The 144179-nt window shown below is 38.4% G+C and overlaps 3 protein-coding genes, 1 long non-coding RNA gene and 1 other non-coding gene across 11 annotated transcripts; 3 read left to right on the top strand and 2 right to left on the bottom strand.

Annotated features, from left to right (window-relative positions):
- Positions 1-30577: 30577 nt before the first annotated feature.
- Positions 30578-96613, top strand: LOC111093216. Of its 3 annotated transcripts, XR_005381098.1 has the most exons (8): positions 30578-30667; positions 52685-52752; positions 58941-59095; positions 72775-72855; positions 73529-73659; positions 85863-85940; positions 87033-87111; positions 96372-96613. It is a non-coding gene; the product is annotated as an uncharacterized LOC111093216 (long non-coding RNA). The 3 variants fall into 3 exon arrangements; XR_005381097.1 differs by lacking the exon at positions 87033-87111; XR_005381099.1 differs by lacking the exons at positions 72775-72855; positions 87033-87111.
- LY96 (lymphocyte antigen 96) lies at positions 77385-98760 on the bottom strand. Of its 3 annotated transcripts, none has more exons than XM_038579555.1 (5): positions 98511-98750; positions 90875-90964; positions 87330-87386; positions 78748-78800; positions 77385-77513 (listed from the first exon to the last, which is right to left on the bottom strand). In XM_038579555.1, exons 1-5 carry the CDS (start codon positions 98620-98622, stop codon positions 77415-77417), a joined length of 411 nt encoding a protein of 136 aa, XP_038435483.1. In that variant the 5' UTR covers positions 98623-98750; the 3' UTR covers positions 77385-77414. The 3 variants fall into 3 exon arrangements, with proteins under 3 accessions (XP_038435483.1, XP_038435482.1, XP_038435484.1); XM_038579554.1 differs by having other exon boundaries at positions 87330-87458; positions 98511-98740; XM_038579556.1 differs by lacking the exon at positions 90875-90964 and having other exon boundaries at positions 87330-87458; positions 98511-98760.
- A 5830-nt stretch (positions 98761-104590) lies between these two features.
- On the bottom strand, positions 104591-116273 carry TMEM70 (transmembrane protein 70). Its single transcript, XM_038579856.1, has 4 exons — positions 116169-116273; positions 112154-112585; positions 110619-110724; positions 104591-105230 (listed from the first exon to the last, which is right to left on the bottom strand). Exons 1-4 carry the CDS (start codon positions 116271-116273, stop codon positions 104773-104775), a joined length of 1101 nt encoding a protein of 366 aa, XP_038435784.1. The 3' UTR covers positions 104591-104772.
- Positions 116030-140481, top strand: ELOC (elongin C). 3 transcript variants are annotated; one of them, XM_038579551.1, is made up of 4 exons: positions 116030-116170; positions 127969-128022; positions 132381-132524; positions 138637-140481. In XM_038579551.1, the coding sequence occupies exons 2-4, from the start codon at positions 128019-128021 to the stop codon at positions 138825-138827; spliced, it is 339 nt and encodes a 112-aa protein (XP_038435479.1). In that variant the 5' UTR covers positions 116030-116170; positions 127969-128018; the 3' UTR covers positions 138828-140481. The 3 variants fall into 3 exon arrangements, with proteins under 3 accessions (XP_038435479.1, XP_038435481.1, XP_038435480.1); XM_038579553.1 differs by lacking the exon at positions 116030-116170 and adding an exon at positions 116609-116701; XM_038579552.1 differs by lacking the exon at positions 116030-116170 and adding an exon at positions 116931-117046.
- Positions 138178-138280, top strand: LOC119866801. Its single transcript, XR_005381311.1, has one exon. It is a non-coding gene; the product is annotated as a U6 spliceosomal RNA (small nuclear RNA).
- Positions 140482-144179: the final 3698 nt, after the last annotated feature.

Below are 144179 nucleotides of genomic sequence, written 5' to 3'. Positions count from 1 at the left end.
AGACTGTGTAATGAGCACTTTGTTGGCCCAAAGATTATCCCCTCCAGGGAACTCTTGGTGAAATGATGGAATGTACTTAATCTATATCAGAAGGTAGAAAGTCCAAGTAAGTGGTAGAGGGCCCCTGAGAACTTTCCCCTGGAAAGATCATAAAAGGTATATTAGTTTCCTGAGACTAATAAATCACCATGAACTCAGTGGCTTAAAGCAGCAGGAATTTAATCTCTTACAGTTCTAGAGGTCAAAAGGCCAAAATTGGTATCGCAGGCCTGTGCTCCCTCTGAAGGCTCTAGAGGAGGATCTTCCTTACCCATTTGAGCTCCTGAAATTTCTTGGTTTGTGGCACTATAACTGCAACCTCCATCTCCATCTTCACATTGTCTTTTCCCTTGGATCTGTGCCCCCTCCTTTTTTTTTTTTTATGAGGACATTAGTTGTTGGATTTAGGGTCCACCCTAAATAGAGGATGATTTCATTTCATATACTTAACTAATTACACCTGCCAAGAACCCACTAAGATTTTGAAATCAGCGATGGAGAAGAAAGCCATCCAGAGAGGATTCAGGAGCAAAGATATAAAGCAGGCAAGTCTCGGTCATCTAGGAGGTGAGAAGCACCCAAGAGGAGCTATAAGAAAGTTAGAAGGATAATGTATTGGTCTGCACAGGCTGTCATAACAAAATGTCACAGACTACTAGGTTAAACACTTATTTTTTCTCAGAGTTCTGGAGGCTAGAATTCCAAGATTAAGGTGTCATTGAGGTTAGTTTCTAGAGAGACCTCTCTTCCTGGCTTGCAGGCGGCCACCTTCTCACAATATTCCTCACATGGCATTTCTTGAGCAAGCTCTCTGGTGTTTCTTCCCCTGCTTATGAGGACAGGGGTGCCTGGCTGGCTTCCTACAGGTTTCAGCACCCCCCACCCCTGCTTAATGACCTCATTTAACCTTAATTATCTCCCTAAAGGCTCCAAAAATAGTTGCATTAAACCCCTAACAGGGTTAGGGCTTTAATATATGAAATTGGGGGTGGGGGGAACAACACAATTCAGGCCATAACAAATGATCTGGGGCCAAATCAAGAGAGGTCAAGATTACTAACTAGGCCAAGGAGTTTGACTTCTATTCTGTCAATGGTAAAAAGATGTTAGAAATCTGAAAGTGGTTATGAAAATGTTTTCAAGGGAAGCACCACTCTTTTCATTTTCCTGGTCTATAAAACAAGAGCTATTTTCCAGAAGTCCTTCCAGACTAATATACTGTGTGATTACTGACATTTTAGAAGATTAATCACTTAGAATTTCTTGCTCTCTCTGATGTACAACTTATGAAGCAATTACATCACCAAAAAAATTGGTAATTTTAAGGACTATTGTTCTTTATTCTAAAAGGATCAATGGTCATGTAGAGATAGCTTCTACCAAGAGCACCAAGATTCTGCTAGATCTTTGCTCCAACAAATAGACATGAAGACAAAATAAGATGTACCTGTGAGATTTAAAAAATAATAATTCTGTTGCCTTTGGAGACTTGTCTAGTAAAAAGTTGAGGTGGCTAAGGTCACAAAGTTGCTGCCTATGTTCTCCTCTGGGATTTTGCTGGATTCCTGTCTAATATTTAGGTCTTTCATCCATTTTGAGTATTTTTTGTGTATGGTGCAAGGAGATGGTCTAGTTTCATTCTTCTGCATGTCGGTGTCCAATTTTCCCAACCCCATTTGTTGAAGAGACTGTCATTTTTCTATTGGATATTCTTTCCTGCTTTGTCAAAGATTAGTTGACCATAGAGTTGAGGGTCCATTTCTGGGTTCTGTATTCTGTTCCATTTACCTATGTGTCTGTTTTGTGCCAGTACCATATTGTCTTGATTACAGCTTTGTAACATAGCTTAAAGTCAGACATTGTGATGTTACTAGTTTTGGTTTTCTTTTTCAACATTCTTCGGCTATTCGGGGTCTTTTCTGGTTCCACACAAATTTTAGAATTCTAACTCTGAAATAAGTTGATAGTACTTTGATAGGGATTGCATTGAATGTATAGATTGCTCTAGATATCATAGACATTTTAACAATATTTGTTCTTCCAATCTATGAGCATGGAATGTTTTTCCATTTCTTTGGGTCTTCCTCATTCTCTTTCATGAGTGTTCTATAATGTCCTGAGTACAGATTGTTTGCCTCTTTGGTTAGGTTCATTCCTAGGTATCTTATATCCTAGGTATTCCTAGGTTCATTCCTAGGTATTGATGCAGTTGTAAATGGGATTGATTCCTTAATTTCTCTTTCTTCTCATTGTTAGCATATAGAAATGCAACTGATTTCTGTACATTGATTTAATATTTTGCCACTTTGCTGAATTCTAATAGGAGTTCTAGCAAATCTGGGGTGGAGTTGTTTGGATTTTCCGTACAGGGTATTACATCATCTGCAAAGAGAGTAAGTTACCCTGGTATGGGTAGCTTGCACCACAAGGAATATTTGCAAACATTTTTCCAAAGCCTTACTCTTATCCAGTTTCCAAAGGAGATTCTGGTCTTTTAAAACTCCTTGCTCAGTAAAATGTGAAATGATAAGCAGCAGTGAATCCCTGAGAAAGAGAGATAGCAGGATACTTCTGAAATTATTCATTTCAGACTCTTTCACATCAGATGAGGAAGCTGAAGCTGAGATATACAGTGGTTGAGCTGCTTAGTAGAAATCTTGCCTAACACAGATAAGAAATAAGTTTCAGAGGTCTTGACTAGTAAAATATTGAAACTACTTTAAAATTGAATCAACATTATTTAGTATTTGATATGTCCCAACCACTGCTTGAAGTCAATGTTTCTCAGATATTAACATGCATGAGAAGCACCTGAGGAGCTTGTCAGAATGAAAATTCTGAGTCAGAAGGTCTGGGGTGGGGCCTGAGAGTCTGCATTTCTAACCAGCCCCCAGGTATTGCTGATCATCCTGGACTGAAGACTACCCTTTGAATAGCAAGGCTATAAGTGCTTTGCAAATATTAACTCTTTTATTCTCCAAAAGATAACCCTGTTACTATTACAGATCTAGATATGTACAAATACTGTTACTATCATAATTTTTAGAGAAGAGGAAACTAAGGCACAATTAAAATGAATTGTCTAAGATCACACATTTGGAAATGGCCAGAGCCAGGATTTGCACCCAGATAGCCAAACTCTAGCCTGTACTCTTAATGACTACCTTGCCCTTACATTTGTAGAAGCGATTCAAGATAATCTCCCTGCTTACAAACGTCAGCTTTCAAGACTGAGTCATTAGGAGTACATTTTAAATATGTATCCATTAGAATAATAATGAAAACTATGAAAGAAAAAGTGAAGGAAGTGCTCAAGTATGCTAAGTAAAAATAGCAGAATACAAATACATAAAACTAGGCCAGGCCCTCTGATTACTAGGCCCCATCACTTGAGCAGGAACAAGCCAACTCATTACCACAATAGCAGGACAGATTTTTCCTTCTTTTTCTTCCCTTTCCCAAAAATCATCCCATGGGAAATTGCACTCTTGCTCTTACCCCTAAAACAAACACTTAGAAAATGGGTCTTGATGGAACAAAGACTTGAGAGACAACAAGTGCAGCATGTGGGAGGAAGCCAGCCTACAGCCTGCAGCATCCAAGGCTTTCATTCATTCAACACACTCACTGAGAATGTGTGCTACCTAACAGACCAAGTGCTGGGATGCCTTCATGAAGATTACATTCTAGTGAGAAAAACAGACAATAAAAAAACTATGAACGAGAATAAATAAGCATAGTATATAGTCTTCTTACCGAATAAGTAAAATGTGGGAAAATACCAGCGTATCTCACTTTATTGCACTTTGCACTTAGCTATATTGTGTTTCACAGATTTTTTTTTTTGACAAATTGAAGGTTTGTGGCAACCCTGTGTCAAGCAAGTCTATTGGCACCATTTTTCCAACAGCATTTGCTCACTTTGTGTCCCTGTGTCATTTTGGTAATTCTTACAATATTCAAATTATTTCATTATCATATTTATTATAGTGATCTACAACTCACTGAAACCTCAGATGATGGTTAGCCTTCTTTAGCAGTGAAGTACCATTTAATTAAGGTATGTACTTTTTTACACATAATGTTATTGCACACTTAATAGACTACCACATAATATAAATAGAACTTTTACAGTCATCAGAAACCAAAAAAATTCATTTGACTTTCTGTATTGCAATATTTGGTTTATCACAGTGGTCTGGAACCAAATCCACAATTCCTCCAGGGTATACCTATCATAGGAGCAGAGGGATCAGGAGTGCTGGGGGCAGAGAGCATGACTGCAATGGTAATTGGGGTCATCTGGAAGACATTGGAGAAAAGGATTGAAATGAAAAGTTACAGACATGCACGGAAGAACATTCTAGGCAGATGGAATACCAGGTGCAAAGACCTGCAAATGGAAACACATCTGGAATGTTTCAGGGAAAGCAGAAGCTACTGTACCCACCATGAAATGTAACAAGGGTCCATAGCAGAGACAGGGAAGGGGAAGATCTTGCAGAGCCTTACAGGACTTTGGCTTTCACTCTGAGGCAAAGAGGGAGTCACTGAGGGTTGGGGTAGAGAAGCAACATCTCACTGATGTACTGAAGAACAACACAGCTGGCTCCTTGGGAAAACCAGGATAAAAGTCTGGAGACAGGTTAAAAGGCAATTGCAAGCATCTGTGGAAGGGATGTTGGTGATTCCAACTGAAGTAGTAACAGTGAGGTGGTGAGAAGTGGTAATATGATTCTGGATATCATGATTTCTTGAAGGATTAGATGTAGACTGTGAGAAAGAGATGAGTCAGGGGTGCTTTCTGCACTTAGAAGAATAAAGTTGTCCTTAACTGATAAACATAAGGCTCCAAGGGAAGTTAACCTGAAGATACAGAGTTGGGTTTCAGACACATGAGGGTGGAAATGCAGACATTGAGTAGATGGCTGGCTACAGGAGTCTGGAATCAGGGACTGCTGTTAGCATACAAACCAGATGGAATTTCCAAGGGACTAAATTAGGTTGAGGAAAACAAGAGATCTAAGATCTGAGATCTGAGCCCTGGATGTATCAATGCGAAGAGAAGGAAGTAGCAAGGATCTGAAAAGAAGTGGCCAGTAAGATAGAAGGAAAACCAGGAAACTGGGATGTCTTGGGAGTCAAGAGAAGCTTTTGCTAAAAGAGGAGGGGCCAGGGTCAACCACGTCAAGACTGCTGAAAGGTCAAGTAAGGCAAAAACTGAGAACTGATCTTTGGTTTTAGGAAGGCAGAGGCCATGGGAAACCTTCGCAAGCAGCTTCAGGGGAGTAAGGAGAGGAAATTTTTTATCCTCAGAAAGGACAGGAAAACTTCACTGATGATAATTAATTAATTAATTAATTAATTAAAAAGGAGAGGGGCACAATACCTGGCATTAAACCTTTAGGGAAGGAAGGAGAGAGAAGTGACTGTGTCTTTGGCATTTAAGAGACAGACTTGTTTGTAAGCCAAGAAGAGATGTTCTGTGTATAAACCTTCATTTTCTCATGACTCAACAGATTATGATGCTAATTTACTGACTCTTTGTTCTCTCTTCAACTCTGTCCTGAATAAGCTTAATCTTTTAAGTGGAAGAAAAAAATAATAAAAGGTCACCTACCAGCAATTAAGCCATCACTCATATGAAACCTGGACTTAATTCATTACATAAAAGGGATGCTTGCAACATTCTTCTTCAACTGGAGATGCATTTCTCCAGCAATGGATTTTTGCTTTTGATATTGTTGCCACACCTCTGGAACAACAATATTGAGAAATGCATGCTATCCTTTCTCAGTATTCCATCCAACGAGGCCAGACTTCTATGTTCAAGGCCAAGCTTGCTCTTTCCATCATCACACACCCCATCTCCCGTAAAATCATCTCCTGTCACCAGTATTCCTGCCAAGTTACCCATTTAGAACTGTCTCTTTCTTTTTCGCACAAAGCCATATGTGGAATGCAGAAGAGATGATATACTTAAACCCATCAGAATTTCTTTATTTCAAATATGGAAGATCTGCCTCAAAAATTCCTGAACAGTACCTTCTACCTCATTAGCAATTTACCAACTGCTTATTTCCCCAGTTAAATCAGAAGATAAATATATTCCGAAGAAAGTACCTAAGAAAGTACCTAAGACATTATACTGCTTACCTTCTGCTTGGTTTCACTTGATGAAAAGAACTATCATTAACTTCTATGGCTAAAAAAAGTGGAGAATTTCAATAAAAATCTCATTTTAGACACTACTATGAAAATAACAGTAATTTAACCTTGATTGAAGATTCCTTTTGTAGCATGATTGAAAAGAGGACACTGTAAAGAAAATTAATTAACATATCAATAGTGTTCAAGAAAGGTATTTAACCCACTTAAAATGTTTCAAATATTATGTATTTGTTATAAGAAAGCTATCTGTATGCTATCAGCACAGAAAGACAGTATATATTTTACATATGATGGATAGGCAGTCAAGAATTCACTAGGTCATTCCCACTGTTTTTGTTGTAATTATGTTCTACACACACGCACACACACACACTTGCCAACATTCATGCAAGTATTATACAAACAACTTACCAACCCCACACATTTTATTTGCCATCACCCACACCCTACCAGCCAGCAAGTAGGTTTCCCAGATTAAAAAAATAAAATCACTGGTCCCTTCTTTTTGTCCATAATAACAACCCTCCTCTCTCTATACTTGAGTCGTAAATGGACTACTCCCCAAAATGCATTTTCATAATTATATAATTACAATTTTAGCAGTGTAAAATTAAAAGAAAAAATGTTATTTCTTGGTTGACTAAGAAGTAACCTAAAAAGATTTGCCTCTTCTCTATGCCTGTAGAACTCATCACAGAGCAAAAATAATCAGAATCTGTGCTTAATAATTATACCAACATTCATTTACTAGACTCAAAATAAATATGCTTTCTTAAAATATTATTTTTAGATGGGTTGTATAAGTAACCTGCAGAAGATGAAAATTGAAGGCAGCTCCTCATAAGATGTAAGTTTGAGAGGCATATATTAAGAATCTTCCCAGCCCAAGACCAGCAGATGATGAAATCTGACAGATTGGCTGGCATTATCTCCCCCATTCTGGGTGCTTGTCTCATGCAATCTGCTCCCACGGGGCTGAGCCATTGCCTTGTTCTAAAAACATCAACCACACATACACCACCTCCGATCCTGGAAACTGAAGAACTCTACACTGCAGTAAACATTTGTTCTCTGAAGTTTTCTTAACTAAACTTTTAGGATTCAAATCTACCACATGTTAAGAATGTACCAAATGTACAACATTCAGAAAATTTCCTCACTTCTATCCACAATAGTTCAAAAATATTTGTTCAACAACCATCTATTAAGCACCTGCTCTGTGCCAGGCACTTTAACAGCTATTAAAAATGTAAAGCTAAGTCTAAGACTGGTTCTCTCTTAAAGGAGATGGATATGTATGTGGGAAAAAAAAAATCACAAATAGGACACTAACAGCACAATAAGAGAAAAGAAGGTAGTGTGACTCATTCTGCCTGGGAGATTGAGGAAAGACACATTAACGAGATTATATTTGAGCTTGGTTAGTAAGGATGAGCAGGAGTTCACTGAGGTAGGACAGAAAGAGAGTTCCAGACACAGCAAAGCTCTGAGATCTACTTGGGAATATGAAACCTAGAATGACAAGGGGAAGGGCTGTAAAGGAGATAAAGCTAGTATGACAGGTTGCGCTGGATGGGTTTTTAATGCTATGTTTTTATTTTATTCAGAAACAATAAGAAAACAGGAATGCATTTTAACCAAGAAAGAAGAATTTACTCAAATTATATAAAGATAATTGTGGCAGTTTGAAGGATGGACTGAAACAGAATGAGGAAATTGGGTCTAGAAGTGCAATTGCGACAGAGCAAAGGAAGAGGAGGCAAGAGCTCGTCCAGAGGTAAGATAAACAGGACTCAGGGATCTTTGGATAGCAGAGTAAAGAAGCAGGAACATAGAGTATATCTAGTGATCCTAATGACAAGGACAGATGAGATGGACTTTCATGATCCAAAAGCAGAAATGCAGCAAGAGAAGCAAGTTTAGGTGAAGAAATGAGTTTAGCATTGGCTATTAGGTGGGATGTCTAAGAGTGCAGGAGGAGAGGGGTGGAAGTCAAACAACCCTAAGGCCAAGAGTCATCAATGCTGAAGTCATCCAGTGTGAAATCAAAAGACAAAAGCAGGAGAGAAAAAGAATGCCCCAAAGTGAAGGGATTTGACAGAATGACCTGGATGTGAGATGTCACAGCAACATGTATGGAAGACAATAATCCAGCTGGATGGAGTGTACATCAGGAGTGGGTGTCTTCAGCTGCTTAACTCAAAAGCCATTCCCAAACCTCTTCTTCCTAAAGCTAGACACTTGTTTTCCCAGTTGTTTATTTAGAGGTGGCAAAGCAGTAAGAAAGGAACTGAGATGGGAGCCAGTGGGAAAATTTTCACTTCTCTGATAAAAGAAACAGACACAACTGGTCTACCTTGAATGAGGAAATGATGCTTAGAGGTTCTGGAACTATCTTGTCACTACGAGATGACAAAAAGCCAATACATTAATGATGATGAGGTAAAAATTAGGGAGCCCCACTGTCCAGCTCTGGGATATAGGAAACTTTTAGGCAAAGACCAAAGAAAAGGAGTATCATTAGGGAAAAATCAGGCTTTGAATAGGTCAAAGAAGAGGGAAATATATTCTAAGGAAAGTTTGAGGATAGGAATTGCGCCCTGCTGCTTCCCCAGCACCCACCACACATTTGCTGAATCCATAAATATTGAGGGGATAGATTAGGGGAAGGGCTTGAAGGAAGGCTAGCAAAGCAAGGTGGCCTCCATAAAAGGAAAAAGAGGAACAGGATGAGGATATACTAAGATTATCAATTAGAGTAGTTTGTCCCTTAGATGGAGGCCTCTGATCACAGCGAGGAGGGAAGGAGGAGATACCGGCTGAAGGTAAGGAGTAGAAAGCAGGCTAATTGTGTTGTCTGTGGTTTCAGATCCCAAATTCCAGAGAAAGACAGAAGTACAACTTGGAGAGAAAACCATCTGAGCCAAAATATTGGCTGGGCACTTATTTTTAGGCCAAATGGCAGAGGCAGTTCTGAAGGCCTTGTTTGGGAGCTCAGCATCCTTAAGACTGAAAGAACAGGCTCATCCTCTGAGGCTCATGGCAAAGCTCCATGCAGGGGCACAAGTCATCTTGTAAGATAGTATTTACTCTGACTCAGGGGAGAACCATGCATTCCCCAGAATCTTTGCCGATCAGCTTCTCCAGTATTGGCTATTTGACAATACAGGAGTCTCAGAGTGCCTGACTACAGCTCCACTTCATCTACAAGGACCAAGTCCAATGGTAAGGGAGGTGGGCATTGGATAGGACTGAACTAGCCTGCTGTAGGCTTCCAGGTGAAGCAATCTTGAAGGTGATGCTACTGCAGCAAGCTTTCTGGGTAGAGAAAGATGGAGCAGCTGGAGAAAAGATTTGCCACCTGAGAAGTGTTCACAGAACTTCCCACAAAACCACACAGCACCCTAAATTTTACCACAGCCTCATTTCCCCTTTGAACATCCCCCTTCCTATACACCCCTTCCCGTACACTTCCACCTCCCTGCACAAATTCAATAAGGAAAATAAATCTAATCATACCTTCTGTGGTCTTTTTACAAATAGCAGTCAAAGCACTTGCCTGGGTGGCTCAGTTGGTTAAGTGGCTGACTCTTGATTTTGGCTCGGGTCATGATCTCAGGGTCATGAGACTGAGCCCTGTGTCAGGCTCTGTGCTGACTGTAGAATCTGCTTGGGGTTCTCTCTCTCCCTCTCTTTCTGCCCCTTCCCCCATCTCAAATATACAAATCTTTAAAAAAAAATAGCAGCCAAAAAGTATATGTGCACATATGCACATGTATAAAATATATACCAGAATCATGTGGAGAAGAAAACAAAGTTTTCATCAAGCACTGAAGGCATCTGTAGTATGTGAGCTCTGCTCTATTTCCAATATTGAGATGTATTTCTTATCATTTAAATAATATCTATGTGCTCCAGTTAAGGAAGAATGATATGTCCAAATGTTAGTTTCCTACGTGTAATTCCAAGAGAGTCTTACCAAATTACTGGAGAAGATCATCTAATTTTTAATAGCCCAAGTATAGACTCCAGTTACAACTGCATTTAACGTTTTGATCCTTGTTAGGAGGCCTCCGCACACATGACCTAGTGGAGATGATACCCCCAACAAAGGACACCACCACCCACTGGCCACATGCATGACTGATGGGCTATATCGCTGAGTCACATAATTTCATATGAACTGACCTTTAACATTTTTACAGATTTAATAAAGCAAGGTAGAGGTAAAAGCTATAAAACGCCAGCAAGGTTCATTTTTTTAATATCATTTCTTACACCTCTATTACAGAACATCTCATTGAATATTTGTATTCCCTCACTGGTTCATTAAGTATATATTTATTGGGTACTTACAGGTGTCAGACCACGTATATCTGGCAAGAGGATTATAGTGGTTAACAAGACTGACCCAGCCCCTTGTCCTTTTGAAGACTATACTACAGTAGACCTTTGAAAATCAGGGGGGTCAGGGGCACAGATAACCCCTAGTCCATGCAGTCAAAAACCCATGTTTAACTTTTGACTTCCCCAAAATTTAACTACTAATAGCTTACTACTGACCAGACCCTTCCTGGTAACAGAACTGGTTAACGCATATTTTGTATGTTGTATATATTATATACTGTATTTTTTAAAGTAAGCTAATGAAAAGAAAATCAGAAGAGAAAATAAGTTTGCAGTACTGTACTATATTTATCCAAAATAAATTGCAGCTAAGTGGACCTGCACAGTTCAAACCCATGTCGTTCCAGGGCCAACTGTATCTCTCGAGTCTGACCCTTTCTCATCACCCCCACCATGAAAACATCTCCTCGCTGGTTCTGTCTCTGCAATCCCTCCTCAGCTGAGTAGAGAAGGAACCCTTTAAAACCTAAGTCAGATGACAAGCCTGCTCTGCTCCAAACCTTCCAAACTTTCCATCTCATCAGATTAGAATCCAGAGTCCACACAGCTGGAGATATAGCCTCCTTCTCCACCTCTATCCCCTTGCAACCCACATCAGCCTCATCAGCCCCCCTCCTCCTCAAACCTGACAAACCCCAGGGCCTCTGTACCTGCTAGTCCCTATGCCTGAATGCTCATCCCTCAGATACTTGCATGACTCACTCCCTTACTCTCTCCAAGTCTGCTCCAATAGCCTGCCCATCTTGACCACCTGTCACAAAAATCAAGCCCCCTTCCCCCACCCTCCGTGTTAGCACTCCTATCCTCTTTGCCCTGCTCTACCTCTCTCCATAGTACTTACCATCTGGCCTCCCAGGTGCTGCTCCCTGCCTTTTAATTTGTTGTTGTCTTTCCTAAGGAGATTGCAAACTCAACAAAGGCAAAAATTTCGTTTTCTCCACCCCTTCCAACCCACCTCCCATCCCCAGTGTCTTCAGAGCCTAAAACAGCATATGGCTTGTATTTGTTAAATAAAATCTCACTCAATTCCCTGTGTATCTTTCTCTTACTCTCCAGGACCATGGTTCCCAAGGACAGGAAGAAGTCTGATATGGAAAGCCCTTACATTATTCCCCTGGTCCAAGACAAAGAAGAGCTTGTCCTACATGTTTTGGGGCAAGGCCAGCTTCATGAGTGTATAATCCATGGGGTCACAGAACTCCACACAGAGAAGCCCCACACTTGGTTTAAGGCTCTGTAGTCACCAACTCAAAATTCTTAAGAGCTTTTGAACAAGGGGACCTATGATTTCATCTTGCACTGGACCTCACAAATTATGTAGCTGGTCCTGTTTGGAGGGTTCAGGATAAGAGATATAGGAGAAAAATTGCTCACTGAGAACATTCACAGAAAGATGAACAGTCCTCACAGTGCATGACCCTTTTGGTAAGTTAGAGCCACTAATTCAAGGAAGGGAGCGTGGCTCCTAAGGCATATAGGATTTTCACTCTTTTCAGTCTAGGACAGCTAAACCCTTTAATGAGTCACGGGACTGTTCCCGGCAATTCTCTCCCAGCACCTTTCCCACCCCATCTCCATCCCCCTCTCACCAGGCACAAGCTGGAATTCCCCACTACCAGAGTCAATGTCGATGAATGGCAAGAGAGGCAACGGCATGTTAACATAGATAAATTTGTAAAACTAACTACGGTGAAGTTTAAACCTAAAATAGACAGGAGAGTTTCATTCCAGTAGGGGAAAAAAAAAAAAAAAATCAATGGTCTGTGGTCTTCACTTAGATGCTGACAGGAAGGAAGTGTACTGAGCCCAGGAAGAGTGAGTGCTTAAGGGTGCATGATGCAAAGAAGGGATTTGTGTGGAAAGGTAAGGAAGGAACATAAAACATCTTTGAAGACTTAGCAACTGCTTTGTCTCAGCTCAGGAGACCAACAAATGGCTCCTGGTGCTGTCCTAGTCTTGGCAAGATATGTGAACAGAATAAGCCAGTGCAGCCGGTGTTCCAGCTGACCCCTGCTGGCTCTGCAAGGAAGCGTCCACGTATGTGGTGCTGGCAAGCCCTCACAGGGTTTTTCCAGAATGGTGGATCACACAAAACAAGCAAGATTCCCGGGAGTGAGGGAAGCAGTAAGATGTGCTAAAACACCCTTTCACACCTATTTCACTTAACTGAGTGATGACTTGGTGATCCACATAGAAACATAAAGACGAACAGAACAGCTCATGTTTTTAGACAGGGCCTAGAATGATACCATAGGCAGTATCATCTTTTGAGATCCTTTGAGATCCTTAAGTACAGGCTAGAAGGCTCCAGTCTGGAGTCACGGAACAGAAAAACACAAAACTTTTAAGATGTTTGCTTTGCCTCTCAGTTTGCTGCTCTCCTCCCACCCTGAGTGAAGGCAGTCATGAGAAGTTGGCAGACAAAAGGCACTTTTTACAATCAAAGTAGTTACCAGTAAATTCTCTAGTCACTCCCTCAAAATATTAAATGTAGGATGAAAATTAGATGTCATTTTCATTCAATCCAAAGAAATTTATCTGGACAGAACCTTGCATAAAACTGTTTAAAACTCCTTAAGATGGAACAAGAAAATTTATATAACCTTACCTATGATGCAGGGTTTCATTTTCATTTCCTTTCTAAAGTTTTCTATAAGGGTTTGTCTCCTTTATGTCTAAAAAACACAGTTTCATAAATACAAACTGATATTGCCTCACTGTAAAACTTGAGGAAATTTTAAGGCATAAGGAGTAATGCTTCTAGATCAAGACTTGCTTTTCAATATATTGGGAAGAGTAACAGGTCTATAACTGCCAGAAATCCATTCTCCATCAATAGTATAAACAGCTACTGGAAACTTTTGAACTTCCCTCCTTCATGAGCTGTAGTGATTATAATTAACCCAGCTGCATCCATCCCAGTTCTTCTGGGATGCTCACCTAACACCCAATCAACACACCTGAACTTATTAGGTGCTTACAAGGCACTTAACAAAAGTATGGTTGAGGCTCTTGGTCTTTCACATTTATAGCACAGTGAGAACACAATTAAGAACTAAACAATACGGTGTAACTCCTTTGATAATTCAAAGGAGGAAAAAGGCTGAAGTGGGTGGGAGTTTAATGGATAAAGACAGACATGAATTTGTTCTTGAAGGACAGGATAGATTCAGAGTAGGGGGGGTGGAGAAAGAAGAGAAAGGAATTAGAGGCAGGGGGAGAGGCATTCAGAGAAAGACCTACAGAGACAATATATGCTTGACGCCAACTCATACTGTGAATATGAAACACATCTTATACCAAGGTGAGGCCAAACTATGCCTTTCTTCCAGTAAAAAAAATTATAATAAAAGGAAAATTCTTGTGGCAGGAGAAGCATCTTTTGTTAGACGGTTAGGAAGTCTCACTTTTCACACCCCTGTGAAATAGAAAGTTGACAGGCCAGAAACAAAACCCCCTGAGTGAAACATGATATGATTCAGGCCTTTTTTTTTCTCAAGTTTTTGACTTATTTGAGAGAGACTATGTATGTGTGCACACACGAGAGGAAGAGAGAGATATCAAGGAGGGTGAGGGTTAGAGGGAGAAGCAGACTCCCCCCTGAGCAGGGAGCCTGCTGTGGGGCTCCATCCTGGGACTCCAGGATCATGACTTGAGCCAAAGGCAGATGCTAAGCCAACTGAGCCACCCAACAACCCCAATTCAGGCCTTTTAAAGAAATGGTTAACCTTGGCCACCCGTAAGTTTGTAAAACTCTGTCTAGGCAGACATCAGAATCTCTAGGGTGGGGCCCAGGGGATACCAAAGCCAATGACACTTGAGTACTGACCACTTTCTGGCAACTTACCTCAGGCTTCTTAGAATAAGTGGATTGTGATAAAGTACAAACTCATTTCTTAATGACAGTGGTTCTCAAATTTTAGGGAGCATAAGATACAGTTGGGCACTTGTCAAAACGTGGACCAGCAGGCCCCACCCTCCAAGATGTAGATTCAGCAGATATGACTGTGGTTTGGCAGCATGCATTTTAAATAACCTCTCCCCTAGGTGATTCTTATACAGGTAATTCTAGGCCTGTATTTCGTCCTGCCCTATGAATGTTCTCCCAAGCAAACCCACAAGCTTCAGGCTGAGCTTTCTAGGATGCTGGCAGCTCTTGCCATCCAACTTTGGAAGAATGTCTGAGAGGCTTCCATATCTGTCATGATTGTCTTTTCCCTGAAAGCATTCAATGTTCATACCAAGAAGGGAAAATTTGAGAGATACTATTATAAACTGAATGTTTATGTCCCGCCAAATTTCATATGTTGACTTTCTAACCCCCAAGGTGATAATATTTAGAAGTGTGGCCTTTAGGAGGTAATTAGGTTTAGATGAAGTCATGAGTCTGGGAGCCACATGACAACATTAACTCACCTTATAAGAAAAGGAAGAGAGCTCAGAGCGCTTCTTCTCTCTGCCACATGAGGACACAGCAAGGCGGCAGCCAATGGCAAGTCAAGAAGACAGCTCACACCAACAGCCAAACCTACCATAACCTTGACCTTAGACTTCCCAGTCTCCAGAACCGTGAGAAACAAATGTCTGTTATTTAAACCACCAGTCTGTGGTGCTTTGTTACAGCAGCCCACGTGAAGATGCCGCAGTATGACACTGAAGAGTGGATCTGCTCTGAGAGGTCGCCTAAAAATACATCCCTACCTCTTCTTTCCCAGAACCATCCATCTTATGTCTGAGGAAACAGACTCAGCTTGAGCACACAGGTTCTAATTAAAATATTAATCATCTTGGACCTCAGCCTATTTCTTTACTAGAACTAAATCTGACCATTTTAAGCTTTGGTTTATAAATACAAAAGGCAGGAAACTTTGACTTTAATAGACGGATGGGCAGATACGTAGCAGCCGTAGCAGTGCCCCTGGTTAACTGGAACCAGCAGTGATAGATTTGGGCTGGGCAGGCAGGCCCCCTGTAGAGCAATGAGCAAAGGATGCCTAAGCTGATTGATTCAACAAGCCCTTCCTGAGCGCTTGCTGCCTGCTAGGCTCCCAGCACTGAAAAGATTGGCCGTGTTCTCCCTATGTTTTGTAGGAAAAGATGGAAAGATGGTAATGAACACTTGGAAATTGGGAAAGAGAGATCTGGAGGAAGGAAGTACCTATTTTAGGCAGGTGGTCAGGGGGAAGACCTCTGTGAGACGGACATTTAAGCTAAGATCTGAATGTCAAGAAGGAACCGAGTATGTAAAGATCCAGGGGAACAAGAGTAGATGCAAATCCCTGAGACTGAGGCAGGTTTGAGGGACAAGGAAATATTCCAGTGTGGCTGAAACAAGTGACCAAGACGGGGGAAAGAGCTGGAAAAGAAAACAGGATCCTGACGGAGCAAAGGCACCACGGTTGCTCTGGTGGTAGAGAACAGTTCCACCACGTACACTCCTGGTGACAGAGCTCTGGTTCTGTGGGTGACTGCCAGCCCCCGCCTTACATAGGATACAGTGAATAACTTCCGTCTGTCAGGTAGGTGATTTCATGCTTGAGAAGCCATCCCCTCTCCCACGCCCTCCTCTCCTTGCTCAAGACGCCTGAAATTATATCAAAAAGGTAGACTCAGTGCCCTGGCCTTGAAGGCAGACAATCCAGGTTTTAGTTTCACCTTTCCCACTTTTTAGCTGGCAAGTTATTTTAACAACCTGAGCCTCATTTTCCACATCTGTAGAGGATAACAAGTACCTTACTCATAAGGTTGTAGGCATTCTATGAGATAATATATGTAAATCATTGACTACAGCAGCTGGCACATAATAGTAAGTGCATATAAATGCTCTTCTTTTCCCAGAAGCTTCATTTCAGTTTCTCTAATTTAAGACATTGACACAAATTAAACAAAATCTCACACTGTAAGTTGGTATTAGTCATTTGCACTTCAGTGTGAATGAGTCTGCAATTCTTTCTCCAAACCCCACAAAGTTGGATTTGAGTAGAGAGGTGGAGAGGAGAGGTGGGCAGTGGTGGTGGGAGAGAACTTCTAGATTTCAGAGGAACCAAAGGAAAGCAGAAGACTAGATGGGAGAGGAGAACTATAGCCTTAAATCTTCACAGTGTTTAAATTCTTGAAAAACTATTAATACAGGGAAAGAATCAAGACTTTATTCTACCTTTTTTTTTTTTTTTTTAGATTTTATTTATTCTTGAGAGACAGAGAGGGGTAGGGGGCAGAGGCAGGCAGAGGGAGGAGCAGGCTCCATGCAGGGAGCCCGACGTGGGACTCAATCCCGGGACTCCAGGATCACACCCTGGGCTAAAGGCAGGTGCTCAACGGCTGAGCCACCCAAGCATCCCTATTCTGCTTTTCCAGTACACACTGCATTTCAGGGTAACTAAACGTTGATGAGAGAAGTTTCTCTTTATAAAAAGCATTCTAGGGTGCCTGGGTAGCTCAATTAAGCGTCCAACTCTTGATATCAGCTCAGGTCATGAGCTCAGGGTTGTGAGACAGAGCCCCTAGTCAGGCTCCATGCTGGGATGGACCTTGCTTAAGATTCTCTCTCCCTTCCCCCTCCTCCCTCCCCTACTCTAAAAAAAATTTTTTAAAGCATTCTAGCTAAGCCATAAAAAGCAATGATAGGGCAGCCTAGGGGGCTCAGTGGTTTGGCGCCTGCCTTTGGCCCAGGGTTTGCTCCTGGGGTCCCAGGATCAAGTCCCACATCGGGCTCCCTGCATGGAGCCTACTTCTCCCTCTGCCTGTGTCTCTGCCTCTCTCTCTCTCTCTCTCTCTCTCGGGAATGAATAAAACAAAATCTAAAAAAAAAAAAAAAAAAGCAATGATAGAGGGGCATCTGGGTGGCTCAGTTGATTAAGCATCTGCCTTCAGCTCAGGTCATGATCCTGTGGTTCTGGGATGGAGCCCTATGTTGGGCTCCCTGCTCAGCAGGGAATCTGCTTCTCCCTATCCTGTTGCCCCTACCCACCCACCCACGCTTGTGCTCCCTCTCTCAAAATCTTAAAAAAAAAAAAAAAAAAAGGCAATGATAGAATTAAAATTTACCATTCAGCAACATAATGAATAGATGGAGGTAATGATTGTCAAGTGTTGCTCATATCACAAAGAGAAAACCAAGCATTTTGCATCTCCTGATACAAGTATAGTACCATCTCCTGTGAAGCATTTCAACCTGAAACAACCCTAATTCTTTAGCTTGAACTATAAGCTTTATGGAACTATAGAGAACAGAGGAACATGATAAACATCACGGGGAAATACTCAGCAAAATCCAGACCATGAGGAAATCTCTTGGACAAATCACCCAGTTTCTTCAACAAATACATTGCAAGGAAAAATAGTGTGAGGGGAAACCCGTAGATTGAGAGTATTTAATAAGAGGTACCTCAATCAATTGCAAAATATGGACCTACCAATAGACCCTAACTCAAATCAATTATAAAATTAAAAGTTTATGGGGCAACTAAGTGGCTCAGTCGGTTAAGCATCTGCCTTCGGCTCAGGTCATGATCTCAGTCTTGGGACTGAGGCCCGAGTTGGGCTCCCTGCTCAGCATGAACTCTGCTTCTCCCTCTCCCCCTGCTCATGTGTGTGCATGCACTCTCGTGCTCTCTAATAAATGAATAAAATCTTTAAAAAATAAATAAAAAGTTTATAAACGGTGAAACTTGATCAAACATTTGATAATATTAAGGAATTGCTACTGTTTAGGTGTGATGATGGTATTGTGGTTATTTCTTTTTGAGGATTTTTTTTCAAGATTTATTTATTCATGAGAGAGACAGAGAGAGGCAGAGACAGTGGGAGAAGCAGGGTCCCTAAGGGGATCATGCCCTGAGCCAAAGGCAGACACTCAAACCTTGAGCCACCCAGGTGTCCCTTGTGGCTACTTTTTAAAGAGTCCTTATCCTTTAGATATATATACTGAAATACATACCTACATACATCTGTTTATAGAGATTTATATATATCAGTTTATATAAAATATATATAATACCTGGGATTTGCTTCAAGTTAATCTAGTAGAGAGATGAAGGGTGTTTTTAATAAGACAACAAGAACTAAAAAAAAATCAAATGTCTTAAAATAACTTTATAGTTTTCCTTAAGATTAGTGCTTTACACTCATTTCACTGGTTACCAAGGGCTTCATGAGTTGGAGGCATTAAAAGCCTTTGACAAGAGACATGATAATAACAATGAGTAGTAACATTTACTGATAACCTATATGTTGGACTAAAGCCAGTCCAAAAATATGCTTGGCCAGAAAGCTAGTGCAATCACACTGAAAAAGCCAAAGATGAGTCATTCATGAGTTCCTGGCATTACTGTCTCCCCCCAGTTCACCACGAGCTGCTGAAGACAGGGAACCAGGTTGTATTCACCTCCGTATTCCCAGTTTTACAATGAAGCCTGGTACCCATCAGCATCCCAGATGAGGAGTGAGGAAGGAGGGAGAGATTCTGATATCTTAGAGCAGGGAGAAGGAAGTAGAGGCCAATCTGCTTGGACTTGGCAGGAAGCAGTGAAGATACAAGACTTCACTCAATCTACCTAAAGTAAAATAATAATAACCAACACAAGAAAACCAAAAAAGTCAGAAAGTCAATAACCAAGGATGTGGTTTGTAACTTTAATCTCTCCTCTGCTCAATGAGTCTGGCACCCTGACGTGAATCTGGAAACCAAAGCACCTTGAAGGAAATCCTGCCTTCACCCACAGGGGCCTGCAGAGAACTAAAGTCCTAAGAGAAGCTGAAACCACATCCTCAAGGTAGGACCTCTGCACTTACTGCTGAAAACTTCCATGCTTTATATCAACGTTTACCTCTCTCACCAGGCAAGAAGTGTATAAGGAGCTTTTTGGAGGAATGTTGGGAAGCAGGAAACTGGTCAGCAGTGTGGGAGGAATAAAAATTACTGGGACAAAATGATAGTAGGGAAGGCATAGAGTGTGGAAAGCTTTTCGTACAAACATCCTGAAAACCTGCACTTATCTAAATCTCATTTCCAGGTTGTTCTGCAAATTTCCCCTCTCCATGTATGCACACAGCCTCGTAAGTACATTTCAAAGCCTGCTTCCCAGCACCTCCACAACTCAAAGCAAAACCACCTGAAAGCATTTTAGGAGTCCGTGTATTTCACTGCCATTCTCCCCTTTGGATTCGTTGATGGTTTTCCCCAACAAGGCCATGAGCAGCAAAAAGACCTTTTGATGAGACACCAAGATCTTGGGAAGAAATCAAAATTGATTTGACTAAATACAGAACTTATTTAAGCATAAATTAAGCATAGATTTTCCTGTAGCTTGCTTCCAAGCTCTACTTAATGCCCCAGACTGACAGATAGTTGGCTCTACTGCTCAGGGAAGGCCTTGCTGGCCTTCCAAAGATCTAGAACAACACTGCTAATACCATCTACAGAGATGCACCTTCCCTTCAATTCAGGTACACATCTCCTCTCATCACGACGGCATTCAATGGGAACTTGAGGAAGAAACTTGCCCTCACCTGATTCTTCTCTTCCTCTTTGCCCTCAATGCATATTTTGCAGCCTAATGGAAGGATAAGAATCAGCTCCTCCTCTTCCCCACAACACACAGTTTTTAGGCTCTGTCTTTAAGAATTCATTGAAAAAAGCTGACCTTATATTTTAAAATATTCTTTTCAGCATCCCCGCATTCATGTCTCAAAAGCAAAAATAAGACAAACATTCTCTTTTCCACTAAAAGAAATTTCTGATCAACTAAAATCAGAAGAAATCAAAGAAATACAACATACCTTAATATTCCCATTTTATTTTCTATAAAAACTAAACTGTTTCATATATATTAACATTAATTTGCTGACATCACCAAAATAAGTCATGAAAGATCTCTAAATTCCTATCCAAAGAGTATTATCATCCTTAACTTACAATAAATTCATTGATTCCTTTCTTTCCTAATATACAAGGGCCAGCCTAAGTAACCACACATTGTGGAGAAACCATTTGAGTTAGAACTTAAAACCGGTCCTGGAGTACTTGGTCACAGAAATGAAAGATTGGCTGACCCAAAGTAATTTCAACTCCAACTCCCTGGATAAATGATTTGAGCAAGCCACTTTCCTTCTAGGAATCTCATCTTACTCACCAATAAATGAGAAAACATTACACTTCCAACTTCGCAGGGCTGTTGTGAGGCCTGACTGAGATAATACAAAGAAAGCAACTTTGATGCCGCTACTGCCCACAGCTGCAAATCTCCTGCTCTCACACACGTGGTGCCAGGCTGCTAACTCAGCTTGTTTGTGGGAAGCTGCAACTGTACCTACAACTACTCCACCTCCTCTCCTCCAGTATCTCTGTCTCCTGAGCCAGGTGTGTATGTTTAGATCCTTGACAAAAGCCCTGGGCTCCCACAAAATGCCCACATCATCAAAGACAGAGACAACAAGAACCAACACAGGTATTCGACACTGTCCTGTGGGCTCTAACTTGTGCTTATGGGGTCCAGCAGCCTTTGCTCTCTGCAACTTTCCACCTCTCTTTCGTTTCTGACTGCCCCATGAACTTCAAGCTCCAGCATCAAACAGACACTGGGATCATAGCCTTATAGGGATGATCATTTACCCTGTTCCCATGCTGCATAAGGCCAAATCCCTTTGTATACATCTGGAATGGTTCTGCTTCTCTGGCTGGACGTTGACTGACACACCCTACACTCATTCTAAACTCACACATGCTCCCCACCTTCCTCAAGACCTCCTTAGATCTTTGAGTTTTTCCTCTTTGAAAGCAACTTTGTCAAAGGCCATAAACCTGCTCAGATTTTCCATGGGTTTGAAAGAAGCCCCTCCGCGTAGATTGGAATCATTTCAGGAGGTAATTTGCCAGTGTATATTAAAACTCTTCCAAAATGATTATATCTGCTGCCTCAGCCTACTCTACTTTTAAGATTTGAAATAAAAGACCTTGGATGTATGCAAAAGATTATCATGTCAGTTTATAATGGCAAAATATTGAAAAAATGTTAATCAGAGGGCTTATTAAATTATATTTTAGGGGATCCCTGGGTGGCTCAGCGGTTTGGCGCCTGCCTTTGGCCCAGGGCGCGATCCTGGAGTCCCGGGATTGAGTCCCACGTCGGGCTCCCAGAATGGAGCCCGCTTCTCCCTCTTCCTGTGTCTCTGCCTCTCTCTCAATCTCTGTGTCTATCAGGAATAAATAAATAAATAAATCTTTAAGAAAAAGTAAAATAAATTATATTTTAGCCATATGGTAATAATTATGCATCCATTAGAAGAGGTAAGGGAACAAACTGGGGCATTTGGGTGGCTCAGTTGGTTAGCATTTGACTCTTGGTTTAGGCTCAGGTCATGATCTCCAGATTGTATGATCGAGCTCTGAGTAAGGCTCCGCACTCAGCAGAGTCTGCTTCAGATTTTCTCTCCCTCTCTGCTCCTCCCCGACTCTCACTCGTACTGTCTCTTACACACACTTGAATGCACATTCTCTCTCAAATAAAATCTTTAAAAAAGAGAGAGAGATAAAGGAACAAATAAATTGCAAGGAGCAGGTATTTTACAGAACAAACATATATAGCCTTAAAAATATGAAAAATGCTAACTTCACTAAAATTTAAAGAAATACAAAGAAGGATTACAAGATACTATTTTATACCCATTGGTTTGGCAAAATCACCTATTAGAGATAATATGACTCAATAGCTCGTAGAGTATAAACTGGTACAACCACTTTGGAAAATTGTTTACCTTTTTTTTTTTTTTCTGGCAAAGTTGAACATTCACATACCTCCCAACTCAGTAATCTCATTCCTGACTGTATATCCCAAAGAAATGTCTGCACTTGATGCTTGTGTATGGGAGATATATGTAAGATCACTGGCAATGTCTGCAATAGCAAAAAACCAACAATAACTCTGGTGGCCACCAACAGGTAAATAGGTGAGTGAACTGTGCTATATCCACACAATGCAACATGTGACTGCAGACAAAATTAACTGCTGCTAGACATAACACGAGTAAATATTAGAAGCATAATGTCAAGGGAAAAGCAAGTGAGTGACTACATATCATTTGTACAGTACACTAAAAAAGTAAAGACAATCAACACAATACTTAAGCAGACATAGATTAGAGCTAAAACCCTATTTTCACTTGAAAAGGTGGGCCTCAGGGTGACAAGTAACTAAGTGATGTTACATGTAATATTTTGTATATATCTTTTTTTAATTACCAAAGACATTTAATTACAAAAGTCAAGTGAAGTCAATTTTGAGGATAATAGAGGAAGACTGGTTGGAGTATTGCACACTGAAGAGTTAACTCTGTTGGCAACATAAAATACTGAAAGAAGGACAATTTAGGACTACTTTTTGTTTCTACAAAAAGAGATTTTAATCTCTTCTAACCCTGTTTCTGCATACTTCATAAGCTCTGCTTCTCAAAAAAAAAAGTCCTTACAAGGCAATTGATGCCATTTAAGTTACTTCCTGCCAAGTCTCTGAGTAATGTTTCTGAGCAGCTGAATAGCATCATAGTATAGTGGTAATGAGCTCATATTCCAGAGTTCAACTGCCTGCCTCCAAAGCTGCCATACCAATTGCTAGCTGCAATACCAATTGCCATACCTCAGGCAAGTGACTTGGTCTCACTTTTGTAATCTTTACAATGAAGATGATAATGAGAGCCCTGCCATATTTCACTGATGTGAGAATTAAATTATTTAATTTGCAGTAAAATGCTTGACACTGGATATTCAGTAGCAAAATTTTCTGGCAATATAGTACACTAAGGACATTCAACAACACTTCTGCAAAAAAAACACACTAAAAAATACACCACATAAAATATTTTAAATTAAAAAATGCATCCTAAATTTGCAAGAAAATAAGGACTACTTATATCCTGATTTTGGTTTCTAGCACCCTTCCCTACAAAAAGAAACCAGGACTCCCTGGAGAAAGAGCTAATTCCAGAGGTAGGATAGGAAAAATACAAACAGGAGCCTGGGACATTTTGGTAGTGCTTAAAAACAAGGAAACTTTCAAAGACAAATGGATTCATAACAAAAGGACCCAGGACTCAGTCAAAGGAGATCTAAGTGGCCTAATGGTGATAATACAAGCATCAGAAAGAATAATGATTATAGTTGAATGACATACATTGAATATATAAAAAAAAAATTCATTATATTGGAAAAAATAAATAGCTGAAGGAGTTTTGTCCCCATCAAAAAGAAGCTATTAAACCAAATTCTTATTTTGAAAATTGGTAAAGGGAAAGAAGCATTTATCTGTCTTTCTAGTGTAAAATATATTTCAAGAAAGCCAAATGGCTGTATTATACAGAAGATTACTAACAAATATAGAAGGAATAATAGGATTAATTTAAACCCTTCATTTCACAGTTCTTAATGAAATTATTTATCTGTTTGTTTTTTTTTAACAAATGAATGGATTATTGATTGGTGAAGGCTAAAAGAATTAGGTGAATGGTTGGTGAGAACTAGACATTCATCTGGTACTAAAGGAGCACATGGATTCTTTTTGGTCACAAGCTGAGGAATGTCACTGTTCATCCAAGAGATCAGGATGCCATCCCCCAGTGTTTCCTGATGATATGTAGACAAAGTGCACAACACCTCTCACACAGGGAAGCCACAAAATGTTCACTTCACATCTTTAATTTGAAATAAATTCCAGACCTAAACCTAAAATTATAAAACTTCCATAAAACATTGGAGAACACTTTTGGAGGAAGACAAAAGCTACAAACTACTTTTAAAAATATTAAACTGGACCTCATGAAAATTTAAAATGTACGCTCTTCAGAGGACATCATTAAAAGAAAAGAAGTCACATGGAGAAAATATTCACTATACACTTATATGACAAATGACTTGTATCCAGAATATCTAAAGAATTCTTAAAAGTCAGTAACAAAAAATACCTAATTTTTTAAATAGGCAAAAGATTTGAACTGAGCCTTCATAAGAAGAAGATACACAAATGATCAATAAGCACCAATGAAAAAATGCTCAATGTCACTGCAAATTAAAACCACAATTAGAAGGATCCCTGGGTGGCTCAGCGGTTTAACGCCTGCCTTTGGCCCAGGGCGTGATCCTGGAGTCCTGGGATCGAGTCCCATGTTGGGCTCCCTGCATGGAGCCTGCTTCTCCCTCTGCCCAAGTCTCTGCCTCCCTCTCTCTCTCTCTCTCTCTCTCTCTCTCTCTCTCTCTCCCTGTGTGTGTGTCTCATGAATAAATAAATAAAATCTTAAAAAAAAAACACAATTAGATACTATTGCATACCCACTAATGGCTAAACTAAAGACTGGCAATATTAAGTGTTAGAGAGGATGTGGAGCAACTGGACCTCTTAAACACTGCAGGTGAGAATGTAAGACATGACTAATTTGGAACATTAGTCCAAACATTAGCATTCATTTTGGTAGTTTTTTAGAAAGTTAGACACATACTCACCCTATTTGCCAGTAACTCTATTCCTAGGTATTTACCCAAAATAAATGATTTGTTCACATAGATATAGGTACATAAATATTCATAGCAGCTTTATTTTTACTAGCTAAAGGCTAAAACAAACCAAGTGTCTGTCAAAAGATAAATGGTATAGGAGAGGAAATGTACTTTTGCTCTATCATCTTAGATTCAGGGACTGGGGCCTGCAAATTAAACTGAAAAAAAAAAAGGCAGATTAACAGGAGGGGGGAAAACAATTTATTCACATGTGTTATGTATATACACACAGGAAAACTCAGTGGTAAGTCAAAGAGGTGGTCAGAATTTGAGGCTTATATACCACTTTAACAAAGGTCATAAATTGCAGAGAAGTGGCAAGACAAAGAAAAGTAGGGATTAGGCTTCTAGGGTTGATAAATTGTGAGAAGGTAAACATGTGGGGGGAAATAATAGAAGATGAAGATTATTTTAGTAAGATTTGTTATGCAGACCCATGTTGGTATTTCCTGTCTTCAGTGATAAGGGTTGTTTTCCCCTCTTGGTATAGGAAGAGGGCAGGGGAACACCTTCACTAAGGGAAATTTTGCCCTGCTTTTAGGCAGATGCAGGGGAGGCAAAAGTTCTTTCTGCACCTGCTATTTCCCAGTTTCTGTTTCTCAATTGTATCAAAATAATTTTCATGCCAAAATGCCATATTTTGAGGTAGAATGTTCTGAACCCCTTCAATGTATAAACAAATTGTAGTGAATCTTTACAGTGGCATACTACTCATCAGTAAAAAGAAACAAACTCCTGAAACATACAACATGGCTGGATCTCAGACGAGTATGTTCTAGTTGACTTCACTTATATGAAGTCTAGAAAGGAAAATATCACTTATAATGACAGAAAACAGATCACTGGATTCTCAGACCCAGGGATGGAGAACACTGACTGGAAGGAAAACCTTTTGGGAGGTAATGGAAATGTTTTATATCTTAATTGTGGTGTTGGTTACACAGATGTATGCATTAGTCAAAAGTCCCCAAACTATATGCTGTAAAATGACTGTATTTTATGTAAACTATTCCTCATAAAGTTGATATAAATTTTTAAAATATTAGCAGGGATGCCTGGGTGGCTCAGCGGTTGAACATCTGCCTTTGGCTCAGGGCATGATACTGGCATCTGGGATCAAGTCCCCCATCAGGCTCCTTGCAGGAAACCTGCTTCTCCCTCTGCCTGTGTCTCTGCCTTTCTCTCTCTCTCTCCCTCCCTCCCCCAATGCCTCTCATCAATAAATAATAAAATCTTTTAAAAATGAAAATAAAATTAAAATATTAGCAAACAGAATCCAGCACTACAAAAAAATGAAACAAACTCATCCCCCACCAAAAAAAAAGAAAAAAAAAAAAAACCCTCTCATGACCAAATTAGTTTTATTCTGTAAATAAAAATTAGTTTAGTATTAGATGAACAATTATAGAAAGATCACAAAATAAAATTTATCAAGGATTCATTACTTTGGCAATCTATGACCAAAGGATAAAGTGGATAAGGTTTGAAAAAGTGGATCCATAAAAAACCTGCAGGAAGTTTAGGTGCTACCATTTAATTGCTAATGTAATTTGCTCTACAATTCAAAAAGCATTGCTGAACCTAGTAAACTCCAGATCTGACCTGCAAAGAGACATAATTTATAAATCCTGACCTCAAGGACACAAAAAAGTCTGTTGCTGGAGTTTTAAACATAGGCATTTAAGAAACAAAGTATGATTTAAACATTCATCTTAAATGCAAACCAACATGTGATTAAAAATAAATGGGTGATGTCTTTAATTCACTGACAAATATTTATTGAGCGCAAGTCACCATGACTGGACATGAGACACAATAATGAGCCAGACTTGGGAGACTTTTTTTTTTTTAATGAAATCATGTCCTGCTCTAGAGATTTATTTTGTCATACAGGAGAGGTAAAATTGTCTCCTCACTTATGTTTTATTCTCTATACTTTGTGTTTGTCATTCAAGAATTATATTATTGAATAGGTTTCCCAATGCACGGGTCTTATGAAAAATTCAACAGCTTATTAAGGACTGGGAATTTACACAGCAAAACTAAGAAACATCATATTTCTGGTTTAGGGTATAAAATTAATTATTAATAAAGACTCATAAAATTTTTTCAAGAGAACCATGGCAAGGGGAAAAGAAAGATTGATTTTGTAACAAAAAGAGGGGCGGGGCAGGGGCAGGGAGGACTGGCTAAATACAAGTCAGCATCTCATACCAGGGCATGACTTAAATTGAAGAAAGTTGCTAGCTCTGGTGTCATGAATAACCACATTATTAATCTGCTCCAGTGTTTGTCCTAACCTCAGAATCAGTGCCTTCATCTCCCTCACCACCACCATGTCCAAAGGGTCCAGTTTGGCCAAGTCTGCTCCTGAGCATCAGCTACCTCTGGGCACTCCTCATCTCCAACTACTCTGGTTAAGCCTTCATCCTCTCTTGCCTAGACTGTGGCTGCTGGTCCACCTGCCTCCAGTCTCTTGTCTTCACTCCATTCTGTCTCCAGAGTGATATTTTAAAACACAATCTGCTTATGTTACTTCCCTGCCTGTTTGAATGGCTCAATGTTTCTCTAGTGTCAACAGGCTAAGGTGCTAATTACTTAGGATAAGATGTAAGCCTTTAAAAACCTGGATTCTACCTATTTTTTCAGCTTTATTTAATACTTTTCTCCACACTGCACCCCTACGCAAAATACATAGGCACACCTGTTCTCCCACACTCACATTATGCTCAGTCATACTGAAGTGGTACTTCTCGATGCCTTTCTCTTTCTTTTTTTTTTTTTTTTAAGATTTTATTTATTTATTCATGAGAGCCAGAGAAATAGGCAGAGGGAGAACCAGACTTCCTGTGGGGAGCTCGATGTGGGACTCAATCCCAGGACCCCGAGATCACAACCTGAACCAAAGGCAGATGCTCAACCACTGAGCCACCCAGGTGCCCAACACCTTTCTTTTTCACGTTTCCTTGCCTTCGCACACGTGAGTCCTCTGCTTGGGGTGCCCTTCTCTCACATCCAGGATTGCCAGATTTAGCAAATAAAAACATAGGTTGCCCATTTGGATTTGAATTATCCTATATGGTCTGAATTATATTTCATATACTATGTTAACATTTTTACCTTTCAGTCACCAGTAAAATTCAGGGGTTGGCATTCAAATCTAAAAACATTCTTCCCTCATCAGAGCATGGCCAGAATGCAGCCTCTTGCTTTAAATGTCACAGGAATGCATCTATTTCAGCTGTGGATGTTGTTTTACTAGCTCCTGTTAATCAGTGCTAAGACTAGGCTAACGGATTCATATACATTATACCTTGTTTATCATCACCTATAAGACGGGTAACATTACTAATTTTCATTTTATAAATTAGAAAACCAAAGCATGGAGAAGATAGAGAAATTGGTGAAAGTTATTAAGTGGGGAAGCACCAGAATTTAAACCCAAATAACCTTACGCAGAGCCCACATGATTCGTCTTTGCGTTTTGATAACTAACTTAAGTTTGCATAGTACTTTGCAATTTATGAAGCTGTTTTTTCCTTTTCATCATGTGATATCTTAGGAAAATGTATAAGAATACTATGACCAAGACCAAGACTCATGTACCACCATCCACAAGACATACAACACAAATAAAGCCAAAACCCCAGTAACATTCCCTTCCCAGTAAACACCATTTTCAATTGGTGTTTATCTTTCTAATTCCTGCATGTGTAGTATACAATGTGTAATATTTTATATATTTAATATACTGTTACCATACTGTATGTATTTGTCAGCAGCCTATATTTTTCTCTCCTACTGTATTTTTTTAGACTTAATCAATGTTGGTACATGCCATCCTGGTCGTTCATTTTCACTGCTGTATAATTCTTCATTTAATGATCGTATTGCAATTTATCCATTCATTCTCTTGTTAATGAATATTGTTGCCATTTCTGGATTTTTGTTCCTTGCTTTAACTTTCATTTTATTTTGTTGTTGTTTTGCTTGGCCAGTTTTGTTTTTTATTGGCTAGAAATAAAGGCTACTATAAAATTTTTGTATATAGCTCCTCGTGCACATGTGTAAGAATTTCTCTTTAGTAAGTATACAAGAGAGGGATTTCTCTTGAGTATGTACATTATTATATTGGAGGTCCTAGACAACAGAGTAAGACAAAAAAATAAGTAGTCACAAGAATTAGAAAGAAACTAAACTTCCAGTACTTAGTTTTATTGACTATATTAAAAATCCAGGGGCAGCCCCTGTGGCCCGGCGGTTTAGCGCCACCCTCAGCCCAGGGCGTGATCCTGGAGACTCAGGATCGAGACCCACATCGTGCTCCTTGTATGGAGCCTGCTTCTCCCTCTCCCTGTCTCTGCCTCTCTCTCTCTCTCTCTCTCTCTCTCTCTCTCTCTCTCTCGCCCTCTGTGTGTGTCTCTCATGAATAAATAAAAATAAAAATAAAAATCCAAAATTTAATAAGCCAAAATTTTTATGAGAGCTCAATAAAAGTGGCTATACACTTAATGCTAAAAAATCTGTTACATTCTTATGCCGTAACAACAAAATAGTTAGAAAATATAAAGTTTAAGAATAGGAATAAATTTTACGAAAGATATATAGGGTCTTTATGAAGAAAATCATTAAAAATTATAAGATTCATTATAGACCTAAATAGACATTCTATACTCATGAATAGAAAGACTCAATATCATAAGAATGTCAGTTTCCCTCAAAGTAGCCTGTAAATTCATTGCAATTCTAAACATAATCCCTAAAAGATCACCACAAACTGGGAGAAGATATTTGTAATGAGTATACCCAACAAAGAATGTGTATCTTAGCTATAAAAAGAATCATACAAGCTAAGAGAAATAAGTCAGAGAAAGGCAAATACCATATGATTTCACTCATATGTGGAATTTAGGAAACAAAATAAAAAGCAAAGGGAAAAAAAGAGAAGCAAACTAAGAAACAGACTCTTAACCATAGAGAACATTCTGACGGCTACCAGAGGGGAAGGGGGAGAGGGATGTGTTAAATAGGTGTTGGGGATTACAGAGTACACTTGTGATGAACACTGGGTGATGTATGGAACTGCTGAATTATTATACTGTATACCTGCAACGAATATAACACTGTATGTTAATTAACTTGAATAATAACAAAAACTTGAAAAATACAAGACAAAATAAAAGCAAACAAAATAATATAGGAATATAGGCAGTATAAATGTGGTGGTTTAAAATACATCATAAAATCTGTCCATAGTCCTTTCAAAAGGTAGAGTTAATTCCCCTCTCCTTCAGAGTGAGCTGGGTTGGTTAACTCATGTCCAACAATAGAATAAGATGGAAATGAGAGTATGTATGTGGCTTTTAAGACTAAGTCATAAAATGCATTATGACTTCATCTTTGCTCAATCTTGGATTACTTGCTCTGAAAAACACTAAGTGCCATGTCATGAGGACACTCAAGCAGTCCTGTGGAATGGTCCAAATAGCAAGGAACTGAGGTCTCATCGTAAGGAATTGAGGACTCGACTAAATAACCATATGAGTGACCTCTATTGGGAGCAGTTCTCCAGCCCTGGTCAAATCTTCAGATGACCACAGTCCCAGCTGTGGGATGTTATGAAAGATCCTGATACAGAATAATACAGCTAAGCCACTCTCAGATTTTCTAATGCTCAGAAATTATGAGATAGTAAATTTTTGCTCCTTTAAGCTGCTAGTATAGGAGTAATGTGTTATAATAATTAATAAAAGATAATAAATACAGGCAGTTATACCTTAACAGCATAGTGACTAAGAGCACAAATGCTGAGCCAAACTGTCCAGATTCAAATTCTGGCTTCACTGCTAACTAATCATGTGACTTCAAGTGAGGAACCATGCGAATATCATATAGGATATTCGTTTACTCATATAGGACCACTATGAGGAGTAAATAAGAGTTGATACAAATAAAGCACCAAGGAGAATATCTGGTCCACAAGAAGCATTCAAGAAGTGTTAGCCACTGTTATTAAATCACAAAAGAGGGCAACCTGGGTGGCTCAGGGCAACCTGGGTGGCTCATGGGCAACCTGGGTGGCTCAGCGGTTTAGCGCCATCCTCAGTCCAGGGTGTGATCCTGGAGACCGAGGATCGAGTCCCACCTCAGGCTCCCTGCATGGAGCCTGCTTCTCCTTCTGCCTGTGTCTCTGCCTCTCTCTCTCTCTCTGTGTCTCTCATGAATAAATAAGAAGATTTAAAAAAATAAAAAATAAATCACAAAAGAGTAAATGTGAATGGAAATTTAGATGCTCAACCTCATTAGAAATTAGGGAAACAAAACCACAATGCGACACCATTTGGTCTCCCTAAAACTAGCAAAAAGTATAGTTTGTTTGAATGATGATTAATGTAGGTATGCTCACTGTGTGATTATTTACCATGATGTATGTGTGTGACATGAGCACTTTTTTGTGTGTAGGTTATACTTCAATTTGAAAGTAATTTCAAAAAAATAAATAACACAATATACACAGAAATCCAATCCTCTCCCTCACTCTACCCTTACCCGAGAAAACACTCTGTCAATATCAAATATGGAAAAGATGTGGAACAGAAGAACTCATATCTTGCTGGTAGGAAGTATAAATTGATACAGCTATTGTGGAGAACAATTTGGAAATATTAGCAAAGTTGAAAATGCACAAGTAATATTTTACCTGCCCAATAATACATCAATTTGCACTACCCATTTTTCTGTATCTTCTTTAAACTTTCATTCCTGTTAAGATGTTGAGGTAAGAAAGAGGCAAAGCATTCAATGACTGCTTTAAAATTCTGTGACCCTTGACACATTTATACTCTTAAAAAGTCTCCCATAACAAGAGAGAAATGATCATTCTGCTTACTGACTCAGAAACAGCATGTAAAACATGCCTGGCATGCTGAGCACTCTGGATGTGCCTCTGAAAGGAAGAATTCCTAGATAAAACAGCAGTCAGGACTTTAAAAAAGCAGAAAGACTAAAATCCTAAAAAGGATTTAAGAATGAGTTATACTTAGGGGCAGCAAGCAAAGAGAGTGGGAGAGGGGACTGCCTTACAATTAATGTAATACTTTCTTTTGTACTCTTTAATTATAGTAACATATATATAACATAAAATTTAGCCATTTTATCCATTTTCAAGTGTACAGCTCAGTGGCATTATGTTCACAATATTGTGCAACCATTACCACTATCTATTCCCAAACTTTTTCATCACCCCAAATAGAAACTCTTAAACAATAGCCATTAAACAATAACTCTTTCCTGCCCTAGTCTCTGGAAGGTAACCTCTGTTCTACCTTCTGGCTCTATGAATTAGACCACTCTAGGTACCTCAAATAAGTGCATTCCTACAATATTTGTCCCTTTGTTGCCTGGCTTATTTCACTTAGCATAATATTGTCAAGGTTCATCCATGTTGTAGCATGTATTAGAATTTCATTCCTGTTTATGGTTGAATAATATTTCATTATATGTATATGCCATATTTTGTTTCTCCACTCATCAGCTGATGAACACTTGGGTTGCTTCTATCTTTGGATTATCATGAATAATGCTGCAATGCTTGATATTTAAGTATAAGTGTGAGTCCCTGTTTTCAATTCTCTAAGGTATACACATCAGAGTGAAATCGCTGGGTCATATAGTAACTCATATTCAGCTTTGTGAGGAACAACCAAACTGTTTTCCACAGTGAATACACCATTTTTTCCTTACCAATAATATACTAGGGTTCTCTTTATTAAACCTTGCTGACACTTGTTATTTTCCTTTTCTTAAAATAGCCATTCTAGCGTGTGTTAAGTGGTATCTTATTTTGGTTTTTGATTTGCATTTTTCTAATAATTAGTGACACTGAATATTTCTCAAGTACCTATTGGCAATTTGTAGATCTTCTTTGGGGAAATGTCTGTGTATTCAGGTCTTTGGCCTACTCTTTAATTGGGTTGTCTTTTGTTGTTTACTTTTAAGAGATCTTTATATACTCCTGATATTAAAGCCTTATCATATATATGAGTTGTGAATATTTTCTCACACTCTGTAAGTTGTCATTTCTCTTTCTTGATAATGTTTTTTGATGTATAGAAGTTTTATTTTTCATTTTGATGAAGTCAAATTAATCTATTTTTTAAAAAGATTTTATTTATTTATTCATGAGAGACACACAGAGAGAGAGGCAGAGACGTAGCAGAGGGAGAAGCAGGTTCCTCACAGGGAGCCTGATGTGGAACTAGATCCCCGGACCAGGATCATGCCCTGAGCCAAAGGCAGATGCTCAATTGCTGAGCCACCCGGGAGTCCCTAATCTATTTTTTTATTTTGTTGTTTATGCTTTGGTGTTTAAGATTCTATTGTCAAATCCAAAGTCATAAAGACTTACCTCTAAATTTTCTTCCAAGAGTTTTATCATTTTAACTCATATATTTAGGCCATCGATCCATCCAGTACTTTCGGTGGATAAAAATAAAATCTCCCTTGTAAAGTCACAGGGAAATCATATAAACTATCTAAAATCATTTGAAAGAAAATTTAAAATAGAGTGGAATAGTTGTGAATCTTCTAGTCTCAATAGTCTTCTCTCCTGACTAAACAATTGCAGCAGTGACCACATGCAATCTAATGAGAGCCACACCCTAATGGAAGAATCAATGGGAAAAGTCATTTATAAAAACTATAAAAAGATCTTGGGCACTGCTGGCTGATAACTGGCCCATATGGCGGCCAAAATCTTTTGGCTTTCATACCATTTGAAAGAGCACTTACTTTAAATAAGATCCATTTGGAATAGGTAATTACTTTTACTTCAAGAACCAATGACCCAACCAGAGTCTTACTATAATTTCTAAAAAGTAGTGAATAAATGTGTTTATTTTTTTTTTTAAGATTTATTTATTACTTATTCATGAGAGACACAGAAAGAAACAGAGAGGCAGAGACACAGGCAGAGGGAGAAGCAGGCTCCACACAGGGGGCCTGACGTGGGACTCAATCCCGGGTCTCCAGGATCATGCCCTGGGCTGAAGGCAGACGCTAAACCGCTGAGCCACCCAGGGATCCCTGAATAAATGTGTTTAGATAAAACTTGCCAACCACAAGAGTTAAGACAAATGTTGTGAGGATGGCACTAGATATCAGAAGATGCCACTTTTGGGGCATTAGGGGGTTCTTAAAACTTCGTAAGCCTCAGTTTCCTCATTTGTTAGAAACTGTTGAGAAGATACATAAAAATATTGCTCTGTCTTTACTTGCGCTCACATCTTATTTTCAGGAACTAAGATATTGTTAGTGTTTAGATGATATCATCTTTTAGACACTCTTAGTCTGTTCATGCTGCTATAACAAAATATCATTGACTTGGAAGCTTATAAACAACTGAATTTTATTCCTCTTAGTTCTGGAGATTGGGAAGTCTAAGATCCAGAATCAAGGAGGGATTTGGACATATTCATTTAGTTGGTCAGTCTTGCAACAAAATTTATTGAGCATCTCATTGCAAGAAACACCCTAGATGTGTCCCCTCCCTCTCAATGAGCTTATTGTCTAGTTGTTTAACAAGGAAAGATGGTTTAAGAGTGAATTGTTGTGATATAATAACCCAAATTGAGCTTCAGAGTTCCCATAGATAGTGAAGTTTAAGCCAAGACATGAAAACTGAGAAAGGACAAAGATAGCCAAGGGAAGTAGAGAGTGTTTTTGGACAATAAGAATATCATATGAACTAGATTTTAAAGGGAGAATGGTTCTTCAGAACAATATTCGAAAGCTCACCATGGGAGAAATCGCAGAGGAAGATGGCAGAGTAGGAGGATCCTGAGCCCACTTCCTTTCATGGACATGCTGAGACAACAACTACATGTATCTTACTCTGAAAATGATCTGAGACTGTCAGGGAAGACCTTCCACAGCTGGTCCTAGAAAGAAGCACACACCAAAAAGGATAGAAGAGGCAGAGATGAGATCAGGAATCAAACCCCCAGCATAACTAACAACAAATGGAAAGGACATCACAAGCACAAAAGAGAGAGGAGATCAGACCCCCCATGAGGCACCACTCCCCCACTCCCACCTGGCCCTGGGAAGGCAAGTCCACATGATGTCTAGCTTTGAAAAGTCCACTGCGGTTTAGGAAACTGAGTCTCTGTCCTTAAAGAACCAGCACACTAAATTGGCCAGAGACACAGCACAAAACAGTTTGAAAAGCATCTATGGTATACTTGAAAGGGATTTATTACTAATTTTGCATGTATACCAGAGAAGCAGGGATCTGCACATCTCTCTGGGAACAAAAGGGCTGGCTGGTCCTGCCAATTCTAACATTCTTCATCTATCTCAGTGGTACCCCAGCCCCACCCTGACATTCCCCTACAAACCAATCCTAGCCAAACCATCACCCACCACTATCATCTCTACCTTCACCACCATACCCATGCCTCTACAAAGCAGATCCCACATCACCATCCTCAGTGGGCAGCAGCAGCCAGGATCAGAACACCTCCAAAGTGACTCCTGCCCTGTTGAAGAAGGAAACAAACCCTGCTCACCAGTTATAACCATAGCAATCACAGAGACTAATTGCAGACAAATTAGCTAAGTGCTTACCCTATCCACTAATGATCCCAAGGCAGGTATAGGCAGACCTCTAAGTCAGTAGCAAGAAAAGCAAACCCTGCCCATCAGCATGCCCACACTAGCTGCAATTGGTCCTCACAGCCAGCCACACAGGAAGCTAGTCTTGCACACTGCTGTACCCACAGTAATCACAGCTCACTCACAATGGGCACAAATATACAACACACACAGGGAACACCCTTGAAGCATCTGGTTCTGATGACCAGGAGGATTGTACTACCAGAGGCACTACAGGACTTCTACATAATGCCACTAATTTCAAGATCAGGAAACATAGTTAACCTACCTAATACTTAGAAACAAACACAAAGTGTAATATGAAATGAAGATACAGACGAATATGTCCTAAATGAAAGTATAAGACAAAAGTCACAGAAAAAGAGCTAAACAAAATAGAGATAAGCAGTATTCTTAATCAAGAGTTCAAGGTAATGATAAAAATACTCACCAAACTTGAGAGACAAGTGGGTGAACTCAGTGAGAACTTCAACAAAGAAATAGAAAATATAAAAAATAACCAATCAGATTGCTGAATATAATAACTGCTATGAAAAATACAGTAGAGGGCAGCCTGGGTGGCTCAGCACTTTAGCACTGCCTTCAGCCCTGGGTGTGATCCTGGAGTCCCGGAATCAAGTCCCCGCCGGGCTCCCTGCATGGAACCTCCTTCTCCCTCTGTCTGTCTGTCTCTCTCTCTCTCTAATGAATACATAAATAAAATCTTTTTTTTAAAGAAAAATACAGTAGAGGTAACTAACAGCATATTAGAGGATACAGAAGAACAGATCAGCAATCTGGAGGACAGGGTAATGGAAAATTACCAAGCAAAATAGCAAAAAGCAAAGAATAATAAAAATGAGGATAGGTTAAAGGGCCTCTTAAACAAGGTAACATTTACATTAAAGAGGTCCCAGAAGGAGGAAAGAGAGATAAGGGGGCAGAAAACTTACTTGAAAGAATAACACCTAAAAATTTCCCTAACTAATGAAGGAAACAGATATTCAGGTCCAGAAATCACAGAAAGCCCCAAAAAAGATGAACCCAAGAAGGTCCACACCAAGATACATAACAGTTTAAATGGCAAAAATTAAAGAGAATCTTAAAAGTAGCAAGAAAAGAATAAATAGTTACATACAAGGGAAACCAATAAGGCTATTAGCTGATTTTTCACCATAAACTTTATAGGCCAGAAGAAACTGGCATGATACATTCAAAGGGCTGAAAGGAAAAAACCTACAAACAACAATAATCTACCCAATAAGATTATCATTCAAAATTGAAGGACAGATAAAATGTTACCCAAACAAAAGTTAAACAGTTCATCACCACTAAGCCAGACTTAAAAGAAATGTTAAAGGGAATTCTTTAAGTAGAAAGAAAAGGCCATAACTAGAAGTAAGAAAATTATGAAAAGTAAAAACTTTACTGGAAAAACTAAACACAGAGTAAAGGTAATAGATGAATAACTTACATAACTAGTAAGGAGACTAAAACACAAAAATAGTTAACTCAATTATATACACAAAAATTAGTGAAGAAATACACAAAATTTAAAAGTGTAAAACATGATATCATATGCATAAAAACTGAGGAAGTAAAACTTTAGTGCTTTCATAATGTATTCCATATTAAGCAACCATCAACTCAATATAGACTGCTATGCTCATAGGATGTTATATATGAACCCCATAATAACCACAAACCAAAAAGTTACAATTGGTACATAAAAAATAAAGAGAAAGAAATCCAAGCATAACACTAAAGAAAGTCATTAAACCACAAGGGAACAGAGCAAAAAGAAAAAGAAAGGAAGAAAAGAACTTCAAAGACAACCAGAAAACAAGTAACAATATGGCATAAGTACATACTTATCAGTAATTACTTTAAATGCAAATGGACTAAATAATCCAATAAAAAGACAGAGTAAAAGACTGGATAAAAAAAATAAGACCCATCTATTTCTAGAGATCTTATTGTACAACAAAGCATCTATAGGTAACAATATGATGCTGTGGACTTTATGTCAGAGGATAGATACCATGTAAAATGTTCTTACAAGGAAAGTACAAACAAAAACAAAAGAACACAAGGAAATTATTTTAGGTCATTGGTATGTTTATTGTCTTGGCCATAGTGATGGTGTATCATGGATATGTATGATGTATGAACTCTTCTAGATGTACATCATTAATATACAAAAATTTTTATAATAAATTTATTTTTTATTGGTGTTCAATTTACCAACATACAGAATAACACCCAGTGCTCATCCCGTCAAGTGACCCCCTCAGTGCCCATCACCCATTCACCCCCATTGCCGCCCTCCTCCCCTTCCACCACCCCTAGTTCGTTTCCCAGAGTTAGGAGTCTTTATGTTCTGTCTCCCTTTCTGATATTTCCCACACATTTCCTCTCCCTTCCCTTATATTCCCTTTCACTATTATTTATATTCCCCAAATGAATGAGAACATATAATGTTTGTCCTTCTCCGATTTTAAAATATCAATTATACCTCAATAAATCTAAAATAAGGGGGAAAAGAAAACCTGTCCACCATCAAAAGTTGATATTAGAGAAGGTTGTCTGTTCATGCAAGGTAGTTGGTAATATGAAAATAAAATACAATAAATGAAAAAAAAAGACCTATCTATATGCTGCCTATAAGAGAATCCTTCAAATGTAGACACTTACAGTCTGAAAGTGAAAGGATGAGAAAATACATTCCATGCAAATTAAAGTGTAAAAAAACTAAACTAAAATAAAAAGAAACAAAAAAATCCACTGGGTTAGCAATACTCATATTAGATTAAATAAAATTTAGAACAAATATTGTAACAAGAAACAAGAAACGTCATCACATAATGATACAGGTTATAATAAATATCTATGTATCCAACACAGATGCACCTGAATACATAAAGCAAATATTAACAGACATAAAGAGAGAAATTGACAGTAACACAATAATAGTAACAGACTTTAAGTCCCCACTAACATCAATGGATAGATCATCCAGATAGAAAATTTAAGAAAAAAAAGGGGGCAGTGGCTTTAAATAACACATTAGACCAGTGGACTTAACAGAACACTCCACCCCACAATGGCAAAATACACATTCTTTGCAAGTACACATGGAACATTCTCCAGGATAGATCACATTAGGCCACAAAACAAGTCTTAATAAATTTAAGAATATTGAAATCAAGTATCTTTTTGACTACAATAATATAAAACTAGAAATCAATTATAAGAAAAAAATAAGAAGAAATACAAGCAAGTGGACACTAAATAACATGTTTCTTTTTTTTTCTTACATGTTTCCAAACAACCCATGAGTCAATGAAGAAATCAAAGAGGAAATCAAAAAATATCTGAAAACAAATGAAAATAGAAACACTGCAATTCAAAATCTTTAGGACACAGCAAAAGCAGTTCTGAGAGGGAAGTTTATAGCAATACATGCCTACCTCAAGAAACAAGAAAAATCTCAAATAATCTAACACCTGATGAACTAGAAAAATAAGAACAAAAAAAGACCAAAGTTAGGAGAAAGGTGGAAATAATAAAGATTAGAGTAGAAATAAATGAAATGGAGATGAAAAAACAATAGAAACGATGAATAAGACTAAGATCCAGTTCTTTAAAAAAAATAAACAAAATTGATAAACCTTTAGCCAGACTCACCAAGAAAAAGAAAGTACCCAAAATCAGAAATGAAAAGAAGTTACAACTGAAAACATAGAAATATAAAGGATTATGAGACTACCATGAAAAACATGCCAAAAAATTGAAAAACCTAGAAGAAATGGATAAACTCCTAGAAACATTCAATCTTCCAAGACTGAATAAAAAAAATAGAAAATCTGAATCAGACCAAATAATTAGTAATAAAATTGTATCAAAAACCAGTAAAACTCCAAACAAACAAAAGTACAGGACCAGAGGGATTCACAGGTGAATCCTACTAAATATTTGAAGAATAGTTAATACCTGTCCTCAAACTATCCCAAAAAAGTAGAAGAGGAAGGAATGCTTCCAAGTTCATTCTATGAATCCAGCATAGATTCCCAAACCGAAAGGAAGAAAAAGGAAAATTATAGACCAGTATCCCTGATGAATGTAGATGCAAAAAATCTCAACAAAATATTAGCAAACTAAATCAAAAATACATTAAGGGATCCCTGGGTGGCCCAGTGGTTTAGCGCCCATCTGCCCAGGGCATGATCCTGAAGACCCAGGATCGAATCCCATGTCGGGCTCCCTGCATGGAGCCTGCTTCTCCCTCTGCCTCTCTCTGTGTGTCTTTCATGATTAATAAATAAAATCTTTAAAAAACAAAACAAAACAAAAACAAAAATACATTAAAAGGATACTTCACCATTATCAAGTAAAATTTATCCTAGGGATGCGAGGATGGTTTGAAATACACAAATAAATCAATGTGATACATCACATTAACAACATGAAAGATAAAAATTGTATGATTGTCTCAAACATGCAGGAAAAGTATTTTACAAAATTCAACATCAATTCATGATAAAACCTCTCAACAAAGTGGATGTAGAAGAAACATACTTCAACACAATAAAGGGCATATATGACAAACACACAGATAATATCATATTCAATGATGAGAAACTAAAAGTATTTTTCCTAAGATCAGGAACAAGACAAGGATAGTCTCACCACTTTTATTCAACATAGTACTAGTAGTCTTTGCCATGGCAAATAGACAAGAAAAAGAAATAAGAAGGCATCCAAATTGGTAAGGAAGAAGTAAAATGGTCACTTTTTTGCAGATAACATGCTACTATATATAGAAAACCCTAAATATTCCATTAAAAAATATTAGAACAAATAAATTAATGTAGTAAAGTTGCAGTATACAAAAATCAACTTATAGAAATCTGTTGTATTTCTATACAGTACTACTGAAATAGCAGAAAGGCAAATTAAGAAAACAATCTCACCAAAAAAAAAAAAAAATCTCATTTACAATTGCATCAAAAAAGAATGAAATACTTAGGAATAAATTTAACCAAAGGTTTAAAAATGTGATGAAAGATGTAAAAGACTTATACTCTATAAAGCGTAAAAGATTAATGAAAGAAATTAAATACAACACAAACAGATGGAAAAATATACCATGCTATGGATTGGAAGGTTAATATTATTAAAATAGCTAAAATATTCAAAGCAATCTATAGATGCAATGCAATCCTTATCAAAATAACAATAATATTTTTCAAAGAACTAGCACAAAATATTCTAAAATTTTTGTGGAACTACCAAAGACCCTGAATAGCCAAAGCAATCTTAATTTAAGGAACAAAGCAGGACGTATCACAATTCCACATTTCAAACTATCCTACAAAGCTATAGTAATCAAAATAGTATGGCTAGCACAAAAATAGACACATAAATCAATGGAATATAATTATTACAAGCCCAGAAGTAAATTAACACTTATATGGTCAATTAATCAGTGACACATGTGATAAAATATGCAATGGTGGAAAGACAATCTCTTCAATAAATGGTGCTGGGAAAACTGGATGTCTCCATGCAAAACAATGAAACTGGACCACTGTCTTACACCATACACAAAAATAAACTCAAAATGAATTAAAGACCTAAATGTTAGACCTGAAACCATTAACTGTTAAGTCCCAAAAGAAAACATGGCAGTAATTTCTTGGACATCAACCTTAACAATATTTTTCTGGATATATCTTTTCAGGCAAGAGAAACAAATCAAAAATAAACAATTAAGACTACATTAAACTGGAATGCCTGGGTGGCTCAGCGGTTAAGTGTTTGCCTTTGGCTCAGGGTGTGATCCCAGGGTCTGGGATCAAGTCCCGCATTGGGCTCCCTGTGAGGAGCCTGCTTCTCCCTCTGCCTATGTTTCTGCCTCTCTCTGTGTCTCTCATGAATAAATAAATTAAATGTTTTTTTTTAAAGACAACATTAAACTAAAAAGCTTTTGCACAATGAAGGAAACCATCAACAAAATGAAAACACAACCTATAAATGGGAGAAGATAACTGCAAATGGCATATCCAATAAGGGGTTAATATCCAAAATATATAAAGAACTCATGCAAGCATGTTTCAACACCAAAAAGACAAATAGTCTGATTTTGAAACAGGCAGAAGATCTGGATATATATTTTTCCAAAGAAGACATCCAGATGGTCAGACACATGAAAAGATGCTTGACATCACTAATCATCAGAAAAAGGCAAATCAAAACCACGATAGGATATCACCTCACACCAATTAGAATATCTAGGATTAAAAAGACAAGAAATAACACATGTTGACAAGAATGTAGAGAAAAGAAAACCTTTGTACACTATTGGGAACGTAAATTGGTGTAGCCACTTTGAAAAATAGTATGGATGTTCCTCAAAAACTAAAGATACAATACAATCCAATAATTTCACTTCTGGGTATTAACACACTTTGAAAAGATGTGCACTCCTCTGTTTATTGCAGCATTATTTACAATAATAAGATATGGAAGTAAACTCTGCCCATTGAGAGATCACACACACACACAGACACGCACACACATGCGCAGGAATATTACTCAGCCATTAAAAAAGAAGGAAATCTTGCCATTTGTGACAACATGGATGGATCTAGAGGGTATTATACTAAGTGAAATAAGTCAGACTGAGAAAGAAAAATACCATATGATTTCACTTATATGTGGAATCTAAAAAAGCAAAGGAAGAAACAAAAAACAACAAAAAGAGAAACTTATTATTTTATAATAAGTCATGAGGATGAAAAGTACTATAGGGAATATAGTCAATAATATTATAATAACTTCGGTGGTGACAGATGGCACACTCATTGTAGTGAGCATTTTGTAACATATATAATTGCTAAATCACTACACTGTATACTTGAAACTAATATGTCAGCCATCCTTCAATTAAAAATAAAAAGAGGAAAAAAACACACCAATACCAAAAAATAAAAGAAAGAAAAGTTACATTAAAAAAATTTTTTAAATAAGAAGAAAAAAGCTCACCATGACTAGAACACTGAGTATGAAGAACAGCTACAGAAAAGATTTCAGGGGCACCTGGGTGGAACCTACCTCAGTGGTTGAGCGTCTACCTTTGGCTCAGATCATGATCCTGGGGTCCTAGGATTGAGTCCCGCATCGGGCTCCCCAAGGAGCCTGCTTCTCCCTCTGCCTACGTCTCTGCCTCTCTCTGTCGTGTGTCTCTCATGAATAAATAAATAAATAAAATCTTTTTAAAAAAAGTTTTCAGTAACACAGGTGTCAGACTAAAATGTTTGGCTTGGCAAATGGGAAAACATTAAAGGGCTTTAAGGTAGGAAAATGAGAACCTGATTTCAAATGTAGAAAGGACTCTGGCTTCTAAGATGAAGAAGACGTAGCCACACATTTGGTTTGGCAAGCAGTCATGGTGATCTCATTCCCCTTTGCCAGGACTGGTCTGGCAATGGATGTGTGACTAAGTTCTGGCCAAGGAGACATAAGGCAATCTCATGGGGAGCTTCTGAGGAAAATTTCCTTTCACTGGGGAGAACGAGGGGAGGAGTACACATTCCTACCAAAATTCATTACCTGAATCCAATCATGAAGAACATCAGGAAAGCCCAAACTGAGGGACAGGAAACAACTGACCTATACCCAGGAATCATCTGGAACAGGCATGAAGATGAAAGCTGACATGCTGAGGAAGGCAGCATAACGATGGAGATCACCTGGGTCCCTGACAATTATATTTTACCACTGAATTAATCAGTCGTAGATCTAACTTCCACCAGAATCTACACGGTTTATTGTTTAAGCCAAGTGAACCTTTTCATTTTATACCACATATTTAAAAAATGATATTTATATGACACACTGGGTAAGCAGTTGAGGATGTTCAGGGGTAGCTCCCAGGGGCTCCAGACCACACCAGGCTCTTATTTGGTTGCCCCAGGGTCTGAGGAGACCAATATCGCAGAGCACTTGCAACCAACCTGCTGCACACTATTTTGTGCCTAGGCACACTGGCTGGGAAATGCTGGCTAAAGCCACACTTAGTTGGGCCTTTTGTTCTTTGTAGCTGAAAGCATCCAACTATCTGGCTGATAACTAAGTTAACACACGGCCCACTCGGCCCCCCAGCCTAAAAACCCAAGGGCCGTCCTGCACTCACTCTCATCCTTCACTCCCTTAGGCCTATCCTTGTGCCTCTTTGAAATCTCCACATTGTGTCCCTCACTTCACCCCTACTGCCAAGGCCTTCACCCGGATGACCAAAAGTAGCCTCAGATTGCCCTACCTCTTCAACTCACTGATCTTTTTTTAAGGTTTTTATTATTTATTTATTTATTATTTATGAGAGAGAGAGAGAGAGAGAGAGAGAAGCAGAAGAAGGACAAGCAGACACAAGGCTCAATCCCACAACCCTGAGATCATGACCTGAGCTGAAACCAAGAGTCAGATACTTAACTGAGCCACCCAGGTGCTTCTCCAATTAATTTACTGATGTTTAATCTGCACTAACACGGCCAAAAACTGCTCTAAAATGCAAGTCTTCTCAGACTATCACTCTCCTCTAAATCACTGCTGGAGGGCAGCCCTGGTGGCGCAGCAGTTTAGCACTGCCTTCAGCCCAGGGTGTGATCCTGGAGACCGGGGATAGTGTCCCACATCGGGCTCCCTTCATGGTGCCTGCTTCTCTCTCTCTCTCTCTCTCTCTCTCTGTCTCTATGAATAAATAAATTTTTAAAAATTAAAAATAAATAAATAAATCACTGCTGGAGGCCACCAATCTCAATCTTGTGTCATGAATCACTTGAGATGAGCATCATAGATGTTATTATTTAACATAAATTAGAATATATCCAAATTTGTCCCAATAATGCTATCTGGGACATTTACATTCTGGGATTCTTTTTTGAGTTTTAGGATTTACTAGAAGAACACTGAAAATTTCTGCAGCCACTATTTACCCTCCTATCTTCCATACTATATAAGAGATTAGATGAAGGGAATTATTTTAGCTTTGAGAAAAGAAACCCTTCCTGCTAGATAGGAGTGAAAGAGAAAAGGATGGACAAAAATACCCAAAGAATTGAAGAAAGAATTTGAAACATACAAATTTAAGAAGTCTTAATCTTTTTAAATAATAGGTATCTTTGTATCAAGAGAAAGTATCCTGGATATCTTATTGGACCCCCAAACTTTATCCTTCTCTGAGCCTGAGAAGCTGAACTGATGAGCCAATAAGACCCTTGCCTCCAAATCAGGAGGAGATTCACCATTGGGAGACCTTGATAGATCAGGGCATGGAGGAGATTGAGGTTGGGTGTTTTTCCCAAAGTCGCTATTAAAAACCACAGCTTGGCTATGTGCTGATTAATACCCGAGATCACAGGTGCTTCCAGGTCAGGTCTTCATGTTACTACCCTCCGGGTGTTCTGCTAAGCATCCCTTCCTGTGTGTCTTCAGGATGAAGGTGGTAATAGCCCCCCATGTTGTCACTACCTCTAGGATACCTTTGGCTTCCTTAAATCTTGCGCATCTCTTTGTAAAATAATCCTCTTATTAAACTCTCCTCAAATTAGTCAGTTTCAGAGTACTGTCTGTTTCCTGCTGGGACCTCCAGTGATTTTGAGTCCACAGTATGGGATTTGGGTCAGGCTGGAGGAGAATGGAAAGTTTTGACACGGTCAAAATGAAGAATGTTCTAGGTGTTTACTAGACAAGCCCATGACATACATGTACTCCTTCACATCTTTTGGGACAGAAAATATTTAAGAAACTGATGATTTACTGGACTGAAACTACTAATCAACAATAAATTTAATTTTTATAGTTATTAATCAATAATTACATTTTTATTAATATATATTATCACATCTTTTTAAAGTAGGCTTCACAACCAGCATAGAGTCCAATTCAGGGCTTGAATTTACATCCCTGAGATCAAGACCTGAGATCAAGAGTCAGATGCTTAGCTGGCCAAGCCATCCAGGCACCCCTATATTTTCACATAGCTGACCTCCAAATGATCAATATTTTTCACTATGCACCTACTGAAGTTAGCTGTGTTTATACACCTACCTTGTTTCCTTATCCTTAATTAGGTAATCTCTAAGTTCCTTTATGACTTCATAATTCTGTGATGATACGAATATTAAACCCAGAAATAAAAACCGGGAAGAGAGAGAAGTAGAAACGAGAAGGAGGAGCCAAGAACACATTCCTCCTGTCTATACCTCTGTACTTTCTCCATAAATCTTTGCAATACCACCAGCACTGAATAGTTCTCTTCTCTAAATACTGATAGCACAGGTGATTGGTATCACAAAATCCAGCATTCTGTTATAGGTTTTATGCCACTCTCTTATCTATAAACATAGCCCAGATGTCAGTTCACCCTTGCTTTTATGCCTCGCCATTAGCCACAAGCTCATCAAGAGTAAGGACTCCATGGGACACATGGGCTTCCCGCTCAGCCGATAGTCTGCTTGAGATTCTCTTTCTCCCTCTGCTCCTCCCCTGCCCATGCAGGTACACACTCTGTCTCAAAGCAATAAATCTTTAAAAAAAAATTTAAAAAAGAGTAGGAACTACACAATGTATTTCTCTATCCAGTGTGCCCAACACATTTTTGTCAGATATTCAATATATGTTTAAAGAATTGAAATGATGAACACATACTGATTTCCATGTATTTCTGCCAAGAACATTTCCCACACACGTTCATTTATGTTTTCATGAGAAGAAAAAAGTAGATGGCATTTTGAGGCATGCATTATTTTTCTCCCAATTTGTAACTATTTATATTTACAGAACTGCTATGTTAGTTATGGTAAGCTAGGATGTGGTTACAAACAGATGCCAAATTTCCGTTGCTTAATATAAAGAACATTTTGCTCTAGTACCACAAATGTATCCCCTCTCAGTTCTGGAAGTCAAAGAAGTCTGGTGAGCTCAACTGTTCCCTTACTCTGGTCTCGCAAGGTTAAAATCAAGTTGCCAACCAGCCTGTGCTCTTATCTGTAAATTCTGGGGGCAAATCTGCTTCTAAGCTTATTCTTATTTCCTTCCTGGCTGTCAGCCAGTGTTACCTTTTAGCTCCTAGGGGCCTCTCTCTAGTTCTTGTACATGGTCATATGGCCCCTTACCTCTCAGGATCAACAGTGCAGTACCATTAGTCCTCATGCTTGGGAATGCTCTGACTTCTCATTCTTCTGCATCTCTTCTGCCTCCAGCCAGAGAAAGCCTTTTGCTTTTAAGAGTTCATATAATTAGTTTGGACCCATATGGACAATCCAGGGTAATTTCCCCTATTTTATGGTCTGACATCTTAATTATATCTGCCAAGCCCCTTCTGCCATGTAATATAACTTATTCATGTGCTCCAGGGATTAGGGTGTGAACATCTTTGGGAGGATCATGGCCTACCATGTATGGTGTGTTTTATACTCATGCAACACACTGTCCTGGGTGCTTTACATCAACTGATTTAATTTTCACAAAAATCTGATTTGGTACTTCAAATATCATAACTTTTTTTGCAGATGGGAACCAAAACAAAAAAGGTGAAATAAGCTTTCCAAAATTTCACAGCTTGTAACCCAGGGGCTCTGGCTCCCACATCTGTGCTCTTTACTGGTACACCATAGTCCCTCTATAGGACTGTTTCTGCAGCCAAGAATATGTGTTGTCACAAAATGTCAGAGGAACACGTGGATGGTTCAGATTGTCAAAATTATCCCAGGCTCAGCCAATATAAATGCTTGGCTGTTTTTTCTTTTTATATTCAACAAAACTACATTTTCCACAAAATTCTTCCGAATACTTAACTAAACCTATATCAATCTTACATTTGAGAATAACCAACTTGCCCAGGAGGGCATTTATTAAAAATTAAAGTCAACCATTTACCTAAATAAAAAAGCAATTTGCTAAGAAATATATTTCAATGTGTTGATTGTAAAGAGATTATAAAATTTGGCTTTTAAAAACATTATATATATTGTCTGTAATATGACTCCCCAAAAGTTAAAGAATCTGTTTCTAGTGTCCAAGATTTATATATAGTCAAAAGAGATTACTAGATGTCTTTTTAGTGGAATATTAGTCTAGTTGCTTTAGTTATCTATTTCTGAGTAACAAATAACCCTAAAATTTAGCAGCTTTAAAATATGTACATTTATTTTTTCTATGGGTCATGAATCCAGGAGAGGCTTAACTTGGTGGTTCTGGCTCAGTTTTTCATGAGGTTGGTGTTGAGGAACAGCCTGGGTTTCAGTTATCCGAAGGTTTGACCAGTGCTGAAGGAACATTTCCCAAGATGGCTCATTCACAAGGCAGTTCTAGGAGGCCTCTGCTCCTCACCATATAGGCCTCTCCACAGAGCTGCTTGCCTGTCCTTAGAACAAAGTAACTCTCTTCTCTGTGACTGAAATTGGTCTAAAATTTATTATCATTGTAAACTGAGAGAAGCGTTGAAAGGAGACATAAAACCATTACTACCATTAATTTTTAGAAGCTACCACTATTTATCAAAAAGAACCTAACTAGGGGATCCCTGGGTGGCTCAGTGGTTTAGCGCCTGCCTTCCACCCAGGGCGTGATCCTGGAGTCCCCGGATCGAACCCCACGTCAGGCTGCCTGCATGGGGCCTGCTTCCCCCTCTGCCCCTCTCTCTCTCTCTCTCTCTCATGAATAAATAAATAAAATCTTAAAAAAAAAAAAAAAAAAAGACCTAACTGACATAGGTGAATTCACATCTCACAAGTGGCAAAAACAAATCAAAATCTTATCCACTGACCTCAAAGACCATGTTCACTCCTCAACCTCACACTGCCTCACAGAATTATTGTTTTTAACTGTTTTCATTGTTGCAAATAACCTTTACTAGCGATTTTTAGTGAATATTTGTGGATCATGTGATTTGCATTTTATATAAGCTCAATATATGAAAATCTGAGTTTTTTCAAAAAATAAATGGTATAAGATTTTGAGATTCTTCATTTTGCAAAAGGTCTAACACGACTTGATTCCTTTCAAAAGAAAACTCTTCTGGTTCATTTAAAATGTGATTTCACTTATGAAAAATTAATATACAGAGAACATGAGCAAAGACAAAGTGAAAAGGATAGGGTGTTCATGGAAGAATGAGTAACCCAATTTGGCTGGAATATAATGTATATGTCAGGAAGTGCTAGAGATAAACCTGGAAAGGTAATTTTATTATAATTATGTATAAAATGCACATATGACTCTGCCTTATTAGGCTACATCTGCTTAGTCTCAGGAGTATCTAATCAAAAGCACCAACACAAATTTAATTAAGAAGGTATTGATATGTAATAGAGAATTTCTTTAAATTACTTTATTGTTATAACATATATCATGAAGGGCACATATCTTAATGGTATAGCTCAAAAGATTTTATATGTTAACTCCCTTATAAACACTACCCAGATCAAAATACAGAACAATTTCAATATCCCAAAAGTTTTCATATACCCTAGTTAATCCTTTCCCTCCTCAAAACACGAAACCCAGTATTCTGACTTATATCACCACAGATTATATTTATTTATTCTTGAAGTTCATATAATTTGTGTCTTCTTTCACTTATGTTTACAAGTGAGATTGTGAGATTCACCTATGAGATTCACCTATGTAGTTACAAGTAGTTTTTTATTGTTGTGAGGTATTATTCCATTGTATGAGTATGTATTTATAATATGAATGTCATAATTAATTCTTCCATTCAGCTGTTGATGAGTATTTGGATTATTTCCAGTTTGGAACTATTATAAATTAGCAATGAACATTCTTCCACATGCCTTTTGATGTACACTGTTTATTCTTGTTGGGCATATACCTAGGAGTAGAGTTGGGTTATAAATGATGCATAGTAAGTTTTAAATGTGTTCTACCAATTTACACTCCCATCAGCAATACAGGAGAATTCCAACTGCAATTGTTCCACATGGTTCCCAAACACTTGTTATTGTCGGTCTTTTCATTTTAACCATTCTGGTAGAGATATTGTAATGCCTTGTTCTGGTTTTAATTTCCATTTTTCATGATGATGTAGAGCATTTTTTTGTTTTACTTTGCCATTAAGTTATGCCCTTTTGTAAATAAAGTGCCTGTTCATGGAATGAAGACTTCACCCAAGGTTTTTTTTAAGAAATAAAGGTATTTATTTCTTAAAAAATAAATCTGAGTGGCTCAGTTGGTGAAGGATTCAACTCTTGACTTTGACTTAGGTCATGATCTCAGGGCTGTGAGATTAAACCCCATGTGGGGCTGCACTCGCAGTGCAGAGTCCACTTAAGATTCTCTCTCTCTTTGTCTGCCCCTGCCCCTGTTCACACGTTCTCCCTCTAAAATAAAATCTTTAGGGCAGCCCAGGTGGCTTAGTGGTTTAGCGCCGCCTTTAGCCTGGGGTGATCCTGGAGACCCAGGATCAAGTCCCAGGTCAGGCTCTCTGCATGGAGCCTACTTCTCCCTCTGCCTCTGTCTCTGCCTCTGTGTGTGTGTGTGTGTGTGTGTGTGTGTGTGTGTCTCATGAATAAATAAATAAAATCTTAAAATAAAATAAAATAAAATCTTTAAAAATAAATAAAAAAGAAAGAAAGATGTAAGCTCTTATGTAACATAAAGTGAACCCTCCCCCCAAAGGAATCCTTCTTAAATATCTTTTTTCTTTCTTCTCATGACAGTTGCTTCATTTTTTTCTTCTCCTATGTCTTCACATAAAGATAAAACTAAATATAAAATTTTTTTCTACTTCTCCCCCACACTTTCACTAAAAAAATCCCTTCGTTCCTGCTCTACAAGATAATAGCTAATCAAAACTTACTCAGCAAAATGAACACTTGGTTCACACCTACTGAGTCATAAACTTGCTGCCTAGGGAACCTCAATACACCTCACTCATAACGGGTCCTAAATCTACTAGTCTATAAACTCCTTCCTTTGAATTCAAGTTATCTTGCTTATAAGTTAATTTTACTTGCTTAATTTCTACCTGTTCTCAGTAGAACCAAGTTCTTTGTTGTATTCAACATTGAATCTCAAGTGCCTAGAATGAATCCCTGACACATAGAGGTGCTTAATAAACACTTGTAAAATAAAGGAAGATTAAAAAGAAATATCAGTTACATGAAAAGATGCTCAGCATCACTCATCATCAGGGAAATGCAAATCAAAACCATAATGAGATACCACCTCACACCTCTTAGAATGGCTGCCATCAAAATGACTAAAAATAAGAAGTGCTTGTGAAGATGTGAAAAAAAGGGAAATTTGTGCATTGTGGGTGGGAATATCAATTGGCACAGATACTATGGAAGATAGTGTGGAGTTTCCTCCAAAAATTAAAAATAGAACTACCATATGATCCAGCAATTCTGCTTCCAGGTATACACCTAAAGAAAATGAAAACAGAGGTGCTTGGGTGGCTCAGTCAGTTAACCATCTGCCTTTAGCTCAGGTCATGATCCCAGGGTCCTGGAATAGATCTCCCTCTGCCCTTCCCCTTCACCTTACTTGTATTCTCTCTCTCAAATATATAAATGAAATCTTTTAAAAAATAAAAGAAAATGAAAACACTAATTTGAAAAGATAGGCACACACCCATGCTCAATGCAGCATTATTTACAATAGCCAAGATATAAAAACAATCTAAGGGTACATCAACGGGTAAAGGAGATGTAGTATGTATATAGGTTTTATATTTTTTCAGCCATAAAAAAGAAGGAAATCTCACCACTTGTAACAATATGGATGAACTTGAGGGTATTATGCTAAGTGAAATCAACCAGAGAAAAACAAATAGCATATTATCTCACTTCAATGTGGAACCTAGAAAAAAGTCTAAGCTCAGAGATACAGAGAATAAGGTGATAGTTATCAGACATGGGTGGCGTAGGGGTGGACAAAATAGATCAAAAGAGTCAAAATGTATAAACTTCCAATTATAAAATAAGTCCTGAGGGTTTAATGTACAGAATGATGACTATAGTCAATACATCATGCTATTGGCTGATGAAAGGATAAAGGAGATGTGGTATATATACACAATGGAATATTATTCAGCTATCAGAAAGAATGAAATCTTGCCATTGCAATGATGTGGAATTAGAATTTATTATGCTAAGTAAAATAAGTCAGTCAGAAAAAGACAAATATGATATGATTTCACTCATATGTGGAATTTAAGAAACAAAACAGGTGAACATAGAGAAAGAGAAGGGAGAAAAAATATAAAAACAGAGAGGAAGGCAAACCATAAGAAACTCTTAACTATAGAGAATAGCCTGAGGGTTGCTGAAGAAGATATGTGTGGGGGGATGGGCTAAATGGTTGATGGGCATTAAGGAGGGCACCTGTTGGGATGAGCACTGGGTATTATATGTGCTAAATCACTAAATTCTACTCCTGCAACTAATACTACACTATGCTAACTAACTTGAATTTAAATTTATTAAAATAAAGTATGTTGGATAATGCCTGGAATATAGCACATGTTCAACAAATGTCAGCTTTTATTATTCAGGGAAAAAAATAGTACTACATTACATATTTGGAAATTGCCAAGAGTAAGTCTTTAAAGTTCTCATCACAAGAAAAGAATTATAACTATGATGATAGATGTTAACCAGACTTACTGTGGTCATTTTGCAATATATACAAATATGAATCATTATATTGTACACCTAAAATAATGTAATGTCGATTATACCTCAATAAAAAAAATAATTCTAATACTTTGTCTTAAAAAAGTACTAAGAATATTACAATTTCCTTCCTCACATCTAACCCCTGTATCTGAAACCATCCCAATTTCAGATTCAGTATCCACATGTACCCAGTGAAGCCTATGAACTACTGAAGAATCCAATTCCACCCTTCTCAAGGTAAGGTACCCTGTCAAGGTGAAGCACCCCTCTGAAGGTGAGGTCAGGCTGCGTAATCTCAACCATATGATCCTATCTTCTGGCCATAGCTATTTTAACTCAGTGTCAGCTAGTGAGATTGAGGGAAACACTAACTGAATCCTTCAGAGGTTTTCTTGCTCTTTTGAGAACTCTTTTGGAAACCATCTGTTCCTCTCTCCACTGTACAACCACCTTCACCTCAGATGTGGACAAGGAAGCAGATAACCCAGGGGTTGTCAGCAGCTCTCTTGTAATGTCAGCCTTGGAATGGAGATGACACAATAGAACATGGCAAAGGAGAAATACAGGTTTTTTGTGACATCGCTGAGCCGCTGAATCAGACCAACCCTGAAGCCTGACCTACTACTTACACAAGTCAATAAATCTTTATCTTTTAAGCCAGTTTGAGTTGGGTTTTGTGTTTCTTAGAACTGAATACACCCTGGTACAAAAAGGCAAGGGCATTCACTATAGGTAAGAGGATTAGTAAGAGCAAAGGTAGAGAGGAGTAGAACAGCCTAACACTTAGGGGAACTACAGGCGTTGCAGTATCTGAGCATAGAAAAGGAGGAAGGCATAGACAGAATGAGGCTGAAGATGTGGACAGGGTTCAGAATAGGAGACTAAATGTGTGCCATCCCAAAACACATTGATTTTATCCTACAGGTAGTGGGCTAAAATTAAACTTGAGGGGGCAAGGCAGTTGCTTCAGTTTTTATTTTAGACAGGTCACCAGTAGATTCAAAATGGCTTAGCCAGGAAAGAAATTATAAGAACCTAAACAAAGACAGAGGAAAGACACAAATTGGGATAACTAATCTAAGAATTCAGAAGGCTGAACCCACATAGTTAGGTCACCTAATGGATGTGAGGAGTAAAGGAAAGGGAGGAATCAGGGCTTATGTTCACCTTTCTAGCTTGAGTTTCCTGGCAGTTGGTGGCATCATTCACTGAAATGAGGAATACAAACTAATGAGTTCCATTTTTGACAGACTGAGTTTCAGATATGCAAGTGTCGTTTAACAGGTACAATAATGTCCTGCATGGCACTTTTAGGTTTTTAAAATCAATTGCCAACATTTTGTGATTACATTTTTTACATAAAAATCCAAATTTATGCCTTCTCTTGAAAAATCAGAAGATCTAACCATACTGGACCAGTTTTCCCACACAGTAGATTTAAATCATGCATGTGCCCTTCCACTCACTATAATAGTACACTTCCCCATTGTCTTACACCCAGCCTCTTCTATCTGGCTCCCATAGGGATCTGAATTTGCAATCCCTGATGCTGATGCCATTGATGTCATGGGAATGAGTATAACCCTAAATCAAGTTCCCATCACTCTCATGTACCTCACATTGTAGGTACATTTCTAGTAGCATCTGAAGCCCTTCTAGCAACAAACTCTCTGGTTATCATACTCCATCACCTTCTTCTATAGTTGGGTTTGCTGCTACAACTCTGTCTCAAAGAGTGTCTGGTTCCAGGTCCCATGGCCCCTAAGCTCTAAGCTCCCATCTAGCATTTTCCCCTGCCTTTGTCCTTTTAGCTCTTCTTCCTTTCAATAACAGAGGAGTAAACCTCTGTCAGCATAGAGAAGGAAGAGTCAGAAATGGATCAGCCTGGTCAGGACAAACTGAGCTAAACTGGAGGAAGCTAAAGGTTACAGCCTTCCAGGTTCACATGCTAAAGTACCCAGGCTGCCACTTTAACTGAAATGGCAATGGAGGCAGTTATGTCACACTTCTACTTTTTCTTTGCTCCTAGTATCTACACCCCCATACACACTCACATGAATATGCTCACATGGTACCCTCTTGTGGCCAAAATTACCCATTCACCAAAATCTCCTCCCTTTCTCCAAAATAACCCCTTCCCTCCTCAACCATATTACCAAGTACTTCTTTTTCCTTTCTTTTCACTTTTTTGCACACTTAGCATCTCTAAACATCTATATGAGTAAACTTAACTCAGACAATAGTTGGACTTGATAGCTCAGTAATTTGAATTGAGAAGTGAGTAAAACTGAATGCTGCTAAAGATTCTGGCATTAGGAAAGAGAAATCCTAACCTACATGATTCACGGGAAGTTGTATACATTGGAGCATCTACAGTTAAGAGGTTATGAAGCTATTCTCAGTTACGCGCAACTCATGCCAAGAGGAAAACAGCTGTGTTCCCTGTTGCTGATATTCTGCTGATCCTGGGTTTACCTATGCATGGAAGCCTGGCATGTGTTCTTTGTCTGAAAGCATGCTGTTCTCATCAGCAGTCATGTCCATATCGGGCCTGCTCATGAAAACTAAGGAAACAGAAGCTCTTGACTTCCTTTGCCTTGAATTATTGCTTCCTCTCTTGGCTTTCAGAATTGTAAATTGAATCTTATACAGGAAAATGTGTCTTCTGCACACTGGCCAATAGCACCCTCTATTTTCCTCATTTACCAGTTATATCTCATAGATCTTATGTATTTTTAAAAGGGCATCGCAAACAGAATTATTGGTGGTGGTTATGTTTTAGTGATGGTGCAGGTGCTGTGATTTAGTTTAATTAGCAACAATTTTAAATGTTAAAATAGTAATAACGTCTAAATGCCACCATCCTCACATATTTCTGGTTTTTCATACAGCTTCATTCAGTGTGTCCATGTTAAGTATATTATTTTATGCTTTTTGTATTCTTGTCATTTAATATACAATATGCAAGGTTTAATATACAATATGCAAGGTGGTGGTTGTATATTGGGTGCTTGTGGGTAGGATGGTCATCATTCTCACCAAGTCTCAATTACACTTAATCATTTATCAGTACAACATAAATATTTATTGGCTGCTAAACCTTATGGACGTTTACTTAAACGGCAATTTTTAAAAATACCTCAGATGTGTTTTTCCACACTAATTCAATTTTCCAAGGACACTGATTGGTGTCCCACAAATCTGACTCAATTCTGGCACTATCTACATAGAGATAGTACCAGTTCCACAGGTTACTATCTCAGTCCCACAAGGCTGCTCCACCTTCAGATGCCAATCAAAAATCCAAGTTATCTCCTATTCTTCTGACCCACTGTCTTTAAATCGGAAGTTCCACAACTCCCTCTTCAAGTTCAATTAATTTGCTAAAATAGCTCACAGAACTCAGGAAAATCCTTTACTTACCAGATTACTGGTTTACTACAAAGGATACAAATGAACAGCCAAATGAAGAGATATGTAGCAAGAGGTCCCAAATGCAGGAGCTTCTGTCCCTGTGGAGTTTGAGACCTGATATGTAGACGTATTTTGGTTTATCAACCTGGAAGCTCTTGGAACCCTGGCCTTTTGGGGTTTTATGGAGGCTTCATTACACAGGTGTGATTGGTTAAATTATTAGCCATTGGCAATTGATTTGACCTCAAAACCCTCTCCCTTCCCCAGAGGTCAGGGGGTGGTACTGAACCAATCACAAGTTTGGTTCCCCTGGCAACCATCCCCATCTTTAAGTGCTTTCCAAAGTCATTCATTATCATAATCTCTGGTGTGGTTGAAAGATTCTTATTAGGAAATCAAGAAACTTTACTGTTCTTATCATTTAGGAAATTCCAAGACTTTTAGGAGTTCTGTACCAGAAATAGGGACAGAGACCAAATATATATTTCTCATTACAAATCACAATATCATACCGTCCCTGTAGATCTAAAGAGAGCATATAACCTTTAACTCTTTACTTCCCAAACCTTATGGAAAGATCAAGTCTGAGAAATAGTGTTCACATAAAATTGCATGAATGCCCTAATTCCAGCATTATTTTATATTTTTCTCCTCCATCAAGCAAGTCCCTAAGCATGCTGCTTAACTTGGACTTTGACTGAAATCTACTATGTTGTGTTCTTAGGGATGTTGATAGAATTGGTCATACCAAACACATCTCAAAACAAGAAGTATAAATGGAAATATGTGAAAATTTGTGTAATCTCAAAAGTCATCAAAGAAATTTAAATAATGAGATGATTTTTTTTTAACGGATAAGAAACACATTACTAGGTAACCACAAGTGGTTTGGTCTAGGTGGAGGTCTAGGTCAAGCATGAGTCAGGATAATAGGACGTAGTCGAAGACCCAATCTAATCATTCATACTTTCAACAAATATTCATGCATACACACTATGTACCAGGCACTGGGATAGATGATGAAGACATATTGGTGAGTAAAAACAGATATGCTACCTGTGCTTGTAGACATTACAGTCTAGTGGGGAAAACATCCATCAAATAATCATACTAATTAATGTTTCGTTGCAATCTGGGTTGGATTTACTGCTACAGAGACCACTAGGTGTCCCCATATCCATTCTCTCCATCTATAGAAATGATCAGATTCAAAGCTAGGCATATGGCACCCAAAATAATGACTACTTTTCCTAGCTTCCCTGGCAGTAAGATGTGGCCATGTGACCAAGTTCTGATCAGTGAGGGGTGAGTAAAAGTAGTCAGTGCAATTCCTGAATCATGCCCTTAGAAGGAGTGGTTATGCCTTCCCTTTCCTCCCTCCCATTGCTCTAGTTGGGATTAGGATTAGGGTTGGTATTTGGATAATATTGTAGAAGTCCAGAGAAATTATAGTGTCAGTCTACTGTTGTGGGCCTTGTGCACATAGGGTACACATACAAGATTGTTCCCCTTCTACTGACTGAAATAGGAATATGGTGGTGAATTGTCTTAGAGCATACTGGTGAGGGTAACATCTTAGAGATGTCCACACAATAAGGCAGAAGGATTCAGGGCTCCCGACATCAGAGAGATTCCAGACAAGTCCTGGGCTGCTTAGGCCAACACTGTGTTGTAAGCAAAAGATAAATTTCTGTCTTACTAAAGTCACCAGGGTCTCTGTTTCAGCAGCAGATCTATGTTCTAAAAAGAAGAGCATTCTTTAGGAAGACATACTGAAGAGTCATGACACATATCTGCAAGAAGGTGGGCTTATCTGAGTAGTTGAAGCTAGAGTTTGGATTGATGGATGGGTGGATTTAACCAGGCTGGAGGTTGAGGTGGATGGATAGGAGTCCTGCAGGGAAGTTGTTTAAAGAACTGAAAAGAAGGGCTCTGTGGTTATTCAGCCTAGAGAAAGAATATGTAAAAATAATTGTGGGATCTGATGGCTGGATTTGAAGAGCTCAAAGACTTTATGAGAGATGTGGATCTTCATTCTGAGAACAGCAGGAAACTATTCAAATGTTTTACCCAGAGAAATAAGATGACCAGGTTTGTGTTTTAAATACATTGCTCTACTTTTGATTAAGGCTAGGGTTGGTATTTGGATAATATTGTAGAAGTCCAGAGAAATTTACAATGCCTCAGTCTACTGTTGCAGGCCTTGTGCACACAGGGTATACATAAAAGATTGTTCGCGGCAACATTGTTTATAGTAGGCAATATGAACAATTGCGTGTGACTGCAAAATGAATGAGTCTCACAAACATTGTGTTGACCAGAAAAAAGACAGAGGTAAAAGAACACCTCTATAGAAGGTGCTCCTCTTCTGCACTATAGATGCAGTATAATTCTATTCATATGGTTCAGAAACAATCAAAACTAGCCTGCATCAAATCTAAGGTGCCATTGATTGCAAAACACATCATTATCTTATATTTCTGTATTTATATTTTTTATAATAAAGAAAAATGCTGCAAATTAAACCGTAGCAAGCCATCATCATAAGCATATCTCAACTTTAGATATGCTAAAATATAGCCCGGGTGGCTCAGCGGTTTAGCGCTGCCTTCAGCCCAGGGCATGATCCTGGAGACCCGGGATCAAGTCCCACGTTGGGCTCCCTGCAAGGAGCCTGCTTCTCCCTCTGCCTCTCTCTCTCTCTGTGTGTCTCTCATGAATAAATAAATAAAATCTTTTTTAAAAAAAGATATGCTAAAATATGAAAAGGAGTATTTCTTGGATTTGGTAAAATGAGGCATATGGCTTAGAGATTCATACATAGCAGGTAAAATTTTAAAGCAAAAACACTGTTACAAAAATCAGGTAAGTGGTTACTTCTTGGAGAGAGGATGGTTGTGTAATCAAGAAAGGGCACACAGGAGTGGGGAGGTTTCTGGAGAACAGCAGGGTTTAATTTCTTAACTTAGAGAGTAAGTAGTTTATGATTATTCCCTAAACTGTGCTTGCAGGTTTTGTACACTTTTCTGCATGCCATACTGAGGATTGTGAGGGACTGGCTGATTCAGATGTGCTAAGGGAGGGTATGAGGACAAAAGACCTGAGGCTGCAGAATGAAGGACAGATAAGGGAGAACAAGGCTGCAAGCATGAAGACCAGTCAAGAGGTATGTAAGCCTGACCAAGGTAGCAGCATGAGTATTGAAGAAAGGGAGCAAAAGGGAGAAAGATGCTTGGAATTTAAAATAACATGGTCTTGGAACTGACTAGATATATTCGTTGATTGGATGATGGTTACATTGGCATAATCTTGATTATCCTTACCATCTTCATACCATCATCTGGGGAGAGCTTACTACTACATTTCAGGCACTGGCATTTTGCACATGCTGTGATCTTAATCTTCACAACCATCTGAAGTGTTAAATATTATTGTCAACAGTATTTGAAAGATGAAAACTGAGCTTAAGTCACACGGTTAGTGGCTGAGCCAGGATACAAAGCCAGACCTGACCAGCACTCCCACCATTTATTTACCAGTCCCCTATCACTGGACTCAAATAGCAGAGTAGCTTTTCACTTGTGTCGTGTGCACAAAGATTGTGTTACTGGGCACTATGTTTTACCCAACTTTCAAAGTGAAGCAAGCAACTTAATGCTCTGAGATCTTCTATCCTTCAGTCACTCTACCCTGAAGTCAAATGGTGTTTGAACTTTCTGATTCTGTGCTATTGATCCAGGAGGCTCATTAAGAAGGAAATGATGTGAGGAACTGGTTCTTCTATGAAATGAGAACCAAATATTTCCTGTAGAAAATCCATATAGAATGAGTGCGTCAGGAAATATGCTCATCTCCCCCAAAAAGACCTTAAGAGATAAATTCTAATAAAGGATAAACAAACAAAAACAAGTATATAAGAAGTAGAAGGGGGGGCACCTAGGTAGCTCAGTGGTTGAGCTTCTGTCTTTGGCTTAGGTCATGATCCTGGGGTCCTGGGATCGAGTCCTGAATCAGGCTCCTCACAGGAAGCCTGTTCCTCTCTCTGCCTCTCTTTCTGTGTCTCTCATGAATAAATAAAATCTTTAAAAAAAAAATAGTAGGGGGATTGCTGGAAGAAAAGGCGAAGGATTGTGAAGACAAATTCATAATTTTCCCTTCACAATTTTGCAGAGCCTTCTTTAAGAAGAGCCTGACTTTCCTGGTAAAGCTTTGTCTTTATTATTGATCATATACTCCCCAAAAATACATTAGGCCAACTTTCTCTATTGTTAGTAAAGAAGTATTCTTTCTCATGTGCAGAAGCTCCTTTTTCTTCAGATTACACTGCCTTACCTACTTGGAAAATATTTCCCTCACAAATTGCAAACATTTTTGTAGACGTGCTACCAAGTTTAGTCATCCATAGTGTAACCACTAAGTGACCAGTTGTAGGATGCTTGTCAAACATTGGCTGGGAAGGTGACACCAATGTCATTGTGAACACTGACTTTCAAGTTCCTGGTTATATAGTTTTTCTGGACATCTTCCATTCACCCCTGTCTTCTCTACCCTCCTCTATGCCCTGGAAGGTTGAATGGTAGAAACTAGGACAGCTAACTCCTCACCTTCAGGTTTCACTGGGTTCAGCCTGCAAGGAGCCCAGCAGGAGATCTGAGAGAGGTAGCAGAGGGCAAGCTGTGAGGTTACTTCCAGCTGGTCTAGTTGCATAAAGGAGGTTGGGGGTCTCAGTGCCTCTCAGATAGACCCTCTCTGTCTCCAGTTCCTGTACGTGGCCCCTTACCCTTAATCTGGAGCAATCTGGAGCCCACTGACACTAGCCCTGGGTATTGCACTATTTTGCATGGTTTCCCTACATTTGGTCCTCTGCAAACAGTTCTCTATTAAACTCACCTTAAATTATCCTACTTTCAATGTGTCATCTGTTTTCTGCTGAGACCCTGACCGACACAGTAATAATACCTTACAGCTAAAGGCTTTTACAGTTTCTCATTAATTTATTTGTACTTGGATAGCACTTTTTCAAGTTTTTTTTAAACAACAGACCTAGAAATGCAAGTGTCCATGTTTGATTCTTAGTCACTCTGCTGTAAGTAGAACTGAACGATCTCTTTGTTCTTGTCACAGGCATTTATAGCCTTTGTGTTTTTATTTCCATCTGTTGTTCCCTGAGAAGTCTTTATACTTATATAATGCCAAGACATGAAACTGCTCCCTCTCATTTGATCTTTGCTTGATTCGCTTTTTATCCTCTCACCTCTGGACTCAGAAGCCTGTGAAGGCCTCAAAGACAGGGAAGTGTTTTTCTATTTGTATCCTCTGCATCATTCACAGAGCCTGGCATAGAATGGAACTCAGGACAGACATTTTGAATGAATGGAGAATGATGTCACTTCTGGATCTCAGTTATTAGGGAACATAATCATCAGACAGCAGTCTTCTGAGAAAGCAAACATGAGAAAAGTAAACAACACTTGGTAATCAAGTCAGAGAGCTGTGTCTGCAGTGAGGGCAAAGCATATGGAAATCTTAGTTAGGAGCATGCAATCAGCAGCTGAGTAGTTCACCCACTTACACTGTCTTATAATTCTCTTCTTCAGAAAATCAGAGATGACCAATTCCTTTTCTCTGAGCAAATTATCCCATTTAAACATTCATGAATTAGCCACACCAACTTACTTCTAACAAAAAGAGTAATGGTTTCTGTCTCATACATTTCAGCTATCTTGTACTCAGGGAGTTGTCAAGTTGAAAGATTTCTTTTTACATTCCTAATAATCCACTATTCTCTAGGAACAAAAATTTACTTCAAGATGGAAAGTGAGGATTTGAATTCATCCCTAATTTTTAACTCACATTATACAACCTACCTCTAACTAGGTTGTTAGGGCATATAACACTCAAGGCCAAATTAGAAAATACTAGAATTCCGTGACAGAATAAATTATGTGTAGGTTTTCCTGTTTCGTCAAGCCATGGCCATTAGAGATGATCCAGTCCAAACCCTTCCCTTGGCAGATAAGGACAGTAAAGCCTGAGGTCAGATTGGTGATAGATCTAGGTCTGGGACCAATGTTCCCTGGCTTTCCACCAGAAAAACAACTACAAAAGGAGGGTTCTTGGCACCTAGACTAGTCCAGTGATAGAGTGATAGAGTCCAGTGCCTAGGTGGGCACTCTCCAGTCATCTTCTAAAGTCCACCCAACTGGCTGACAGAGACTGGCCAAACTCTGGAGAATGACAAGTAAAGCTGCCACAAAAGAAGCAGTTGTGATTAGTTAGTGACAGTCAAAGGCCACCAAGATAAAGAAGGGGCATGGAGGGCCAGGCCCTCATATTTATTCAAAAGCATTGGAAATCTCCATCTTTGAACAGTTTAGCATGAAAAGAAAATATAGAAAAGCAAGGTCAGGGGAGATAAATGTCATTTATGGCAAACCTGCCACATTCTGAGTTCTCTCATCTCACCTTTGCACCACTTTTGTGAGGTAAATAGCTTTACACCTAATTTACTTTGTATGCTGTGAATTTTTTTTTACTTTGTGAAAATATTACATTTAATTATTTTAAATAATGGGGCGCCAGGGTGGCTCAGTTGGTCACTAAGTTATTAAATTTTGGTTTGTGAAATAAGCAGCTATATGCATTTTTCTTAAATTTCTCCTGTCTTACAAAGGTAGCACACTGCATATATACTTTTGCAAACTCCTTTTATCACTTACTATGTTCTAGAAATCACTCCTACCAGTTCATAGAGATCATTCTACCTAGAACCTGATACTATGTATGTGATAAAATTTATTCAACCAGTCTTCTATGTTTGGCCATTAAGGTACTTTCCAATATTTTGCAATTATAAGTAATGCTGCAATGAATCACCTTGGGCTTTTATTTTTGTATTGTTAGAGGCGTATGTTCCTGGTGAATTTCTAGAAGTAGAGTGCTGGGGTTGATATTGCCAAATTCCCCTTTGTAGTCATGGTATCACTTGCTTTCCCAGCAGCAATGTTTCCTCACAGCCTTGCCAACAGGATATATCATCAAGCTTTCAAATCTTTGCCAATTTGAAAGAAGAGAAATGAAACTTCATTGTAGTTTTAATTTGAATTTTTCTTATGAGTGAGGCCGAACATCTTTTTATATGTTTAGAGGCTATTTTAAATTTATGAATTGATTCTCTTCATAAAAACTTGAAGCACTATGTATAAGTCCCTTTTAACCATCACTCACCATCTGGTTCCCTTTTCCCATACCCAAGAATAACTACTGTAATCAATTTGATGTATATCCTTCCAGTTTTTTTTTTAAGATTTTATTTATTTATTCATGAGAGACACAGAGAGAGAGAGAGGCAGAGACACAGGCAGAGGGAGAAGCAGGCTCCATGCAGGGAGCCCGATGTGGGACTCCATCCCAGGTCTCCAGGATCATGCCCTGGGCGGAAGGCAGATGCTCAACCCCTGAGCCACCCGGGCGTCCCTATCCTTCTAGTTCTTAACTAATGTCTTGATATATGAATACATGTCCCTGTAGAACACATAGTATATGCTTTGGTATGTTTTGATTTTTTACTTTTATTTTTTTCCAGTATATCATATTATGTATATCTATGGCTTAACATTTATTTTTTGTCTTTTTTTTACAAAGAAGTAAAACACTTTAATGCCTCAATGTTTCCAGTAGTTTTTTATTGTTTTTTTTTTAAGATTTTTATTTATTTATGCGAGACAGAGACAGGCAGAGACATAGACAGAGGGAGAAGCAGGCTCCATGCAGGAAGCCTGATGTGGGAGTCAATCCCTGGATCCCAGGATCACGCCCTGAGCCAAAGGCAGATGCTGAACCACCGAGCCACCCAGGCGTCCTTGTTTCTAGCTTTTTAAATTACAGTATACTAAATAAATATTAGGGTTTTTTTAATTTTTAAAATTTTTATTCATGAGAGACATAGAGAGAGAGAGAGGCAGAGACACAGGCAGAGGGAGAAGCAGGCTCCATGCAGGGAGCCCTATGTGGGACTGGATCCCAGGACTCCAGGATCAGGCCCTGGGCCCAAGGTGGCGCCAAACCACTGAGCCATCAGGGCTGCCCTAAATATTAGTTTTAAAGCTTTCCATTTCCCTATACACTTAGAATCAACAGAGTTTTTAATGTTTTGATTAAAAACTTGTTATTGTGGCAAAACTCACAAAACATAAAATGTATCATTTTAACCATTTTTAAGAGTACGGTTAAGGGGCTTAGTGAGTTAAGCATCTGCCTTTGGCTGAGGTCATGATCCCAGGGTCCTGGGATCCAGCCCCACATGGGGCGTCCTGATCAGCAGGGAGCCTGCTTCTCCCTCTCCCTCTGCCACTCCTCCTGCTTGTGCTCTCTCTCTCTCTCTCTCTAATAAACAAAATATTTTTTAAAAAAGAGTACAGTTAAGTATATTCACACTGTTGTGAAATAGATCTCCAGAACTTTCATTTTATAAATCTGAAACTCTATGCATTAAGCAATTCCCCTTTCCTCCCACCAAGCTCCTAGTAACCACTGTTCTACTTTCTGTTTCTTGACTACTTTAGATACCTTCTACAGCAGAATCATATAATATTTGTCCTTTTGTGTACCTTATTTCACATAGCTTGTCCTCAAGTTTCATCAGTGTAGTATTTGGCAGAATTTCTTTCATTTTTGAGGCTGAATAATCGCCACTGTATGTATACATCACATTTTGTTTATCCATTCGTCTGTTGATGGACATTTCGTTGCTTCCACCTCTTGACTATTCTGAATAATGCTGCTATAAATATGGTATGCAAATGTCTCTTTGAAGCCTTGCTTTCAATTCTTTTGGATAGATACCCAGTAGTAGGATTACTGGATTATATGGTAGTTTTATTTTTTAATTTTTTTAAAGGAAGTTCCTGTTTTCCATAGCAGTTGTATCATTTTACAATCCCAACAATAGTGCACAAGGATTCCAGTTTCTCCTCATCCACAAATAACACTTGTTATTTTTTTGATAGTAGGCATCCTAATGAGTATGAGATGATATTTCATGATGGTTTTTATTTGCATTTCCCTAAAGATTAGTGATGTTGAGAATCTTTTCAAGTGCTTATTGGCTATTCACATATCATCATTGGAGAAATGTCTATTCAAATCCTTTGCTCATTTTTAAATTGGATTATTGGTTGTTTTTGTCATTGAGATGTAGTAGTTCTTTATATATTCTGGATATTAACCTATTATCTGATGAGTGATTTACAAATAGTTCTTACCATTCCTTAGGTTGCTTTTTCACTCTGTGCATTATATCCTTTGATGGAAAAAAGTTTTTAAGTTTGATATAGTTTCATTTGTCTATTTTTGCTTTTGTTGCCTGGGTTTTTGGGATCATTCCAAATAAATCATTGCCAAATCCAATGTCATGAAGCTTTTCCTATATGTTTTCTTCTAGGAGCTTTATAGTTTAGGTCTTACATTTAAGTCTTTAATATATTTTTGAATTAATTTTTGTATATGGTGTAAAGTAAGTGTCTTATTTAATTCTTTTGCATGTGGATATCCAGTTTTCCCAGCACTATTTGTTGAAAATACTGTCCTTTCCCCATTGAGTGATCTCATCACCCTTGTTGCAGATTATTTGACCATATACACAAAGATTTATTCCTTAGGCTATTTCATTCCACTGGTTTATTTGTTTGTCTTTTTCCCAATACCACGCTGCTTTGATTACTGTAGCTTTGTAATATGTTTTGAAACCAGGAACTGTGAGTTCTCTAACTTTGTTCTTTCTCAAAATTGTTTTAGCAATCCAAGGTCCCTTGAGATGCCATTTAATATTAGGATGAATTTCGTAGTGTAACTTTTTAACTCAGTAATATTGCTTTATTTATCCATATTAGTACAAATACATCTACATCTACCTCATTCTTTTAAACTGCTGAATAATGTGTATTAACAGTACTACAATTTCCCTTGAACATTATCCAAAATGATTATCTCTTACATTGTTCCCAATTTTCACTGATCTTGATTGGGATTGCTTAAATGTTCCTCTAAATGATTAATAATGAAAGCAGTCTTTTTATTTTATTTTATTTTACTTTTTTATTTTATTTTATAAGATTTTATAAGATTTTATTTATTTATTCATGAGAGACACAGAGAGAGAGAGGCAGAGACACACAGGCAGAGGACGAAGCAGGCTCCATGCAGGGATCCAGATGTGGGACTCCATCCCAGATGTCTAGGATCACTCCCTGGGCTGAAGGTGGCGCTAAACCACTGAGCCACCCAGGCTGCCCCAAAAACGTTTTGTTTTTTTTTGTGTGGTTTCTTTGGGGGTTTTTTTGAGAGCAGTCTTTTTAATGTCATTTTAGTGGACTATAAAAATCAATACACATTAATTGTAAAAAAGCCAATGCAGAAAAATACAAGGACTAAATCTAAAATCTCTATGATCCTGCCAAAATGATAGGCAACATATACAGATTAGGGGGGTATATATATTACAGAAATTAACTCCTGGGTCCTCCACTAACTGTGTGACCCTAGGCAAGTTACTTCATTTCACTAACTTTAGTTTTCTCACCTAAAAAATAAAGACAATAATATCTACTTCTTGGAGGTTTTGTGAGAATCAAATGAGATAATACTTAGGATAGTGTGTAGCACTATATTCTATACCTATGCTACAGATTCTCCAGGGAAATGGGTAACTAAATTATAGTGTCATCAAACAATAAAAATTTATATAGCCATTAAAAATAATGAGGTAGATCGATATGCACTCACTTGGAAATATTTGTCAGATTTAAATTAAAAAGCAATACAAGTATTTTCACATTTAAAAAATGTTCATGTACATTTGCATATACATGTGCATAAAAATAGCATGTATAGCATGACATACCTATGAAACAAAAGTCTGAACAGTCACATACCAAACTGTTAAAATGGTTTTGAGGAGCAGGGTAGAAAAAAAAAAAAATGAAAAGCATTTCATTTGCTTTTTGCATATAATCACTGTGTGAAATCTTTAAAATGAAATGCATCATTTTGTAATTAAGAGGCTAGCAAAGATTTTTTTTAATCTAAAAAGAAATTTGAATTTTTTAAAAGGAAAAATAACTTTAAATTACAGAACTACTTTACAGAAACTTCCACCTGTTTTTTTTTTTAAACCTAACACCTTGTGAGGAATAATTTCAAATTAAAAATAGCGAAAGCAAATAGGTCACCTAAAACCTTCCAACTATGTTCATCTTGAAAACATATCAGGAAAGGTTTACATTAGTGCAGTTCTGCAGGACTTGTGAGATCAATCTGAACCTTCTGGCCTCAAAGGATCACTCTCAGATAAAATAAGCATATTTTAGGTCTCCCCTGGCTTTCATTAATCTAAGCCTCCTAGCTCATTTGAAAATTGGCCACACCAGCTTTCTTTACACAGAATAGCAATCCATATAAATCTTTTAGCCTCAGCTGCCCAGGGCCATACAAGTAAACCATTACAACCATGGTCTTTTCTTAATTCCCAAAGGAAATCAACAGTGAGGGAAAAGCCTATTTCCACAAACTGTGGGGCTTTACATTATATACTCATGATGATGTCATAAACTAATCAAAATATAAGATTTGCTATTTTCAGGATATCCTTGAATCATGTTTGTAGATCAAGAAGAACTTTTTATTTTATTTTTTTTTTAAGATTTCATTTATTTATTTATAAGAGACGTAGAGAGGCAAAGACATAGGTAGAGGGAGCCTGCTAGGCTCCCTGTGAAGAGTCTGATGAGAGACTTGATCCCAGAATCCCGGGATCATGACTTGAGCGGAAGATAGACGCTCAACCACTGAGCCACCCAGGTGCCGCAAGAACTTTTTAAAAACACGTTTACAAAAAATTAAAAAATAAAAAAAATAAAAACACATTTACTATAATAATTTCTGTAAACATATTTAAAAGAGATGAGAACCAGGAAGAACAAAAGGTGTAATTTTAAAATAGCTTCAGAAAGCTAGCATAATGTGATAGCCACAAACTACTTTATACCTCCACAAATGAAATTTCCCATGTCAATGCAGATGTCTCTAGGAACAATTCTCATAAAGTTCAGTTGAGGAATTCACTGAAGGGTGAAACCAGTTATTTGAGGGTTGGGGGTGGGGCAGGAAAACAGACTGATGGGAGAGATACAAGATCATAAAATAGATCAGGCCAAAGGAAATGTCCAGCTCCATAAACTTTTTCTCCTTAATAATGAGACATTATGAGATGAATTTATATCTAGGATAAACTAAACCAGTTAGGATATTGTAATATACTGTGAAGAAATTCAATGTGTGATTATGCTGAAAATCCTAAAAGTAACTCCAAGAGAAAGGTACAAGATCAACATCTAAGCAATATTTTTATAAGTTAACTCTTTTTGAACAAGCAAAGACCAGTAATAAACAAGAATGAATAAGCGTGGTGTCTGATAATTTTGTAAAATTGTCTATTAAGTGATATTGTTAACGGAAAAGTGCTATCTGGGTCATGGATTTTTTCTCCCAATTATTTATTTGTTTGTTTGTTTGTTTGTTTGTTTATGAAGCTCAGGAACTGGTGAGGGAGGGGAAGAGAGGCTTGGCGGTGGCACCTCTCTCTTTACCCCACCTAGTGCCTTCTTAACGTAAAGCCAGGTCAGGAAGGGGGAGTCTGGATCCCAGGGCACACGTCAGCTGGAACAGCAAACTCTATCTGCTGAGGCTTTGGCAAATTCAGGTTGTCCATGACCTTGACAAACTCCTCACAGCTGAGAGTGAGCCATGGGTTCAAAGTCCACTCCTTCTCCACAGTGGACACTTGAGCCCAAGGTAATCATGAGCAGGGTAGATCAGACATTCTTCTGGAAGTGTGAAGATCTTTTCATGGACTGAGTGGTACAAAGTCTTAGCACAGCCTTGCTGGAAGTCCACCCACCCACAACTTGGATGAGTGGGGCATCTCCAGTGAAGCATAGGACCATTTTGGACCCGTCCGAGCAAGCCCAGGTAAAAGGTTCCTGGATCTTCAAGGTACCATATCCGTCCCAGATGAGAGAGAAATAAGCTTCTATTTTATTTGTCACCACTATATAGGGTCTTTGCCTTAGTTGCCAAATTTGGTGTCCTAACAAATATTGAAGTCTGATTGAAATGAAAAAAAAATTGAGGTTTTTGTTCATTTTGGGGGGGTTTGTTTGGTTTAGTTTGGTTTGGCTTTTTTATCTACTAAATGAAAGCTCATACCCCTAGAATGTGGTAATCCCATCAAGACATTACAATCCAGTCAAGTGGTATCCTTCTGCTTGGATGTTTTTCTTTCTGAAGTCATCTCCCACACTGCAAGAAATGCTTGTAAGTGTGCTGTCAAATGAAATTAGGATGGATCCCAGCATTCAAAAATCAAACTAAAATATAGCTAATGAGAAATAGCATTTATATGTATAATAGTCCCCACTTATCTGTGGGGGATACCTTCTAAAATTCCCAGTGGACACATGAAACTGTAGATAGTATCAAACCCTATATATATACTATGTATTTTCCTACACATACATACTTATAATAAAGTTTAATTTACAAATTAGGCACAATAAGATATTAACCAGAACTAATAATAAAATATAATAATTATAACAATATACTGTAATAAAAGTTATGTGAATGTGATCTCTCTCTCTCCTCGTCTCTCAAAATATTGTATTGTATTATACTCACCCTTCTTGTGACAATGTGAGGTGATAAAATGCCTAAGTGATGACATGAAGTGAGGGGAATGACTTAAACATCATGACGTCATGACATAGTGGTGGGCTACTGTTGATCTTCTGACCATATATTAGGAAGATCAACTGCTTCTGGACAATGGTTGATTGTGGGTAACTGAAACCATAGAAAGTAAAACTACAGATAAAAGGGACTACTATACATCATAAAATTCCTTACTATTCCTTCAAAGTTAGCTCCTCCTTCAGAATGTCCCATTTGTGTTTGTGGTACCGTGATCCTTCCTCTATATAGTCTTGAAATCTGAGTTATCTTTGAATTCTTCTCCTTACCTGCTAAAATAAGCAGTGGCTACATTTGTTGGGACTGTGTTTGGCTGCATGTAAGAGGAACCCAACTGTAAGGCAGCTTAACTAAATAAAAGTATATTTTCCCTCAAAACCAGAAGACAGTAGTAGGCAATTTAGAGCTGGAATGGCATCCAATTCAAAACAATATCAGAGAGGCCCCTAGTTCTCACTTCTACCAATCTTAGCACGTGATTTTCATAGAGCTTGAAAGATGGTGCCTCCTCTCTGACACCTTTTGTGTTTGCCTTAGCCTAGGAAACAGAACCTGAAGCAAGGTAGAAGTACTAATGCTTTATTCAGTGATATAATCTCAGGGCATAGAACAATAAACAAAGTAAAGTCCCTGCTCTCAGGGAATGCATTTTAATGAGGGGATTAGAAAATAAACAAATAAATAGGTACATAAACTAGAGAAAGTGAAAAAAAAAAAAAAAAAAAAAAAAAAACTAGAGAAAGTGACAAAGTAAAAAGAATTCTACTTTATGTAGACTATCAGGGAAGGATTTTCTGAAGAGCTTATATCTGAGCAGAAACTTGAATGAAAAAGAAACAAATTATGTAAAATATCTGGAAGATGCACCTTCCATGCTCAAGGTAAGACTACTGCAAGAGTCTTTAGTACATAAGAATATACTAAACATACTGACGGAGGAGAAGAGAGATCATGTGGTTGGAACCAAATAACAGATGTCAAGAGAAATAGACATAAGGTTGAAAAGTTGTCTTTTGGGACTAGGTGGTGTCAGGTCTAATGGACCAGACTGAGAGATTTCATTCTAAGATGATTACCTAGGCCAATGGAGGGTTTGGGGAATGAGAGGTAAAAGTAGAAGAGTAGATGTCACTAAGAGAGCAATTGCAGTGGTCCAGGAAGAGAGGGTATGGTGAATATGGTGCGATGAATGTGAAGGTCAAGAATCAAGGCTCACACTCAGAGGCTGGATTTCAGGAGTAAGAGTACCCAGCAATGCAGCTCTGTTCCCTGCCTCACTTCCAAAAACTCTCTCACCTCTGCCTTCCACCTGTACCTGAAAAGAACATGAAATATCTAAGCCTGGAACCTGACTGTCAAGATCTAACCCTAGTTCTGCCACTTGCTTGTGTAATATGAACTTGAATAAGTTAATTTTCTGTGTTTCATCTTCTCTATCTTCATTATCTATAAAATGGGAATAATAATAATAAATAATAGTATTTATCACTTAGATTTTTGACATGCAAAGTGCCTAGAATAGTATCCACCACCTGACATAAGTATCAATAAATGATACCTAATAATATTACTAGATGTTTTCAACATCCTTTTTTTTCTTTTTTAAAGCTTTTATTTGGAAATAGTTTCGGATCCCTGGGTGGCGCAGCGGTTTGGCGCCTGCCTTTGGCCCAGGGCGCGATCCTGGAGACCTGGGATCGAATCCCACATCAGGCTCCTGGTGCATGGAGCCTGCTTCTCCCTCTGCCTATGTCTCTGCCTCTCTCTCTTTCTCTCTGTGACTATCATAAATAAATAAAAATTTAAAAAAAAATTTAAAAAAAAAAAGGAAATAGTTTCAAACTTACAAAAAGGTTTGCAAAGTAAATAAGAGTTGTAAGGAATAATCTTCGATCTTTTATCCAGATTCGCTTATATTTAACATTTACACCATTTGCTTTATAATTTGTACTCCTTGATCTCTCTCTCTCTCTGTATTTTTTCCTGAATTATTTAAGGGTAAGTTACAAACATTATGGCCCTTTGCACCTAAATTCTTTAGTGGTTTTCCTATGAATGCCTACCATACAGTCATTTACTTCTTTAATTGATACAAGGCTTTCCTTTCAACTGCTATCCATGTTCCAATTTTATCAGTAATCTAGTGATGTCCTCTTTTCTTGTTGTTAAAATCTATTTTATTTTTCCCTTTTAAAAATTTAAATTCAATTAATTAACATATAATGTATTATTGGTTTCAGAGGTAGAGGTCAGTGATTCATCAGTCTTACATAACATCCAGTGCTCATTACCTCCCACACCCTCCTTAATGTCCATCATCCAGTTACCCCATCCCTCACCCACCTCTCCTCCAGCAACCCTGTTTGTTTCTTATGATTAAGAGTCTCTTGGGATGTCTGGGTGGCTCAGCGTTTGGGCATCTGCCTCCGGCTCAGGGCGTGATCACGGACTCCTGGGATTAAGTCCCATATCAGGCTCCTTGTATGGAGCCTGCTTCTCCTGTCCCTGTCTCTCTCTCTGTCTCTCATGCATAAATAAATAAAATCTTTAAAAAATAATAATAAAATAAAATCTTTTTTAAAAGTCTCTTATGGTTTGTCTCCCTCTCTGATTTTATCTTGTTTTATTTTTCCCTCCCTTCCCCTATGACCCTATTTTGTTTCTTAAATTCCACATATGAGTGAGATCATATACTTGTCTTTCTCTGATTGACTTATTTCACTTAGCATTGTATTCTCTAGTTCCATTCACATCATTGCAAATGTTTTCAACATCTTAAAATGTTGTATCTCTCTCTCTCTCACCTCTAAATTTGGCACCTGTTCTTACTACACCTGGAATGTATGTTGTTTAATTAATTCCAAACTCACCCTCCAACTCCCTACCTTAATGTTACCGCCTCTAGGGGGCCTTTTCTGATCCCATAAATGAGATTCAATTCTCTTCTTGTCTCTTGACCCACCACTCCATACTTACCTCCAGTAGTTACCCCCATCATAATTTCCAATAATCACTTGTTTTGTTTGATTTTCCTACTAGATCAAAACCTGAAGAAAAGAACAGTTGTTTGTTTTGTTCACCCCTGTATCCTCAAGGCCTACCATTGTACCTGGAAAACAGGTAGACATTAAATAGATATTAAAGAAATCAGTTCACCTAGCAAATTTGTAATATTAGCAAAAATAAGAAAATGTAGTAACCGAGCTCCCAGGGCCACATTATGACTTTCATGGGCCCTATCCTGCATAAATATATACATTTATAAATATAAGCACTGTGTCCACTGTGCATAATAAGTAAGTCAGCCCACAAGCATCAGCAACAGAAGAGTTAAAAGCAACAGAAAAAGTCAGAAGGGAGTAGAGAGAGGGCCAGAATCGGAAATTAGCTTGACTTCTGAGATGCAGTAGACAATGTAACTGTGATTCAACTATAAGGCTTTTATCTATAAGTAATGGATTCCTGAGTCCAATTCCCTAAACCATAACAGGAAAGCACAGAGATATGGCAAGGGCTGGGCTTAGTTGATTCAATAACTCAACACTGTCTGCAAATTTCAGGTTCTTTCTAATTCTCTATTCTTTTTTTTTTTTTTAAGATTTTATTTATTTATTCATGAGAGACACAGAGAAAGAGAGAGGCAGAGACACAGGCAGAGGGAGAAGCAGGGTCCATGCAGGGAGCCCGACGTGGGACTCAATCCTGGGTCCCCAGGATCACGCCCTGGGCTGAAGGTGGTGCTAAACCGCTGAGCCACCCAGGCTGCCCTAATTCTCTATTCTTCTGTCCACAGCATCAGATTCATCCCAAATCCAGTTCCCCTTCCTGTCATCAGATGACTGTCAGCAGAAATGGAGGCAACATCGCTCTTTGATTACATCCAGTGAGACAACCAGAAAATTTCAGTCCTACATGGTAGTCTGAGTAAGCCGGCATTAGGCATGCATCCAATCTGGATCAATAACAATCCCCTGGGGAATACCTCACACTGGCTAATCTAGCAAGTCAGGATCCTTTCCTAGAGTGAGGGATGCAGCATACACCAGAACAAAATCAGGAAATAGGAAGAACCCCTGCAAGAATTCAAGAGATGTGGAATGGGTTATCAGACATTGAGTACATAAATGGTATTTACATTAGACATATAATGTGTTTACAACAAGTAGGAAAAATTATCTGCATCAAGTAAATTAAAAGGTCAAGAGACCATTTAACCCAAAGGAATATCTTAAGGGAAAAGATTTATAGAGGGTGCTTTAGGAGAAAGCTGTGTTGTGAGCTGCCTCCCCAAACTCCTCCCCTTAAAGGGTGAAATGGAGCTGCTAAGGACTTGCCCTCCTACTTCAAACCTTAGTGAGGAGGGATTCCACGGGGCTACTCAAGGTGCTTAATATATCACCTCTACATTTGGGTGGCCAACAAAACTTGGAAGCTTACAAAATGTAGAAGTCTCTTTTTTTTTTTTTTAAAGATTTTATTTATTTATTCATGAGAATACACAGAGAGGAGAGAGAGAGGCAGAGACACAGGCAGAGGGAGAAGCAGGCTTCACGCAGGGAGCCCGACATGGGATTCGATCCTGGGTCTCCAGGATCAGGCCCTGGGCTGCAGGCGGCGCTAAACCGCTGAGCCACCAGGGCTGCCCTAGAAGTCTCTTTATTGGTAACATCAAATCATAAATGACCTCCGCTCATCAAACATCAATACTCAATCTTCACCTTACTTAACATATCAGCAGTTGAAACAGTTTCTTCACCTCCCTTCTCATAAACCAACATTCCAGGTTTTCCCCCAACCCTCATAGTCACTCCTCTATTCCTGGCTCCTCCTGACCCACCAACTCCTTGATGACAGAGTACTCCAGGGCTCTGAAACCTCCAGTATTCCTTGAACCTCTTTTTTTTTTTTTTTTTTTTACCTACACTTATCCTCTCTATATGTTAACAGCTTCCAAATGTTCACCTCCAGCCCAGAACTCTCTTCAGACTAATATATCCACTACCTTTTCAAAGCCTCCACTTAGATATCTAATAGATATCTCAACATGTGCAAATACAAGTTCCAATTTTTCCATATAAACCTGCTCTTCCTTGACTGTCTCATCTCAAGTAATGGCAACTCCATCCTTCCATCTGCTCAAGCAGTTGGAATCATCCCTGACTCCTTTCTCTATCTCATATTCTACTTGCAACCCATCAGCAAAGGTACTTTTGCCATTGTCTCTGCTTTCAAAATATATTCAGCATAGATTACTTCTCACCATCTCCTCCATAATCTTTTACCTGATTACTTTAAATGCCTCCCAACTTTCTCCTTCCTTTTCTACCTAGATTATCACAAGAAGTTCCCTGGTTTTTTTCCATGCATGACCAGTTGGCTACCAGAATAATCCTTTTTAAAATATGAGCTGGTGTCATTCTCCTACATAGAACCCTCCATCCCATTCAGAGCAAAAGCCAAAGTCCTAATAGTGGCCTATCATATTCATCAGCACACACCTACCTAACCCCCAATGCACACACATACTTAACCCCCCCCCCAATGCATATACATACCCCCCTGACCATGTCTCCCCTCACTTACTTCATTTGAACAGCTCCCTGTTCTTCCTTAAACACACCAGACACACTCTGACCCCAGGGCCTTGAGACGAGCTATTCCTTCAACCTCTAATGCCTTTATTCCCAACAAGCTGCATGGCTTGCTCCCTCAATTCTTTCAAATATCATCTTCTCAGTGAAGCTATTCCCGACCACCCCATTTGTTTATTCATGAGAGACACACAGAGAGGGGCAGAGACGTAGGCGGAGGGAGAAGCAGACTCCATACAGGGAACCCGAAGTGGGACTTGATCCCAGAACCCCAGGATCATTCCCTGAGCCAAAAGCAGACACCCAACCACTGAGCCACCCAGGTGTCCCCTGACCACCCCATTTAAAACAGCAATTCTCACCGCTTTCAGCAGGCCCTCCCCCCCTCCCCTGTTTTGTTCTTCATAGCACACACATGGCATGTCTGTTTCTATGGTAGTCTATCATTTACTTATTTGCCAGTCTCATCCCACAAAAATACAAGCTCCATGAGGGCAAGGATTTTTTTTTTGGGGGGTGGGGGGGGTCTGGGTTAAATGCTATATCCCCAGCATCTAGAACAGAGCCTGATATATGACAGGTACTCAATAAATATCAGCCAAATGATTGTGTTAGTATTTGCTTTCTATAGTTATGCATTGTTTGAATATTTTACAAGAATAAAATGTTCACTTATTCATTCAACAAATATAGATTCAGAAAAAACCCAAGCCCAGGCACTATGCTAGATGCTGGGTCAAGAGTAATGAGCATACCTAGGCTGACTACACTACCTGGGCTCATGGAGGTTAATCTAGTGATAGATTTTTGAAATAATAACAAATGAGTGTTAAGTACTGGAAGGAAGGGCCACAAGTCTACAAAAGCATATCACGAAGAAAGTTAGCCCTATCTAGACCAGATAAAAGTGGGTGGAGCGAAAGGAACTGGGAGGAGAGAGAAAACCATAGGAGACTGGTAGCTAGGCTCTCTGTTACATGATTTCTCTGTGATTTCACTCAGGAGTGCCACTGTTTAGCATCAAAAGTGCAAAAGTTGCACTCCATACTACTCATTGATGATTCCCTGAGGAAGTAGCACCTGAGCCAAGAAAGAGCCACACCCATTACAGAGGTGAAGGGGTAAGGGCAGGGCAGAGTAGAGGAGTAGTGTAGAGGCAGAGAAAACTATGGCTAAAGATTCTAGAGGGGAAGGACTATGGCACATTCTGGAACACAAAAAGCAAAGGGAGGGTGCAGGGAGAAGGGCCTGGAAGGGGAAAGAGTGACCAAGGTCTGGCAGGTTCTCAAAAAGACTCCAACTTTATTCTAAAAGAAATCAAAAGAGACAGGACCTTGTTTGGCTTCACTTCATTTTGTTTCATTTGCATTGTGGTGACATTACTGGACCTGTATTTTGAAAGTATTTTTGAAACTGCCTTTGTGGAGAATACTTTACCAGAGGCACCTGACCAGGTGCAGAAAGATGAGACAGGAAGCAGGGGGAGTAGTCCAGGAGATTTTAGTATATGTGCTGCCGAAGCAAGCACTGTCCAGGAGAGCAATGCTGGTAACTTGCCCCAGGGTAGAGAGGCAGGAAATGGGGAGGAGTCAACCAGTTCAAGAGATTTCATTACCTGTGTGTTATGGGTTGAATTTTGCTCCTCCAGAATTCATATGCTTAAACCCTAACCCCCAGCGCCTCAGAATGTAACTGGATTTGTAGTTATTGCCTTTAAAAAGGTAGTTAAGGTAAAATGAGGTCATTAGAGTGGTTCCCTAAACCAATGTGATGGTATCCTTATAAGAAGAGACTAGGATACACACATAGAGGGAAGACCATGTGAAGACACATCCATCTACAAGGCAGCCATCTACAAGCTGAAGGGAGTCAAAAGGAACCAAACCCACCCACACTTCTATCTCTGATTTTTAGCCTCCAAAACTGTGAGAAAACAAATTTCTAATTGTTCAGGCTACCCAGTCTGTGCTATTTGACTTTGTACACTAGCACACTAATACACTAGCAGCCGTAGCACACTAATACACTCTGAAAAAAAAATTAAGTGAACAATAAACCTCTGAAAAATAAAAATATACTCTATTTATTCTAATTGAAATCAGGGTGGTGTATGATGGTAAAATTCAAACAAAAGAGCTTTTCTTCAGTATCTCCAGAGATGGCTTCTGCAACACAATTGTATTGTCCCTAAATGAGAAATAAGAAATAGAAGTAAATAAAATGTTAGATGCTTCTATTTTGTAAGACTTTTTTTTGAAAAAGATTGTATTTATTTATTTATTTACTTACTTATTTGAGAGAGAGAGAGAGCGGGCACACATGTGAGCGGGAGGGAGGGACAGAGGGAGAGGGAGAAGCAGACTGCCTTCTGGGAGTTGGAATCTCTCAAATCTCAGAGCTCAATCCCAGAATTCTGAGATCATGATCTGAGCGGAAGGCAGACCCCTAAGGCTTAGCTGACTGAGTCACTCAGGTGCCCCCATTTTGTAAGATTTTTATAAGAATTTTGTCTTAGTAGGAAGAAGCCCTTTAAATTAAATTGGTTATCATTATCTCTGTAATCTAATAGGATGAAATTTTGAATGCCTTTGAATTCAGTAAACATAAACCTATTTATTTCCCAATTATAAAAGGATGTTTTTTGCAATTAGCCTGTGAGATTTTCAAATAATCAATATCCTTTAGAACAAAATAGGTAAGGAATATGCATTGTTGAAGTTTATTTTAAAATAGTCATCCAGGGGGATCCCTGGGTGGCTCAGTGGTTTAGTGGCTGCCTTCACCCAGGGCGTGATCCTGGAGACCTGGGATCCAGTCCCACATCGGGCTCCCTGCATGGAGCCTGCTTCTCCCTCTGCCTGTGTCTCTGCCCGCTCTCTCTCTCTCTCTCTCTCTCTGTGTGTGTGTGTGTGTGTGTCTCTCATGAATGAATAAATAAAATCTTAGAAAATAAATAAATAAAAATAAAATAGTCATCCAAAGCGAAACATGTACAAAATTTCATTGCCAGATAACTAAATACAAATATCTAAAATTACATCATTACTATTCATGGAGGCAGTTACTGAGTTATACACAGCGGTCGGACAGTGCTTTTACCCAAAGATCATTCAACATATTAATAATGAGCATTCATATTACTTTTAGCCATTTAGGTTTAGAGGAAAAACATAAAGTGAAAAAGATTTCGTGTTACTTTTCCATATTTCCATATTCTATGGAAAGAATAGCAAAATACCTTCAAAACTAAATAAAAGTAAAAAAAAAAAAAAAAAAACTAAATAAAAGTGAAAAACACAAGTTTAAACACCTTAATGTTCAATAACTATTCCTGAAGTTGTGAATGGCTTGTTTCAAATTTTTAACATATTCGTTACTGCAAAAGATTCTTAAGACAGTACAAATGACTCTTAAACAATACCTTAGAAAATCGTATTCCCCTAAAGGAGAAGGGTATTCTTGTATCCACAGTCTCTACAAGCAAAATACAAAATACAAAAAGTTACATTGGTCATCATTAGGTGATTTTCTTTTTTAAATGTAGTATGGACTGCACCTTTTACATTTCTACTGGCAGAGATAATCCCAAGCAAACTGTAGAAGTAATGAATTTTACATCCTATGATTCTCCTATGGCTTCCTCTGCCACCCCACGCATCTCTCAGTATCAGCCCAAATTTCATCCCTCAAGAGATGCAAAATTTTAAGGCCTACTGGTCTCAATAGTGAATGAATGAACAAGCTAGTGTTCATATGTTTCATTCCAAATTATATATGTACATATTTAATACTGCTGCTCCTTCAGCAAAGAAATAATAGGTCTTCCTAAAGGTGGAGGAGAGAGTTGGGAAGCAGCCAGGATACCAAATCTCCTTCCAATTCCACCACTGAGAAGCGTGAGTAGTCACTGTTGAAATGCAAGGCCATGGGCCTGGCCCCACAGATGCTGTGGAACACAGAGTCGGGAGTGCAGGACACACCACATTCCACTGACCTAATCAGGAACTCCAAAGGAGTGAATTTACAGGATGAGGATAGAAAAGTAGAAATGAAAAAAAGAAAAAAGAAAAAAGAAAAGTAGAAATGTTTTGAATCTCTAACAAAAGCAATAGTGGCCAAAAATCTCTTTTGAAGTAATATAGTCAAACGCAAACTATAATTCTCCTAACTAGCTAAAGACAATCCTTAATGGCAAATGAATAGACTTTTTCTACATATATGTACTTCTATTTTCATAAAAAAAACATCTATTTGCTTCAGAGTATATCCTTATTCAGGGTATTAAGACACTGAGATATTAGTTCTTGAGCTTAGCACAAGTGATCATATTTTCATGATGCCATGATTTTTTATTCAAGGCCACTCCATTTCAAATTTAATAGTTCAACAAGTATTTATTGAAAAAAACTATGTACCAGGGACTGAGGAGACAATAGGCTAGTACACACTGTTCCTTCTCTCAAATAGTTGAAGTCTATTGGGGACATAGGCGTGTAAAGATACAAAGATACAGATACAATGGTATAAAAAGATGTAGCAAGAATAAAGGCAGTGTAGCATTTTTTTATGAGAGTGATGGTTCTGGATCTGAATCCCAGCTAGCTCCTCTACTTACTTGGAGTGTGGCTTTAGGCAAGTCATTTAACTACTCTGTGCTTTAGTAAAATGGCAATGGATAATAACACCTACTTCACAGGGATAACATGAGGCTCTACGACTTAACACTTGTAGGTGCTCAGAACAATGCCTGGAATGTAGCACTCCTTATATTTTATTAACATGAAAATGTTATTTAATAGAACATTAAATGTTATTCCTTCTCCTTTCTAGACCTTCTTCCCGGGGCATCTTGTGAATAATAATGATGTCATTAATATTACCACTGATATTATAATTACTGTTATTCACAAGATGGCGTGGGAAGAGATTCTAGAAAAAAGAAGGAAGTGAGTTGAATTGTCTTAAAGGATGGGGAGGAAGGAACAGAAGGACATTCCAAAGGGATGAAAAAGAGGAGCAAAGGCAGGAAAGTGAAAATCAGTGTGACTAACACATACACCCTGCAAGTGGCTCAGCATTATTAAAGCAACAAAGACTAGGAATGCTTAGAAGTAAATCTGAAGAAGTAAACATAAATGGGCTCAGGTTCCATTTGAGAGAATGGAGGCAATGAAAGAACATCCAAGGATGTGAAATGGTCAGATTGTGATTAGAAACATGGGTTACCATGTTGTGGATATGGGTTTAAGGGGGCACTAAGACTCAGGGAGACCAGTGAAAGGCCAGGGGGTAGTGACAGAGGTGAGGAGAAGAAGTAAATGCCTCCATGCCCACCAATTCAGGTGCCTTCCTGTGTGGATAAATCTGGTCTATCTCATCAGCCTGCTGCTTTCCTTGAGAGTACTTTTCATAAACCGAATCTTATTTCATTTTTATGTAATTTCATGACTAAGTTTTGTTTTGTTTTGTTTTGTTTATAAATTTTTATTTATTTATGATAGTCACACAGAGAGAGAGAAACAGAGACACAGGCAGAGGGAGGAGCAGGCTCCATGCACTGGGAGCCAGACGTGGGACTCGATCCCGGGTCTCCAGGATCGCACCCTGGGCCAAAGGCAGGCGCCAAACTGCTGCGCCACCCAGGGATCCGTCATGACTAAGTTATGAGCTTGGTTACTAGTTTACAAGTTCCATGAGGACAGGGGCTTTGCTTTGATCACTTCTGAATCTCCAGCTCCCTAGTATCTGGTCCCTGAGTCTCCAGCTCAGCTACATAATTTGCAAGGCCAAGTGTAAAATGGAAATGGGGGCCTCTTATTCAAAAAGCAGGAGAGACATCCTATTCAAGGTATGGAAATATAAAGCTTTTTCCTTTCTTCCACAGTCTTTCTCTAGACTTGCCATGATATATTTGCTATGTAATATCATTTGAAGTCAAACACAATTTTAAATTACCATTCATCTTTATATTGCACAATGACAGCTTAAAACACAAATATCAGAGCTTTCAACTCTGAGGTAGAATCACAGATTTACACAATTTGTATTTGGTAGCTCATCCCCAGAAGGTATGTCAAGCTGACCAGAGAGAAAATTCATATAAGCTTGACTCAGGAAATTTGAAAAAAGGAAGAGAAGATCTCCCCAGGCATGGAATGATCCAAGGGAATATTCTCTTGGCACTGAGTGAAAGGGGAGTATAGAAGCTCAAAGATACCCAGGGTATCTTTGCTTCATGACGGGGCACCTGTGCCAAGTGTGGGCCTGACAGCTGCCTAAGGTCCCCCTCCCCTATGCTGCCATTTGCCTCATGATTCACATGGGAGCAGAGAAGACAAATCAGACTTCTTTCCTTCCCACTGGCTTGCTGTCCCACGAGTGACCCTCAGGGGTTTTGCAACCTCCATGTAATACCTGCATGAGCTACCCATTGGTGGGGAGGCAGCCTTGCCCCCAACTAGTCACCCATTGAACAGTGCCAGCCCTGGTGGAGTGGCCACATCCCACTTCAGACACTGCAGGTCCCCTTCACCTGATCCTGACTCTCCTTGCATCCAAGGCCCCCACCAGGTGGCAGGGGTCACTGGTTGTAACTGGGAAGGGGTTATCAAGCAGGGCCCAGGGTGCCAGCAGAGCAGTGGGTAGCAGGGAGCCAAGAACCCATCTGGGGGAGTTGCATGCATGCCTCATTGTCCTATCAGACTACACTTACAAAACACACACTCAAAGATAAAATTATTAAGAATCTCAAGACTATTATCACAACATATTAAACTCTAAATATGAAGCCCTCTGAATATGAGGCCCTGGTTGTGAAGCCAATCCTGAAAACTTTGTATGAGAGAGAAAGGAAAGGAGATGGACAAGACTTGAGGATTTGAGAAAGAAATCAAGGGTAACTCTGAGATTTCTATCTGGGGAGACTGTCCAAATGTTCACCAGGTCAGGTGGGAAGAAGGGGCACTAACCTTCTCTGAAGGGGGTAGTCTTTTTCCGTTGTTTTGTCTCTCTTAGAAAGCTCATATGTTGCTCATATAGCCCATTCTACTCTTAGGGGAGGTTAGCTTGAAGCTTCTCCCCACGTTCAAGAAGCCAGGGGAGAATTGAGGCAGAGCCAGAGGAAAGGAAGATAGAACCCCTGCTTAGGCTTCCTCTCTATTCTTCCCATGCAGCTCACTTGTGGTCCAGCATGCTTTTCGTGACAATCATGCAAAATACAGGACCTAAGCCTTAGATGGTGTTATGGGTTGAATTGTGTCCCTCAAAAAGATGTTGAAGTCCTAACCCCCAGTACCTGTGGGCATGGCATTATTTGGAAACAGCACCTTTGCAGGATGGTCAAGATGAGGTCATTAAGGTGGGCCTTAATCTCATACGCCTGTCTTTATAAAGAGGGGAAATTTAGACACACAGACAGAAATGCATGGAGAGAAGACTGTGAAGGGACACAGGAAGAAGATGGCCATTTACAAGGCAAGAAGCACCTGGGCCTTCAGAATCTTGGGAGATGGGCCTGGAGTAGATCTGTCCTTCACCCCATCAGAGGGAGCACAACCCCACCAATACTTTGATTTTGGACTTCTGGTTTCCAGACTGTCAGACATTAAATATCTGTTGTTCTTAGCCAGCCAGTTTGTGGTACTTTGTTACAGCAACCTTTCTGGAAGATTCTGGAAACAGGGCTAACAGATAATTAAATTTAAGATGCCTTTGAAGTATCCATTTATTTATTTTCAAATGTGTTTTTTTAAGATTTTATTTTATCTGTTTATTTGAGAGAGAGAGAAGCTCAGTCTATAGAGCATATGACTCTAAATCTCAGGGTTATGAGTTCAAGTCCCACACTGAGAGTGTAGCTTACTGAAAAAATAAAATACAATTGTCTTTATTTGAGAGAGAGAGCATGAGCATGAGCAGGGGTGGTGGGGAGAGGGATAAAGAGAAGCAGACCTCTCACTAAGCAGGGAGCCCAATGTGGGGTTCAGTCCCAGGACCTGAAGATCATGACCTGAGCCAAAAGCAGACACTTAACTGACTGAGCCACCCAGGTTCCCCTCAAACATGTTTTTAAAAGAAACAAAGTGTGTGTGTGTGTGTCTGTGTGTGTGTGTGTGCGCGTGTGCTTATAAGAAGTCGTAAAATTGTGGGTAATTTTTATTTTTGCTTGCCTATTTTTTTCTAAATACCATATCCTAAAAATATATGACTTCTGTAACAAATACAAAAAGGAAAATTATTTTAAAAGTAGATACGTATGGTACTTACTAATTTGATTCCCAAATTTTCAAGGGTCTCTTGATAGCATCAGTGCTTCTTAAATCAGAATGCCCTGAGCTCTGAGCCCATATACTCAGCTACCAGATGGACATGTTTATTTGAGTGTTCCAAAATTACCTTGAGCTCAATACGCCCAAACCAGAACCCATTGCTTTCTCTTTAAAAATCTGCCCCTTCTTCTGTACACATCATTTCAGATAATACCACTTCCATTAATCCCCGTCACTGGCCCTCTACTAGTCCTTGAATTTACCTAATTTCTGGCTGCCACATCAAATCAATCGGCGATTGTCCTGCCGATTCTACCTCCAAATATCCCCTCTTTCTTCTCCTCCCCTCTGCTCCAAGGCCACCATCTTTGTTCAGCTGTCCTAGTCTCTCACACAGCCTCCTGGCTGCTCCTCCTTCCATCCCATTTTCCTGTCTCAGCCAACCCCCGCCTCCTTCCATATGGACACTAGTTAGCTGCAACACTGAAAATCTCAGTGGGTCATCTCTACCCACTGATGACAAGATGCAGGCCAATATTTTGTGCATGACTTACATGTGTGCTTCTGCCCCCTTTCCCAGGCTCATCTCCAGCAATTGCCCACAGCACATTCTGCTCCAACTACAAAACTACTCTCCAAACAAACCATATTCTTTCATGGCTAGATGCGTTTGCATATGCTGTCTCCTCTCCAAGGAATGTCCTTCCTCCTCCTCTCTGATGTTCTCAGATTCAAGACTTTAATAAAATAACTCTCTGAAACCGTATCTGAGTTCTACCACAGCAAATTGATAACTATATAGTTAAAACCAGGAGCATATAAATCTATCAACGTTTATGACATTTCATTATAATTTTTGTTCCCGGGACTGTCTTTCCCAGTACAGAGGGACCTTCTGAGGAGAGAGAACCTATCATTCAACTTTGGATCACCAGAGCCTAAATCATGACTTGCTCAAATTAGGTTCAACAGATGTTTGTGAAAGGAAATGAGGGAGGGAGGGAGAGCCAACAGACTGGGCTGAGTCTGACACATCTTAAATCTCAAGAAAGTGAAACTTTAAAAATTCATATAAAATGTCAACATAATCTCGCAGAGATTAGGAGGGATTGTGGAACAGTTGTTTAAAAAAAAAAAAAACAATAATCTTCTAAGAGTTTTTTTTCTTTCAAAGAGAAAGCATTGTACAGTGGAAGAGTGAGCCTTAAGAGTCATGAGGCTACTCTGTTACTAGCTCCAAATGGCCAAGGATACATTTTTGAATCACTCCAGGCATCGGCCTCCTTACTTGTAAAAATGACAGGACTATAAAATCAGGAATAAAAGGCCTCCTATTACCCATATGAATATTTATTATTCAAGAACCAGACATCTTGAATTCTTATTCTGAGCACAGTACTAACCCTTTCTTTATGCATTCTCTAATTATATCCTTAAAATCATGAGTTCAATAGGCTTCACTGTCCCCATTTTACAGATGAGGAAAATGAGGCTGATAAAGGTTAAATAACACACCCAAGGCCACATTGCTGGTAGGTGGAAAAGGTGGGACAGAGACTCCGGTCTTTCCAACTCTGAGCCCAGACTTAGAAGCAATGCCAGCTCCATTATTTGCATATGTTTTGGGGGTGGCAGACAAGTCAGGACTGTGGAGAGATGGTTGGCTAGGGGATACATCTCAAAGCTTCACTAACACAATAAAAAATTGATGTACTTAGAAACAATTTTCTTAATGACCGCTAGAAAATGTATAATCAAATTGATGTAAATGTCAAAGCCAGTATAAGCCTGTTATGAATTTTTATAGTACCCTCATTCCATTAATTCCCAATCTTTATCATTTTTTGTCCCATCTGTATCTAACTGATGCTATGTTGCTAAATTTGATGTATGCATGTAAACTACCTAGAATCCTTTTTTTTTTTTTTTTAAGAGAGAGAGAAAGAGAGCTGGGGGTAGGGAGAGTAGAGAGAGAGGGAGAGAGAGAATCCCAAGCAGACTCCCCCCTGGGCAGGGAGCCTAAGACAGGGCTTGATCTCACAACCCTGAGATCATGACCTGAGCCAAAATCAAGAGTCAGACGCTTAACTGACTGAGCCACCTAGGAGCCCCTACCTAAAATCTTTTTTTTTAAACAAGAGATGGCACAGGTTATAATGGTAACTAATTGTAAAGGAAAATATTCAACTGCAATAGTAATTTTTAAATGTCAATAAAACAATTGTTTTTTTTAACCTAATAGGTTTTTTTTAAACTTCTTCTTTTTTAGATGATGATGTCCAAGACAGACAGAGATTAACAAGACAGAGATTAAACTACTGTACATACACATTTCTGGTGATGTAAGGTATATGTTGATACATTCCTTTAGAAAAGTGATTTGGCCTACGTAGACAAAACCACTAATGTAGTTAACCCAATTATGTTCAGATACTTCCCTAGAAGTTATATATAATTTCTTGCAAACATATTCAAATATAAAATATAAGGAAGATTATATACAGAAATATATTTATTGCGATATTATTTATAATAGTAAAAAATATCAGAAGGAAACTAATATCCAACATGATCATGGTTTTTTTTTTAAGATTTTATTTATTTATTCATAAGAGACACAGAGAGAGAGAAAGAGACATAGGCAGAGGGAGAAGGAGGCTCCCTGAGGGGAGCCTGATGTGGTACTCAATCCCAGGATCCTGAGATCAGGACCTGAGCCAAAGGCAGATGCTCAACCACTGAGCCACCCAGGTGCCCCATGGATTATGGTTAAAAAAACCACAGCATACCCACTAAGGGAGATGTTTCACATGTAATGTTTATACTTTGGTTTTTGAATCACATGGATTATCTAGTCAAAAAATTAAATACAATAATTTTTAAAAAGAAAATTACTGGGACACCAGGCAGTCTCAGTTGGTAGAACATGTGACTCGTAATCTTGGGGTTGTAAATTCAAGCCCCATGTTGGCTGTAGAGATTAATTAAAAATAAAATCTTTAAAAAAAAACATAAAGGAAAAGTATTATAGTGTGGTATACTTAAAAGTACAGCAGCAATGTACATTCATTGAAAAATCAGAAGGAAATACTCCAAAATGTTTTTAGAAATATTATTCTGTGACATTCTTGTTTATACTTCCCAATTTTTGGTAAAATGTGATAGTATAATATTTATAAACATTTAAGCTATTTAAAATACTAGTTAAAAATTATTAAGGAAAAATTCATGAGTTTGCAGTAAGTGACCTTTAAGGTTCTAAGCTCTGAAATTTTGTGATTCTGTGAATAACAACAGGATGGAAAGAAGTGGAGAAAGATATTGAAGAAAACATGGTAGAAAAATCTAGTGAGGTTTGTTTTTAATAACTTTTTTTTTTTATTCCTTTTTTTCTTTCCCTACTGATTCCACCAATCCTGTTCCCTTGACTGCGGTTCAGTGAGATTCTATAACAAACGTAATGTTTAGAAAAAGGGATCCATAACCAAGGGCAAATGTACAACATTAAACTAAACAAGGTAAAAATTTTAATATACCTTCAAACACACTTAAATAAGTACCATCTTCATAATAATTCAGTAACATAATTGTAAAATACTTAAGCTGTTTAAAGTAAAAACTTTGGATGAAAAAATTATCAGAAAAGGAATGGCACATTTTCAGTGCATTTAATATTCAGAACATTCTCATATACTATTATGTTCTATTATGAAAATAATACGAATTAAATGCTTACCTCCCTTCAGAGCTCTGCAAAAAGAATAAACATCATCAGATCCTCGGCAAATAACTTCTTTGCGCATTGGTAAATTCATGGAGTTAAAAGATATATAGAGATTGAAATATAGTTTTTTAATATCTCTTCCTTAAAAAGAAAAAATACCATTAGTCCTTCAAATAATAGATTCTTTTATAAATAATAATTAATGTGTACCTTACACTTACACTTGCCTGACACTTTGTTTCATTTAATCATCACAACAACTTACCATGTGGGCATTGCTACATCACTTCATTAAATCATCACAAAAACTTCTTGCTATTCCTGTGTAACACATGAGAAAACTGAAGTTCTAAGAGAATAATTAGTAGACTGTAACCAAACAGAATATTCTACAGGAAGAATTATGTATGCTATGCCTGAAAAGAGGAGCCTATGTTTCTGAGAAAACTATCAAACGGAGATGTAAAATTTCCAGTTCTAGTTACAGTTGTGCTAGGAAGTTCAAGAAAAAAGAAAGGGGAAGGAAAAGAAATAAGAATAATCAACTCATGCCCACTTTTTTAGGAGTTTTGATGAAAGAATTCTTGAAGAATAAAACAATCTTTTTATTAAAAATTACACAAGTTATCTTATGATTTCCTCATGGTCTCCCTAATACCGTTTAACATGGAAAATTCCATTAAACACTGCATTTTGCTCAACTCTTCTAATTTATTCAGTTGGCCCAACTGGAAAATACGTACAATCTTTTTTTATGATAAAAACAATTATTGTGGGGCTCATGGCTGGCTCAGTAGATAGAGCATGGAACTCTCAATTTCAGGGTCATGACCTTGAGTCCCATATTGGGTATAAAGATTACTTTTTAAAAAATTATTATAACCACTACCTCTCTGAAAATATTTTCCTAATAAAGTCCCCATGACTCATTAGAGCCAAAATCAAAAGAAAACTTTTCCATCTTTAACCTGAACTTGGTATGCTTAACAGAAATGCCAGTTACTTCCTCAAAACTCCTTCCTTTGGCTTTGGTGCTACCATTCTCTTCTAGTTATCCTCCAACCTCTCTGATTCCTTCTCCTCATTGGCTTCTCTTTCTTAGAGTTGCGTCCTGGGTTCTCAATTTTCACGTTGCACATACACCCTGGCTTTAAGTACCACATAGGGTGTTAATTCCCAACTCATCATCTTTAGTCTCAACCTTTCTCCTGAGCACCTGTCTCACATATGCGTTCAGTATCTCTACTCAAATGTTGCTCATTGTCTCACTGAACAGATCCAAAATTGACTTCTTTGTCTTCATCACTATATAGGCATTAGAATTCCCGGTCCTAGTAAATCTTACTAGTCTTCTTTTTATCCTCATCATCACTCTCTTAATGCAGGCCCTCATTACTCTGAGCCTAAAATATCACCAAACTACCTAATTTGTCTCTATATCTCTACTTTCATGGCAAAGTGTAGAAAAGAACATCATAGGATCTGTTTTAAATAATAGTTCCATGGTTCACTCCATGAACGGCCTGCACCACTCCAAAAGCAGGGATATGTGTAGAAGTTGATGGGCTGTTCTCACAGGGAATTCCTTGAGACATGAGTAGATGGTGGTACTGTTGTGGTACCAATGACGATTCAAGACAATAAAACTTCTTTCATTTCTGCACGGAACACAGCATGATTCAAGAAAGGATATGCTGCTTTGACATCTCAACAGTATACATCTTGAGAAGCTCCTTGCTCCTGGGCATCACTGTGGTCATTTTAGGCACACGAACAATAGACAAAGTGAGATACCACGTGTATGGCTCAGTAGGCCAGGGATACCAATGTAGGTGTCATAGTGAGAAATAAGAAACACAGTAGCTTTACACGGTAACAAAAAAGACTGTTTCTGAGCTCAGCTAAGACAACTCCAAGAACTTTCAGATATAACTTTGAAGGAGGGTTAAAGTCCAGCTTTATTTATTTTTTTATTAATCAGTTAATAGTACACAAATAATTTGCTAGCAAAGCTATAGTCTCAAAATAAATAATTTCCATCCCCAACTTATTTTTGCTTCAAGTTGTTTTAGCTCTTATTGAATTTAAGTAGCTATAGGCCCATAAAAATATGGTTGATTTCTATGAATATGGCCCCACATTTTATACAGACATTCCAATACATTCTAGGGAAGCTCAGGGAAAATATGACTAAATAATCAATGAAACCAGGAGCTGATTCTTTGAAAAGTTTGACAAAATTGATAAACCTTTAGTCAGACTCTTAGACTCATTAGAGAGAGAGAGAGAGAGAGAGAGAGAAGGGACTCAAATAAATAAACTCAGAAATGAAAGAGGAGAAATAACAACCGATACCACAGAAATCCAAATGATTATAAGAGAACATCATGAAAAATTACATGCCAACAAATTGGACAACCTAGAGGGATGGATACATTTTTAGAAACATGTAAACTTCCAAAACTGAATCAGAGAAATAGAAAATTTGAACAAATTACCAGCAATGAAATTTATTAAATACATATAAGTTAGGATATAAATTATATTAGTGATGATTAAGACAATAATGATAATGATGATGGTTAGAACTGAAGTTTCCTAGGATCCTAGGACTTAGAGGCAACAGAGCTGACGAGGAAAAGAGGAAGAGCATTTTGTATGTTTCCACAGATACTCATCCATCCTAATGCTGTAACCAGCACTCAGTTTCATTTTTACTAAGCTGATGATGACACACAAAATCATAGAGAGGAAAAACAAGACACACCACAAAATAAAACAAAAAATCATTGCCTTCTTTCATCCCATCATCATCATAGTTTTTCTTAGAAAGATCATCATTATTAAAAAATAAAAAAGTTGTGGCTTGCTTATTACAGATCTTTGATTAGTGGAAACCCGGCTTTACTTATTAATGAGCTGAATAGTTAATGGTTGACAAAGGATATACCTATTAGATTATTAGGAGTCTCGAGTTATTTACATTTTACCCTCATGCCATATGTAATCCCCTCCCCCATGAGTGTGAGTTAGCCTCGTGGCTTGCTTCTAACAAATAGCATACAGCAAAGGTGATAGAGTGACATTTCCATGATTAGGCTACATAAGAAGATTTTGACTTCTATCTTGTTAGCTGACTGTCCTTCCTGCTGGCTTTGATGAAGCAAAAAGCCATGTTGAAAAGGCCCATATGGCAAGGCACAGAATGCTGTCCAACAGCCAGACAGGAATTGAATACTGTCAACAACCACATGAGCTTAGAAGTGGTTGTTAGCTTCTTCCCTACTTGAACATTCAGAAAAGGCTCCAGTCCTGGCTGACACCTTAATTGAAACCTTGTGGGAGATCCTGAAGCAGACAAAACGTAGCCATGCCTAGACTACTGACACCCAAAGACTGCAAGATAATAGATGTGTTCTGTTTTAAGCCGCTAAAATGTGGTAATTTATCACATAGAAATAGAAAACTAATACATGCACATTTGGAACACAATAATTTATCATTAATACTTCTTGAACATTCTTCATTGAATTACAAAAACAAAACATTGAACTTACTTGGAATGTAGTAAAGATGCAAATATCCCTTGCTTCCCTTCATTGCTATACAGGGATTAAGATCTATTGAAATAGGGGCTTTCATGTAATCTAAATGGAAGAATAAATATAATGTCAATAAAATATTATAAATCATTTCTAGTAAGCAGAGTATTCTGACCATCATTCTCCAAAAGATGCCATTAAAATTGTGTAATGAGAAAAATCGAGGGTGGTTAAAAACATCTCACTCCCTAGAGGAGTGACATCAGCAAAATGGCAGAGTAAGAAGTCCAAGACCCTCCTTCTCCTCACAAACATAGCAATTTAGCAACAACCCATGGACAAATTCCTTTTGCAAAAAATCAGAAATTAATTGAAAATTTCCTGTATTCCAGGAGAATGTTAAATCAGACTCACCAAGATCAGTAGAGGACATCCTTTTACCAGAACCCCTGCATCTGGAACAGCACAATCAGGAAAAGATCCCCTATAGTCCCTAGCTTCACTCAGGAAGCAAGAGGTTGATTCATATATTCAGAGCCCCAAGTTTTCTAAGGAAAATACCCAAAGGAATAACAAATTAGAAAGTCAGAACAGACCTATAACTAATAAAGAGATTGAATAAGTAATCAAAAATTTCCCAAAAAAGAAAAGCCTGGGACCAGATGGCTTCATGGGTAAATTCTACCACCAAACATTTAAATAAAAATGAATACCAATCCACAAGCTCTCAAAAAATTGAAAGCTCTCAGCCATTTCCAAACTTATTTTATGAGCCCAGCATTACCCTGATACTAAAACCAGACAAAGACACTGCAGAAAAAGAAAACTATGGGCCAATAACTCTAGTGAATATAGATATAAAAAATCTCAACAAACTACTAGCAAACTAAATTCAACAACAAATTAAAAGGTTCATACACCATGACCAAATGGGATTTAATCCCTTAGATGCAAGTTTTCAACATAAGAAAATTAATTAATGCAATATACCACATTAATAGAATGAAGTATAAAAATCACATGATTATTTCAACAGATGCAGAAAATGCTTTTGACAAAATTTAACACTCTTTTGTGATAAAAACTCTCAACAAACTAGGGAAATGGCCTTAACATAATAAATACCATTTATGAAAATCCCATAGCTAACATTACACTCAATGACAAAAAACTGAGTTTTCCTCTAAGATTAGAAAGAAAGCAAGAAAGCAAGGATAGCCCCTTCTTACATAGCACCAGAGGACCTGGTCAGATCACTTAGGCAAGAAAAATAAGTAAAAAGCATCCAGATTGAAAAGAAAGAAGTAAAATTTTCCTTGTATGCAGACATGATTTCTTTTTTTAAAAGATTTTATTTCTGAAGCACCTGGGTGGCTCAGTCAGTTAAGCATCTGCCTTTGGCTCAAGCCATGTCCCCTGGGTCCTAGAATCAAGCCTTGCAACTGGCTCCCTGCTCAGTGGGAGGTCTACTTCTCCCTTACCACTCCTCACTACCTGTGTTCTCTCTCTCTCTCGCTCTCTCTAATAAACAAATAAAATCTTAAAAAAAAAAATCTTATCTTTAAGTAATCTCTACACCCAATGTGGGGCTTACACCCACAATCCCAAGGTCAAGAGTCATATGCTCCACTGATAAAGCTAGCCAGGCTCCCCAAGACACAATTTCATACACAGAAAATCCTAAAGACTTCATTAAAAAACTATTATAACTAATCAACAAATTCAGGAAAATTGCAGGATCCAAGTCAACATACAAAATCTCTATATACTAACAATGAACTACCTGAAAGGAAATTAAGAAAACAATCTAAAAGAATAAATACCTGAAAGTATAAATACCTAGGATTAAACTTGATAAAAGAGGGGAAAGATTTATATACTGAAAGCAACGAAACCTGATGAAAGAGATTCAACAAGACACAAACAATGGAAAGACATCTTGTGTTCATTCACTGGAAGATAGTATTCTTTCTTTTTTTTAAGATTTTATTTTTAAGTATTCTCTACACCCAGTGTGTGGTTTGAATTGACAACCCCGAGATTTTTTTTTTTTTTTTTTTTTATTCATGAGAGACACAGAGAGAGGCAGAGACACAGGCAGAGGGAGAAGCAGGCTCCATGTAGGGAGCCCGATGTGGGACTCGATCCCAAGTCTCCAGGATCATGCCCTGGGCTGAAGGCGGTGCTAAACCGCTGAGCCACCCGGGCTGCCCGACAACCCCGAGACTAAATCATGTGCTATACCGACTGAGCCAGCCAGATGCCCTAAAAGAATTAAAATTCTTAAAATGTCCATATTACCCAAAGCAATCTACAGATTCAATGTGTTCCCTACCAAAACCTCAGTGGCATTTTTTAAAATATGTATTTATTTATTTTAGAGAGAGAGAGCATGCAGGTAGGGGGTGGGGGTGCAGAGGGAGAGGGAGAGAGAATCTCCAGCAGACTCTACACTGAATGTGGAGCCCAAAGCAGGGCTCAATCTCACAACCCCAATATCACAACCTAAGCTGAAGTCAAGAGTCAGAGGCTCAACCAACTGAGCCACCCAGACACCCCTCAGCAGCATTTTTTTTTACAGAAATAGAAAAGACCACTCTAAAATTCATATGGAACTACAAAATAGCCAAATTAAACTTGAGAAAGAGGAACAAATCTGAAGGCATCACACTTCCTAATTTCAAACTATATTACAAAACTACAGTAATAAAAAATAGTGTGATGCTGACATAAAGACAGACATAGAGACCAGTGGACCTGAACAGAGTATCCAGAAATAAATTCATGCATATATTGTCAAATTATCTTTAACAGGATGCCAAAAATGCATAATAGGGAAAGGATGGTCCTTTGAACAAATGGTGTTGGGGAAACTAGATTTCTACATGCAAAAGAATCCAATTGGACCCTTATCATATGCCATATACAAAAATCAGCACGAAATGGATTAAAGACTTAAATATAAGATTCAAAACTGTAAAAGCCCTAGAAGAAGACAGAGGAAAAGTTTCAAGACATCAATCTTGACCATGATTTCTAAATATGACACCAAAACACAGGCAGAAAAAACAGAGATAAGTGGAACTACATCAAACTCTAAAGCTTCTGCACAGCAAACAATCAACAGAGTGAAAAGGCAACATATGGAATGGGAGGATATATTTGCAAACTGATAGACAATAAGGGGTTAATCTCCAAAATGTATAAGGAATTCTAACAATTCAATTATTTTTAAAAAAAACAATAACCTGATTTAAAAATGGGCTGAAGACATTTTTTCCAAAGAAGACAATCAAATGGCCAATGGGTATATGAAAAAATGTTCAACATCACTAAGTATCAGGGTAATGCAAACCAAAATCACAATGAGATATCACCTGACACCTGTCAGGATAGCTATTAACAAAAAAGCAAAAGGCAAGTGCTGGCAAGGATATAGGGAAATTGGAACACTTATACACCATTGGAGGGAATGTAAAATGGTGTAAAATGAATGCAAAATTAAAAATAGAACTACCACATGATCCAGCAATCCCATTTCTGGGTATTTATCCAGAAGAACTTCAATCAGGATCTCAAAGAGATAACTATATTCTGTGTTCACTGCAGCACTATTCACAATACCCAAGATATGAAAGCAACCTAAGTGTCTATAGATAGATGAATAGATAAAGAAAATGTGGTCTATACATACAGTGGAATACTATTCAGCCTTAAGAAAAAAAGGAAATTTGGGGGACACCTGAGTGACTCAGTGTTTGAACATCTGCCTCTGGCACAGGTCGTGATCCCGAGGTCCTGGGATCGAGTCTTGCATCAAGCTCCCTGGAGGGAGCCTTCCTCTCCCTCTATGTCTCTGCCTGTCTCTGTATGTTTCTCATGAATAGATGAATAAAATATTTTTTAAAAAAGGAAATTTTGCAATATGCTATAACATGGATGAATCCTATGAACATTTTGCTAAGGGAAATAAGCTGGTCATAAGGACAAATACTGCAAGATTCCACTTACAGAAGTATCTAAAATAGTCAAATTCATAGAATCAAAGAGTAGAATAGTGGTTGCTAGGGCCTGGGGGTAGGAGGAGATGGGGAATTACTAACCAACAGGCATAAAGATTCAGTCAAGCAAGATGAATAAGTTCTAGACCTCTGCTGTATGACAGTGTGTCTATAGTCAATAATATTGTGTTGTATACTTAAATACTGAAGAGGTGAGATCTCGTGTAGAGTGTTCCTACTACCATAAAATGGATTTTAAAATACTGTACAAATACAGAAAAGAAACTTTCCCATAACATAAATATTGTTTTAATTCCCTAATATTGTTAAAGTGGAAGCTGAAGATACTGAATTACTTTAAACTGTGTGGAGGAAAAAAAACAAAAAAAATTCATAAAAAATTTTTCATAAAAATTACTTGTTCTATTTTGGAATGTTTTAACCTTTTCCTGTCAACATGGCTCTCCACTCTCTTCACTTTATGCATATTCCATTGGTTCAAAATAGAAAATACACATCAAGTACTTAGGGATATGGTAAATGTTAAATGGGTAAATAAATGAATGAATAAGCTAATGAATAGTCTTCCTGAAGAAATAGTTTCAAGAAAGGTATAGAAGAGAAGTTCATAAAAAGCACTGAGAAGTAGGGGAGAGAGACGATAGTAGGGTTTGCGGATTTACCCCTGAATGCAACTTTTAAAATTAATGTTAGGGGCACCTGGTTGACTCATTCTGTTAGTATCAGATTCTAACAGTTTTGGTTCAGGTCGTGATCTCAGGGCCATGGGATTTAGCCCCACCATGTGCTTCCGGGTCAGTGTGGAATCTGCTTGAGATTGTCTCTCCCTCTCCCTCTGCCCCTATCCCCTGCTCATACTCTATAAGTAAATAAATAAAGTAATTAATTAATAACCTTTAAAAAATTAATGTTAACACCTCTCATTCAATTAATTGAGTTTACCTGCAACAAAATTCTTATAGAATGAATTATATTAACAGTCATTTCACTTAATCACGGATGTTCACAAATATTTGACCAAAAGATGTTCATCACTAAATAGTTTATGACCAAGGAAAAAAAGCCCAATTTACAACATGGATGGCCTATGAGGAGCAGAGAAAGACAAATACTGTATAATCTCTGTAACATGCAGAATCTACAAAATAAAACACTGAATTTATAGATATAGAGAAGAGATTGGTGGTTGCCTGAGGTAGAAGATGGGCATGGACAAAAATAAATGAAGGTAGTCCAAAGATGCACTCGTGGAAAGGGCAGAGGGAGAGAATCTTCAAGCAGACTCCCCACTGAATGCAGAACCCAGATGTGGGGTTTGATCCCATGATCCATGATAACATGACCTGAGCCGAAATCAAGAGTCAGATGCTCTACTGACTGAGCCACCCTAGTGCCCCAGCATGTGACTCTTGACCTTGAGGTTGTAAGTTCAAGCCCCATGTTGGATGTAGAAATTACTTAAAAGTAAAATCTTTTTTTTTTTTTTAAAGGTGACATAATCAACGTGTGATACCCAGAAGCCAAAGGAGAGGAGAAACTTGGCAGTAGAGTGGACTAGGGGGGCTTTCCAGAGGCGGAGAGGTAAACTGACTTTGTAGGATGGAAAAATTTCAGAGATAGGGACACCTGGGTGGCTCAAGCAGCTGAGCATCTGCCTTTGACTCAGGGCATGATCCCAGAGTCTGGGGATCGAGTCCCACATTGGGCTCCCAGCATGGAGCCTGCTTCTCCCTCTGCCTGTGTCTCTGCCTCTCTTTCTCTGTGTGTCTCTCATGAATAAATAAATAAAGTCTTAAAAAAAAAAAAGAAAAAGAAAAATTTCAGAGATAAGTTGCAAGGGAATTTAGTGCAATCCACACATAGGAAAAAAAGCCACAATAAAAGATTGGTCACACAGTTAAATCTTGTCCTCACACCTGGCAATTACTCTAATTCTCTGTAAGTAGCTTTGTATTAGTATTTGCCAGACTGTGTTTCTCAAGACAATCAACACATGCTCAAAAAATAAAATAAAATAAAATTGAAAATCTGGATTAAATAGGGTTCAGAATTTTTCAGAACTCAAAGTACATTTGTAAGTCTCCCTCAAATGATTAGACCACCAATCCTTTTTCCCAACAGAATTTCAAAGAACCAGCATTTGCAGAAGCATCAAACCTTCCTGATATGGCTAATGCGTAGAAAAGACCAGTCAACCCATGATGAGCAAACCAGTGGAAAATACCAAACCAAAACTGCAGTTTAGCCCTGATGCTGTGCTTTCAGACTGGCAGATATTTGTAGAGAAATAGGGAGGAAAAACAAAAAACCATGATGCAGCTAGTTAACATTAGGGTATGGCTGATTTTTTAAGTAATCAATACTTGTTTGTATGTGGCTATGTGCTGAAAACTCAACAATCCTCGTAAAACAGCTTTAAAATCACTTTCGGTGGGCAGCCCAGGTGGCTCAGGGGTTTAGCACCACCTTCAGCCCAGGGTGTGATCCTGAAGACCTGGGATCGAATCCCACGTCGGGCTCCCTGCATGGAGCCTGCTTCTCCCTCTGCCTGTGTCTCTGCCTCTCTCTCTCTCTCTCTCCCTCTCTCTCTGTGTGTCTCATGAATAAATAAATAAAATCTTTTAAAATAATAATAATTGTATTTTAAAAATCACTTTTGGTGGCACCTGGGTGCTCAGTCAGTTAAGCATCCAACTCTTGATTTCAGCTCAGGTCATGACCTCAGGGTCATGAGATCAAGGCCCACCTTGGCTCCACACTGGGCATGGAGCCTGCATGAGATCCCCTCTCTTCTCTCCCTCTGCCCCACCCCCCACAATCTCTCTTTAAATAAGCAAATAAATAAATAAATAAATAAATAAATAAATAAATAAAACTTATAAAATCACTTTCATTTTACAGTCAAAAAAGCTGGGACACAGAGAGACTAAGTATTTTTTACTCGAGGTCACACAGCTGGTAACTGACAGAACCAGGCTAACATCCAAATTAGGAGGTGACTCCAAGACTCCTCAAAAGTCACAGCCTCGGGATCCCTGGGTGGCGCAGCGGTTTAGCGCCTGCCTTTGGCCCAGGGCGCGATCCTGGAGACCCGGGATCGAATCCCACATCGGGCTCCCGGTGCATGGAGCCTGCTTCTCCCTCTCCCTGTGTCTCTGCCTCTCTCTCTCTGTGTGTGACTATCATAAATAAATAAAAATTAAAAAAAAAAAAAGTCACAGCCTCGAACAAGTACTTATAAAGCACCTGTTAATGTTCCTACTGCTGTACTGAAGAAGAAAAAATATCACATACCAGAGCAATAATCAATTCCAAAAGGCTACCTTCTCAAGGCTGAGGCAAAAAGCTCAGAAGCAAAGAGTTCTGCCAAAACTGGGAAGAATTTGAAACTGGGCTCAAGGTGGAGAGAGTTGACTACAGGGAACAACAGAAGCAGCCGGAGGTTAAGTACAACACAGTTTAGAGACTGGTAAGGTCTGTGAAGGATTGAGAAAATCCACACAGGGCAGCCATCACCTTTGCTGCAAACAGCAGCTGGAATACACCGTCATTTCCTGTGTCCCTGAGACAGCAGCAGGGAGTTCTTATGAAAACTTAACCCCTGTACCACTTGTTGCTGTTTTACTTACCACAATAGGTATACCAAACACTGGCATCAGAGGAGTTGCAGATCCAATATTGCTCCCCAGGTTCAGTGAATATGGAAGAAAACAGAGTAGAAAAAAGCATAAACGGAAACATGATTTGGTATCCTCAAAACTTTAAAAATACAAGGAGACTCTGACTCGTCCCTTTCAGTAAGCAGAAAAATTTAACTTAGTCATTGGTCACATGATTTCTGAGTTTCTCTCCTGAGTTTCCTCTTTCGTGTATATTTAGTATTTGAGCACTTCCGGCCAGTGGAGAGGAAAATGATTTAGAATATACTCTTCTAGAACACTTAATGCAAATGAGAGCACAGAACTTTAAAAGCAAGACAAGGTACTTCCTGGTCAATAGTAACAAAACCAGTCTGTAGGTCTCCTTTAGAATCCCAACAGACTGCCAGCCCTTCTGTATCTGCATGGTTATTCTCTCCCACAGGTTTTTTTATGTAGTAACGTCTCATGGCCCAGGGAGCTGGACCTATAGGTCTGAACTGAATGGTCTGATGCAAACTATTTCTGCTCTGCAAAAGGTGCAGCCACAGGGCAGAGCCAGACGAGATGAGACCACAGACATGGGATATTAGCTGTAGTTCTGCATTGTGGGCGGGAGTATACCAGTATTATACTTAAGTATTATACTGGAGCATACCAGTACAGCTCCAGGGAATATTTTTTTAATAAAATAATTTTTATTGGTGTTCAATTTACCAACATACAGAATAACACCCAGTGCTCATCCCGTCAAGTATCCCCCTCAGTGCCCGTCACCCACTCACCTCCATCCCCCGTCCTCCTCCCCTTCCACCACCCCTAGTTCGTTTCTCCAGGGAATATTTTGAGCCTTGATAAGGAAATGATCAATATTTTGCATGTGGCATGTATTTCAAAACTCTCACTCTGTTCTAGAAAAATAGCTCATCTTTTAGATACTTTGCTACTTAAAATCCTTTGTAGGACATAGTTTAGGATTAGTAGCCAAAAAATAAAAATAGCATGGAGTCAGGGCTTAAAAATCTACAAGTTTAGAGGAAAATAATCATATGTTGGTGAAAGCTTCCACTAAAGAACTGTGCTACTTTCCCATTTTTAAAAAGGCAAAAAAGTCTGTGGGAGGATAGGGAAGTGAAAGTTGTTAATGGGTATTGAGTTTTAGGTCTGCAAGATGAAAAGTTCTCAAGATATGTTGCACAGCAACATAAATATATAGTTAACACTACTGAACTTGTGCTTGAGGCTCGTTAAGATGGGGAATTTTATATATTTTTTACATTTAAAAAGTGAAAAAGAAGAAGGAAAGCCTATGAATGCCCCTAGTGGTCTCAAAAATACTATTTCCCACTAAAAGGAAGAAAGATTGGAGAAATTGCTGATTCCAGGTCTGGGGCAGAAAAATGTGCAGGATGGAGCCTGGAACATCTTAGCATATTAGATAACCAATAAGAAGACATTCCCCACTGACCAAAGATGACTTTCCTATGGCTGCTGTAATGACTAACCACTAATTCAGTGAGGAGTCAGGGAGGCCTTCTTGGAGGAAATTACATCCAATAATTAGAGGATTATATTGTATTATGTTGCAGTGTACTCACTGTATTTTATTGCATGGCATCACATCATCAATGGCAGAGCCAGTTCCTTCTGCAGACTCTGGGGGAAGAAACTGTTTCCTTTTTCATCTTAGAGAGCTGCAACACTTGTATTCCTCCATCTTCAAAGTTCAGCACTCCCATCTCTGCTTCCGTCAGCACATCACCTTCTCTTCTGACCTGCTGCCTCCTTCTTATAAGAACTCTGTGATTACACTAAAACCATTGGGCTAATCCAAGATAATCTCCTCAAGATCTATCTATAAAATACCTTTTGCCATTTAATGTGACAGTTTCCAGGCATGAACATCTTGAGGAATCATTATTCAGCCTACCTATAGACTATATAAACATCCAGATAGTAACTACAATGAACTGAAATACACCAAATATATTCAAAAGTATGAGGTCATAGTCTTTTAAAAGATTTTATTTATTTATTTGAGAGAGAGAGGGATGCCTGGATGGCTCAGCAGTTAAGCATCTGCCTTCGGCTCAGGGCATAATCCTGGAGTCCCGGGATCGAGTCCCACATTGGGCTCCCTGCATGGAGCCTCCTGTCTCTGCCTGTGTGTGTGTGTGTGTCTCATGAATAAATAAAGTCTTTATTTAAAAGAGAGAGAGAGAGAGAGAGAGTTAGAGAGAATGAACACAAGCCAGGGAAGGGGGAGATGGAGAAGAGGGAGGATCTCTGGCAGACTCTTCACTGAGTGTGGAACCCAATGTGGGGTCAGTCTCACAACCCTGAGATCACAACCTGAGCTGAAACCAAGAGTCAGACGTTCAATCAACTGAGCCACCCAGGTGTCTTGGGCTCAAAAGTTGTTTAAAGCCTAATTAATCGGGGATCCCTGGGTGGTGCAGCGGTTTGGCGCCTGCCTTTGGCCCAGGGCGGGATCCTGGAGACCCGGGATCGAGTCCCACATCGGGCTCCCGGTGCATGGAGCCTGCTTCTCCCTCTGCCTGTGTCTCTGCCCCTCTCTCTCTCTGTGTGTGACTATCATAAATAAATTAAAATAAATAAATATTTTTTAAAAAGCCTAATTAATCATTAGATGATGCTAAGAAGTCAACTCTTTTGAAAACTGGTAAATAAAGAGAAAGAATCAAGCATTTATCCTGACTTTTCTATAGCAACTGAGCTACTGGTAATCAGAGAGTAGATGGGACAAGTTTCCCTTGCCTCCTTATACTCTTTTTTCTCTACTTTTAGAAGTATTCAATTAGTATATGAAAAAGGAAAAATAGAATATAACCATTTTGCAAAACCTAATGAATCACTGAACTTAGGCACCAAGTGTCAATGGTTTCTCACTTTACAAAGAGAGGAACAAACTTTGTGAACTTCTTGATGGATGAACACTATGGTAGCTAGCCTCCAAGATGGTTCCCAATGATCCTTATTTCCTAATATTCAAATCCTTGTGTAAACTCCTAATGAATAGGGCTGACTCTGTAACAAATAAAATACTGCATAAAAGACAGTGTGCAACTTCCAAGCTAGATCGTATACATCATTGTGGCTTCCACGTTGTTCTTCTGGCTCAGTTGCTCTAGGGAAAGCAAGTAACCCTGAAGAGAGAACCATGTGGTGAGAAACTAAGGCTGTCAAAAAGCCAGCAAAATGTGTCAGTCATGTGAGTAACCCACCTTGGAAATCATTCCTCCTGCTCTAGTTCAGCCTTCAGATGACAGTAGTACCAGCTGATAGCTTGACTATAACCTCATGAGAGAACCTGGGCTAGAAGCATTCAGTTCAAGCTACTCCCAGATACTGGACCAACAGGCACCATGCGGTATTTTGTTTTAAACCTCTAACTTTTGGGACACCTGGTGGCTCAGATGGTTAAGTGTCCAACTCTTGATTTCAACTCAGGTCAGGGTCCTAGAATGGACCCCCACATGGCTCCCCACTCAGTGGGAAGTCTGTTTCTCTGCTTTTCCCTCTGCCCCTTCCCTTGCTCAATCGCACTCTCTCAAATAATTCAGTCTTTAAAAAAAAAACAAAAAACAAAAAAAAAACCCGCAAACTTTTAGGGGCAATTTGTTAATGCAACAACAGATAATATAAGCAACATCATCTATGAATTAGTCTTGTCCAAAATAATCAAATCTCAATCTGATGAAGCTTCAAGTCCCACTGCCAATTTATAGATCAGAAGACAGAGAAACATATTAAACTACACCTCAGTGATACAATCAGAAAATCTAGACCACAAAAAGATGTAAATGACAAAGAACTCCATTTCTTCAAAAGATAATCTGCAAGGGAGAAAAAAACGAAGTGAAGGAAATGGAGGGGCCCATAGCTTAGAAGAGTCTTGAAAAACATTTCATAAATTGGTGTGAATAAGGCATGAACTTTACTTAGATCTTAATCCAAACAAAGTGTGGAGAGGAAATTGGAATTTGAACAGACTGGTATTTGATAACTTTGGGAAGAGAGGAGTGGCTTGGGTATTATAATAGTATTATATTTTTTAAGTCCTCATCTGGTAGAGTTGCAAAATATTTAAGAAAGAAACGTTATGATGTCTGGGATTGGCTTCCAAATAAAAGTTGAAGGCAAGTGGTTGGGATCTAAACCAAACAATATTGACAACAAATTGGTAATTGTTGAATCCGAATGATAGTCCTGTTGATTCATTATACTCTTCTACCTCTGAACAACTTAAATTCTCAACAAAAAGGAATCCCACAACAAAAGTATTAAGTGTTCTGAAAAAAATCGGAATACAACTTTAAAAATTGTGTTCAAACTAAGGCTATCATTCAGACCTAATGGCCATTTTGTTACTTCTGCTTCCAAAAGCAGAAGTCTTTCAGGATAATGAAATTGACATTGAGAAAAGAGATTGCAAAACATATTATCAATCAGTATATTACATGATGTAACTCAGATGATAAGCCAAAATCACCCTGCCTTTCGAGACTCAAAACTGACTCAATGCCCTTCCTTTAGATAGTGAGAGACTTCTCACTTCCCCAACCTTTCCAAGATTACTCCACCTGTGGTGAAAGTAGTAAAGTGACAGAGATGTGTAAATTTCTCCTCCTCACCTTGGCCTGAATGGTTTCTGCTGACTTATTGCAGTGATGAATCATATTCTACACATGCTGTTCCTTTTCTACTTCTTGGTATCACTCCAGATGATGTACTTGAGAAGTCATCTTATATTCTAAGCTTTTTAATTTTCCTTAAACAACTAAGTTGTATTCTGAATTATTCTGATACAAATAAAAATAGGTTTTTTCACTCCACCACACAGGTGACAAAAATGGGTATATGGATACAGGACATTTAAAGAGATATGGTACACTCAAAACAAGTTATGAAGTGACCCTTGGAAAAAAATGTTAAAATATTAACAATGCTGTTTTTTCTTTTAGGAATGGAACTAAGTGATTTTTTTTCTTGCTCCTACTTTCTAATATTTGATGAACATTTGATTATGGAATAATTTTTTATAGGAAGATATAAATCACATTTACTGTCAAGACACATTACTGTCAAGACACAGGACAAAGGAGCAGGCAGGCAGAGACCCAAACGGAAGATGCGGATGGCGCGAGCTTGTTCATCTTTCTGAGACTTAGAGGCTGTCTTCTGCTAGGATCACAAGCTAGCTGGTTCTAGCAGAGGGAAGGCTGTAGGTCTCAGAAAGGGGAGCACTTTCTTACCTTACGCTACCTCCTATAAGCCTCTAGCAGCTTCAGACCTGACCTTTGTGAATGAACTAGTGATGCTTCTGGTGCTTCCCCATTCCCCAGCTAACCCATAAAGATTAGATTTACCACCATGGCAGACAATAGGAGACATTAGGCAACTCCATACAGACTGGGGGTTTTGTTCTTAACTAGAACTCTGATAACTAGCACAGTACCTGGCACACGCTGGGCACTTAATAAGTTATCTACTAATATAGATAGCATTACCTGAAGCCTTTTGCTACTTACTGAAAAGCTTTCACAAGAACCAATTTTCATTTTACAATTAGAGGTTAAAATCTTAAAATGCCAATACTTCATAAAATTAGCAGAGATTGTGAATTTATAAAAGGTACTGTCCAACTATTTAGCGCCTCTGATTTTCCAACTGATAGGATACACCAAGGGAGAAGAGTGCCACCAAAGACATCACTACTTAGGTCACCATCTCTTCTGTAACTACCACACTCAACGGGACATGGAGATCCTTATTATGGGAAACTATGCCTGAGAAGATAAACAAAAACTTGTGTTCTGCACCAAAGGGAGATTAACACTGCTTCCCATAATTCTAGAATTTTTAAAAAAAGCTTTTAATGTAGGCAACGTATCTATACTTAGAAAAATCCAAACATAAAGGAAAAACAACTCTCATTTGTTTCTGACACCCGATCCCCAGCTTAGAGACAACCACACTTATTATATAAAATTATCCATGCATATGCCAGTGTATTTTCATACTTTTTTAAAAACACAAATGGCAGAATGTTACTTGTTTTTTCAAACATAGCTTATTTTATTATACAGGAACATAATTCTCTGAAAATTAAAAGTTGTTTGATACAGTTTCAAATTACTTTCAGTTGCTAACAGAAAACAAAAGTAAAGGCAATTTTATCATACATTGGAACATAAATCACATTTAAGCACAAACCTAGAAAACAACAGATTCATTTCTCATCTTTAACCTGTTTCTTCTCACTGTCTGCTTCCGTATCAAAAGTGAATGGTTTGTCATAACCCATTAGATGGTCATAATCTTCAGGGTTTGGAAAGAGCACTGGATTAACTAACAGCGATTTTGTTTTAGCATAAAATGTGGTAAATATATGAGCGCTGTCTGGAATCCTCACGTCGTTCTGGTGAAACACTGTACTTTTTTCTAAAAGCACAACATTATAAGTAATGGCTTTGTAAGTGTCTGTTGTAGCTTCATGGTACAACCGAACAACATAGCCTTTCGTAACAAAGTGAAGCAGTGCTGGAGTAATCACCGTAAAGCTTCCTATGATGCCATAAAATAATATTTGCAAAGGTAGACTTCCAAATATAATATTGTTTTGTGCAAAAATATATGGTAGTAATGCAAGACTGATGACACTTGTAGAATAAGAGAAACATTTCACACCTAAGTAGGAAAAAAAAAAAAACATGAGTATTAATATTTATAAATTTTATAAAAGAATCAATCTATCCAATTAATTCTTCCACCTTTCTTCTTATATCATCATCAAAACAACAAGACCAAAACACATATATAGTAATTATTATTTTCCAGGCTCTGTGTTAAGTTCTTTACATACTTTATATATTTTATTCATAACATCTTCAAAAACACACTATGAAGCAGATATATAATTATCACCATCACTCCCATAATTATCACCATCATATGAGAAAAATAAAGCACTTGCCCAATGTCACAAAACTACCAAGAGGCAGGCAGTACTGGGCTTCAAACCCAAGCAATTTGATTCTAGTGTCCAGGCCATTAGCCAGTACAGTACCCCTCCAGGTTGGAAAACCTGCTTTAGGGTTAGCTGGCCTCCACCTCAGTTCCCCAATAAAAGATTTAATATTACTCAAAGATCCTTATGAATACTATGAAAATTAATTCAGTCAGACTAAATAAAACTATTAACAAGCACTTCCACATACCTAACATTAAATGTTTACATATAAGACTAACATTATTAGATTAAGTAATTAGATTAAGTGTCCAGGATTTTTTTTTTTAAGTGTCCAGGATTAAAACAGCAAATTACCAAAAAAACACAACACCAATGGTTAAGAAACATGTGGGAAATACATTCAACTTCTTTACCAAGAAAAGATATTCAAATGTTAATTTTTTTTACCTGTCACATTAAAAAGATTAAAAATCAATGACTTCTGAAATATGTATTTAAAAATGGTTAAAATGGTAAATTTTATTATTTTTTAAAGATTTATTTATTTATTTTATTTATTTATGAGAGAGAGAGAGAGGCAGAGACACAGGCAGAGAAAGAAGCAGGGATCCTGATGTGGGACTCGATCCCGGGTCTCCAGGATCACGCCCTGGGCTGAAGATGGCGCTAAACCATTGAGCCACCGGGGCTGCCCATAAATTGTATGTTATGTATATTTTACCACATTAAATAAGTGACTTAAAATGAAAATTCTTAGTTTGATTGTATAATTTTACCATCTGTTTAGAAAATAGACAAGTTGAGATCCCAGACAAGTTGATTATAAAGCTAATTTAGAAAAACAAGAAGAAAAAAAAGGTTGGGGGGAGGAGTCAGATACTAAAACATAATGCTATAATTAAAATGGTGTGCTGCTGGTACACAAATAAATAGATCAATAGAACAAAATGGAAAATTTAGAAAGAAAACCTAACTGCATACAGAAATTTAGCATAAAGATATAATCTTGACGGTGCCTGGGTGGCTCAGTTGGTTGAATATCCAACTCTTGATTTTGGCTCAGGTCATGAGATCGAGCCCACATAAGGCTCCATGCTCAGGACAGAGGCCACCTGTCCCTCTCCTGCTTCTCTGCACATCCTCTAATAAATAAATAAAATCTTTAAAAAATATATCAAATATGTGCCAAAAGTTGGATAAAAAAAAGAACCCTATCCACACATACGAAAGAAATATAGACACCATACTGAACCAAAAATGTACATGGCCCTTAAACAGATAAAATGTTAACAAACTTCAATCATAAGAACATGAAATTAAAAGCACAGCGAGATATTGTTTTTCCCCCAAACTGCCAAAAACCAAAAGTTTGACAACAAACTCTGCTGGTGAGGCTATAATACTCTCTTGTACACTGCTATTGGTTGAAGGCTTAATGATCTTGCATCAGTAATTTTAAAATAATTCCTTCCTTCCTCCCACAGAGAGTTGCTATGACACTGGCACACATATAACTAGATACAATGGGGACCAAGATGCCTCCTATATAAAAGCCTCCTTAGGGACGCCTAGGTGGCTCAGCGGTTGAGCACCTGCCCCTGGCTCAGGGCATGATCTGCAGTCTCAGGATCAAGTCCCACATCAGGCTCCCTGCCTGGAGCCTGCTTCTCCTTCTGCCTACGTCTCTGCCTTTCTCTGTCTTTCATGAATAAATAAATAAAATCTTAAAAAAAAAAAAAAAAAAAGGCCTCCTTAGTTCTTCCAACTACTTTTTCCCCATGATTTTTGTCACTATGGTGGGTTGAAAAGTGTACCCCAAAATTCATGTCCACCCAGAACCTCCAAATGTGACCTCATTTGGAAATAGTCTCTTTGGGCAGCCCCAGTGGCCCAGCAGTTTAGTGCTGCCTTTGGCCCGGGGTGTGATCCTGGAGACCTGGGATCGAGTCCCACGTCAGGCTCCCTGCATGGAGCCTGCTTCTCCCTCTGCCTGTGTCTCGCCTCTCTCTCTCTCTCTCTCTCATCTGTCATGAATAAATAAATAAAATATTTTTTAAAAAAAGAAATAGTCTCTTTGTATATAATCAAAAATTGAGATGAGATCATCCTAGAATAGAGTAGGCCATAAATCCAATGAGAATATCCTTATAAGGACAGAATAAGACAGACACACAGAGAAGGCCACATGAGTAAGAACCAAAAATTGGAGTTATGCAGTTATGCCCCCATAAGCCAGGAACACAACTGGTTACTGGGAGCCACTAGAAGCTGGAAAAGGCAAGGAATTCTTTCCTAGACCCTTCAGAGGCAGTATGGCCTTTATCAATACTCTGATTTCAAACCATGAGCTTTCAGAACAAATTCTGTTACTTTAGTCACCAAGTTTGTGGAAATGTATTATAAGAGCCTGAGGAAACTAATACATATACCTTATTTTGCTTGGATTGAAGTAATTACTATTTTCTAAACATATTCTGGGCTTTCCCATCTTCATGTCTTTGCTCATACTACCCTATGCCCTTCTTTCACACCTCCTCATGTTCAAATTCTCCTCATCCGAAAATAAGACTATGACAAAGTCATTATTTGTTGATGAATTAACAAAAACTATCAACTATAAGACCCTTCAAATGTCTTTAAACTGGTACATATTTGGCAGTTTAAAGATCTCTGAAAAGGGGGATGCCTGGGTGGCTCAGTGGTTGAGCATCTGTCTTTGGCTCAGGGCATGATCCTGGAGTACCGGGACTGAGTCCCACTTCGAGCTCGCTGCATGGAGCCTGCTTCTCTGCCAGTCTCTGTCTCTCATGAATAAATAAAATCTTTAAAAAAAGAATCTCTAAAATGGTACCTGTTATATATAGAAAAAAATGTTTCTCCCTCAGTTTCTACATAGAAAAAAATAGTGATCCCTGAAAAGTACAGTTTCTAATTATCATAATATTGAAAGAACTCAAACATTAAATTCCTATACAAGTTATAATTCTAAAACTTTGAATACCATGGATAACTACGCTCTCCTACAAACATAACATCCTATTTATATAGGTAGGTACACCAAATTTTGTAGGTACACCAAAATTCCTATTTATATTCTCTTCTTTACAGACTGGAGTCAAGCGGAAATACGAAATAAATTAATGTCTCCCCTACATTTGAAGGACCTGTGTCTGTTCAGAAAGAAGGGTATCATGGGGGTCACTGTTAATACATCTCAATGGTATAAACCCAGGTATCCCAGGCCAGAGATATGGCACAGGTTCAATGGCCAACTCATGTACTGATTCCTGAAGACATTTCTAATCACCCAAAATTGATCTTTCCAGTAACTTCAAAACTCCTCTCAATAGTGATTATAATCAGTCCTTATTGCCAATGTTTTATTTTTTTTTAAGATTTTATTTATTTACTCATGAGAGACAGAGAGAGAGAGAGAGAGGCAGAGACCAGGCAGAGGGAGAAGCAGGCTCCACGCAGGGAGCCCAATACGGAACTCGATCCCGGGTCTCCAGGATCACACCCTGGGCTGAAGGCAGCACTAAACTGCTGAGCAACCCGGGCTCCCTTGCCAAAGTCTTATATAGCTAAAATTGTATCCTTAACACAGTTTATTTTGACACCACATACTTGAGAACATACAGATTTCCAGAGTAAATTTTAGATGATTCAGACACCAGCATAATCAAAAACAGGAATGCAAATGCAGGTGGTGAAATCTTGTGGCCGACTTGGTTATAAAGTCGTACTCCAGGTATGTCAGGTTATACTTTTAAGATTACTGAAATGAAATACAACCTCAGGAACTTGAACAAAGCACATACCTAAGTTCTTCTGACCTCCCTAATAAATTATTCTAAATACTAAATCATACTAAATACCAAATTAAGAGCTAAGGAAAGAGGGCAGCCTGGGTGGCTCAGCGGTTTGGCACCTGCCTTCGGCCCAGGGTGTGATCCTGGAGACCCAGGATCGAGTCCCACGTCGGGCTCCCCGCGTGGAGCCTGCTTCTCCCTCTGCCTGTGTCTCTGCCTCTCTCTCTGTGTGTCTCTCATGAATAAATAAAGAAAATCTTTTAAAAACAAAAAAAGAGCTAAGGAAAGAGCTTCAAACTTAGAGCTATTTAATAATACTCTTTGTCTTCTCAAGTACTACCACCTAGAAAACCCACTAAACATGTTTCTTGAAAATGTTAAAGTGACCTCAAAAAACATAAAAGAAATACACTATTTAATTATACAAGTATTATATGCTTATTGCAATGGCCAAATTTAAAAATATATAAAGTGGGGATCCCTGGGTGGCTCAGCGGTTTGGCACCTGCCTTCGGTCCAGGGCATGATCCTGGAGTCCCGGGATCGAGTCCCGCATCAGGCTTCTGCATGGAGCCTGCTTCTCCCTCTGCCTTTGTCTCTGCCTCGCTCTCTCTCTGTGTGTCTCTCATGAATAAATAAATAAAATCTTTAAAAAATAATAAAAAATAAAATAAATAAATAAATATATAAAGTAAATGTGTACTTCCCCCAAATAACCACTCTTAAGGGGTATAATTCCGTATTTTTTCTCTCTCTCTCCATATTCAAACATTACACAAATATACACTATTTTGTGTTCTATTTTGTTGTTAAACATCTTGGGAAGTGACCAAGGGAGGGAAGCTTTAGCACCTAGCCATAAGATCCCAAAGTCAGGGGCACCTGGGTGGCTCAGTCAGTCAAGTGTCTGCCTTCAGCTCAGGTCATTATCTCAAGGGTCCTAAGTCTGATCCCCCTATCGGGCTCCCTGCTCAGTGGGGAGCCTACTTCTCCCTCTCCCTCTGCCTGCAGATACCCCTGCTTGTGCTCTGTGTCATATAAATAAATACAATCTTTAAAAAAAAAAATCACAAAGCCATAACAGTCTTCAAAAATCTTTCTAAAATCTCCTAAAAATGCAAAGGTTTCAGCCTCTAATCTTGATTTACAAGCCACAAGAAAAAAAATTATAACCTAACTTTGCCTCATATCTTACAATTAAGAGATGATATAATAAGAAGTAATGTATCTTGGGTCCATTTTTACAACTAAAAGGGGGTTAAAAGGAAATTACCCTCACTTCTGATTACCCACCAAATACTGTTCGGGCCAGATTCCCAGTATAAATCAGCCTTCCATCTTCTGATTTTTCAAGCTCTGTATGTAAGCACTGAACACATCTTTCCCAACAAAGAGGTATCTATTGAAACAGAGACCGTTATAAGGTGAGTACATAATAAAGTGCATTTAGGATCAACTTTTAATTTTTTTAAGCTCTATAAATTATAATGAAGAGTAAGAGAACGTGTCATATGAGGTGGTTTAATTCTCCCACATAATCTACCAAGTTCAAGAAATCCAACTAACAAAATCACTGTCCTTAATTCATTAGTCACCTACTGAGTTGGAGTTTGAAAATCCAGGTTTGCATCCCAGCTGAAGGCTTCCCCCACCCCCATCCCCCCCCCAGATAAAGTGGGGCCTGGAACAAGTAAAACATTTTAGTGGCATAATTTCTTCATTCTGTGGTGAACGAAGACATTACTCCTGTTCTCCTGTCAAAATTTTAAATGCATTAGCTTTTCAAAAAAATGTTAATGTATGTAAAAAAAAAAAAAACTGGGAACGCAAATTGTTTCAAGTCCAGATCGTTTTTAATATTTCTAAAACGCTTATATTATAGCTAGTATGTCTTTTTAGAAAGTTAACTCTTTCCCTATTCATCTCCTTGCATCTGTTGTTCCTCTTAAGAAAATACTTCACTTGACATCTTCATCACATTTCACAGGAACAAGAGTTCCCATAAGGTGTAAAAATGAATTTCACAGCACACACCCTTCAAAATGCAAAAGGTATGCCTAATCCCTTTACGCTGAAATTTAATGACATTCCAATTCCCATGTTAGGCATTTCTTCCACGTTTTCAACCATACTTTCTAATTCTGACATTTTAAAGGGCAGGATTAGGAGACAATTTATTCAGATTAAAATGACAGGATCCGGCAGCCCGGGTGGCTCAGCAGTTTAGCGCCGCCTTCGGCCCAGGGCCTGATCCTGGAGACCCAGGATCGAGTCCCACGTCGGGCTCCTGCGTGGAGCCTGCTTCTCCCTCTGCCTGTGTCTCTGCCTCTCTGTGTGTGTCTGTCATGAATAAATAAATAAAATCTTAAAAAAAAATAAAGTGAGAGGATTAATATCTCCAACTCCTTTCTCCAGGGAGCAAAGGAATTCCTTAAAATAGCCTCATCTAAAAATAACTTAAAAAAAAAAAAAAAAACTTCAAGTCAGGTTGAGTTCTTTCAGTGCATCTCCCTCCATTCGTTGCAAATCAACCCTTCCGAGGCTTCCTCTCAGGGGCAGAAAATAGCGCGAGTCCTCACAAGCCCGCTGGGTCTGCAACCACCTGTGAACCACTTTCTGGAGCCGCCCGGAAAAACCACCAAACGGCCGGTCTCGAAGGGATGGGGATGGGGATGGGGATGGGGATGGGGATGGGGATGGATCCCCCTGGAGCCGCGGGCGCCCCGGGCCTCCCGCCGAGGCCGAGGCCGAGCCCCGCGGAGGGCCGCTCCCCACCCAAGCCCCCCGGCCGACGCTCCCTGGGCCCCGCCGCCCCCCAGAATGCCGACCTGCGTTCGCGCCCGCCGGCCCACGAGCGGCGAGGCTCCCCGCAAGCCCACGCCTCCGCCAAGCGGCCTCGAGGAGCCGCGCCAGGGGGCCGCCCGCCAGGACGCCGCCCTCAGGCCTCGCAGCGCGGCGGCCGCCCGCGGTACCGTGCTCTGCCCGCCGAGCCCAAGTCCGGCCGCCCGCCGGCTGCGCAGCGCCAGGAGCAGCATCCCGCGCGAGGCCCGCAGCAGCCGAGCAGCCCGAGGCCCCAGGCCCGCCGCCGCCGCCGCCGCCGCCGCACCCCGCCGCGCACGCCCCGCCCCCGGAGGCCCGCCGGCCCGGAGCCGCCGCCCGCGCGTGCGCAGAACCCGCGGCCTGCCCGCGCCTCCCCGGCCTCGCGCGTTCAGTTGCAAGGTCCGGGCGGACAGCCCCGCGGCGCCGAGGGCGGACGGAGCCTGGAAGGCAGAGTTCAGCCTCTGATGCGCCTGAGCGTCATTTTTCTAGGCCTCCAAACCCGTTTTCTCTTCGGAAAACGATTCTAACCTATTAGCACAGAGGAACGATACTTTATGCGACTTGGACAAAAATGAATGGTGATTTAATCCAACCGTGGGGTTGGTAGAAAATAATTGGAACTTGTTCATGCGGTGCTGATACTTGACAGATTGGTCCTCTGGAATCCTTCACACGTTTGTTCATTACTTGTTAAGTACCGAGAGCCTAAGACTAAGGAGCAGAGGACATAAAGATACCGCACAAAATTGGAAACCTGTACTAACGGTGGAGGAAACACCTAAAACTACGCTGAAATATAATGCTATTTTAATATAATTAAAATATACCAATCTACAAAAGCCTTGAGAAGCCAAAAAAAAAAAAAGAGCATGATTATTTTGGCCTCAGAATGTCTAAAAGCTTTACGTTATCTGAGACTTGAAGGATGAGCATCCAACTGGTTGACACACCTATTTACTATTTCAGAAGAATGCTTTTGAGTCAAGAGGCTTTTGGCATAGGAAAGGATCAAACTCAAAAGTCTAAAATAGTATCACCTTGACAATTCAAATCCCTGTCTTTTTTTTTTTTTTTTTTTTCTGGGAATCCAAAGGGATAAAATTATACTGCTTTGGGGATCCCTGGGTGGCTCAGTGGTTTAGCACCTGCCTTGGGCTCAGGGCATGGTCCTAGGGCCCCAGGATCAAGTCCCACATCAGGCTCCCTGCATGAAGCCTACTTCTCCCTCTGCCTGTGTCTCTGCCTCTCTCCCTCTCTCTCTCTCTGTGTCTTTCATGAATAAATAAATAAAATCTAAAAAAAAATAATAATTATACTGCTTCTTTATGAGTGACTTCATTTTCTTAAAGCTATCTTCCACTTACATTTTAAAAACTCTTCTGTTTAGTGTAATTGATACCACAAACATCAATTATCCATTTAATTGGTATGTTTAAAATTTTCTGTTAGTACAGTGTTTTCCTACTGTTACAAAGATAAATTAAGACATTTTTAAATGTTTTGGTTTATTTGAGCAAAAATCTATTCAAATTGGACTGCACCAAACAAAGTGGTTAAGAGTCCTCCACTGAGAGTAGCTAATAGACATTTGTTGAAAATAAACTACTTGAATGGGTTTTTGAATTTCCCTTCAAAGATGAAAGTTGATGGGAAATTACAAACCGGTTATCACTTAGAGAATGTATGACTGCCATTACTGTATATCCTGTTTGTTTTTTAGCTATCTTTCCTCCCCATCCACCAGCTCTCTTTCTTTCATTAAGGTGAGTTTAAGGGCAGAATGGCATGATGAAAAAAGAAAAGAAAAATTTTGGTAAAGCTAGTATAATAAGAACCCTAAATATTTTTTTATATATTACTGGCTTAAAGCATGTATTAGGAGAACCTTTCCCAAGAAGAATTTGCCAACAGATTATCAAAATCTTTTAAAATGTTCATATTCTGAAGAAATAATCAGAAACATGGTCAAAAAGTATTGCAGAGATACTAAACACAGTATTACTTTAAATGATTTAAAAATGGAAATGAAGTAGGGGCACCTGGATGCTCAGTCTAAGTATCCAATTCTGATTTCTGCTCAGGTCATGATCTCAGAGTGTTGAGAGCAAGCCCCACGTGCAGCTTTGCATGCTGGGTGTGGAGCCTGCTTAAGAGTCTTTTTCACTCTCTTCCCATCCCCCTGCCCTCTATCTCTCTTTTAAAAAATTAAAAATTCAAACCAGGTGTATGTCTAACATTAGAGAAATACTTAAGTGAATCATGATCTATTTATACAATGTAATTCTATACAAACATTAGAAATGATGCCTATTGAGATTTTGGTTACAGAGACGTTAAATTGGAAAGTTAACCAGAACCATATACACACAGTCTGATCATGTAAAAGTGCGTGGAAAAAACAAACATCTGCAATCTATTTTTTATAATGAGCATATATTATATTGACTACATAAATAAAAATTTAAAATACAGTAAAATTTTGTACAAAAGAAACTAATAGGGGATCCCTGGGTGGCTCAGCGGTTGAGCGGCTGCCTTTGGTTCAGGTCATGATCCGGGGATTCCGGGATCTAGTCCCACATGAGGCTCTCCGCAGCTAGCCTGCTTCTCCCTGTGCCTACGTCTTGGCCTCTGTGTCTCTCGTGAATAAGTAAAAAGCTTTTTAAAAGAGAGAAAAAGAATATGGGCTCACAGCCTCCTCTCCTCACCCCATGGTCTCTCCTCCCTACCAAACTCTATTCTGAGCTACCGTTAAAACCAAAAACTTAAAAAAAAAAAAATTTTTTTTCTTGTAAGAGCTTTGAAAAGTTAACTCAGAACAGTCCGTTATAAAGCAATGATTTATCTTCCAGATCAACAAAACATGTCTTTCAAGCAAAAGTCATAAATTAGGTCAACCCATTTTGCTTCGTCTTTACTTTCCTATGCGGACATTGTTAGTACAACAGCGCCTAGTTGAGCAACATGCCACGGAGAGTGTCTTGGCCCTACATTGCCTTCTTGCCCCGGTCTCCTGAACAGAGTGCAAACTTTATTTAGCTGTTTCAGCTTTTCTGGAAGGGTGCCTGAACCAAACCACAGCAAAGCAAGTAAAAAGGGTGGACCGATCGACAGAGCGAGAGAGGAAGGGTGCTGGGGCAGAGAGGGCGTGGAGGGTCAAAGACGGCCTCAGAATTCAGTTATCCGCGGCGAACTCCTGGGATTTTCACCGAGCGATCTCAGAATTAAGCAGAGCTGAACAACTCCCGGCAGGGAGGGGTTTGTAGGGACGGAGAAAGGCTCCCAACCCTGGGGGGTGGAGGCGTGGTTAGTGATCGGTGCCGAGAAGAGAGGAAACGAGGCCAGCCGATTGTGCTAGCAGTCAAGATGCTCTTGCCCCTTTCCACCAAAAGACAGTTTTTTAAAGAGCACGATCTTGTTAGCATCGAAACCGCACTCCCCCTGTTCAATCTTCTCTGCAGGTAATCTCCGACCCCGGACAACCTCTAAAATCACCAAAGAGCGTAACATTCAGCGTGAGAAACTACAAGTCCCAGGGTGTAGTGCGGCAGTGGAGGCTGTAGCCTCCAGAGAAACTACGAATCCCAGGATGCAGTGCTGCCTTGGACCCCGCCCCCCCCGCCCCCCCCCCCGGCCTCCCGCCGAGCTGCTTCTGGGAATGACGTCCCTGAAGAAATCGGATCAGGATCGGCGCTGCATGCTGGGAGTCAGAAGACCCAGAATCGGATTGGTGGGGATTTGCAAAGGGCCGCGGTCCCGCGAGGTTGGCCAGCGGCACTGCGGGAGGAGGGACGGGGGGCGGGGGGGCGCTGCGCACTTCCTGTTGGCGGAAGTAGTAGGTACTCAGCAGGTACTAATCTCCCGCGCGGCGCAGAGCGCGTCGGTGACCCGGCGGAAGTGATTCCTCTAAGTGCCCCGGAACCCAGGGCGCAGGCAGCTGGGGGTGGGGGGGCGGCCCTGGAGTAGGGGCTGTGGCGGTGCGCGGGGAGCCGGCGCGGTGGCTGCGGTGGCTGCAGGGCTGACGAGTGAGTGTCGGGCTGGGGTGGGAACGGAGCTCCGGATCCGCGTGGAGGCCACGGCAGGCTCGCGCTGGGCGCGCTCGCGATCCTCCTTCCCACCCCTTCCCATTTGGGCGGGGAAGGAACGGAAGCTCTTAACCTCGCCGGGCCTCTTCGGCTCCTGGTTTGGGGGAGGGGAGAGGAGGGCGGCGGGACCTTCCCAGGCGCCGCTCGGTGGGCTCCAAGGAGGGTGGAAGGAGGGGCGGCGGCCCGCGGGCCTGGGCCTTCCCGGGGCTGAGCGCGGGGAGGGCGGAGTCAGGAGCGCGGCAGCCCTGTCGCTTTTCCTTTTTGCTTTCCCCGTGTGCTCTCAGATAACGTCCTTTTCTTGGAGTCGGTCCCCCAGGCACAGGAGTGGCTCTCCCAGTCCCAGCCCTCATCTTTTTCCAGCTGCAGGACCCCGAGAAGTTTACCTTCTGGGGGAACTTGTCGGACCATCTCTGCCCGACTTGATAGTTTGGGATTCCCGTCGCGCGCCTGCCTTCCAGGTCTGGCTGAAAGGTATCTAGTACCGCGACGGGGGGTTTCCCTCTCGGACTGAAAACTCTCGTGACATAGTCGTAAAGTTCACGTCAGTAGCGCGAGCGATTTTTACTTGGCGTCACCTTCGGTGTGGAGAACAACCGAAATCCTTTCGTTCGAGCTTTAAAGTCCTTTTTTCTTTTTCTTTTTTTTTTTTTTTTTCAAATCGCCAGATTTGCTTTTTTGATCCCCAAATAGTCGTTTCCTTTTCTGTTTAGTAGACTAAGATGATAAATCTGTGCTCTCGCTTACATTATATTTGTAATCCATGATGTTGAAACCTCACAGTTCACACGTGGATTCATTCATTCTGGAAATACAATGGTAAGGAAGCAACTGTGGTCTCTGCCGTCGGGGATATTTATTTATTGCCCGTGGTGATTCGGGGTGCCTTTTTAGTTTTTAAAATGACTTATTATTTTTTTTCCCTTAACTGAATTTAACTGGTAACTACATATAAAAATATATATGTTTATCTCAGCCCACAGATTCCAGTTTCATTACCTTTATGGTAATTCAGTGAAGTAATTAGGCGATAGTAGTCAGAAGTTCTTGTCAGCTCTAAATATCAAGTTCTAAAGTAATGTTTGAGTGTATCTTACACAGCGCTTCTTTGGTGAGTTTTTCTAAATACAGATTTTTCATTGCTATGAGATAATGTGGAAACTCTTTGCGTTTACACTGATATGTGTACATGCATTTTAGCTAACTTGTGTTTACTGTTCCGTTATTAAATAAGATCCAAAAAAGCCCATCAAGTGATGCCTGAACTTTCAAGCCTTGGTAATTAAGAAAACAATAATACCATTCACTAAGAAATGTTTATTGAACATCTATGTGCTAGGTGCTATACTAGGCTTACCCTAATGGAGCTTGGGGAAAGAGAGGAAATACAATAAGTGTAAGGTATAAGCAGATATAGTTTCAAGTGGTGGATAAATGAAGAAATTGTATCAAGATTAGAGTTAGATTAAATTAGGTGACTAGGATAGGGGTGTCTAATTGTGATAGGGCGGTGAGCAAGAAGTTGATGTTTCTCGCATGGAGACCTAAATGATAAGGAAGATCTAAAGGAAGAGCTTTTAAGATAGCAGTAACTACAAATATAAAGACCTTAAGAGAAGAATGGACTTGAACTATTACAATACTAAGAAGGCCAGCATACAGTATAGCTGGGGCATAGTGAAGGAAGAAGGATGGGAAATAAAATCAGAGTAGTTAGCAAAGACTAAATAAGATACAACATTATAGTTCTTTTTCTCGTTTGTAACGAGAGTCCATTAGAGGATTATGTGCAGGGGAATGACGTCTAATTTCTACTTTTGATGGCTAGTTGCTGTGTGGCAAACAGACCAGTTGGAGGAAAGCGAGGAAACTAGCTCCTCAGGAGGTTTATAGTAAGTAGTCCAATTGAGAAATAGTAGCTTTAACTAGAGATGTAGGGTGGAAGTTTGTGAGGAATGGTCTGATTTGAAATATAATTTGAAGATGGAGCCAGGTAGGTCTTGCCTTCACCCCTAAGACAGAAAAAAAATTTGAGGAATCAACTGTTTTGCCCAAGCATCTGGGTGAACAGTGGTACCATTTACTGAAATAAGACAGGAGCCTACGCTGGTTTCTGAGGAATAAGGAGTTTTGCATAGGAAATCAGGAGTTTGATAATTATTATACAGCTCAGAATGTGTGCAAGTAGGCAAGTTGAATATCCATAACTATTGCTTAGGGGCAAAGTCAGGCTAGGAGGATTATCTGGGGGTCATATTTTATAGATAATATGTAAACCTGTGGACTGAAGGACATCAAGCAGAGAGTGTTAATGGAGAAGAGGGCAGAAGACTGGGAGCGTTGTGGTCAAAAGATGAGCAAACCGTGATGAAAGCAGAAAAGCCAGGAGGGTGTGGCATCTACAATACTAAGGGAGGAACCTTTTGGGAAGGAGGGAGTAGTCAACTGTAAAATCCTGCTAAGAGTTAGATAAGGATTAAAAATTCTCCATGTAAACAAAGTAATTGAAATATGATGAGCCCTTTGAATGGACTGGCAGGCCAGAAGTCTGATCAGATTGGGTTAAGAAGTGAATAGTAGTAATGATGTTACAGCATTTTTTTTAAAATTTTTATTTATTTATGATAGTCACCGAGAGAGAGAGAGAGAGAGAGAGAGAGAGAGAGGCAGAGACACAGGCAGAGGGAGAAGCAGGCTCCATGCACCGGGAGCCCGATGTGGGATTCGATCCCGGGTCTCCGGGATCGCGCCCTGGGCCAAAGGCAGGCGCCAAACCGCTGCGCCACCCAGGGATCCCTGATGTTACAGCATTTTGATGTGCTAATGGGAATGAAAGCAGGACTGAGTTCTTGGAGAGGTGTGCTTAAGTGGAAAGATTGGCCTTGGATAGGAAGGTTGATTTTTTATTCAATTTTTGAAACAGGAGGGTAGACAGATTATATGATATATAGAGGCAAGTAGGATGGAGATAGAAAGACAAGGCAATTGAAGTGCTATCTTTCTGTTTTCCTGATAAAGTAAGTAAAGTCTGGGCAAGGAGAAGGTGTTGGAGGTTTAGGAGAAGCTAGGATTTTTTTCAGAGTAGAAAATGCTGGGTGCCTATTTATTTTAGCCCATCATTCTAAGGATTTTTTAAAATTATTTTATAATATGTTTAATCTATAATTAGATACTATATAGTGGAAGTATTTGTTCGGACTTTTTTTTTTTTTTTTTTTTAATATTTTATTTATTTATTCATGATAGTCACAGAGAGAGAGAGAGAGAGGCAGAGACACAGGCAGAGGGAGAAGCAGGCTCCATGCACCGGGAGCCCGACGTGGGATTCGATCCCGGGTCTCCAGGATCGCGCCCTGGGCCAAAGGCAGGCGCCAAACCGCTGCGCCACCCAGGGATCCCCTTGTTCGGACTTTTTTAAACCAAAACAAAGGAGTTTGGGGATCATTGTCTAAGAGGGAGGTTAGGTGCGTTACAGGGGTGAGGCATACATACTCCATGGAAACACATAGCACTCTGGAGCCCTTAAGTTCTGTGCTGTATGAGAGCAACAACTCTTTAATAAAGATGGGAAACTGGGAATTACAGGCATTTGTAGAGGGAGGAAGAATTTCAGATGGGTACAATCATGAAATGGTGCTGGAAGGAACTTTTAGACACAATTTAGTTCATTGTGTTTAACAGAGAAAGAAACAGGACTCATCACTTTAATAACCTATCAGCGTCTCAAGATGGAAATTTGGAGAGTAGAAATTCAGATGAGGACTTTGCAGTGACACTGTTGCTTTGTGTATATGCCTTCCCCACCCTTCTCCTGATCTGGCTCATGCTGTTTATTTTCCCTCTTCTTCCAGTTCTGCTTGGTAAAAACACCTCCATCCACTGAGACCCAGATCAAAAGCTAGTTTCCTCTTGTGGCTGTTCACTGAACAGATTCATAGTTCCAGATTTACTTCTTTAGGACTCCCAAAGTCCTGTTCCCCTCTATTAGCATCTGCAAACCTAGAGAATTTGGATTTATTATCAACATAAGTATCTTTTGAAAGGTTAATGAGACAGAAAACCATTTTCGATTGATGATATTTCTACAATGAAAGATATCAAAATTTAAGAAATATCATCAATAAATTAAGTTAAAAAATCTTACTTTAACCTAATTTTTTTGATTGAGTTGTAATTAACATTTGGGAAATGCTCAGCATGCCATTTAATTTTCTAGAAAGTTGCCTCATGCTTCTTCCTAATCATTCCTCCAGAAGCAGCCACTAATCTATCACTCTGAGTTCATTTTGCCTGTTCTAAAATTTCATACAAATGGATTAATGCAGTATGTACTTTTTTGTTTGTTTCTCCTTTCAGTATGTTTTTGGTATTCACCTATGTCTTGTGTATCAGTAGATCATTCCTTTTTGTTGTGAGTAGTATTCCTCTGTACAAATGTATTATAGCTTCTGTGTCATCAGGATAGTCTCTCATTTATTTTGAATAAAGCTTCTGTGAACATTTCTGTAAAGATTCTTTGTGAGCAAATTATTTCTTGGATAAATACTTAGGAATCTAGTGTAAGAATTTAGGAAAGTCTTGTTTATCATTTTGCCACTTGTAAATTGGTATGAAACAGCTATAATTTACCAAACATAAGTAGCCAAGAACCGTTATTCACAGTGATCTGGAGATCACTTAACATCACTGTAATGATTGTTGTGGTCTGCACAACCCTGTGTAATATTTCTGATTGGTCATTTGAGCCCAATCTAAAACAGAGCTCTTGGGGATCCCTGGGTGGCGCAGAGGTTTAGCGCCTGCCTTTGGCCCAGGGCGCGATCCTGGAGACCCGGGATCGAATCCCACGTCGGGCTTCCGGTGCATGGAGCCTGCTTCTCCCTCTGCCTGTGTCTCTGCCTCTCTCTCTCTCTCTCTCTGTGTGACTATCATAAATAAATAAAAATTAAAAAAATAAATAAATAAAAAATAAAACAGAGCTCTTAAATATCAGAGAAATCTCTTCTAATCCAGATTCCTAAAGCCCCACAATTCACGATAGGCAGAACATAGAACTGGGGATCCCTGGGTGGCTCAGCGGTTTAGCGCCGCCTTCAGCCCAGGGCGTGATCCTGGACTCCCCAGGATCGAGTCCCACATCAGGCTTTCTGCATGGAGCCTGCTTCTCCCTCTGCTTGTATCTCTCTCTCTCTCTCTCTCTCTCTCTCTCTCTCATAAATAAATAAATAAATAAATAAATAAATAAATAAATAAAATCTTTTTTAAAAAAAAAAAAACAACCTATAACTGGCTTTTATGAGGGCTTGTTTTGAGAAAACAAGCCCTGCTGATGAAATATAGCATAGTTGATTACTGAGTATTGTTAGATGAGTCATTATTTTAGTAAAAACTTGATCTTTTTTTTTTTTAATTTTTTTAAGATTTATTTATTTATTCATGATAGATGTAGAGAGAGAAAGAGAGGCACAGGCACAGGAGGAGAGAGAAGCAGGCTCCATGCCGGGAGCCTGACGTGGGACTCGATCCCGGGACTCCAGGATCATGCCCTGGGCCAAAGGCAGGCGCCAAACCGCTGAGCCACCCAGGGATCCCAAAACTTGATCATTTAGTACAGTTAGGCCATGATTAATTGTTAACCATGAGAAATAGATTGGAAATTGAGGTCAATGTTTTTACTTTTTTTTTTTTTGTTTTTTTTCATTTATTCATGAGAGACACAGACAAGGGCGGGAGCAGAGACACAGGCAGAGAGAAGCAGGCTCCATTCGGGTCTCCAGGTTCACTCCCTGGGCCAAAGGCAGGCCTTAAACCACTGAGCCACCCATTCTTTTACTTTAAATGACCTAATAGACTCCTTCAGTAAAAGCAAAGAACTGTCCTCTTTGACCTACTGGAGACTGCCACTGAGAACAAAACTTGTTCTTAGAGTCAGGGATATTTGAGAACGAGTTTTAACCCTAGGAGATTTGAGGACATTATCAAACCAAGTTTCAGATTGCATTAGTTCTAAGAAACCTAAAATTCCAGAAGTCATGTATAGGAATATATGCTTCATACACTTGCATTTATAATTAGCAGTTTATGGTAGTCCGTGCAAAACTGTGAGACTGATGTTTTAATTATCATAATTTCATAAAATGTGGTTATGTCATTGAAGTCTTTAATTTTTTGGGGGCACCTGGGCGGTTCAGTCAGTTGAGCATCTGCCTTCGGCTCAGATCAAGCCCCATGTCACACTCCCTGCTCAGCGGGGAGTCTGCTTCTCCCTCTCCCTCTGTGTGTTCTCTCTCTCTCTCAAATGAATCTTTAAAAATAAATAAATAAAAACTGTTTTAAGAATTAGAATTCATATTGACTGAATGTTATTGTGAAAGATGGAATACCATCTCCTTCCTTAGTTACTCCCTCCCTTCAGTATAGCCCAGAATATTTCCATAAACTTAAATAGAAGTTTCCTAGAAGGAACAGTTTTCACTGTGGTTGTCTAAAAGTTCTAAGTTTATTCAATGCCAACATCCTGGAAGAACATGAAAATAATCAATACTGGTCAAAAACATATCGTATCATTAAATAACTATTCTGTTAGAAAGCTCAGAATAGGAACACCTGGGTGGCTCAGTGGTTGGGTGCCTGCCTTCGGCCCAGGGCGTTGATCCTGGAGTCCTGGGATTGGAGTCCCACAGTGGGCTCTCTGCATGGAGACTGCTTATCTCTCTACCTGTGTATCTGCCTCTCTCTGTGTCTCTCATGAATAAATAAATTAAAATCTTAAAAAAAAAAAAATCAGAATGCTACTATCTGTGTTTGTGGCAGACACATTATTGTATGAAGCTTCACATTGTTAACATTACCATATAATTACCCTTGTGTTGAATCCCTGTCACAAAGAAATAGAACCTGCTTGCTTTGTGGAAACTTAACAGCTAGTAAGCAAGACAAAATATATCTAAAAGGACACACTTAAAAGCATTTGCATCTGATAGTGAAGAAAACTATAAATTTCACAGTGAAGGAGAAATGGAGGAGGGTTACCATTTGCTAAAAGTAATAAGACTGCCTACACAAGAATTAAATATAGGAACATTGTTATAAGTTAAATAGGCCAGAATGAGAATTTTAACTTGTCTTGAAAGACATGAATCCAGTGACACTGTAAGCACATTCTGAGCAGAATGTTTTGATGTGTTATTTTACAAATTGGAATAACCTAATTTCTATCACCTTGTATTTGTTTTCCAAATTAATCCTATTTTTACATATTTTTAATCATCAAGCCGACCATTGTTCCCTTATGAGCTGCTTGGTTCCACGCTCTTGTTTCGTTTCTCTTCTCTTCTCTTCTCTTTTTTTCTCTTAAGATTTTATTTATTTGAGAGAGAATGAGCAGGGGGAAAGGAGCAGAGGGAGAAGCAGGCTCCCAGCTGAGGAGGGAGCCTGGTACAGCTTGATCCCAGGACCATAGGATCATGACCTAGCATCATGACCTGAGCTGAAGGCAGACATTTAACCCACTGAGGTGCTCCAGTTTCTTTTTTTTTTTTTTTTTTAAGATTTTATTTATTATTTAGAGAGAGTACACAAGTACAAGTAGGGGAAGGGAGAGAAAGAATCCCAAGCAGACTCTGCACCAAGCACAGAGCCCTACACAGGATTCTACCCTGAGATCATGCCTAACCCACTTAGCCACCCAGGTGCCCCTCTTTTTTTTTTTAATTTATTTACATAAGTAATCTCTACACCCAATGTGGGGCTCAAACTCACAACCCAGAGATCAAGAGTTCACATGCTTTTCCAACTGAGCCAGCCAGGAGCCTCTTTTTAAAAATCAAAAAGCTTCTTTTTAAAAATCAAAGGGGTATCTGTCTGGCTCAGTCAGTTAAGCATCTGTCTTTGGCCTAACCGATGAGCCCCCCAGGGGTCCCTAAATCATAGCTTTCTTTAAGAAAACCATAATTTTCTAGTTATTTACACTTTTATGGGGGGGGGGTGAGATTTTTTTTTTTTTTTTAAGATTTTATTTATTCATGAGAGACACAGAGAGAAGTAGAGACACAGGCAGAGGGAGAAGCAGGCTCCATGAAGAAAGCCTGGGACCCCAGGATCAGGCCTTGAGCCAAAGGCAGCCACTCAACCGCTGAGCCACCCAGGAGTACCTATTTACACTTTTGAAAATGTATTTTTGTGCATTTCATTTATTCTGCAGAAAACGTGATTAAGAGGCAAGAAACCACTTATTTTACATAAATGGCACCAGGGACACCTTTTTCATTTGTACTATTAGAATCAATATCCTATTTGCCTTTGCACACAAGACTAGTGTTTCTCTAAAGTAGATATCAAGAATTGCTCATCTTCTGATGATTCTGCTGCTTGTGCTATTTACTTAGTTTTCCCCTTTCCTCCAGCACTTGATTCTTAGCACATTCATTTTAATGTTTTAATTTGCATGTTCTATGATTACTGTTGGGATCAAGCATTCGTATACAGGTCTATGAGATTATTTGCATTTTTTTCTTCTGTTTTTCCAGAGCTTGGTAGATGTTTTATATTTGGTTCTTTAATCTGTAGCATATTTTTGTGAGTGATGTCAGACATCTAACCTTCCTACCTTTTTGAAGTAAATAGCCAATGTAAGAAGACAGAAAATACAGAGAATAGATTTGCAGCTGTTGCTGTCATCTACTTAATAATCCAAGCAAATCAATTGAAAAACTATTAGTACTGATAAGAGAATTCTGCAAAGATAATGGGATACAAAATCAACTTTTAATAGATTTAAAAGCTTTTCTTTAAAACACCAGCAATAGGGATCCCCGGGTGGCGCAGCGGTTTGGCGCCTGCCTTTGGCCCAGGGCGCGATCCTGGAGACCCGGGATCGAATCCCACATCGGGCTCCCGGTGCATGGAGCCTGCTTCTCCCTCTGCCTGTGTATCTGCCTCCCTCTCTCTCTCTCTCTCTCTCTCTCTCCCCGTGTGACTATCATAAATAAAAAAAAAAAACAAAACAAAACAAAAAACACCAGCAATAATCTTACAGAAAGTATAATAGGAAAACAAGATGGCATTCATAATAAAAACTATAAAGTACCTAAAAGTCAACTAACAGGAAATGTGCAGTGGTAAAATGGGACTTGCCTGACCATTTAGCAAAACCTGTTTATCACACTTTATGATGAAAATAATGGATATATTGGTCAGGTATAAACAGATTAGCGAAAAAAAGATTAGTGAGACAATATAGTCTAGAAATCCATATAATATAATAAATGATAATGGTAACATTTCAAATCCAAAGGATGGGCTGTTCAAAGATCTTTTCAGTGTTCAGTCATACTAGATTCAGTACTGATTTCAGTGTAGGTACTAGGCTCACCTCGAATTTCTATTGGTTACTAAAAATTTTTTTAAACTATAAAAGTAATATTTATATATATATAACACTGTAAAAGCACAACGACATCCGAGAACTTTTTGTTCATGCTGCTGTATCTTCTGCCTAGAACTATTTTCAACCTACTTCTCTACCACTGCATTTGCCTACCTAATTCATATTTCCAGAACTCAGCTCAGTTATGGAGTAAGGTATTCAAGTGTTTACACTGAGACTTTTCTAACTCCAAACTTAGACTTATGTAAGTAATTTGTGGGTTACATCCAAATTTAATCATATTTCAAATATTTTTAACTTCTACATAAGAATTAGGATTTACTTTTAACTGTTAATGTTAATTTACTGTTCTCTTATTAATGATGGGGAGTCCCTTCCCCCACTCACCCACCTTCAACATTGTTATATAAATGGTGAGATTGATTTGCTATATTAAGTCTATAGAGAAGCTGTTGCTACCCAAAGGGCTTCTAAGATGTGACTTTGCATGGTTGCTTAGCTACTGCTAGTTAAATAAACATTCTAGATGTTTTGCTCTGGAGATTTTCCAGATAGAAAGTTGGCACTCAAATTTCTTCCAGCTTTTCTAGCATTTTTTTCCTTTTTGTTTTTTCAGAATGATTACAAAGCAGTATGAATAGAATAAAATAAAAATGACCAATGAATTTTGGTCTAGTATCATTAAGTGACACAGTACTGTTTTAAAATTTTAGATAAGTATCTAAGGATTTATATCAGCAGCTCTTACCAGTAGTAAAAAGGAAGTTTTAATGGGAGCCAAAATTGTTTACCATGGCAGTATAGAATAATGGTAAGGTGCATGGGCTTTAAAGCAAACCTACCTAACTTTAAATCCTCATGCTACCAGTTATGTTAGAGAAGCTTTAAGCAAGTAGTAGCCTCTTAGTGTTTCTTCATCTCTGACATGCAAATAATTATTCCCCTGTGAAAGTGTTGTTTTAAAATAATGTATGTAGTCATATAGTGCAATATCTACCACTTATTAGCCCGTCAAATTGTTGGTAATGATGTGACATTGCCCTTGTTGTCCTTAGCTCATATTAGATATGGTACTTTAAATATTTCCCTCCATGCTTAGTATTCTAGACTAATTGATTTGATTCCTACTCCCATTCTGTCATTACCTGGAACAAATCAATTCAACCCCTCTACATCGGTCATACTACCATTTCTTAAGATGAGGGATTACGTGGGTTATCTCCAAGTTCCTTTCCTGTTCTAAAATGTTATGGTTCATTTTTTGGCCCTTCCCTTAAGGCTAGAATAAAACACTGGTCAGGAATTTCTAAGAGGATAGGATATTTATTTTCCTGTTAATAACATAAAAATAATGGTATAAATAGAATCCTCCTTGAAGAAATGATATGAAATTAAAATTACTCGAAACATGAGCCCTTTTTCTTTAGCATTCATCTCATTTTGTAAAATTTAAATTTCTTGAGGCACTTGGGTGCCTCAGTTGGTTAAGTGTCTGCCTTTGGCTCAGGTCACGATCCCAGGGTTCTGGGATTGAGCCCCACATTGGGCTCCCTGCTGTGCTGTCCCTCTGTCTCAAATAAATAAATAAAATATTTTTTTAAAAAATTTAAGATTTCTCAAAATATTAAAGATTTTCTACCACTTCACTGTTAAATTTTGCAGCAAGGATAGCACAGTAAGATGCACCATAAATGTCACACTTACATAAGCTGAGGGCAAGCCCTTTTCATTTTTATGAAAGCTACTTCATGTCCTTGGATTTATCATGTCATTCATTCAGCAAATAAGTGCTGTAGTGTCCACTAGTATCTAGTAGATACAAGTATACAAAGAAATTATTAAGACCAGCAATCTCTGGGCAGCCCCAGTGGCTCAGCGGTTTAGCGCCGCCTTCAGTCCAGGGTGTGATCCTGGAGACCCGGGATCGAGTCCCACGTCGGGCTCCCGGCATGGAGCCTGCTTGTCCCTCTGCCTGTGTCTCTGCCCCTCTCTCTCTCTCTCTCTCTCTCTCTCTCATGAATAAATAAATAAACTTAAAAAAAAAAAAAAAGACCAGCAATCTCCTTCAAGTTCAATTCAACTCCTAAGGAACAACATCTGTATTTTTAAACTCTTGTCAAAATAGTTACGTTAAAGGGGGGGATAAAACCAAATCTGTATTTAGACTACTATTCTGAAGGTGATCATCTTTTCTCAGATGTTCAGAAACTTGATCCTGTTCCATATTATGATGGCTGGGAAACTTGCATAGCAGAGAGAGAGTCCTTAACTTGTAATAACAAACACTTTAAATAGTAATGGGTGAAAACATTATTCCAGCATTAATCTTAAAATAGCATTGTTATATTTTCAGGAAACTACTAAAGTTCCTGTCGAAGTAAAGTAGAATTTCGTAAGAACATAATGGGTAAGTGGTATAAAATTAATTTTATATTTCAACTAGGAGAAGCTGGTTTTTTTTCTCTAGGATAGGCTTTTCCCATTGGTGAATTCAAGTAAAAAAATGATCAGAGAAGACTAAAATTAGTTGTTTAAATATACAGCATCTGTTTACTGCAGGCATATCTCAGAGATACTGTGGGTTTGGTTCCAGACCACAGCAATAAAGCAAATCAAATGAATTTTTTGGTTTCCTCATGTTTATAAAAGTTCTATTTACATTGTACTGTAATCTATTAAGTATATGATAGCATTATGTCCATGTATATAATACCTTAATTTTAAAATACCTTATTGCTAAAAAATGCTAATCATCATCTGAGCTTTTGGTGAGTCATCACTGTAACAAAAACAATAATAATAAAAAAGTTTGAAATATTGTGAGAATTACCAAAATGTGACACAGACACAAAGACAGCAAATGCTGTTGGAAAATGGCACCAACTTGCTCGATGCAGGGTTACCACATTCCTTCAATTTGTCAAAACTGCAAAGCACAGTAAAACAAGGTATGCCTGGACATATTTTTGAAAGGCAGATAAGTAATGTTTCTGTGCCAAGTATAATTTGTGAGTGCTAGTAAAAACACCTCAAGAAATTAGAAACTTTCCCAACAAACATATAAAATGCTTTAACTTGCAAAAAAAAAATTTTGTAAATTTAATTGATAATTGTTTTTCTTTTCTAAGAAATTGGTAAAACCTGCTAAATATTTGTATGCTTGAGTAGTCTATAATTTAGAAGTTACTTTAATCTTTATGAGTCCAGCAGCTTTTATTATGAAAAATTGCAAGAGTGATAGACTACATAGCCTTCAGTGATTGTTAATATTTTGCCACATTTGCTTTCCCTTTGTGTATGTTGTTTCTACCAATATACACATACACACATTTTCTTCCATTTATTTACTTGTATGGTATCACTTCATTCTAAATACATGAGTAGGCATCTCCTATTTCAGTCCATATTCAGAATTTCCCAGTCATTTCAATAGTGTTCTTTACAGCAGGTATATTATAGACATACCTCATTTTAGTGTGCTTCACTTTATTGCACTTCACAGATACTGCATTTTTTTTAACAAATTGAGGGCTTGTGGCCACCCTGCATGGAACAAGCCTATTGATGCCATTTTTCTAATAGCAGTTCCTTATTTCACATCTCTGTCACATTTTGGTAATTCTCACAGTATTTTACTTTTTCATTATTATTATTATATTTGTTATGGTGATCAGAATGTTTTTAATGTTATCTTTGATGTTACTATTGTAATTAATTTAAGATGCCATGAACCATGCCCACGTAAGATAGGGAACTTAATATATGTTGTGTGTGTTCTGACTCCCACACCGACCAGCTCTTCCCTCATCTCTCTCTCTCTCTCCTCAGACTTCCTTATTCCCTAAGACACAAAAATTGAAATTAGGCCAATTAATAACCCTACAGTGATCTCTAAATATTCAAGTGAAAGGAAGCATTACACATCTCTAACTTTCAAGAAATTATTAAGCTTAGTGAGGAAAGCATGTCAAAAGTTGAGACAAGCTGAAGGCTATGCCTCTTGTGCCAAACAGCCAAGTTATGAATGCAAAAGAAAAGTTTTTGAAGGAAATTAAAAGTGCTACTCCAGTGAACACACAAAAAATAAAAAAGCAAAACAGTCTTATCATTGATAGAAAAAGTCTGAGTGGTCTGGATAGAAGATCAAACCAGCCATAACATTCTCTTAAAACAAAGCCTAATCCAGAACAAGGTCCTGACTCTTCAATTCTGTGAAGGCTAAGAGAGGTGAGGGAGCTATAAAAGAAAAGTGTGAAGCTAGCAGAAGCTGACTTATGAGGTTCAAGGAAAGAAGCTGTCTCTATAACATAAAACTGTAAGGTGAAGCAGCAAGTTATCCAGATCCCGCTAAAGTAATTAGTGAGGGTGGCTAAACTTTACAACAGATCTCCAATGGAGATGGAACACCTTGTATTGGAAAAAGATGCCCATTTAGGACTTTCATCGCTAGAGAGGAAAAATCAATGCCTGGCTTCAAATCTTCAAAGGACAGGCTGACTCTCCTGTCAGGGGTAATGCAGCTAGTGATTTTCAGTCACAGCCAGTGCTCAGTGACCATTCCAAATATCTTGGAGCTCTTCAGAATTATGCTAAATCTACTCTGTGTGTGCTCCGTAAATGGAACAACAAAGCCTGGATGACAACACGTCTGTTTCCAGCATGGTTTGCTGAGTATTTTAAGCCTACTCTTGTTACTTAAATACGTTTCATAAGGTATAGCTGCCACAGAGAGTGATTCTTCTGATGCATCTGGGCAAAGTAAACTGAAAACCTGGGAAAGATTCACCATTCTAGAATACATGTGATTCATGGGAAGACATCAAAACATCAACATTAACAGGAATGTGGAAGAAATTGATTGCAACTCTTGGATGACTCTCAGGGATTCAAGACTTCCTTGGAGGAAGTCACTGCAGATGTGGTAGAAACAGCAAAAACTAGAAGTGGAGCCTGAAGGTGTGACTGAATTGCTACAATTTCATGATAAAACTTGAACAGATGAGGAGCTGTATCTTATGGGTGAGCAAAGAAAGTGGTTTCTTGAAGTGGAATCTACTCCTAGTGAAGATGCTGTGATGATCATTGAAATGACAACAATGGAATTAGAGTATTACATAAACTTAATTGATAAAGCAGTGGAAGGGTTTAAGAGGATTGACTCCGATTTTGAAAAAAAATCTGCTGTGGGTCAGAAACTGTCAAACAGCCTCACATGCTACAGAGAACTCATTCCTGAAAGAAAGAGTTAATTGATGCAGCATACTTCACTACTGTCTTACTTTAAGAAATTGCCACAGCTGCCCCAACCTATAGCAGTCACAGCCCTCAGTCAATGACTATCAACATCAAAGGAAGAACTACTACCTGGCGAAAAGATTACTATTCACAGGAAACTGTGACAGTGGTTAGCATTTTTTAACAATGAAGTTAAAGTATGTACATTTTTCTTTTAGACAGTGCCATAGCGCACTTAATAGACTACAGTATGCTATAAACATAACTTTTATATTCACCAGGAAACCAGGAACTTGACTCACTTTCCCATTATTTGCTTTAATGTGGTGGTCTGCAACTGAACCTACAGTATCTTTGAGGTATTCCCATGTTTTATATACAGGATTCAATCAAGAATCACTGCGTTAATTTGTCTCTTTAGTCTCCTTTAAATAGTTGCCTACTTTGGGGGCATTAAGAGTGAAGTCTTTCATGAGAATTTAAAATTTAGATTTTTGTTTACTCCTGATTACATTTAGATTAGACATTTTGGGCAGCTGTAGTACATAAATGATTTTTATATTAATCTTAATTTGAGAGATTTTTAAATTAACTATTAACAAATGAATAAATAAATGGATATTTGTAGCTTGAATACTTCAGCTTTATCCTCTGTACTTTTTCTAGGGCTTCCTAAATTTATAATAAGCCTTAAAATACTTTCTTTCAAATACTGAATTTTAATAGAAATAGAAATTAAAATTTCTATTAAAATTCAGTATCACATTGTGAAAGTTACTGATGTTAGAAAGCTCTTAAAGGGATATACAAAAAATATATACTCCCAAAAAAGTGCTATTGAGCTAGCTACTGTGGCTGAAGCCTGCAAGGTGGCAATGAGGGTAGCTGGCAGTACAGTAACATCTACATATTATCTCCTCACTTCTATTTTGAATTTCAAAGACTGGTATTTGTCTATATTCATTACTTCAGTCATGTGCTAATTTAAACTCAGCAATAAAATGTTTTGATCATTATTTTTATGGATTAAGAGTAAAATGCTGAATAAAAGAAAGCCCTAACTTTCAGAATTAGGAGTTTATGAGAGAAGTTGAACTCCTATGACATATAAAGATTCCTTTCATAAATACACAAAGCATCTTATTTTAGAAATGAGTATTTCAGGTGATTTAGTTTTACTATTGTTTTGTTTTGTTTTGATCTTTCAAATTTGAATGTGCTGCTGTTTTCACAAAAAAATACTTAATACTGCCTTAAATAGTTAATACTTCCTTAAAAAAATAATGGTAAATTTTCATCTAAAGTAACATCTTTGAATGTAGTTCATTCTGACATTGGAAGATGTTTAGAGAATAATTAAGAGTTAAAAAACCTTAAAATTAAAAAAATATAAAATAAATAAAAAACCTTAAAATCTTGGTATGTGATCATCCAGAAATGTTTCTAAGTTCCTCAAATATTAACCTTAGTAAACCTGTTTGCTTTTAATTTTGTGATTCAAAAACCATTTTACTACTTACTTTACTTTAGATGGAGAAGAGAAAACCTATGGTGGCTGTGAAGGCCCTGATGCCATGTATGTCAAATTGATATCTTCGGATGGTCATGAGTTCATTGTAAAAAGAGAACATGCACTAACATCCGGAACAATAAAAGCCATGTTGAGTGGCCCAGGTAGGTACATTTCTTTATTTTTGGTTAATAAATCTTCACTTTTAATGTTTTTAACCTGGGATCCCTGGGTGGCTCAGGTTGTGATCCTGAAGTCACAGGATCGAGTCCCACATCACGCTCTCTGCATGGAGCCTGCTTCTCCCTCTGCCTGTCTCTCTCTCTCTCTCTCTCTCTCTCTCTCTCTCTCTGTGTCTCTCATGAATACATAAAATCTTTTATAAAAAAATAATAATAATAAATATATAAATAAATAAATTCTGGATACTGGCCCTCTTATCAGATATATCATTTGCATTTCTTTTTTTTTAAGGTTTTATTTATGTATTCATGAGCGGCAGAGACACAGGCAGAGAGAAGCAGGCTCCATGCAGGAAGCCTGGTGCAGGACTCAATCCTGGGGCCCCAGGATCACAACCTGAGCCAAAGGTAGATGCTCAACTACTGAGCCACCCAGGCCTCCCTGCAAATACTTTCTTAAACAGTTCTATGATTTTAGCTTTTACTTTAGGTCTTTGATTTTTAAGATAATTTTTTGTATGTGATGTGAGGTAATGATTCAACTTCATTCTTTCTTATGTAGGCATCCCAATACCATTTGTTAAAAAGACTATTCTTTCCCCCATTTAATGATCTTGGCACCCTTGTTTAAAGTAAGTTGACCATAGCTGTATGGGTTTATTTATGAGCTTTCAACTCTCTTCTAAGAATTGATTTACTCTTTGTTTTTTCTAAGTAAGATCTACTTCCAGTATGGGGCTTGAACTCAGAACCCTGACATCAAGAGTTGTAGGCTCTACTCACTGAGCCAGCCTGGTACCCCATTCCACTGATACATTTTTATGCTAATACCACAGTATTTTGATTACTATAGCTTTGTAGTAAGCTGTGAAATGGGGAAGTGTGAGGCCTCTAACTTTGTTTTACTTTTTCAAGATAGTTTTGGCTATTTGAGATTCCTTGTTTGTTTTGGCTTTTAAAGTTTTGGTTTAAATTCCAGTTAGTTGGGCAGCCCCGGTGGCTCGGCGGTTTAGTGCTGCCTGCAGCCCAGGGTGTGATCCTGGAGACCCGGGATCGAGCCCCACATCAGGCTCCCTGCATGGAGCCTGCTTCTCCCTCTGCCTGTGTCTCTGCTTTTCTCTCTCCTCTCTGTGTATTCTCATGAATAAATAAATAAAATCTTTAAATTCCAGTTAGTTAATATGCAGTGTAATATTAATTTCAGGTATACAATATAGTGATTCAACACTTCCCTACAACACCCACTACTCATCACAAGTTCATTCCTTAATCCTCATCATCTATTTAACCCATCCCTTCCACCTCCCTCCTAGTAACCATCAGCTTGTTCTCTGTAGGGAAGAGTTTGTTTCTTGCTTTGCCTCTCCACTTTTTTCCCCCTTTTGCTTGTTTGTTTTGTTTCTTAAATTCCACGAGTGAAATTGTATGGTGTTTGTCTCTCTGACTTATTTTGCTTAGCATAATACTCTAGCTATATCCACATCATTGCAAATGGTAAGACTTCAGTCTTTTTTATGGCTGAGTAATAGTCTAGTGTGTGTGTGTGTGTGTGTGTGTACACCTATACATACCACATCTTCTTTATCCATTCATCAGTTGATGGACACTTGGGCCGTTTCCATAATTTGGCTATGGTAGATGATGCTGCTATATATAACATTATCTGGGTGTGTATCCCATTGAATTAGTATTTTTGTATTGGGTAAAAAACAGTAGTGCAATTGCTGGATCATAGTAGTTCTGTTTTTTATTTTTATTTATTTATTAGTTTTCTTTTTGTTTTTTTGTTTTTTTTTTTAGTTCTGTTTTTTAAATTTTTGAGGAACCTCCATACTGTTTAGAATGGCTGCACCAGTTTGCATTCCCACCAACAGTGTAAGAGGGTTCTCCTTTCTTCACATCCTCACCAGCACCTGTTTCTTGTGTTGTTGAGTAGCCATTCTGGATAGGTGTGAGGTGATAGTTTATTGTAGTTTTGATTTGTATTTCCCTGATGATGAGTGATGTTGAGCATCTTTTCATGTGTCTGTTGGCCATCTGTATGTCTTCTTTGGGAAAATGTCTATTCATGTCTTCTGCCCGTTTTTAATTAGATTATTCATTTGCGGGGGGTGTTGAATTTTATAAGTTCTTTATATATTTTGGATACTCACCCTTTATCAAGTATGTCATTCACAAATGTCCTATTCCAGGACATACAGGTTGCCTTATAGTATTGTTGATTGTTTCCATTTGAGGTCACTTGTAATACTTTTTCTATATTTTTTACTATGGAAAATTTAAAACACACAGAAATAGAGAAGAGAGTACAATACACTTCCATGTACCCACCAACCAACTTCAGTTTCATCAGTTTTCCCAGTCTTCTTTTAAGAGTATTTCAAGCAAATAAATCTCTGCTAGTATCATTTCATTTCCAAAATCTACAATAGCTCCTCTGTATTCTTTTTTTTTTTTTCAGACCATGAATTTTATGAAGAAACAGGTTATTTGTAAAATGTCCACATCTGGATTAGACTTAGACTTAATGTTTCATCTTGTAAGCTTATAATTAGAACTCTAGAGACTTGATTAGAATACAATTCATTTTTCTAGGCAAGAATACTTTGAGTGGTACTACTGTGTCTCTATTGTCTCAATCTTTTTTTTTTTTTTTAATTTTTATTTATTTATGATAGTCACACAGAGAGAGAGAGAGAGAGAGGCAGAGACACAGGCAGAGGGAGAAGCAGGCTCCATGCCCTGGGAGCCCGACGTGGGATTCGATCCCGGGTCTCCAGGATCGCGCCCTGGGCTGAAGGCAGGCGCTAAACCGCTGCGCCACCCAGGGATCCCTCTATTGTCTCAATCTTTTAGCAATGTCAAGATTGATTAGGGGGTTCCAGTGTTAGCAAGCTGATTCATCTATGAACAACAAACAATTCTGCAGTCAGATTTTTATAATGCTTTTAGCATTCATTATGATATTACTGAGATTTACTTCATTTGGAATTACAAAACAGTGATTTTCTAATTCTTATAATTTCTTCTGCATTTATTAGTTAGAATTCTCCTATAATGGGACGCCTGGGTGGCTAAGTGGTTGAGCGTCTGCCTTCGGCTCAGGGCGTGATCCCGGAGTTCCAGGATCTAGTCCTGCTTCGGGCCCCCCGCAGGGGGCCTACTTCTCCCTCTGCCTGTGTCTCTGCCTCTCTCTCTCTCTCTTTCTCTCTCTCTGTGTCTCTCATAAATAAATAAATAAAATCCTAAAAAAAAAAAAAAGAATAAATAAAATCTTAAAAATTTTCCAAGTACATAAATTAAAAAAAAAAAAACTTTTTGGTTATCCTGAAATATACTCTGTATAGCAAAAACTAGATAAATACTTGACATTTTTTCCTTTTACGTATAATTTTTCAGAATAATGAAATGATTCCTCAGATCTTCCGGTAGTGAAGAGTGTTTTGTTTTTTGGGGGTGTGTGTGTGTGTGTGTGTGTATCATTTTTAACTTGTGACTTTATATTATTTGATGTTTTTTACTCTAGTGCAGTTCTTCTCAATGATGCTAAAATTGCCCCATTTGCTCCATTTTTTATGCCAGAAGGAGCCATATCAGGTTGACTCCTGTGTCCTTTTGACATGGCTCTGGTAGTCTTAGTTATACTGCTTTCTATAATAACGAGATTTCTCAAGTTCATTTGGTACATTATTCTCCAATTCTGAAAATATTTTTCCAAAGAGCTGTTTCCTTGTAGTGGAAAATGGTACGTAGGAACCCTAGTCCGGTTGCTAGCCTTACTCATTGCTCATGGGGTGAAGTACTTTTGGGCTTTTCTACTGGATAGAGCTAGGATGTACTTTAGAAAACCAAAGTAAAAAAAAAAAAGAAGAAAGAAAGAAAACCAAAGTCATGAATGTCAAGAAGTTGAATTAAAAATAAAATTAGAAGATGCTTGTTTTTGTGAACCTGATCTCCTTTAATTTATCTGCAGCCCAAAACTAATGTTTGCATAAAAAGGAATGAAGTACTAATACACGTAACCTTCAAAATACGAGGCTAAATGAAAGGAGCCAAACACCAAAAGGTTGCATGTTGTCTGATTCTATTTGTATAAAATATCCAGAATAAATGAATCCATAGAGACAGAAAAGATTGGTGTTTGCAAGAGGCTGGGAGGTGGGAAAAGGGGAGTAACTGCTTAAAGGGTATGGGGTCTTATTTATGCCTTATTTTGGTGAGAATGTTTTGGAACTAGGTAGCAGTGGTGGTTGCACAACATCGTGAATGTACACTGAATTGTGTACTCTAAAATGGTTAATTTTATGTTACATGAATTTCACCTCAAAAGAAAACACCCTAATGTTTATCTAATATTAAAAGCTTACTAAATGTCTGTTGCTAATAGTTCATGCATGTATTCAAGAGAGAGTTTTAGTCATTGACAAACCAAAATTTACCTCATTGCTATGAATTCTTCATTCAGTCCTGTTCTTTCTTCCAAGCCCATCCCCAACTAATAGACATTAGAAAACTGTTTAAAAACTATATTTATCTACCTTTTATATTCAGTACACAGTGCTAGTACTAGACTGCTAAGAAGCTATTTTATCCCTGTACTAAATGCTAAAATCTCTCTGTAGCTAAAGAAATTTTGAGAGATAAAGTTTATAAAGTGTTACTAAAACAAAGGGAAGTAGCTTAAGGAGCCCTTATTACCTTATTAATATAATCATAATTTTTAAAATTAAAAGGAAATGGGTCTGCTTTCTTGAGAAAATTATTTTAAAAAGCATTATATTTATTTTTTATTTTTACATAACAGCTCAGTATATAGCCCAGGGCTCCTAATGATCCATGAATACTTGATTCCTTAAACTCAGTCTTTTTTTTAGATATTTATTTATTTATTTATTTATTTATTTATTTATTTATTTATTTATTTATGATAGACATAGAGAGAGAGAAAGAGAGAGAGAGAGAGAGAGGTGGAGACACAGGAGGAGGGAGAAGCAGGCTCCATGCCGGGAACCCGACGCGGGACTCGATCCCGGGACTCCAGGATCGCGCCCTGGGCCAAAGGCAGGCGCCAAACCGCTGCGCCACCCAGGGATCCCTAAACTCAGTCTTCTAAAAGATTTGTCCTTTTTTTGTATCCTGTTCACCCTTACTTAATTGTGCCACCATGATTCTTAGGAAAAGCCTAAAGTGTCCAAAGTCCTAGAAGAAAATTAGAATTTTAAAATTCAATTTTGAATGATCTCAAATGGTATCTTAATAAAGATTTTTTTATATTTATACTCAGAGTTAGGTATTTCATTTGATGGTAGTTGGGTTAATTCTTTTAACATTGTATTGTTTTGCTAGGGCTGCTGTAACAAAGTACTTTAGACTGACTGATTTAAACAATAGAAAATTTATTTTTTCATAATTCTGAAGGGTAGGAATTCGAAATCAAGATATTGGTAGGGATTCTTCTGAAGCTTCTCTCCTTGCCTTGTAGCTGGGTGTCTCCTCTCTGTTCTTCACATTGTTTTTCGTCTGTGTGGCTGTGACCTAAATTCCTGTTCTTGTAAGGATACCAGTCATATTAGATTGGAGATCACTCTAATAACCCTGTTTTGCCTTAATTACTTCTCCAGAGACCCCATCCATGGATCATTAACAGCACCTATACTAAAACTGGAATTTTACAGAGAAGATTAACATGGCCCCTATGCAAGGATGTTATGCAAATTTGTGAAGCAGTCCATGTTTTTAAAATGCTTCCTGGGCAGCCCCGGTGGCGCAGCAGTTTGGCGCTGCCTGCAGCCTGGGGTGTGATCCTGGAGACCCGGGATCGAGTCCCACATCGGGCTCCCTGCATGGAGCCTGCTTCTCCCTCTGCCTGTGTCTCTGCCTCTCTCTCTCTCTCTGCGTCTATGAATAAATAAATAAAATCTTTTAAAAATAATTTTAAAAATAATTGAAAAAAAATAAAATGCTTCCTGAACAGAAAAAAAAGGGGGGAAAGACCCTATTTCCAAATAGTCACTTTTGAAAGTACCGAGAGTTAGGACTTCACAACATATGAATTCATTCAGCCTGTAACAAACATACTTATTTTCTTTTACAGGTCAGTTTGCTGAGAACGAAACTAATGAAGTCAATTTTAGAGAGATCCCTTCACATGTGCTATCAAAAGTATGCATGTATTTTACCTACAAGGTTCGCTACACTAACAGCTCCACAGAGATTCCTGAATTCCCAATTGCACCTGAAATTGCACTGGAACTGCTGATGGCTGCGAACTTCCTAGATTGTTAAATAAAATAAATTATAATAAACTGTTAACTTTTTTCAGTATTTAATACCTGTAGTTCAGTTAGTAATTTTTTCATATATAGCATGTTGCCTGTGTGCAGTTGAACTTTAAAGTTCATTGCAAAGCAGATTATCTTCTGTTTTTTTGCATAGCAATCAGAGTTGAAATTTGTTTGCTACATCAACAAATTAAGGACATTTTCACAAATTGAGAAATAAACAAATATGCCAATTCGTAGGTGGTTTTGCCTTATCCTTTGGATGTGATTTTTTTAGATTAGTGGTGATACAGTAAGTACTGAAATTTAAGCAGAAATGAACATATTCTACAGGTAAATAATGGGGCTACATATTTTTGTGGTTTTAGTTTTTTTTAAAACCTATTCTGATCTTATAGCCGTTAGCATTACTAGAGTTATGCAAATGCATTATAAACATGTTTATAACTTAGCCAAAACATTGATTTTTATAACTGTCAAAGACATAAGAGTTGAAATTTCTTATGTGTTTTTTGATAAACTGCAGTATTGTTTAAGTGTATCTTGTCTTTTTGTTTATTGCTACAATTTAAGAACTTTATTTAAAAGCAATTTTGGAAGATTACTAGGCACAGCTTTTGGAGCAATCACTTTTTGAACTGTAGCCACACAGTCAACAAGTAAGCTACATGACTGATTTCATGTACATTGTGCATTTTGGCCAATCCAAAGTACTGTATTTCATTGACTATAAAGCTTTCTTTGCAATATTCATCCTTCTTACATAGTCCCTTGTTGTGACTGCACTTCTGATTATTTAAGTATGTTCTGAAAGACTCATTATGGACTTTATTCAGCTCTTAAAAGCTAGACTTTTCTGAACTATTCCAGTCTTCCTCCAACCAACTGAAATGTTATAAAAAATTTAAAATGTGGAGAGATGCAGTGCAAATCTTATAATGCACTTTGATAGTATATGAATTATCTTCTATTAATTAAAATATGTCCCAATAAGTATGATACCCATAATCTGTGGGTCTTCTACTGAAATCAGATTTATAAAGAGGTCAATCAGCTTTTATACTAAACAGACAAAACTTTGAAAAACTGACAGAGCACCCCTGCTTAGGCATGGGAAAAGAAGCACTGGAGTAAGGTTTATTATTCTCTCTCTCTTAGTAGTAAATCAAAGCTGTCATTATAGGAGATATATATTTAAGCCTTCAGCTTAGTTCTTTAAGACTAGTTTTAATATGGACCAGTTTTTCTGGAACCTGTAAAAAACATAAACCAAGATCTATAAAAGTAATTTTTCCTCATAGAAGACCTAACATACTTTCAGCTTACTGAAAGCAATTAAATATGTTAATTGCATATATTTTAGTAACTTCTCAAGACATACTGGTACATATTTTAGTATAGAAGATTATCAAGTACAAGAATTATATTCTACTACTTGCTGACAAATAATGTCAAAAACCTAAATGATGATCTTAAAGGTCAAAGTGACAACTAGAATAAAGTTCAACTTTGACCAATTTTAGTAGGTTACTTTATGCTAGATCTAGAAGTAACCTTAAGTTTAAAATATTGAAATAGAACTGAAAGATTAGGAAAAACTGTATATCTTGCGGCAAATGATACTTGCATGTTAATAAAGGCTCTTGACTGAAAGGTTTGATGAACACTTGGTGTTTGATCTTTTTAACTTTAATTTTTCTCTTCTGAGAATTCATAAAACTACTTACTTCAGGACGTTTTGCTATATGAATAGCAGGAAAGAGATAATTTTATATAGCACTGAAAATAGCTTTCTGACACTTGGTAATTAGTTTACTTTTCAAATTATGGGCAAATCTGCCCAACCTTTCTTTTTCTGCACATAAACTATTACCACAAAATTCTGTTTTATTTAGTTAATATTTCTGTACTAAGATTATTTAATGCTTTTTAGATTGCTTATTCTTCATGCAATTATTGACAAATGACATCTGCTTACTTTTGAAGTCTTGTTGGTACTAAGAAAAACAGTTTACCATAAGCAGTAAATTAAGTTCATGTTAAAAAAAATATATTTAGAGACATTTTGCTGTGCATGGAATGGTCATTAGTGTGAGCCATATTGCTAAATTTATCAATTCTTTCAAAATAGTGCAAATACTCTGAGAAATAATATAAAACTGCTGTTAAAGGTTGAACAGTATTTAATCTTAGTAATTGCTATCTATATAATTTTCTATAAAGAAATTTTATTCAATTTAACAAAGCTTGGATGTATCCAGACTTAGCAGTGCTAAGTAGAGCTTTTGATTGGTTACCTCTAAGTTTGATAAAACACTTATCAATCTGGAAATCAGTAAATGCCATTGATTTTTATATGTACAAACATACATATGTGTATATATATATAAATCTCTTATAATTCCAGGCCAGTCATATTTATGTCAAGATTATACATTTCTATTAGGTTAAACTCTTAAATATTGTACCCAATAATTTCTTTTCTGACTTGATCCCGGACCCTGGGATCATCCCTGAGCCAAAGGCAGATGCCCAACCACTGAGTCACCCAGGTGTCCCCCCCCCCCCACCATGACTTCTTTAAGCAATTATTTATTAACCTATCATTATTTTTGGTATGTTAGAGCACAAAACTGGGCGTTAAAGTCTGAAATCTTTTGTTAACTAGTCTTGTGATCTTGAATAAGTTACTGGGCCTTAATTTCATATTTAAAAAATTAGGAGATTGCACATTAATAGGGTAATAATGTTTACCACATAAATTTTTTTAATGAACAAACAAGATTGTGTTTGTAGATATTGCTTAAATCCAAAATTGCAAACATAGATGATAAGATTAGAAGGATTATAAAAGAGAAAAATGGCTTTCTTGCTGCATCGCTTAAATAATAATACTCTAAATTTCCAGTTTGCTGCTTTTGATTAAGCATTAAATACCACATATCAGTACTAAATATATTAATGGTTAGTTTAGAATTAATTTAGAATCCTTGTTTTCTATTGCCTGCTATATAAAGAAAATCCAATTTTAGTTTTGATTATCCATATTTATTAATATAAAGGGAATATTGGCTATTTTCATACCAGTATCATATAATGCAAGACCAACCCAAAATTCATTTTTCATTCATACTCTAAGGTAGTAACTTAAACTGAAACAGATACATATGTAATTTACTTACTTCATGTATTTCTAACTGAAAGCAAGCCTTTTTTTTTTCAATGCCCTGTTGGAATATTGTTTCCTTCCTCTACATTCCCTTAGTTGGTCCCTCCATTCCCCCAAGTCTTTTAAAACATTGGGAAATTTTAAAAGTTGCTTTGAGATAAAACTTGTCTTACTCATCAAATTGTTCTAGAAGTTTTGTGTTAGTACTCTCATATAGGACCCAAGAATATCAGAATTAGATCTTTTTCCTCTCTGTATTACTAGATGCTTAGTCATTTTTAATATAAAAATTTTTGTAATATTTACCTAGATAAAAGTTTATATGTTAAGACCTTTATTTGTGATAAGATCCATTGCTTCATTATTAGAGAAGCATGTACATAATGATAGCTTAGAATAAGAAAAATTCAAATTTCATGACTTTATATTCGACCAAAATTGTCTAAAACCTTTTAATCAGCTTTTTATATCCTGTACTTGTAAGGCTTGTGATTAATTCTGTCTATGCATATCAACTGATGGTAGATGCACTGTTAGGGGTTTTTGTTTTTGTTTTTGGTAATACTAGGATTTTAGCTATAAAGCATGTTAAGTTTTGATGCAAAATTATCAAATATATTTTACTTTTGAGTCAGTGTAGTGTCATTTCTGTGAATCTATCTCAAGTATAATTTTGAATCAGAAAGTACATTTTCTTCAGACTAATAAAGACAATTTGTCTTTCTGTAATTTTTATTCAGCCACTTTTGGAAACGCATGTTTCTTTAGTTTCTTACTGCCATCGTTTAGATCAAACAGTATTTGCCGTTTGCTGTTTGGTTTTTACTTTGATGAAGATCCAAGATAAAATTTATAGTCCAAAAAGTCACAAGCTAATTTATGGTAAGATACTAGATTCAGATTGTAGTTCAAATTAGAACAAACCTAGTGCTTAGATTCTAGAGATGACCTATGAATGCTACATACAGTAAAGGAAGTCATGTTAGAGTATTGAAGTAAACAATATACAGAATATTGAAATGGTGGAATTAAGATAGGTAATGCATGAAGTGTGCCTACGAAATAGTAAGTGCTTAAGAAATACCTAATATTTCTATCCAAATGAACATTATCCTTCACTTAGGGCTGTTGTTGCTCAAAATGTTTCTGGACTTTAGAGCTTATAATAAATGTTCTTTTGAATAGCCTCATTAGTGGGAGATGCTTTTCTTTAAGTGTTATGTAACAGTCCAATGGTTTTTATCTAGACCTATTGAATAGAGCTAAGTGGCCAGGCTGGTAGAGGAAGAAGGTATATAACTAGAAGAATTAGAGTAGCTTTCTCACGTAGCCAGTAATCTGGTTCAGGTAGCATGGCATTCAGGTCACAAAGCTAAATATAAGAACATAGCAGCATCAAAGTTGTAATTCAAATGGGTTTTATGAAATTGCTGCCTAACAATGCAACACATCTCTGTTACTTTGCTTAAAATAGACAGTGTTTAAGCATTTTGTTTCCAGCATTTTGGTTTTGTTTTCAACATCACATTGAAAGATGACTTTCTTGTTCTGGGCAAGAATAGGCTTTATCTGATAAGGTACCACCATCCTTAAACACTAAAGGTACTCTGATGAAAACCTTTTCCTAAAGAATTGAGTCCAGGAAGTTACACTGAGTAATGAAATGGCTATACTGAAGTTATAATAGGTCAGAAGCTTGTGACACTAATGAAACTACAGTTTACATGATTTATTTTTTTAATGCAACTGTTACCATTCTTTTCCTAGTAGCAATTTTTGCCTTATGTGCATCTTCTAAAAACTAGGTAAGACAGCAAGAATGAAGGGGGAAGAACTTTTTTTTTTTTTTTAGGTAGGATTATCTGTTACCTTTCTTAGTGCCCAGCACAGCAGACATTCAAAAAATGAGTCAGGGATCCCTGGGTGGCTCAGAGGTTTAGCACATGCCTTTGGCACAGGGCATGATCCTGGAGACCTGGGATCGAGTCCCATGTCGGGCTCCCTGCATGGAGCCTGCTTCTCTCTGCCTGTGTCTCTGCCTCTCTGTGTCTCTCACAGAATAAATAATAGAATAAATAAATAAAATCTTTCAAAAAATATTTTTTAAAAAAGAGTTAAGTGCACTGGTGTGTAAAGGTAATGTCTTAGTCATATTCCATTGCAACCTTAAATTTTGTTTTAACTACC

This window comes from Canis lupus, chromosome 29 (assembly GCF_011100685.1).
Source record: "Canis lupus familiaris isolate Mischka breed German Shepherd chromosome 29, alternate assembly UU_Cfam_GSD_1.0, whole genome shotgun sequence".
Classification (NCBI taxonomy): domain Eukaryota; kingdom Metazoa; phylum Chordata; class Mammalia; order Carnivora; family Canidae; genus Canis; species Canis lupus.
The sequence above is the reverse complement of the archived record's forward strand: the minus strand, read 5'-3'. Positions and strand labels throughout refer to the sequence as shown.

What these genes read in the sequence shown, in the direction of transcription:
- LY96 (XM_038579554.1), bottom strand. Translation starts at nt 98,622, where the DNA reads ATGTTTCCGTTTATGCTTTTTTCTACTCTGTTTTCTTCCATATTCACT. An exon ending in GCATCTTTACTACATTCCAA is followed by an intron (nt 87,459 to 90,874) that starts GTAAGTTCAATG and finishes TTTCTTTTTAAG; the next exon opens with GAAGAGATATTAAAAAACTA. An exon ending in GGGGAATACGATTTTCTAAG is followed by an intron (nt 77,514 to 78,747) that starts GTATTGTTTAAG and finishes TTTCTCATTTAG; the next exon opens with GGACAATACAATTGTGTTGC.
- TMEM70 (XM_038579856.1), bottom strand. Translation starts at nt 116,273, where the DNA reads ATGGGAAGGGGTGGGAAGGAGGATCGCGAGCGCGCCCAGCGCGAGCCT. An exon ending in GCCGGCGGGCGCGAACGCAG is followed by an intron (nt 110,725 to 112,153) that starts GTCGGCATTCTG and finishes CTGTTTCAATAG; the next exon opens with ATACCTCTTTGTTGGGAAAG. An exon ending in TCTGGCCCGAACAGTATTTG is followed by an intron (nt 105,231 to 110,618) that starts GTGGGTAATCAG and finishes TTTCCTACTTAG; the next exon opens with GTGTGAAATGTTTCTCTTAT.
- ELOC (XM_038579551.1), top strand. An exon ending in AGCCATGTTGAGTGGCCCAG is followed by an intron (nt 132,525 to 138,636) that starts GTAGGTACATTT and finishes TTTCTTTTACAG; the next exon opens with GTCAGTTTGCTGAGAACGAA.